This window comes from Micrasema longulum, unplaced genomic scaffold (genome assembly GCF_059751315.1).
Source record: "Micrasema longulum isolate JH-2025_06_02 unplaced genomic scaffold, ASM5975131v1 h1tg001292l, whole genome shotgun sequence".
NCBI lineage: Eukaryota > Metazoa > Arthropoda > Insecta > Trichoptera > Brachycentridae > Micrasema > Micrasema longulum.
The window spans coordinates 18,734-162,912 of NW_028278479.1; the positions used below are offsets into that span (position 1 = coordinate 18,734).

Here is a 144,179-nt window from a genome sequence, read left to right on the forward strand (position 1 = left end):
ACTTAATTTTACTTTGTAGATAAAATTGAAGATAAATGTCAACTTCCCATTGTAATAGGGGCCCAGATGTTTTTACTTGAAATAATAAAACGGTGTAATCAAATATTTGCCCATTTAAATATAAGAAAATTGGTTTTTGAAAAGAAAAAACCTAAAGCTAAACCCTTAGTACATGAAAACATGATTTTTATTTCAATATACTCTTATAAGCTTATTCACAAACTAATGTTTGTAATTTTTATTTTTATATTATCTAATAAGAAGCAAACTTAGGAATTTCCACCAAAATCAAAAAATTTGTTATTAATGCCAAAGTAAACTGCGTAATAAAATAAAAGCGTAATTCAGAACCGTCTCTAAATCTTGCAAAAACAGAATTTAATTCTATTATTGGTCACCGCAAACTTAGCATTCTCCATTGAGTTAGTGAAGCATAATTAGAAATCTCACAATTTAAAGATTTTGATTGCATAATCCATGCTGATTTATTAGATTTAAATATAAAATATGCAAAGCACATTAAAAAATAAATGTTATTCATAATTGAACATAGTTATGCAGAAAACAGCCAGTCCACAATTTTGAAAAAATGAGATTTTGGTGTTATCAGATGCAGTAAGGACAATTATATATTTTGCTTAAAATAGCCAGGCCACTTTCATTAAAAAACTGTAACAATCACCTTCTAAAAAGTGTCAATCACAAAAACGGCATTTCTCAATTGGCAGAAAACACCCACGGCACTAGAAAAATCTTACGGTACCTTAAAAATCATTGAAACTGGTCAAACAGGTAATTAGATTCTTGTTTGTAACATTGAAAAATCATGTATTCAATGTTTCTTATTTGTCGAAATTCGAAAACATTCCAACTGTTTGGATTATTCACCCCTTTCACAAAAGTGCTATTATCTCCGTTTCACTTTTCTATGGCTGGCTGCTTTCTGCATAACTACATTCAATTTGTGTCGGTTAATATAAAAAATGGTTATATCCTGACTAAACGATATTTCAGAAACAACGTTTTTGTGTGACAGATTATTGCAATTTGATTAATTTATTAAAAGGATAAGATCTAGATGTTAAGAACGATTTAAATGTATTTAATGTAAATAAAATGATAAGAGATTAAACGGTAGGTACCCATAAAAAAGTTTATTTTTCGATTTAACCACGTTTGATATAATGAAGTGGATTTAAATATAAGAAATTCATTAATAAATAAAATTAAATCAAACAAAAACGCAAACTTATGAATAAATATTTATATTCTACTCCCACAGTAAATAAAGCAAATCCACCTAAACAATGGAGGCGGATTATTTTTGTAAATGACATTTTTTCAAAACTATTTTCTAATTCCCTACCATTAAACATCAAACCTGATTTATACACAACTAATAATATAGGAACATTGTTAAAAAATCACAAAGACAAAGTCCATAAATATAATAAATCTGGGATATACCAATTAAATTGTAATGATTGCAATTCAATCTACATTAGAAAAACTAAAATAAACTTTAATATTAGAGTAAAAGAACACTTAAGATACTTAAATAATAATAATTTTTCTGAATTCGCAAATCATCTGATAGAAAATAATCATAACTTCAATAAAGAAACTGGATTAAAAGTACTTCATGTTGAAAATAAAATATTAAAATTAGACAACTTAGAAATCTTGGAAATTAAAAAAGCGATTCATAATAAGATAAAAATAATTAATAACCAAATAAAAAATATTTCTTTTAGTCCTCTCCTGTCTAGCTTCGAAAATATTGATATCAAATTACCACCCTTGTAAGGAAAAAAAGACTTGATTTATTGGGTCCACGTGTAGTATTTAGTAAACATGATAAAAATAAATTAGGAATGAATTCATTAGTTACGTAAACCTTGACGAAGAAGCTTGTTTGCTTTGAAAGCGGTCGGTGGAAAAAAAAAACATTAGTGGTTACAAACAAAATTGTTTTATTTATTTTATTATAATTAATTCGATTTATTCTGTCACTTATTGCCAATGTTAGGGTTTTCACCACTTGTTATTAATTAATCTTTAAAAATGAAATGAAATAAAATTTAACTTAAAAGAAAAATAAAAACAAAAGTTAATAGCCAATGACAGGTCTTAAGCCCTGTAAATGCCTAGAATTCCATATTCCCTTCTTAAAAATGTTTTCCCTCTGTTGCAACAAATGTCTGGTTCAATATAATATCACACACAGAATCGTATTCCTCCCCCGTTCAAACACGTAATTACACCAATACAAAGTATTATTAGACTATGTGTATTTTTATTTAAAGTACCTAATCAATAACAACAACCACCCACGCCATAGACTAGCTCAAGATCCTGTTTTCAAAATAAATAGCTGTTGTTGAAATTTGTGATCCTGTGAGGAATTTCGCCTTGAATTTCATGGCCATAACGCCATACAGCCTTCCCACTTCAGTTCTTCCCATTATCCTTACAGAATATAAATATAGACATAATATAAAAGTAATTTATAATCACGACATAGAGAGCGAGATAACTTACGTATATTTTGTATTTTGTTCGTTCATTGTGAAAATAAAATTATCTAGAAGACAAATAAATCTTACAACCCTACAAAATTGTAAGATCTATTTTGTATTGCATAGGAGCAGGTGGTAATATGGACCATGGACCCCAATTTGTTTTCCTAACGTGGTCTGTAAAGCGGATGTCAAAAAATGATATATCAAGTTGTTCCTAAACTAACATTTAATGACAATACAATAAAAATTACGTTCTTCTTAAACATGTGTATTTATTTAAAAAATACATTTTTGTTTTTCTTTTCAATGTACGCTGGTAATATGGACCTCGGAGTTCCATATCAATTGTATTGATAATCATTTTTTACAGAAGTCGTAAACCTACCCCTGTTCACATCTACCACAGTCATTGGGACTAGAGGTGGTAAAAAAAATTGTAGCTGCTGTTTTAAAACAGTTACCCTTCCGAAACACTTAAAACAGTTTCACAAAAATAAATTAAAACATTAAAAAAAAATCAAAAACTAAATCACCAAGCGCAGAAGTAAATATAAAAATACATTTCGTTTGGCGCGAACAATTCAAAGCTGGCGCGTTCAGAAAACTCACTATAACGCATTTAAAATCTACAAGACGTTGATTTTAAAAAACGTTGTATTAAATTTTAACCAAATGTGCTACTTTTTTATTTATTCGGTGCTGGATTAGAGGGTGTGTATATAAAAAAATACAATGGGTAAAGAAAATGTAATGTTAATTTACTAAGATACTTTGTTTCATTATATATCGGGTTGTGGTCCCGTGGCTAGTGTCTCGGACTCACGGACCAAAGGTCTGTGGTTCGAATTCCACTCTACCCCAACTTGATTCCATTTTCTAATAGTAAGTTATTTACAACTCATTGAAAATGGCCCTCAAAATGAAATATTTGGGTAAATCATAAGAACGCAAATATATCTTTAAAAAAAATATATATATATTTTTAATTTTTCTAATATTTTTTTATAAATGTTGCATTTTACTAATTATAGTCTTTCCAAGAACAAGGGGCAATTTAAATTTGAAAACATGTATTTTTTATGGTAAATTACTCTAGAACTAAAATGCGAAGCTGTGATGATTGTTTTAAGTATATAAATAACAAGATTTATTATTTATCAGTAGGTGTGTATACATATTTTTCCGATATAATTTGTACTGTGCATTTTAATTACTCTATTAATTATTATTATGATGAACACAAAATATTCAATAAAAAACATGCACGTTTAAAAATAAATACTCGTAAATATATGACATTTTCTTAAATAATTGTTTTTTTTCGCTCTAACCCAAAAAAGATTTTTAAAAACATTTAATATAATAATAATAATATCAAGATTTTTTTAAATCAGTATTTTGTACATTAAAAATGTTTTTGTGAAAGCGCCATCACGATTCGATTAACTGAAAATACCTACATATTATTATATTTTTACTATTAAGGATCGCAGCGAAATTCAGACGAACGCAGAAGCATCCTGTGTATATTGTATTACCATATCATTAGAAACTAATATAGCAATAGTTCTCTATGTCACGGTCATAAACGCGTCTGAGCGCGAGAGAGACAAGAGATTATTTTCATAATGCGTATGCCGTGCGATGTCATACATGGCTTACTCACGGATACTCACTATGCGTATGTGTAAGTATAGCGCACGCACCAGCTTATAAAAATTCACCAGTACGGCGCTTCGCCCTTTCTTCAAATCTTTATCCATAATACCTAAGTATTCGTATTGTTATTTCCCAAGGAAGAACCACATAAACATATACGCATGAAATCTCCCCGGCTCATCTTCACTCCGCCCCTCAACTGCGCAGTCCCATAGCCTTGTGCATCCTTTTTCTGTTCCTAAAATGTTCTACTTAAAAAAAAAACAGCACGAAGCGTTAGTCGTTACTGTTATACAAATAACACCAAAAACTTAAGGTGTTTCCACAACGGAGAAGCATATAAAACTCAAACAGTGTCCATAACCAGTTGTAACCTTTAAGACATTTTAAAAGAACGGGAAAACTTTACCGTTTTAAATAAACTGTGAGCTTCTTCACCATTTAAATACAACTGCGCTTCAAAGAAAATGTTTAAATATATGACTAGGGTAATATTTTTTCCAAACCAAATCAGCGCACCTTTGCATAGTTTAGTTTATTTTTAAGCCTAGACAAAGGAATAGCCATACTCCAAAACCGGTTGAAGTTTTACACAAGTAAATGTGTAATTAGATTTGCCTATATCCTCTTTTCTACAGCAATCATTTAATCTTTAAAAGTAAAGTGATCGACGTAAAGCATTTTGTAATATATGTATCTCATTTGATATTGCATTGAATTTTGTTCAGCTTATTTCTTCCATTCTAGGTTATCAGTTTTCTCATAATAACGCTAATAAATATTTAATAACAAATTGATAGACAGAGAAATACTATTGTAGATTTTATGTACAATTAAATACGCGTATTACTATGACAGGGCTTCATAAAATTATTTAACAAGACGGCTAAAACACTTAAACATCTTTGACTAATTTGTTAATAATGTAAATGACAATTCAAATAATTAAATCAGCATACTTACTGGTAAACACCAATTTATTTTTTCAAATAATATGTATTATTATTTGATAAAATATAGTCAATAGTAGTATGAATTGAGGACGCCAGGCGCTTGACTGTATAATTATGATAACATTTTATTACTGTAGAGGAATTACTTACGGCAGTAAAGTAACGATTATGTATTTACAGCAATGTTTACGTTATAAATACTATGAATACACACATAATTTATGTAAGAGAAGGTCTCGAATTATTGCTTTTAGGTTATAAGTCAAAAGAAAACCGCATTTTCGACAATTACGAAGGTAGGCTGAAAACGAATGAGATTCAGAAGCGCGCCGTGGAAGTAACATTCCCCCTCTATACGCATGCGCAGGTTTGAAGGGTTTGCGTTCATCCAGTGAATTTTGAGAAGCGGACGTATGGAGACGTGTTCTAGTGTAAAAACTAGCTGTAAACAGCGTGCTGTTATCGAATTTTTAACTGCAGAAAAAGCGACGCCTACTGAGTCATCATTCATCGTCGTTTAAAGGCTGTTTATAGTGACGATGCTGTTAGGTATTGAAAAATATTGTTTTTTTTTAAAAATAAAGTCGTGGCGGAGGCATTAAGCGAGACTAGGGTAGATCGTGTATATTTATTGATTACACGCTCTTTTCTGCCCTAGATTTTGACTAAAATCACTTGGCAAAAAAAAATGTACGTAGAAAATAAAATCGTTAAAATAGCGTGGCTGACAGAGAGTCTCCGGACTCTATATAAGCTGCGGGTGATGTAGGTTTTCTCCATCAATATGTTGTTAGGTCAACTACAAATCTTGTATTAAAATTTCGTTGTTACGAGCCTGGAAAAGCCATAATTGTTGATGAAACACGCAGTGGAGGTCCGATCACTGCCACAGACGATAAAAATCGCAAACTCGTCGACGATTTAATTAAAAATGACCGGCGATCACTCAACAGCGTACCGCAAACCATATTGGATTATCCAAGGAACGTGTCAGCTTCATTATTGAGCAATCAGGATACCGTAAAATGATAACATGACAACGCTCGTCCACACGCTTCCCGCGCAACTGGAGAGATTCTGCGTAACTTGAAGTTTGAACCGATTCCACACACTCCTTACTCCCCCGATCTTGCGATTTACATTTTTTTCCTCCAATCAAGAGAGAACTCGAGGGTAATCATTACACCTCGAACGATGCTATGAAAGCAGCGAACAGAAGGGGTGTACAAAATCCGCACTTTCGTCTACATGACATTTCATTTTGAAGGCTTGTTATAAAATAAAAAAAACATATGTGTAGGGTTTTGGTAGTTGAGGGTTGTTGGAGCTCTTACCCCAGTTAAAGATTGACAGAAGACACGATGTTGCTGTTTAATGCGTATTTATTATGTGCTGATTTCAAAATGCGGAAAAAAACGGACAAACCTTATGTAAAGACCCAGGTCTATTTTAAGAAGCTAAAAAGGTTTTTAAAAAATGTAATATGATTGTTTAATCTATAGATGGACAACTGTATGAAAGAGATATAATGTATGGGTATTGGAGCAAAAATGGATAATTTTTCAGTAAGCTGCTTGTTGTATGCAGATGACGCAGTTCTGTTGCAAGCAGCAAGGATGATTTACAACAAATGGTCTCTAGACATACATTCATGTATGCCTGGAGAGCGAACTGGCGATGAACGAAAGTGATGGTATGTGAAAGGGGAAGTGAGGTTACTGACTGCATATTAAATGTAAAAAACGAATGTCTTGAACAAGTAGAAGAATTTGTGTATCTGGGAAGCATGTTTTTAAGAGATGGAAGAATAGAAAAAAATGTTGAAAGAGGAGTGAATGCGGGCAGCAAAATGAACGGAGTACTAAGCACAGTAATTGCTAATAAAAATATGTCAATCGAAGCTAAACTGGCAGTGCACAACAGAGTTTTAATCCCAACACTTGGATGTATGGAAGTGAAACATGGAACTGGCAGAGGAAGGATGAAAGCCGAGTGAACGCGTGTCACTATCTAAATATTTAAATTGTTCCTTTATCCTTCTTCTTTCCTTCCCATCCCCTCTCCACTCTTCATAGTAGTGTTATTTTGTATTTTTTATGTATATATATATATATATATATTTATTTTTGTTAATCTTTGCTTTTAATTTTTGTATAAAATTGTAAGATTCAATATGTCCATGTATTTATAATTTTCTCAAACTGAACGGTTGGGTAGGTAGGAAGAAATTGCCTTAAGGCAATATGCCCGCCCTTATATGTACATTTATTGTATATGTATATAAAGTGTCAAATAAATAAATAAACGCGGTTGAAATGCGATCTCTTAGACGAATGTGTGGAAAATCAATGTATGACAGGGTTACGAATGATGAAATCAGGCGAGTGTGAATATGAGTCAAGTATAACTTATAATATTAAGAAAGGGTATCTGGGATGGTTTGGTCACGTAGAACGAATGGACGACAAAAGAATGATAAAACAAGTATATATGGCAAAAATTAACAGTAACGTGAGACGAGGACGACCAAGGAAGACGTAGCATGATCAGATAAACCAAAATCTTAAGTCTGGTCATGTCAAAAGCAGACAGAACCGAAGGGCATGTATGACAGGATAGATGTGTGTGGCGGTCCATTCTCTTTGCCTACCCCGACGGGGAAATGGCATGATGGTAGTACTAGTAGTAATATAGTAAAATTGGTTCTGCAATATTATTATTTTAAATACATTAATGATAATAATATTTACTATTATAAATTTTAATGTAAATATAATCCAGAACTCTAATCTGCACATGTGCTCTGCAGCCGCAAGACGTGTTATAATTAAGTTAATATCTGTTAATTATTAAATAAACATTAATTTATTTTGATTGTGAACAAAGAATTAGTTTCCCAAGCGCCTATGCGCTCTGTATCTGCAAGATGGGTTGAGATGTTCATTTTACAGCACGCTTGAGGTCATTTGATCAAAATGGCGCTTCATAAATCATCGTAACTAACAATAACAAGGAGTAAATAAGGGAACGGCGATATGACAGGCGACACGTAAATAATACATTCACTAATAGTTTTATTACATATATATTTTATTAAGGATGACAGTAAACAAATAAAACATTTGAATGGTAGTTAAAATAAATAGTATTTGCATAAATGAAAGGAAAAATTAATAATACAAGTTTTGTTTCGCAAAAAAAACGCAAATAAACGAGGCAAAATAAATTCAAACAAAGATTTCAATTGTCTTTATACATTTGTAACATAAAAATACATTATTTCTAGATTTAATTAGAGGTACATATTGTCCACTTTTAATAATTGAATTTTTTTATTAATACACGCATGTCCAAAGTCAGAATCGTAATGAGAAATATAAAATTAGTTGTTTCGTAATACTATAGAATATATTTTTAACATATTTGATAAGACTAGATGATTGCAGTTTTATTTGATTAAATTACAAGATGTAATGAGCGATAATATTATGTAGTTATTTAATGCGGAGTTTGATCATTAGGATAAAATGACACACATTATATTATAATATTTGATGTAAAATGTGTAATCCTTGTTGCTATTTTTTAAACTTTAGTAAGTTAATCTTTATAGGATCAAAAGTGTGTGTTTATGTCCTAAAAGATAAAAGAATGGCCCGCGCAAACATTTAGTTTTTGTAGGCATATTTCAAATTTTAACTTTATCAGGAACAGTTTTCAGTATTAAAACAAAAAAAAAAAATACATAATATTTGGAATTAAGAATCATTTAATATTCAGCTCAATATTTAAGAGAGGAATACTGTATCACTGGTGTTCCCATTTGATTAACATAATTAAAAAACACACAAATGTCATTTAAAAAGAACATAATTCAGGTTAGTACTCTGTACTTAAAGAGAAAAAAACATATTTGTAAAATAAGTTTTTTAGTACGTAATTAAAGTTAAAAAGAATAAAATGTCTCTCTGTATTCTATATCAAGGTTTTATGTAGTTTTAACAGCATTAATAAGTATAACTTAACCCTTTGCTCCCGGAATGTACAAATTTGTCAAGGAGTAAAATAAGTCATGTATAGTAAAACCTCGTTTTTACGTTCCTCAATTTTACATTTTCCCGCTTTTTACACCAAAATGTTCAGGACCCATTTTTCTTCATACATTTTCACAAAAATATTTCCCCCAATTAACGTTTTTTACATTTTTCATCACCCCGGTTTTACGTTTAAAAATTTTCGGAATTCATTTGATGTGTCAAAAAGCCAAAATAATGTCGTAATAATGATGCCGCGGCCAGCGCCACCCCGTGTGCCAAGCGAATGAAGAACAAAAACAGGTAAACAACCAATAAAGGATAAATTATTGTCGTAACCTAAATTCAAAGCAGGTGCAGTGTAATTGAGTGTCTTCCTTTAGGATGGTCTTAGTTTTCATTTGAAGAAAAACGTCATATTGACTTGTACAAATCATGATACGCAGTTGACAAACGTTTAGAAACAATAAAGTTTAGATATCATTAAATTGCGATGTTTAAAACATAGCTATAGAAATATTTAACGTTATAAATAATGTGGTTCAAAAAGCCGCGATCTATATGACAGTTGTTTTTAGTTATACCATAGAAAAAAAAGTGATACCGTATAAATAAAATTTCCCAACATTGAGGGGAAAAATTATTTTATGCAAATTAAAAATTTACACATAAAATAATTTTAACATGCTGTTTTTAAATCAAATAAAAAAAGGGATTAGATAATATTGTTGGAAATAATATGAAAATATTTTTTGTGAAATCGTGGAAAATAAATATTGACAATTTCCACTTTCCGTTTTTACTATTTTTCTGGAAGTATATTTCCACTTAAGTGTAGCAAATCAATTTTACGTTTATGTAATTCCTTTTTTTCCATACATTTTTCATTTCCTCAGTTTAGCACTTTTTTTCTTGCTCCCTTGAAAAACTTAAAAAGGGGGTTTTACGTATTTCATGATAATGCATTTGATGTAATTAATCACTATCAGTACATATTTTGACATTTTGAGTAGTTTTAGCCATTTTGAAGTAATTAGTTCAAAAAATGACTGCTGGGGATCAGTTTTGCATAGAGCTGTCACCCATTTGACTTTGTAAAATTATGACACATTTACAAACCGCAATAATATAATTAAAGCAGCAATTTTTTTTTTCAAATATTTTTGTGGTTTGATTAATTATTTATTTTGAATTTTGAAATAGGGCACATATAAACACATTCTTATGTGTGCTTTAATAATAACAATGAACATATTATATTTTATTTATAATGCGGGTTTCAATTAATTTTTGTAAATACATCGTATTAGAAAAATAACAACGTTTTTATTGCAATTCCCTACTATACAAATTTGCACCAATTTTTTATTTTTTTATAGTCTAGTATTAAAAAAACAAGCAAAAAAATATAATCATTTTCAAGCTATATAACGTAATTTAAAAAAAAGTCCAAAAACTCTACTAAATCGTTCAGGGAACAAAGGCTTGGCTGAATAATATAACTGCTTCTTTAATTTGTGTAAAACCACTAAATAAATGTAATCTGCTGACCGGTTTCAGAATATGACTGTTCTTTCGTCAAGGCTTTAAAATAAACTACCATAAAATATTTTTAATTTTACCAAATAACAAGTAGATAACTAAAAATACATAATTTGCTAACATGTGTTCAAAGTTTTATGTTTTTTGTCGTGGCCACAAAATCTTAGAAAAGGAATAAGGGATGTATGGCAGGCTGATACTGTTCTGTAAATAGTTGAAGATAAATTCTCTCGAGCGATTACGAATATACACTACCGACCTCTCACCTTCAAGTTTTGGGTAGGTACATTGATATGTAACAAAAGGGCAGCGTATGTCACGGTACACATATCTACGCATTCAAGTGACATGGCTTCATTATGACGTTATAGTTGAAGAAAAAATTTTCCGAGCGATTACAAAGATACACTACAAGATTGTTCCACCGAGCAATTTTTCCTTTAATTACGATTTATTTCAATTTTTAATCGTTCTGAGGTTGGCACTTTTTTTCTTAAAAGCATATTCAAAATAGGAGAGAACTAAGTCAATTTTGAAGTCGAATTGAATTCTGACATAACTGTCAGTTTTGAAAACATACGCCTAGATGCACAGATAATGTGGCTAGATTCTGCCCTATTAACATATAAGAGCATCTAGGAGTAAAATGTTTCCACAATAAAAAAATATTTTTTCCATCTGTTTTACTATCTTCCTGTGTCGAGACGTCATACAAAAATCATGTTCAAGTGAGCATTTTTTGCTTGAATTGGGATTTATTGGAGTTTATAATCGCTTTGAAGTGGGCAATTTTTATCACAGAAGCCTATTTAAAATATAAATGAGAACTAATTTAATTTTAAATGAAGTAAGGAATGCGGACTAAATTTTCAGGGTCATTCATTGGTTGGATTCGATCGTACAGTCGTACAAGTTAAGTGTACTGTCTCGATATGTACAGATGAAGATAGCGTTCATAATCACGGCGCAGCTTCTATTTCTGCTACCCATCCCCTTTATGAGAATTTGTAAAACAGTAAGAAAAACACAAAACATTTTTTTAGTCGCAAAATTAAAAGCGTTTAGTGTTAGTTTATTTTGAATTTAGTTATATATTTAACATGGAAAATCACAAAGTTAGTGCTTCAAATATTATGTTTTATAACTAACTGTTTAAAATAATACCGATACTTAAAGTAATTAGGAGTACCAACTTGTACAGCTGTGGTCAATTAATAATATTATTTTATCACAAGCTACAGAAAAGAATGGATTAAAAAATATGTGGCCATCATGTTAAATAAATGCTACAGATATATATTTTTGCAATAAGTGTGTGATTAAGGATATTAAAACAGAAAACGTCATTTTTAAAACTTCGTATCAAAATATAGATAGCGTAAATATATTTTTTAACGTGGTTTACAATCGGTTAAATTTTAACATTTAGGTTGTTTTACAAAGCATCATAGCGTAGAGATTATAATAAGAGAAAAAATAGACATATGTAATATGTAATTTCATCGTTTTTATAAATATTTTCAAACACTTATACCAAAATTACTCCGCAGTATATGAATTAGTATATAGGCATCAGAAGGCGTACTTTTATTCAATAAAAAATGTAATAAAAAATAAATAAAACAACTTTGTTTTTAACCACTAATTTTTATTTTTCACCAACCGGTTTCAAAGCAAACAAGCTTCTTCCTCAAGGTTTACGTAACTAATGAATTGATTCCTTTTTTTTTTTTAGTTACGTAAACCTTGACGAAGATGCTTGTTTGCTTTGAAACCGGTCGGTGAAAAATAAAAATTAGTGGTTAAAAACAAAGTTGTTTTATTTATTTTTTATAATGAATAACCACAAAGTTAGTGCTTCAAATATAAACTTTATATTAAAAAATGTAATGTTCATGAAGGAATTTCTGCAAAAAAACAATGTAAAGATTTGAGTTTTATTACTAGCGACATTTTTTAAAAATGCATGAAGAAAATATGAATAAATAATAAGTACAAAAACGAATGAATTGATAAGTTAAAGTAGTATCAAATAAAATGCTTTTAGGATATGATAAATCATATGGGATATTTACATTTGAATTAAAAACATTACTGAAATTCCTTACAATTTTTTCATTCAATATAATTTATTGATTTCTTTACATATTTGTAATGAAAATATTTTAAAATATAAAATAAATGCATTTAATACATCAGAGTACTTATTTTACATTAAGTTTTTTATTTTGGTAGACGTTGGCATCGTTACATTTAATCAGATTAAATACGTATATTATAATATATATTGCGCGTACTGACTGCCAACTCTCCGTCCACACGGATTCAGAAGAGAATTATCTATATAAAAATATACATTACATATTTACATTTTCATAATTAATTCATAATATATCTTTCATCAAAATAATATTCAAAATAATGGAATGTGAAAAGGGTTAGTATAATAGAATACTTCTTAGAGGTACCAAACTTATCTGTAGAATGAAGAAATTCAGTGATTTAAAAAAATATATATTTGTTAGTTGACTGTCAAACAAAGCCATTTTTTTTTTACGATTCGTATTATCTTGGATATGATTTTTGAAAGTTTTTTGAAATTACTCCGCCCGCGACGTCATTAGTTGTTGTCGGAGAGTTGTCCTGACATTTAAAAAGTGAACCCCGTACTAATGAGTGATGCTACGATGTCCCCCCACTTTCCAATCTGAGACATTGTTCAAATTCATGAAGGCACTGGACATTAGACATTTTTTTTAAAAGAGTCATCGACACATTTCTGGTCATGCGGCTACAAGAGTAGATCCCAGCAGAATGCTCGTACGAGGTTTTCCTGTAATTTGAATTATTTAATTTCAAAAGCACGTACGACGTTTGCTCAGAGGAATTTCTCTTTTGTGGCCCCTAGAGTGTTTAATGTCCCGGACGAACTTATTAAGTTCTTCAAAACGAAAGCCATTTTCAGGAGGAGTGTACAAGTCTGGATTTTGTCTAAGGGAAGAGACCATTGCAGGAGACTGCTGCTAGATATTGCATAGATTTATATACTATTAAGCGTGTTGTCCAGATGCCCATTAAAATATATGTATGTTTATGCAATAATATTTAATTTTTATTTTTACTATTATTTAATTATGTACGTGCTTCCATTTTCCATTATGTTGAATCCCAACTCAACACAAGGCCCTTGGCCTCATAGGTCATATTATGAAAATAACATAAACAGTTGCAGCTGTCCATAATCTGAGACCAGAATAATGTATTCAACAATTTTCGTCCGTTCTACAGATAAGTTTGTGGCAACTATATTTGCTTATTTGAAATTAATACTTAAACATTAAACAGGACAAGAATGTACGGAGCAAGATTTTTTAATAGTACATAAATATATCATGCGCAAGATTAAATTGAAAGTTTTCAATAATTGCTAAGGTAGATTATATAGAACATTAGTTGATTCTGTTTTATTTACAAGATAATATATTATTTTTTTAACCTAGTAATAATACAATTTGAGTGTTGCCACATGAGCCGATAAGCCTCAGATTCCAACTTTAATTTGTTTATCGTCAGTAGGCAAAAGCATACGATATTTTATATTAGCGTAAAAATGGTTTAATAATACAGGTAATATGTTGCTATAATCTTATTTGACCAACAGAAAAAAACAAATTAAACCCAGCTGTTTGAAATCAGTATCTTGATAATATCAGCGTTTTTTTTCATCAACATTTCAGATTTGGTCTTATAATATTGAATCTGATATCTATGGGAACAATTACGTGTGAATCAAAGGTACGAAAATCAGCCTTTTTTCATTGGCTTGTAAAATTTTAAAGTTAAACTTTTCATTAAAAAGAGTAGTGTAAATTTGTCCTGAGGAATAAACTTTAAATACATATTTTAAGAAGTATTTTTAAAGGACAGTCTTCTATAAGGGTAATGAAAATTATTTATGTCGAAAATACAAATATTAGTGAACCATAAAAATGGAATAATCTAAATTAAACTAACTGTAAGAGTTCTTTTTCTTTGATGTATCCATAAAATCCTCAGAACCTGGGATTTTTAAATACACGTTTAAGTATCTTCTTCATACAGTCTACATTTGTCAACATTTAAAATTGGATTTATTGTGTATGCAGATAATTGGTAGAACTCCATAGTAAAATTTGGTAAGGTATCCAAAATACAATACTTTTATTTTATAAATATACGCGTTTCGTCTTGTTAGGACATTATCAAAGTAAATGAAATATTTACAGAGTTTCCTTATACACTAACAATAATTTATGTTGAATTTATGCATTTATGCACTTATATCATTAAACAGCAACTATTGTTAGTAAGTAAGGAAACTTTGTAAATATTTAAGTTAGTTTGATAATGTCCTAACAAGAAGAAACACGTATATTTAAAAAATAAAAGTAGAATTAAATCCAATAAAAGTATTTTATTTAGGATACTTTACCAAAGTTTTAAATTGGATGTTTTTTAAAACACCTTTTACAGTTATTTTCTTTATTTTCACAGTTTTGTAACATAATAATTGCTGACTGTGTCCATTTATTTCAATATTTTGGTGATGCACCATTTTCAAAAATCTTGCAAACAATCAATGGTGTAACGACTCTTATGATTTAAACAATTTTAAAAAAGTAAGCTGTTCACAAAGATACTAACGTTATGAATGTCAAATATCTAAATAGATTAAGTTTTTCCTAAATGCAAAGTAAAATTGAATCAAGACAGAAAAAAATGTAATTCTTAATGGAGATACATTATCAAAAGCTGCAATTCTAGGAAATTATGATCGACTGATGTTGGCTGGTCAAGCTGTCGTGTATTTAATCAATTTGTAGGAGTCAGAGTCAAAAATAACATGATAAAAAATTATAATTAAATGAATCACACATAAAACATTTTTATCGGGTTTCATTATAATACATCTTTTGAAAATGTACCATAATGAAACCCGTACAAGAACAATAAAAAATGAACAACTAGCAAAGTTTCACAGCAAGAATTCAGTTACTCTTGTATTTCGGGACGGAAATTATATTAACTTTGTAAACTTTTTGAAGTTCGGGGGTTCCATATAATTACATTTATTTTAGGATACATTTTACAATAATAGGTAACAATAAGGAATATGCAAGATTAAATTAAAATCACATAAAATGATCTCCATACAAGTGTGTTACTTTTTGGAACACAGTGCAATGCACAGATCCAAAATAAGTTAATTCAAAGAATACTAATATAAAATCAATAATTTTAATATTCATTATTATCATTAGCAAGCTGACAGCTGAGTTTATATACTGTGAATACTCATAAACTATAAATGATTAAATGAATTTTGGGTTATTCTTGCAAAGTATTTAAAAGTAATTTTAAACTCACGTTGGGCGCCATTTACAGAAAAACCTTCATTGAATTATTTTTGTTTGGAATAATGTGTTGACTAAAGTAATCTCTAATTACTTGTAATTTGGTTAGGAAAATCCACCTTGTATTTATCAATCACAGAAAAAAACTAAATTGTCAAGTCTCAAACACAACTCGTCTTAACAATGAGTTGTACATTATTTGTGAAAAAAAATCTATTCATTAGATTTAATTTTAATTTGTGACAAACAATTCATGCTTCGTGGTCCTCTGGACAAGAGTTGATGCCTATAAGGGCTTCCGTTTGTTCGTCTAAGTCTTGGATCCTGAAAAAAACATGATGTTAAAGACATACCGAGGCAGAGCAAACCTTGAGTACATTTCCCCTTCTTTAGCTTGTTATAGAAACCTTGGAGTTTATGTAATCACCATTACAGTCAAAATATAGGTGCTTTTGGCCGGAAATCTGCCTTGGCAAACAAATGTTTGTTGCAGGAGGCAAATCTAGCAGTTCACAATGAAGTTCTGTTGCCGAAACATGGAATTGGAAAAATAATGATGAAAGTAGGTTAAATTCTGTCGGAATGCGATCTTTCTGGCGATGTGTGGTAAAACGATGTATGATAGGTGTACAAATTTCAAGATCCGTGCATTATGCGTTAGCTGAGACAAGTATTATCGTCAAAATCAAGAAAAGGGTGCTGCGTAGGTTTCAAACGTGTAGAGCGAATGCACAGCGAAAGAACCGCTAAAAGGATCTACGATGCCAATGTTGATGGATGCAGAAAACGAGGAAGACAGAGAAGAGTATGGCACAGGCGCCATGGCGCAGTTGGTTAGACGGCCAACTGTGAAACTGGCGTCGTGGGTTCGATTCCTGCCAGTTGCAAGAAAAAAATCCAAGAAAGATTTTTTTCTCAATTGGTCTGGGTGTTGTGGCGTATTTTTCATTACCTTCTTCTATATCCCCTCCATCCCACCTGCTGACAAGCCTCAAAATAGAGGCTTAGCGGGTTATTCCTTTTAAAAATAAAAAAAAAATCAAATCCAACAAATACTTGAAGATGGACACGTCAAGAGTAGGAATAATCAGCGTGCGTGCATGAGAAGATGTATGAATGTACAGGAAGCGAGGTCTGTACGCAAAGACAGAGTGATATGGAGTTCTATCCTCTCTGCTTACGGCGAAACGGCGTAGTGGATTGTTTGTTTGTGTTTGTTTGGTTATTTGATGAGAACAGTAGTAATCATTATTGTTTCACAAATTATACTGTTTCGTGAAACAGTATCAGTGCATTTATAATCGTGCACGTTAGTGCGAGCTACTAAAAGCATGTATCCCACCAGCACGTTGGTTTTATATTTTTGTGCAACTTCTGTGGTGAAGGTGTATAGTGGGATTTGGATGTTAGTGTAATTAGTGTTCTGACGAAGAGACGTGTATGTCTCAAATCGGTACACATAGAAAAGTCAGTAAGTGGTTAAATACAATTATTTAGTAACATTTAATACTGTATTCTATTATTTTGTATCATCTTTGATTTCAGTATTTATGTGGTATAAATATTAAATTAAAGTGTAATGAATTTTACCTTATACTTCTATTGTGCACGGCCCTCATGTGTGCAATCGTGGAATGCACCTTCCTAAGCAGCACCATGGCCGGGTCCCAGTTCTCGTAGTGAGCCAACAAGGTAACGGCGAATACGGACAGGAACATGGGAAGCATTCCGGCGTAGAACAGAACCGGGTAATTGATCTTCTTCACTATCATATCTGCCAGCATGGACATTGGGATCGTGAGGCTGATGGAGATCGTCGCTATGAGGGACGAGGTGAGGAAACTCCCCCTGGAATAGAGAAGGAAACAAATCAATAAAATACCTAATAATAATAATAATAGTTTCTGTAATTTTCTACAACTTATATGGAAATGTTCATCAGGGAAATTATTCATTTTCTTTTCTATTGATTTCACTTGTACGAGGTTGGTTTGAGGGAAAGCTAGTTTTCAATAGATAGCATTATGTAACATAGAACGCCATATTGGTTTTGACATTTTTTTTCAATTCAATTAATTTATTTAAAAATAACAAATACATAACTAACTAAAATTCAAGGCATACATATTATAACCAGAAAAAAAAACATGAAAGAGACTCTTGTCTGAGAAGTAGTAGGAGAATCCTGCTCCGGAAAACCCCTTCGGATACATGGAACATATCAAAATCCAGAGCGATGTTGTTCAGCATAGCTGTAGCCCTTCCAACAGACATAACCATCGGCAGATTGGTCCTGTATATTGGAATATGAAACAATCTATGCTGACGCTGTCTTAGGTAATTATCAGGAACATACAAACCAATGCTCCTCTTAATCTCAGAATTATCGACCATACCACGCAACAATCAATAAAAATGTGTAGTCAAATACACTTTCCTTCTAGTCTCTAAACTGTTGTAGCCAAGCATACCCTGGAGAAACTCGGTCGGGTAGAGCCAAGGATAATACCCGCACTCTCTCATGTAGAGATATCTCAGAAACTTCTTTTGGATTTTCTCTATCATAAGAGAGTACTTTAGTTCATGTGGCCCCCAAATCATCGAGCCACTCTCGAGTCTACTTCGCACCAAGGAGTTGTAAAGAGTTCTGAGTACTCGGGCATTTTTTAAAACCCTAGCAGTTTGCAGAACGAATCCTAACATCTTCAATGTTTTACCACTGATTGCCTTTATGTGATCATGAAATGTCAGGATGCTCACAAATCTAACGCCCAGATCCTTAACATTTGATGTTCGTTTCAGATTTTAGTCATTCATTTTGTAGCGAAAAAATAGAGTTTTTTGGGCCCTAGTGAAAGACTACCATCCAACACATGACGTCCGTCAAAATTCGATGCATAAAGAACAATCAGTTTGGTTTTTACGGCCGTCGCAAGCAAGAAATTGTGTGTTTTGTAAAAAATTTAAAAAGTCAAACATCGTTTAGTGATTAAGTTCCTTCGCAAGGAAAAAACCATGCAGAAATCAAAGCCGAACTGGATGCTGTTTATGGCGAGTTTGTACCATCGTTAGCAACAGCAAAATTTTGGAAAGCTGAATTTGATCACGGTTGTAGCGGTGTTTTTGATGATGACCACCCAGGGCCCTCAAATATCGTCACTACACCAGAAATCGACAACAAAATCTCTCCACCCTTCACTTTCCATGTTTACTTACCACAACCAAAGCACTTCTGATAGAACAGTTCCCACCAAGCCGTTGAGTAGCAGCCAAGCCCACTGCTGGCGACTGGGCCACTCGAAGGGCTCGCACGATGTCAAGTGAAACACAAAGAACATGGGCCATAACAGCAGCATGTTGAACAAACCTACGAATCCTGAAACAATCATCAAAACATACATAATTTTATTCAATTTTATAATATTAAAGGCCACATGTACTATAGCGATGGCTTCACTCGCAGTATATTCCTTGAGCTTGACCTTATTTTCAGTGTTGAATAATATTAAAACAAATAAAAGAAACTGACAATAGAAGATTTAGTAAATGCAATTCGGCAAAGTCACAAATGTGAATGATTCTTTGGTTTTGCTTTTTAATAATAATTTTAAAAAACAAAACTATTTCATAAATATACAACAACTTTGTTTTTAACCAATTTTTTTTTTTTTTTCTACCGATCGGTTTTATAACTACACAAGTTTCTTTATCGAGGTATAATAAACTAGTGAATCTTAGTTTATTTCTAACAGCGTTTACTAAATACTAAAATAAATAATAAATAAATACATACATTTGACTCCCACAATAAATAAAGCTGACCCACCTAAACAATGGAGGCGGATTCTTAGTATAAATGACATTTCTAATCAATTATCCAATTCCCTGTCATCAAACATTAAACCTGCATTCTACACAACTAATAATATAGAAACATTGTTAAAAAATCACAAAGATAAAGTGCCTAAATATAATAAATCTGGCATATACCAATTAAATTGTAAAAATTAAAAGAAACTTTAATATAATAGAAAAAGAGTACTTAAGGTGCCTAAATAGTAATCATTTTTCTGAATTCGCAAACCATCTGATATATGAAAATAATCATAATTTTAATAAAGACACTGAAATAAAAGTTCTTCATGCCGAAAATAAACTATTAAAATTAGACAACTTGGAAATCTTAGAAATTAAAAAGGTGATTCATAATGAGAAAAAAATAATAAATAAACAAAAAACAATATTTCCTTTAGTCTACTCCTGTCTAGTTTTAAAGATCGTATCCATCTCACTCTACACCTCCTATCTTTACAACAAGAACAATATGACAAAAAGACATGATTTATTAGCTCTATATGTTTCAATTTAATATTTAGTAAACACTGTTAAAATAAAATAGGATAAGATTAATGAGTTAATTATACCGTGATAAAGAAGCTGATGCAGATTTGAAACCGGTCGGTAGAAAAAAAGTGGTTAAAGACAAGGTTGTTTTATATTTATTTTATTAAAACTATTTCGATAGCTAAAATTATTAATATTCTTAGATGTTACGTGGCACCTAAATCAAGCCAAGTTTTTTCAATAAATAAATATAATAATCATTATTTCCCTGTCCGCATCCAGTAGTTGATATTATATGATATACGAGTATTTTGTAGCCGATAGTTGATGTAGTTGATATTTTATTTGACATTGAAATATGTCTTGGTAATCGCCACTTTTTTAAGTCCATCAGAGTTTTGTTTAATTTGAAAATTGCTGGAGGCAATTACCAACGAATTAAAATGACATCTACTACGCGCTTTTGAAATATCTATACGCTATTGATGTAAGAAATAGTAAAATGAGAAGTGAATATTCAAAAGCAACACCGCATCAGGCCTGCTTTCATCCCGGTGAATCCAGAAATATATCAGTGCCAAAATAGTTTCCTTACCAAAGAAAAGCGGTATGTCCATCTTGTCTTCATGGTCAACCTTCCTCCTCAGGAATACCAGGTAAGCTGCATAGAAGAAGGAGCTCACTAAAGCCAGGATTACTCCAGTCGGTACTTTCTTGGATTCCACTGTCATATCTGATAGTGTGACAAGCACCTGTGAAACAAATCCAGTTGAAGAAAGAGCATAATTACAGTCCAATTATAACATGACTCGAGTTCTAATAATACTAGCTCAATTAGCGAGTGAGTGTTGCAATTGAGAAAAGTAGGTTGGCGGATTTTAATTAAAGGATTTGAAGATACTGACCACTCCCCCGAGGGCGACACAGACACATATCACTTTGGAGAGCGTGATGCGGTCTCCGGGCTGCGATGGAAATATGGCGGCTAGCGCCAGCGTGAACAGGCTGGACGCAGATGACAACGCCGTCACGATTCCTGTCTCAGTCAGCGCCAGTGATACTTGGAATGTATAATTGGCCAGGAACCACTAGAAACAACGAAATTTACTCACACAATGATGATCGACTCCTATTTAATGTTTATATAAATTCATAGACATATTTTTGTGCAAAACATATTTTAATAACAGCAGATATGTGGTCTAGTCTATCTGAAGAGAAAGTCATGGTACTGTCTTATTAACCCCTCGAATGCCAAACACTGTACCTCAACTGTCAAGCATTTTTCCTGCGCGCACTGATTTTTGAGCCTATTTTTGGGATAGTAATTTTTACGTGAAAACAGAGCTTAATCGCCAATGAATTGCAATTCTTGGTTGGCCTCTAAATAAACTACGTTTACGTACTTTCTATAATAAGGTTTATATAAGACCATAACATGACTTTTTTAGAGTGATAACTTTTGTATTTTGTCTTAGAAAAAAACGAATTAAACAAATACTGCATCACAAAACATCACATTGACTAATGTGTTAAAAGTTAAATACGTTTTACAAAAAAGCCCACGTTGAATTTATTCCGCGAAGTGTCGCTTTATTTTAATAAAACTGTCAAAGTAATGACAGTGGTGGCGATTTTACTACTTAAATCTATCCCTAAATACAATCAATAATGAACAAATATTTACATTTATCTTTCTAAAAAAAACACATTTATTTCACAAAATTGAAAAACACTAAACGTAAATATTTGCAATCTGTTGAATGTGGCTTTCGGAACTGTTATGACACCAACGACGTTTTTTGATAAGTGGTATTAATTCGTTTATTCAAAAAGTAGTACCAAAAATCCATTTGAGGGCCTAAAGTCCATGGATGTCGTAATTCTCATCATCAATGCAGTGTGGTATGTGGGAAGATTGGCATGGTTTAGATTTAAGTTTTATGAATAATATGTTATTTTAGTAAACAGTATCTATAAACCCATATTTTTAAAAATGTACTCACAAGCAAGCAGAAACAAAGCGCAACTTTGGCCTGACGTCTCGCACTCAGTTTAGCTGCCCGCCTTCTGGCAGCTTCACTAGCTCTCATAGACGCGGCGTGTGACAGGCGAGCGAGCAGCGCTTCGACTGCGCAACTCTCCGACATATGACGCACCTGCGAGGAAAAATAACCTAAAATTTGTGTCCAAGTTTAAAATGATAGGTTTTTCAACATTCTCAGTACCCCAAAATCTCGCTTGTTGCAAATTTGTTTAATTTTAGATAACCCATTTTTTAAATGTAAAAAACCAGAAAATGGAGGCCAATATGTCATCCTCATTTCTCAGGTCCCCACAATGTCTGTTCTTTGAATAAAAAAAATACAAGATTTATAATATAAGGTAAAGCCAGAAAGAAAGTCCCATTTGGCAGGTTGAAGAAAACATGTACGCTGTCATATTTAGAAAAAATATTGTGAAAAAATCTTTAGACCTTAAACTATTTTTCTACATAAATCCCACCATTTTGTAGGCACTTGCTATAGTGCAGCACTAGCTTGTGTATTACCTCTTAAAAAAAGGGTGCCACCCTCTTTATAAAAGGGGATGCTCATTTCGTTTGTTGCCGTGGACACGACCTTAACGAACTGTCTCACCCACCTCCTTACCATTGCAAATCACTTGTCATTTGTTTAATGTTCTTCGCATTAAGGAAACAAATTACAGACCTAATCACACAAGCGAAGGAATTTTCGATTATATTCGGCATTTTAAACAAGCACCACGAAGCATACACAACAGCCAGCCAACTCATAATGGCGTCAACTCTTCAATAGATCAGAGTGAGTACTACGCATGTGCAAAACGGAATTTATTTTTTAGAAATACCTGATAACAATTCTAGACTGTACAATGAAATTGTTTACTTACCTCAGCAACTTTGCTGAATCGAACAGATCTTTGTCCCGCTTCATCAGTTTCTGATGCAGACAGATCAGCTGTTTCCCGTTCTGGGGTCCTAATAGGCACAAATGTTGAATCACTCTGAAAGAAACAATTCACATCTTTAGCAATTCTATTGAGAGATTTTCAGGGATAAAAAAACATTGATGTAATGTTATATCGCGTGTAATGTTGATATTTTAAATGCTATTTATGTATTCATAAAAACCGAGATGGTTTAAGAATAAAAATCTTTTCCAATTCATTATAACAATTTACTCTTATACCCGTATGCAGAGACAAACCTTAAGGTGAGGAAGGTACATTCTATTGTCTTCACCTTCGGGTTATTCTCTGCACTTGAATTTAGAATGTACTTTCCTCATCTTAAGTTTTGTCTCTGCATACGGGTATTAGTTTGCTTATATTACCACAATATTACAGAAACACTTACATATTAGCATCATCATCAAAATATGCTATGTTTATTATAGAACGATAAAAGGTACATAATATATTGAATACTCGTTGTAAAATTACATTATTGATAAAAGATGCTATTGTCCTCATATCAGAGAATATTTCGATGCATATTAATTTAGCATAGTTGCAAAACTACAACAAACCTATTTGAAATGTTACATTCTCATTCATAATACATGAAAGTTACATTATATAAATATTAAATTAATTTAATTCACAATTCAATAAAACACTTATGTAGAGTTTTAACATTTTTCAAAATAAACCTTTGTAAATGAAACCAATATTAAAATCTAATTATTATATTAATTTTAAAGCTGTATCCCTGCAAACATTTTAAATAATGCAAGGCTTTCCCAATATACAAATAATGTACCTAATAATATGTACTCAGTATATTTGTTTAATCCAATATATAATACAAATACATAGATTACAAAAAATGTTCATACAAAAGGTACATTCTATATAATTTCCTTTTTATTTATGGATGTAGCCACTCCACTGGCCCGCAGGCACGTTCCGGAGTGTCAGTGTATTATTTATTTTATACATAATAGTACATACTTTCATTTCAATTGTTGTGTTGTTGTGTACAAATTCAATGGAAATATGAAAAAAGATTTTAAAACATACCTACATTAATAAAATGAGAAAAGACTTTCAAGAAATTAAAATTATATTCTGATATATGAAACATATTCCTCAGCTTCCTGTCTAGTCCTTTTAGTAATCCATTTATGGACTAATTGATTCTTAATTACATTACTTTTCTTGGTCTATGTAAAAATCATCAATACTTGTTAAATACCCCCCCCCCCCCATAAACTATTAACACTAGGCACCTATATATTGAACAGCAATTATTGTTAGTATATAAGGAAACTTTGTAAATATTTAAGTTAGTTTGATAATGTCCTAACAAGACAAAACGCGGCACAGATATAAAAAATAAATAAAAGTAGAATTAAATCCAAAAAAAGTGTTTTATGTTGGATACCTAACCAAATTTTAATATGGAATTCTACTAATTATCTGCATACACAATAAATACATCACTATTAAGTTCTGTACCTCAGAGGCAGACGGATGCAAATCCAGAATTTGATGAAATGACATTTCGATTTTCGTATCCAATTTATGATCATGCATGACCATTGATTTTAAAGAAATGTATATCTTATAATGAAAGAACCAACATATTAAGATACTGAAAATACAAATTAATGCTATAAATTATTAGTTATCACTTAGAGAAAGTAGATTCTTTAGGCTTTTGTTGAACATTTCACGTTTGGATTTGCATTCGCCTGCCTCCGAGGTACAGAGTTTATTCGAAGATGATGATAAGTCACCAAAATGTTTTCTTTTTATGTATGGTTCCAAATGAGTTTGTTTTTATAACTCCTGGGAGTATAATATCTTGTTTATGTATTTTATGTTTTATTAATAACATGGCAACCACGAATAACAGAAAAAATTCTCACCAAGCTCATGTTGATATCTGTGTAAAAGTTATCATCCTCTGCATTTGGATCTACAAGCTGAAAAGGAAAAAAAAAGATTTTACAATGCACATTGTAATTAATTTTAGTTTTTTTCTCCATCTTTGTCGCCATTTATATAATGAATATAGGATGCAGGAACCCCTACAGTTGCCATACTAAGCTCTGTACGAAGTAATACGCAGCAACAAGTAGGTGTTTATACTATAGATTAAGGACTCGGAGGTAGCAATTATTATTGATAAACTAAAACTCGACTGCATAACAAAGGTAAGAGGTACTGGCTGATAGAGTCACTCATATGGACAAAAACCATTCTATGATTATCAACCACGGAGTTAGCTACAGTTTAGAGCAATACAATGGGCCTCAGGTCGAGAGTTGGAAGCACAAACTAAAACCGTCCGTTACAGGTTTGTTGTTAAACTAAAAATTAAACCAACAATTTGAAACGCATTTGTTTTGTGCAACAGAGCTAAAGGGCTTCTCTAGCGAATTATTACTCCGAGGGTAAGAGATACTCGGCCCTAATTTTATAAATGGTATAATCGTACCCAACGGTTCTACTTAGAGATGTGCTGACTCCCAAATTAAATCCAGAAAATGTGTTGATTTTACTTCTGTAAACCGATTTTACATGGGAAAATAGACAGTTTGTATAAGTAACAATTGTTTGAACAAATATTGAAATCACCGATTAGGTGTTACAAAAAAATGTTCACATCACTATTAACCATGGAGGAGGGAATTAATTTGTTCTAAAATGGAATAAAAATAAAAAAAATGACCGCCTTAGCCTCGGGGGACCATTCTTAGAGAAATCATACTGTGCTATTTATTTATTTAATTTTATTAAATACTTTTGTTTTCTTAATCAATTTTTTGATTTTATAACTTTCTGCCTCACTAAGTACACAGGCGAGTCTATGTTGAGGTATGAATATTTTTAATTCAGTCAAAGTCAATTTAAAGAAAACAATTAGTATCACCATGAGAGTATTCATGGTAACACTTAAGTGATCGTGTCTTCCGCTAATTGGCTGGCAATCATAAAATTCACTTTTATACTCTGAAAATTCAACCAAAAATTGGGGTGCGTCTTATGGTCCTTTGCGTCCGCAAAATACGGGAAACAGTTTAGGTTCAATGAGCATATGTATATGGCTGCGTTGACCTGAATTTAAGAGTTTTACAAAACCATCTATTTAATGACCTCGTTTTGTTACTAAATAGGTTTATATAACATTTTATTTTAGCATCTCATGAAAACTTTTTCTTTAGCATCTCATGAGTCTATTGCAAAATGTCAATTTCTTTCACCCACCCAATAAATTATCATGTGTTATTTATTATTTAGTTTCAATACGTATGAGAATTTTTTTTAGATGGTACTAAAATAAAACTAGAAATATTTGTATGTAAATAAATTGATATTGATACTAGTCTTTGATAGGAGAAACGGAATAAAAGGATAAAAGAGATGACTGCTAGGAAATGTTTCTTTGAATGAGATTAAACAAAATTGCTGTTTCTTTGATAGTGGATGGGAGATGATTCTTACGGTCAGAACATTGGGCCTGCAAAAACATTATTTGCGGGTGTTCTGATGGGCTTTTGTACAAGAACGAGTTGCTGCTCCCAATGCTATATTCAATTTTGGATTGGCACAATGCAAAATATAACATTTTGTCAATTCTTCGGGAAACATTATACTTATTACAAATAAATAATTACCATATAGGCTGGTGGTCTGTTGCAATTGTCCCTCCAGGGCGGCCAGAAGCAGAGTCCAAACAGGTACAGAGTAAACATCGAGGTCTTCACATATGTACTGAAGAATGGCTTCTCGTACTTCTCATTGTGGTAAATATACTGAAAACCACACATTTCTGTTATGCAATACAAGACGTTATTTCCTAGTCATCGAGGATCGCAAGTAATACCAATTACCGGACTATTCGCGAGTGACACGCTGAAGGGTTTCTTCCTGAGGTAAGACTGACTGCAACTCAAAACAACCTGTTTTAAAAAGGCTTTAAATGAGTAGCTAGAATGTCTCAGGGAAGCTAGAAATGTTTAAATCATTTATGTGAAGATTTAACTCATTCACCGCGGTGCTTATATATGTCTGTAAGTGCCCTGACAGCACTACTACGCGGTGGTCACAGCATATGTGAGTAGTGTATTATCAAAAGTGTTTGTTGCTTAAATATTCAAGTATAGAGGTAATAAATTCATGATCACTAACAAAATAAGTGTTTAAACCTTAGAGTACTAATACACCACCCGCTTGTAGAGCCCATTCTATGATTATTCATCACGAAGTTAGCTACAGTTTGCAGGAATACAATGGGCCGTAGGTACTCAGGTCGAAAATTGCAAGCGCCAACCGAAACCGTCCGTTACATGTTTGTTGTTAAACCAAAAATTTGGAACTCTTTTGTTCCACGCAATAGACCAAAAGGGCATCTCTATAAACGGGTGGCGAATTATTACTCTAAGGTTTAAACTAATACATAAAATAAGTTAATTTTGAACACAAGGAATGGGCGAATATGGGTAATACTTGACTGTAAAATACATATTTTTATACAACTAAATAAAGATTCAATGCATATGTGGTAGAGATGTTATTATTAATTATGCGTGTACAAACCATTTGTAATTTTATACTTTATTTTGTCAACAATTTTTTGCAATAATTAAAAAAAAATGCAGTACAACTTGATATGCTCTTCTAAATTTTGTTGAGGTACAGCAATGAATCTTTTGTTCAACACATCCATCAAAACTTGACAATAAATTATGAATACAGGTTGTCAATAGGGAGATTTTGTTTATTAGGAATTAAATTGTACAAAAGCTAAAATATTTACGCTGAAATTATAGAATACGCATAAAATTTTACTTTAATTATCACTACAATATGTTTTAAAAAGCCGTATTTAAAAAAGTTACTAACCTTAGTAAGTTCTGAAGACGATACCCAAATAATGTCGACAAGGAGAAGAATGAAAATACCTAAAATTAAACGTTGAGTTTTGTTGAGCATATTATCGTTTCGCTTCAAATTATCGCTCATTACGAAGTAAACAAATCTGCCAGTTCAGCGCCCATCATTTTGTGAGCACTGAACAAATACCTTGTGATTTGCAGAACTAATAGTGCAAATTTAGCGTTGAAAAAGAAAGCCAATCATGTAAACATTTGTCATTACAAGTGGTTTTAAGTTTTAATACAGAGATCACGATTTCGGACGAGGAAAAGAGAATTTTTAAAAAAGGGACGCAATTCGACCGGAATCAAACTTTTCACGCACTGAATAATTCACATATATGCCGACGTCAAACAAATAATTAAACTGTATCAAATGTATTAACATAACTGTATTTATTGTAATACCGAGTCACGACTGTAAGAAAACGTCACGGTGCTGAACACAAATGTCAAAAACTAATGTCGGCCATATTAGATGTTAATTATTAATGTTGCCACTACACTCGTTGACGTCATTCAAATAATGGTTCCAAAAATATAGTTTTTTTATGTCTTCAACGCTTTGGAACTAGTTTCCATGGAAATTTTTCACATGTAAATAAACAAAAGAAAAACTGTCAGTCACAACTTCTGAAAGTCGGAAAATTCTGAATGAAATTGCTGAAATTACTTTGAAATAGAATAATACAACTCTTTATGATGGATTCAACTCAAATAGTTCGTCATTCTAATGGAATACATTTATCTGAATCTAGAAGGTCGTCGACAAACAGGGGTAAATAACATTTAATAATTTATTTAGGATGTAATTTTTGCGTTTATTACTTACATTTGCGAGAACAAGTTAGCTAAAATAGCTAAAATATTTCAGTGGTTTTTTAATAATACATAATATTATTCTTGTAATAATTTTACGCTATTCCCCATTACTAGTGTAATTATTTTACGTTATTTAATGTTATAAGTGTAGTCATTCCATATTATTCAATCAGTGTAATAATTTCATTGACATATTTATACATAGACGCGCTCTATAGAGTAAAATATTTTAAATAGTGCCACGAAAACGTACCCATCATTACTAAGTTTGTTTATTTATCCAGGGCTGCATTCAATGAACATGCATATGCTACTAAAAATAAGAAGATACTCGTTTTTGATATTTGAATTTTGACGTAAGGAATCAACATTTGTATTTTATGGATCCCAATCAGATTCTTTCCTTAAATTCCTTATAACTTCGACCCATTTATTTATTTTCATTGGATTTTGGGATATGCAAAATTATGTTTTTGAAACGTATTCCTATCGGAAACTAAGAGCTTTGCAATTGTGCCGCCAGTCGTAGTTTGACGTTTACAAAAAATAATATTTACTTTTAAATATTAATTGTTTTAAGCTTTGTTAATCACTTGTGATATTTACCAATGAAAAGATACGCAAATGTTGGTAAATATTTCTATTTAACCACTTACCGACTTTTTACGATCTCTTCCTCAGGACACTCACCACACCAACACGCAAATACTAAAATACATTCTCGGCTTTACCATCACCGAAGTACTTATACAAAGTATTTACGAAAAAATACATAAATTACTTGCGGAGTTAAAGGAGATGCAAACACCACCATGTCTGAACATGGACTAAAACTAAGTTAATAATATTCAGCGATATGTTTATAGGAGTGAAGGTAAGGAAAGGGTGGGGCTAAGAGGTTCAACATTACACGATTGGTTATTTTTAAATAAAAAAGCGGGCTGTATTGAAAAGATATTTGATTATTTATTAGGGGAATATTATTTTTTAATGCTTTTTGACATTAAAAGTAGACATCGAAAGTCAGTAAGTGGTTAAATACAAATGTTTACCAACATTAATCAAAATGTTTGACCACAAAGTTAATGCTTTGAACACAAAGAAAAGATACGGAATCCTTTTTACAGTGTTTATCCGAAAGGTTTTTACACGCTTTCATGACACAAGCAGGCATTTTGGTTTCGATTCTAAAGCTAGGGTTTCCGCTGTCCTAGCGGTGCCCGTATCTTAACGGCCGTAGTGAACGGTGATTCGGTGGACTGCCGTTTTGACGGTGACTAGAGAGTGGTTTCCTAGGAAAACAGTGTTAAACGGTGTTGATAACACCGTTTTCCTGGGAAACCACTCTCTTGTCACCGTTACGACGGCTGTCCACCGCATCACCGTTCACTACAGCCGTTAAGATACAGGCACCGCTGTCTTAGGAAACCCTAGCTTAAGCGCCCGGATGGTCGAAGAACGACTAAATACGCGTGGGGCACGACAGCGTTCGGGCATGAGTTAAGCAATTGGTTATGTTTTTAGAATCAACATTATTGCCTCCCATGGAAAGTCACAATTGGCTGATGCACCTTCACTACGCGAGGAAGGAAACAGAAAAAGCGAGGAGTTTGATACACCGGGAATTGGAAAAAAGCGGAGGTCATAACGAATTTGCACATTATTTGTTGGCAAGTAATTTAATAATTACACTAACTTACTTACTAGATAACTTTAAGAATTTCAAAGCTGTTTCCTAAAAGATAACATTCTAGTGAATTATTAGTGTTACGTTTGCGAGGTATGTATTTTAGACATATTATACGAATGAATAATTGTAGCCAAGTTACGTAAAAGACCTTGCAAATTTAGCTTATTATCATTTTATGTACAATATATTTATTTATGTCCACATTGTAGTCGAGTCGGCATTGCTTTAAAATTTATTTTACCCATTACGTAAACGTAAATACAGACTGTGAATCGGAAAAAATAACGTTTCATATTTACCTTATGACTGATATATGTACAAACATATACAGAGCACAAAGCAAAAACGGGCTTATAAAAAAAAGAATTTTCCAGGAGAAAAAAACAATCAAAATGCAATCCGTATTATTGTAATAAAAATACGCATTTAGTTTTATTTCACTTTTATCTATAATTTTTACCAGTGACTGGGTTTCGCTTCCGTGACCGACATCGTCAGACTGGTGTATTAACTTAGAAATATGTTTAGTCTCCCATCAGTCTTACGATTTTGATCACGACGAAAGCCGGTCACTGGTAAAAATTATAAATAAAAGTGGAATAAAACTATACACGTATTTTCATTATTGTGTCAGTAGCAAAACTCTATTTATTCAACTCTGTATTCATGGGATCCTGGGTACATAAATGAAAAAATCATAAAATATGTTTATATTAATCACAGAAAAAAATATCTAAAATGTCGAGTTTCACTATAAAAAAGGTGGAGTCTCAAAATTCTATTTTATATAAAGGTGTAAAGAAATATTATGATATGGGAAAAAATATTTACAAAGAAAAAAAAAGAAATATGTGTATAACAACTTATAGATGAAATATTTGTACATTGTTATTATTAGAGTACACACATAAGAATATGTTTATGTGTGCCCTATTTCAAACAAAAACAAACAAACAAACCATCACGCCGTTTCTCCGTAGGGGTAGGCAGAGAGGATAGAACGCCATAGCACTCTATCTTGGCATACAGACCTCGCTTCCTCTACATTTATACATCTTCTCGTGCACGCACACCGATTATTCCTACTTTTGACATGTCCATCTTCAAGTATTTGATGGACTTGATCGTGCCATGTCTTTCTCGGTCTTCCTCGTTTTCTGCATCCATCAACATTCGCATCGTAGATCCTTTTAGCCGTTCTTTCTTCTTTCTTTCTTTTCTTTCTTTAGCCCTATTTCAAGGTTGAAAATAAATAAAAATAGTTTAAAAAATTCACTTGAACAGAAAAAAACGAGTCCACTGTAACAATCGTCAGACTTTTCACTGTTTTTTGTATATTTTGCCAGTCAGTGTGTACAGACAAATATGTCTTCTTTTGTGCAGAATCCGTAATCAGTAAGCGAATTGCTGTATTAATGGGTGAATTCTGACTTGGATTCGTACGGATTCTGGGGGGCGATTACAGTAAGAAGTTAACAGAGCTACCTTTAATTGTGTGTTAAATAAAAATGAATTTTATGTTTATATTCAGAATTTATAAAAAAATATACTCTTTTTCAATATGATAGGTTAATAGGAAGTTAATTTAAATTTTTATACAAATGTCAACATTGTTGCACAAAAAATTAGATTATGCTTTATAGAAAATTGAATATAACTCAGTTAACTTCTCATTTTAATCGGGGCTTTGGGCTTATGCATTGTTATAAATAGGAAGTTAACAGAGTTATCTTAAATTGCCTGTAAAATTACATCGAATTTTTCGTATGGAAATTTTTATACTTGCGTAAAAATTTTTAACATTTTCGCCAGTAACTTGCAATTGATTATGTGAATAAAATAATTTTTTTATGAATATTATTTTTTTGTAGAGAAAATTTGATTTTTCTATACAGACAGCTATTGAAGATACCTTTGTTAGCTTTACTTTGTAATACGGGCCCTGGCATATTTATTGAGAACATATAAATTGATATCTTCAGTATATTTAAATTATAATATCGGTGGAAAGATGGCTAAGTATGATATGTCACTTTTTATAAATTTTGAAGGCGAGCAATTTTAAAGTTTACAAGCCTAATTCTTGTGTCAGTAGATGCATTGCACATTTGTTTCTTTAGGATTTTTTTTACATAGCGTGTTTACAAAAAATCCTAAAAAAATGTATTTCCAAACTTTCCTGACATATCATATTTTGCTATCTAGAACAAAGACGGCAAAACAAGATATGTTTGACATATCATATTTAACCATCTTTTAACAGACATGACATACCATCTTTAGAAATAGTGTAATGGTTGACAAAACAAAATATTTTTAGCATATAATATTTTGCCATCTAAAACAAAGACGGCAAAACAAGATGCTTTTGATATATTATAAATTATCCATCAGTACTCCATTTTTAAATGTGGTATGTCATTGCTATTTCATGTTTGTTATTAAAAGAAATCTCAAATTGCCATCTTTGGAAATAGAAAAATAGACATAATATAAAGTGATACGGCTAATAATACATAATTTTTATAAATATTTTCTGATCCCATTAAACGAAAACAAACAATATTTTGCCAGATTGTAGATCTAATCGAGACGAATCAGTTGATGCATATAACTCAATATGCCTAAAAAGTCACATATCATACTTAGCCATTTTCCCACTAATATATGCTTCCAGAAACCAACTCACAAAAAATGTTTTCTACGAAAAATATGACGACGAGATTCAAGTGTTGTAACCCAGTATCCTTGCTAGAAATAATGATGGATAGGTATAATAATGAACCATACAGTGGTTGATCTTATTTTTAGAAACGCTGACATATTTACACATGTTAAATTTATTTTTTTATATTAATTGAAAAACGTTTTTACATTACATAGCATACGAATATTAAAATAAAACAGAGTAAAAAAGAAAATAAATCCCACATAGGCATAGCCTGTGCGTGATGTTATCAGTTTTACGTTACAGCACGTACTCAATAAAAAATACACAGTTTAAATATTTTAATATAAGAAGCAAAAAATAAATCTAAAAGGACAAATGAAAAATCAAAAGTTCCCAAAAAACAGTATCTCTAAGAAATTCTTGTAATCTTTATATGTATAATTCTTCTGTGCGTGTGTTGTCACTGAACTCCTAAACGGCTTAACCGATTTGCGTGCGGTTTTCAGCGAAACGTAGATCTTTGCAATGTTGATCTTTTCAATCTAATCTGAAAAAAAAAGTTAGGAGCATAAATATTTTTTTCATTGACCACCTACCCGGGTTGCATTCGACGAGAATGTATATACAGGGATAGATATAGATAAAACAGAAGGATGTTGTTTTTTGTGTTTAAAATGTTTGTTTTTGAATGTTAACAAACAACATTTGCTTTTTATGGATCCCAATCAGATTCTTTCCTTAAGTTCCTTATAATTTCTAGATTTTTAGTAATACTAAAATAATATTAACCGACATTTTATACATTTTTGATAATTGCATTCACCGCACCGCTGTTGGTGAGAAGAGCAGAGTTTGACATTTGCAAAAAGAATTCCATGTTTGAAAATGAATTATTTTGTGTTTTGGAATTCAACCATAAACAAGTACCTAAATACCTACTTAAATTCAATATTTTAATAAAAATAATTTTTAGTTTTGGATTTTATTCATAAAAATGTACCTACGAATCAATGAAAAGTCTTTTTCAATCAGGTATTTAAAAAAAAAAATATTTTGGTTTAGAATTAAATGTCAAGCTCGCGTCAATACCCGGCTGGTGGTTAAGGAATAACTAAATTTGCGTTGGACATGAGTTGAGTGTCATAATCTTCTAAGATCTCTAGGGCTCAGGGTTAAACATGGTCTGACCTTTCTTCATTAACACGTGTTACCGTATTTTCTCCCTTGGTTATGGCACTAGAGCAGTGATTTTTGCACGGTTTTGATTTGAGCACGACGATGACTCTTAGCCAATCACATGAGGAGATAAAATGAAAAACTTACCCTTATTAGCAGGCAAGCCAACGTTCGGGCATGACACCGTCTGTCGGGTCAGCTAGTTCATTTATAAAGACTAGTATCTAGAGACGGTGGACGATATCTAGTGTGGGTTATATAATATATTTTTTCACTTTAGTAAAACTTATATGAACGGCATTTGAGTAGTAAAATGTTATTGTAGTAATATTAATATTCTTGGTAATTTCTGAGTTAATCGATATTGTGATATCGTCATGTGAGCTATATTTAGAAGGTTCTGTATGCATTATATACCTCGGTAGATAGAAGATAATGATTTATTTTTGTTATTTTATTATAAGTACTATTGTCTTTTTGTATTTTTACCGAATTCGGTAAAATACAAAAAACATTTTAAAAAAAAACGGTTATTTGTAACCCAACTTAGTCGAGGCGAAGAAGTATTAGCAAATGGTTCCTTTTTATTATTGTAGTGGAATATCATCAACACCTCATCTTTTCTCACAGGTATATTTCCATTTCTTGTCCATATGAACTAATTACCCTATGGTTTTGTGGCTTTGGCGAGCCAGAGCAGTTGTTTATTTGCTGGAGATAGTTTATCATTTATGTTTATTTTTTTCTTAGATTTACTGTATTTTAAGTTCTTAGCAGTTATATATCCTTTGTTTTTTTTTTGTTGAAGAATTTTTCCATTAGTAGAGTCAAAGAAGTAAATTTGGTGGTATTATTTTTTTAGATGGGTTTACACAGTATTCGACGTCATTATTTTTTATTATATCTCCACAATTTGATTTTATTAATAATCAGAAACAGAACTTATCAGAACTTTGGTATTTCCTTATTTTTTCAGTTGGATTCCTTGCATTTCAACAGAGGTATTAGGAGCGTGTTGTTCAATCTGATTAAAACGAAATTTTATATATTTGTTTTCTTTTTGTATTTCCTTTAACTCGACAATTTAAAAAAAAATAATCCAATGATTTGTTGAAAGGTTTCTATGTGTTTTTTTGTCCCGTCTCGTCTGACGTTATCAATTTTATTTTTTATTTCTTCATGTCCGTGCGTAATCCTTTTTATTTTCATTTGTAGCATTGTTATCAAATTTGAAATGTCCACGATAGTTTGATATGTAGTTAATGGCAGTGGTGTGAGTTCTGTTTTTTATTTCTTTTTTAGAAGCTATTTAATTAACAGTTTAATCAATGCAATTAAAAAGTAATAAGTTAATATAAAGTATTTGTGCTTGAGTTCAAAAAATTAACATCTACAGACTGCTTTTAAAAACTTTCTTAAATTTCGATTTTTCACATACTACCTACATCGAAACTGTATATGTTGTATTTGCGAATTGATAATTTAGACAGTTAAAACAAGATTATAAACTCCGAAAAGACATTATGAAATATCTCACTGTGATTGTTCTTCATTTGCACACGACGCACAACATTTAGAGTTTTTGTTTTAATCACTAAAATAATACATAAGTTAACTTTTTATATATGTTATGTGTGAATGTTTCGGGGCTAAAAAAATTGCTAGACCGTTTTGAAATTTTGTCGCGGCAGCGCTGCGGTCGGTATCCCGCGCATGCGCACTGCGTACCTATATCTGTTGACAAGCCACAGACGCCATTGCGGCATCAGTCGATTGTGTTTACATTTGTTTTTGCGTATTTAAAATGCCTGATAGATAATCCCGCCAACTGTGAAATACGCGCAGTTGAACGTTTTTTTAGTGCTAAGGCGTGAAAGCAGTTGAAATTCATCATCAAATTTGTGAACTGTATGGACGAAAACACTATGAGAGATGGAATAATACCCAAATGGGTTAAAGCTTTTATTTTATTTATTATATTGACATTTTGTACAAAATGTTATTTGTACATTGGTGAGCTTATTGCCAAATAGCAATTTCTTCTAACCAACCATTAAAATAATAGTTTTATTTTTATAATTCAAGTTACAAAACAAATTCAATAGAAAATGAAAATTAAAAAGCCAAAGATATATAAAAATAGAAATAAATGTATTTGTTTATAAATTACCTCAAATAAATACTATTACTCAATGGTAAAAAGGAAAAAAAAGAAAAAGGAAAGGAGGAGAGATTAAGGAAGAGAAAGGAGATGTTTCTTCAGACGTGATTTAAACAGAGATAATGTAGTAACATCTTTGATGGTGGTGGGAGATGATTCCACAGTCGAGCCGCATGGGCACTATATGAGTTAGAGAAGAAAGAAGAATTGTGGATTTTGAGAATTAGAACAAAGAGGTAAACCATGAACTTATCAGCGTTGAAATTTTTCACGCAGGTATATAGGAGCGTCAGGACTATGAAGTAAATTGAACAGAAGTGAGAAGGAGTGATAGTTTCACCGCTATCTAATTTTGAGCCATTTCAGTTGCCTTAGGGGCGCTGTACTCCAACACGTCTTGCAGCTACGTAGCGCATAGACGGTTGAGGTTCTAGTTCCCGTTCTTAATTACGATAAAATTTAACGACAGATAAGAGAACGAATGATCATGACGAGGAACGAAGTGGGCGAACCTAAGTGATCACTGACGATTTGGTGCATCTGGCGGAAAACTTCCATCACGACGGAATACAAAAGCTTATAGTTCGATATTACAAGTGACTATTTGGTGATTGGTGGTAATTATGTGGAAAAGAATATAAAACTATGGTCTTTCCTGTAAAAATTAAATTGTTGCTAAAAGTTTACTTGTTTTTTTTAAATATCAAAACAATACTTACTTAAAAACCACGCCTCGTATATTATGAGGTTCCTGAAGTATGAAGAGTGAATGAAGAAATGTGTCAATTATGATAATATTTTGTATGGTAAATAAATAAAACACTCGTATAGGACTCTCGTTATATTTCACTGCACAAAAAATCCACCTGGATAAAAAATTGAATCTATGATTAAAATTTCACGAAAAATACTTAATTTTTTTATGTTGGAAAACAGAGCTCGAAAAAAGAAACGCTCAAAGGAATGAACTTAATATTAATTAGAAAATGTCAAGAATCTTTTTTATAATCTATAATTTGTGATTATTGGAGATAGCTTCATTGACAACGTACCGTTTTAACGAAGTATTTTTCTTTCACCAGGGAACCATTTTTTTTGAAGAGGGAAATTTGAACGAAGCTATTGAAGAGTTCCGATCATGCAATCGTCTGTGCCCAACGAATATTGATTACATCAAAGAAGTCGCCAAGTGTTTGTAAGTCTTTTTAGAATTATTGATAATATAATATCCTTGATTCCATTTGGCCAATAAATAGATTTTTTATTTTTTTATTACTAATAAATTTCATAAAAAGTACATGTTTTTGTAAAATTCTAAACATATCTACTTTTAATAATCTAGTAAATGTTATCACTGTAACTCTCCAAAAAAAGAGACTAACTCCTGTGCTTGGAGAGTGACTTACACTGTTTTAGTTGTTTATTTATAGGAGTTTATATAATTTTAAATACGTGGGAAAGAAAAACGTGTTTTTACGTGTGTTCAAAAAATTTCTTTAGATTAACTTTAAATTTATTTATTGATATATAAATAAATAATTTAAATAGTTTTTAGTTCATTGGGAATATTATTATGATTTTTTACACCTTTGAAGACAAAGCTATTTTGGCCATGACTTGTATGGAATTTAGAAATTTTAATATTATGTTGGTATCTGAGTGACTTATTCATCTCAAATTCTTTTATTTTTTCTTCTTTATAAATTTGTATAATAGAATTTGACTGCATTACAGTAAAAATACGTATTTAGTATTAAAACATTCAAAACCTGAACTTTGTGGTCAAACATTTTACTAAATGGTATTTAATATTTGTATGTAACTACTTAACGACTTTTCTACGTCTACCGGTTTCGAGACGTACCCGTTTCTTCGTCTGGACACCGATTAAAGCAACCTGCAAAACCTCCTATACACCTTCACCGATATATTACATTCACCAACTATGGTGAATATAATTATAATTATAATTCTTACCTACATCTACTACCTGCATCGAATAATTTATTGTTAGTTGTGATTTTTTTACAATTAAATTGAAATGTTCATGGAAGCAGAGAGAGAGGGAGGAAAGTAGAGTAGCTTTACAATGTCTTCTCCTTTTTATGAACTTTTTAAGTAATATTTTTATTTTGACTTTTTTAGAGTTAAATTATTTTTCCCCTCTCCTCCTGCATTCATTAGTGTGAAATCTGTAATTGGTCTTACTTTTTTAAATTGTTCTTTTGTACCTTGTTTTATATAAAGACTGTATGATTTCATTAATAAATAAATAAATGAATAAATAAATAAAAATAAAACGAGAAAATGACAATAGAGACAAATAAACCATGGACTGAAATTATACAATAAACTACCTGACAAAACTAAACCAAGACTCAGACAACCTTTACAAAAGATGTTAAAAATATTATTATTAACAGTAGAATATGAATTTTAAAAGTAAAAATATTTTGTTAAATATTTATCAATGAAATTTAAATTTAAAAAAAAAAAAAATAACATAACTAGGTTTAATTTATCTTGGTGATAAATTTTACTTTTATCAGTGACAATTTGACCTTTCCGAGTCAAAGTACATAAAGTGCCTTTGAGTTAGGTTTTGTATTAACCGTTAAATAATCAATTACCCCAAGTGAAAGGGAGACACATTTCCTCTAGATGACACTATTATCTGTTGAAAGTGGAAATTCGTTATGTGTCACTTTGCGTGAATGGATTATTTAAAAAACAGTACAGGGAATTTCGTAAATCAAACATAGAAAAAGAGGTTCTCAGAAAATTAGTTTTTTTTTATCAATGAATGATGAGCTCATTGCAGGTTACGTGAGCCAACTGACTAAATCGTCAAATTTATACACTCGGTGAGCTTTTTTTTGCTTATTTATTTTTACTAAACTATTTTGAGATTTTTTATTTACATGTGTGTTTTGTAGAAAGTTATTGATTTATTATTCCATGTCCTCCCTAGTCGGAGCATATGGTGTCCACAAACATCCTTCAGGCATTTCTGTCGGCTGCCAGCTCCTGTAAATCCTCCCAAGTCGGGTTTGCGTCCCGTAGTTCAGACACGAACTGCCGACGAACAGTCAGAAGTGGACGTCCAGAACGTCGAGAACCTGATGCCTTGTAAAGTAGGCAAGCGAGGTTAAGGCTGTCAGGAGGCATCTGCAGCACACGGCCAAGCCAACCGAATCGGGTTGTGGTCCTGTGGCAAGTGTCTCGGACCCACGGACCAAAGGTCCGTGGTTCGAATCTCTATCTACCACAATTCGATTCCATTTTATAATAATGAGTTATTTACAACTCGTTGAAAATGGCCCTCAAAATAAAATATTTGGGTAAATCATAAGAACGCAAATATTTATTTTTCAAAAAAAAAAAAACCGTATCGCCTCCGCTCGATGACAGTTTTCACCGGAGTTTTCTACGTCCGTTCTCTTATTATTTCATTCCACACAAAGGTCAAACCACCACCCATACAAGATTATTCTGAGACACCTATTCTCAAAACTCAGAATTTTGCTGTTTTGGGCCCTAGTGAGGCGCTACGATTCTCATCCGTAGAGGAGAACAGGTGTTATGCAGGCGTTGTATAGGCGGCATTTGGTTTTCACCGAGTAAATAACCGATCTTCAGACAGCTTTCATACTGTTGAATGTGGCGCCTGCTATTCCTAGCCGCACTCCCAGTTCTTTTTGAAAGCTGCCATTTTCCGTAACATAAACTCCCAGGTATTTGAAACTCTCGACCCTTTCGATGATTTGGTTTGACAGAGTCAGGGCATTTTGGGCATCAAAGCACGCAGTACATGGACTTTTGCAATATCGATCTTTAAACCCATGCATGCGGAGTACCTATCAATGCTATTTTGTAGAAAGAGAACCAGTAAAAAGTAGGTTTTTGAATTAAACTGATTACAGAAATATAATATAAGCAATGAGTTTACTTCGCCTTTAAAATGTCAGTTAGTTCATTTCACCTGCAATAGGCTCGATCGTTAGTGGCCACTTTTCAGCTGTATAGTATAACATACACCATTCTACCTATTTTTTAACTTCTACAGATTATATTTTTTTCACCACAACAGGCCAGGAGGCCCAATTACAGTGGTGATTTACAGGGCAGAAAACTTAGGCTTGAGAAATTATTTTTTAGCGTTCTCATCGGGAATCGAACCCGGAACCTTCCTTGTATGAGTCAAGATGGAAGAGATGGAAGAATGGTGAATTTTATACAGTGTGTAAATGAGACCAATTACACCAGTCAATGTCAGATCATAAGTACTATAAATGTCTAGACTTCTATCTCTGCTGTGATGTACCTATATCAATTTTGTTAAACTCCTTAGGGGATGGAATATAAAGTGATTGTCTACAAACGTTTGAACATACTTAAATTTTCGTTAATTCACACTTCTTGCTACAGCGCAATGTACTGCGCTAAAAAATATTTGTCCATTTTTGTGTATGATATTTATAGCGTAAAAAATCTTCTTCGTCAAAGAAAAACTTGTAAAATGTATTCGGCAGGCATGGTATTTCTCAATGAGGAATACAATATTATTATACAAACAATGGCATTTGCAAGTTAAATTGTCACGACTGCCATTCATTTTATATTGGAAAACATGAAGACGATTTCAAACAAGACTTAAAGAACATATGAGATGTTTTAAAAACAGTAATTTTTCGGAGTTTGCAGAACACATTCTAACAAATAATCACTCATTTAACTTTGAAGATAGTATTAAAATATTACACATAAAGAAAAAAGGAAGTACACGTAATAACTTAGAGATATTAGAAATTATAAAAGCTGTGAATAACAGTTTAAATATTATGAATAATCAAATACATTAAAGCAATAGTAATATTTTGAATATGCTCCCTCTCCCTAAATGCACACATAAACCGCCAGTTTCTACCGCTTCTTTAAAATTTATGAAATAAATTAAAAAAAATATGTATATTATGTTAGATTGTAACCATCCCCGAAGAAAGCATAATGTTTTTGCCGAAACTAGTAAAAAATAAAGTGGTACATAAAAAATAAACAATGTTATTTAATTTTGATATATTAAAAGCCTATAGTTAAAACTTCAGATATTATCACATTTTTATCATTGCGACCTCACTGGTAATGAAACCACTTTGCGAGAAATCACTGTTCTCGCCATTGCTCTGTAGTAGTAATAATTGTTTTTTTATTGTTTTACATATGTTTGAATAATAAATCAAACGGTTTATTTGTTTAAGGTTCAAACAAAAACGCTATAAGCTGGCTTTGGAAGCTCTCATGGAAGCTGAGCATCTCTCAAAGAAATTAGACTGGGAAATACATTACTGGATAGGTAAGGAGATAAAGTTGTAAAATGTACTAGACTGTCACTGACGTGTAATAAATTGTATTGTGAAATACATTACTGAATAGGTAAGGAGATAAAATTTTAAAGTGCACTAGACTGTCACTGACTTGTGATAAATTGGCTGTGGCTGGGGTATCAATGCGGTCTATTTTTTTGTCAAATAGTTGCGAACAAGCCGCAAGGCGTGAGTGGGCGTCCACCATTTTCGCTCTAATAATGTTCGCATAACACTAAGAATAGTCCAGAAGGAGCGTAGAATCATATTTGAATACATCAGACAGTGTCCGAAAAACACCCCACTTTGCCCTAATTTCGCCGCGCGCATGCGTAAAGTCACCGCGTAATGTTGCCAGATCGCGAAAAATATAATCATAACATAAATGTAAGATAATCATATTGAAAAAATAAGCAATTAGTTAATTTCTTTAAAATTTTATTGTACATGCGGGAACATTGATTGACTCAACAGCGTAGATAAGTAAAGGGTCATATAATTAGAGTAATTTAATTAATGAACTTTGAATCGGGTTGTGGCCCCGTGGCTAGTGTTGCGGACTCACGGATCAAAGGTCCGAGGTTCGAACACCACTCTACCCCAACTTGATTTCCATTTTCTAATAGTGAGTTATTTACAACTCGTTGAAAATGGCCACCAAAAATGAAATATTTGGTTAGATTATAAGAACGCTAATATTTCTTTTTTATTTATAAAAAAAAAAATATTTTACATAAAACGGATATTTTCTTATGTCATGTTAAATAACATTTGATGTTTTAATGGTAATGTCGGTCGAATGCTCACCACGGCGTTGTTTAATCCGAGAGGCCAAATTTTCGTTAGTTCACTCATTGATGAGCAACACTAACAGAATGTTCATTTTGTTTTCTTTGACAATCTGACAGACGGATAAATAATTCAATTTCGAAGTAATGCATTTGCTACTTACACATGAAATGTGATCCCATCCTGTTTCTTTTTGATCCCAGCAGCATTTCTACACTAAAATGACACAACACGGCACAGTTAAATTCAAATCGGGAGTTGCGTACTGAGCGACGCGACGTCTACAAATAAACTAATGGGTCGAAACGTAAAACTACTCGTTTAAGAGCAGTTTAGTCGCATTCTGTTTGATGCGCGTATGCGTTTTCTGGACTATTCCTAATTTTATTAACGTTCGTAATTAATTCGATATTTCTTTCGTAATTATGATATCAATGCTTTCTTTGGTAATAATTTTAGGTTCTGCATATCTATTTAAAATGCTAATCCAAGTGTTTATGGCAAACTTGGTGTAAAAGACCCGCTCTTAAATAGCTTAAGTACAAAATTTCCAATACATAAAAGTTTTTACATTTACTTGTAGCGATCGACATTAAAAACAAACTTGAATTTTATTACAGAAGTGAATTATATCAATGGATGAGGTATTTTATTCTTACGAAATGCCTTTACTTTGATATGTCTATCCCGAAAAAATCTTTAAGAAAATAAATAGCTCTAGGCGCGTCCTATCCCCCAATCAATCGTTCACAAGACGAATCCTCTTTTCCATAAATCCAAGGACAAAAAAGAAAGCAATATTAACGGGTATAATTTGTTTTAATGTATCTAATCTACATTTTAAATTTACTCTAATACCCATTCAGTTTTTTTTCTTTTAAAATAGTGATGGTTTGAATCCGTTCCTGTTTTTTGGGCCACGATTACAAACGCTGTCTACATCGGTACATATCGAGCTGGTATAAAGTAGAGTAGATATTTATGCACGAAAATGTATGAAAAATTAGAGTATCTTAACATATTAAAATATCACAATAAATATCACAATGAAATACCACATTGTAAAACGAGGCTAGCACAGAGACATGCATATTAATTTTAAAAACCCAATTTTTTTAAATTCTTTTTTTTACTGATAATATTTCATTGATCCCAAACTTAAAAAAATTTCCTTCTTTTAAAAAACACGCACTATCCAGGATTTAAACTAAATATATAAACTCTTTTTTTCTATGATATATTTTGTTCCCATTTAAGGAATATTTCAACGTTTTATTTTATTTTTTATTTCCTTTTTTAATGACTATAAAATAAGTACCTTCTAATCTTCTACAAAATATTTTCTTTTCTGTTTCTTATATTACAAAAATATTATACCTGTCTATTTATTATAGGAGCAAAAATTCATAAAAATTTCTTGTATACCCACGAGCAGGCCATGCCTTTGTGGGATTTTTTGTTTCCTATTTTTACTGTTCATATACATTTCATTGCCATGTTATTATCCTTTATTTTTTTAATACTCTGTTTTACCTCTTATGTATATGGTAAAAAAAAAACAAAAAAATATGATAATAAATTAAAAAATAATAAATATTACAACAAAGATGAAGAACTCTTTAGAGAAGGGAATATAGAAGTCTAGGCATCCACAGGGCTTATGACCTGCCATTGGCTGGTTTATGTAGTCACTTTACACACTGTGTAACATTCACAATTCTGCCCATATTTGAACATCTATATTCCTTCGATTCTTGACATTTCTGTTGACATTTTTAAAGTTAAAGAGCCCTAACCTTTATTGTTGCGGGTATTTCATCTACGTACTAGGCCACGCCTGAAAATATTTTTCAATTTTTGTATTTCTTATTGGACCAGGGCTGGTATTCCGAGCCCGATTATAGCGCGGTATAGCGCGTTTTTACGTAACAAATACGCGTTATAGCGTGCTGTAAACGCGTTCGGAACACCAGCCCGTAGCTCAATCACAAATAACTATCGATGTGCCAATTAGCGACGTGATAACAATTTCTCACCGTGTTTGTTTATCGTATTCGCGATCACAACGGAATATCCGTGAACACCTAATATTGATTGTAAAAATATTTACGTTTCGCGATGCATAATCCTGCTGCGCAATCACATATTTAAATTTCACCGGTTTAAATAGGGAAAATATTTCGAAATAGCTATTTTTCTTTATTTATTTATTATTTATCATGCTATTTATTGCATTTAGCTAGCGGTTAGCAAGTCAAATGTCAAAATAAAAACAGCCGCCATAGCAAATGTAATTTTTTTTGTATTAGATTACTATTTTGCAAATGCAATATATTGTATTATTTTTTTTTGTAAACGCCGATTTTTCACCAGTGAACTGTATTTGTTTACGAGGAAAACAAAAAACAAACCAACACGAGCGTTGACTTAGAGATTACACACGCGTTGACTTATGGCTGCGATAACTTAAACATGTAAGTTATTGTTCATTGTGATCGCTCAAATGCTTAGCATGCTTTTAAGCACGTCGATAGTTCGATAGACGTGTGATTGAGCTACAGGTGGATTTATCAACAAACAAAAATTGAAAAGTATTTTCAGGTGTTGCCTATATGCAGGTGAAATAATTCAATCATATGAATCTCACCCGCAACAAGCATAAGGCGGTTCGATTTCATAACAAATATTGAAGTCCGAGGACGGACGCAGCAGCCTCCGATAACGAGCGTTTTAAGGATGCGGCGGTGGTCTTGGCTCAAACAGGTGCTGCGCGTGCCTCAGGAGAACCTACAGCCAAGTTGCCAAGTTGTTTCTTCAGACCTACGGGTTCCCCCGCCCTGGACCCGGAAGGCCGTCGATGACGATCTTCGGAGGCGTCTGGAGATGTCCACATGCTCCACCCAGGAGCGGGTGTGGAAAAAGAAAAGAAGCAAGACGATAGTCTACTAACAAATAAAAAGAAAAAAAAAACTACCTCATCGATCCATTGCGTTTTGTTTTTGTAAAATTATTTTTCATAAGTCTATTACATAAACAACAAAATACTCTAAGGTGTACTGATACAATCATTTGATACAAACACACACATACTTTAAGTGATTGGCCATAGTGGCGAGCGTTTTGCGGCGCAGCGCGGGCGCGGCGAACACAGACATGTGGTAACAAGTGTAGGGTGCAAAGTGTTATTAACAGTTATATTTAATGTTGTTTTGTAATATATCAAATCCATAACTTGTGAAAATCTGATTTTGCATTTTGCATTGTATTGTTTTACTTATTTAACTGTTAAACAATACGTTTTTACTAGTATAACCTTAGTAACCAATATAACTATTAATCTTCATATCAAATTTATCAATAAGTCTTCTGGTAAATATTAATTTTACCAAGATAATCTTCATTTTTCACTTTTCTATTTTCATTCGATTATTGTGAAAATTCAGTATTATTTATCTGAATGCAATATAAAATCAATAATTTGTATTAATTCAAAACGAACGCTTTCTTGGAGTAACTTAAAAATAGTTTCGAAGCTGAGAAATTTGATTACATTATCAGTTACATAATTTGGAAAATATATTCTGATCTTATTATATATTTTTGTATGGCGCTCAGTTCAATATTAGGGAAATATGCCCCGCACACAAAACGCAATATCCCCCCCAATAACAAGATGAAAGATATCGCTCTGCGGCTTATTTTGAAAGGTTCATTCAGTGCCACTGATCCCATCACTTTTTTGCTGTCATGTTACTTTGAGTTATCTTAAGACAGTCAAAGAAGCGGACAGCTTAGGCTTAACAGATCTTTTCTAGAAAAAACTTCACAGATGTCCCCCCAAATGATAGTAAATAAAGCGTTGATCCTTTATATTAGATCGAAAAGTTCGCTGCCACAGTTTTTTTTTTCTTGAATCACCGTGCAACGTTATTATAAAAAGTAACAAATTATTTTTGTTATCGAAACTAAAATAGACGAATGTTTTTATAACTACATGTCGTCATACGCATCTATCTTTATCTTTATTCTTCTGTACGTGTGATGTCACCGAACTCCCCCTAAACGGCTGAATCGATTTACGTGCGGTTTTCAGCGAAATGTAGATCTTTGCGCTGCGCGTGTTCGTAGACATTATTTTTTTTAATCGAATCTGTAAAAAAAAGTTAGTAGCATAAATCTTTTTTTCATCGATCTACCAGGGTTGCATTCGACGAGAATGCATATACAAAAACATATGAAAGGATGCTGTTTTTTTTGTGTTTAAATAAAGTTTGTTTTTGAATGTTTACAAACAACATTTGATTTTTACAAATCCCAATCAGATTCTTTACTTACATTCCTTATATTTCTTCCCATTTATTTCTTATTACTGGATTTTGGTTATTACTAACATTAGATACATTTTTAAAAATCGCATTCATAATAGAGTGCACCCCTGTTTATTATATATTTTTTTCTTGCGCGTGTCATTTTTGAGATTTTTTTCTCAGTTTTGAGTGTTGGTGGTCGCCAGGAATATCAGGCACTAGGTGTATGATACGCCTTCATTCCTTCCGATCCTGGACTGTTATTCTGAACGGAATTGCGCGCGAAGAGATTATATCTGTTAGCGCGTATTCAGTACGTAAATACGCGTTAAAAATGCATTTTCTACGCGCGCTTTTGCGTTCAGAATACCACCCATGGGGTGCTATTCTGAACCACTCTCGCGGCACGAGAAAACAGTTTTTGTATTTTGTATGTAAATATACAAGATAATGCGGCCATGGGAGCGTTTGGAATACCAACCCTGGGCCCCGATTACACAGAGGTATTTTCGACTGTCTATAAAGAAAAATCGACTTTTGTGTACGAAAAATTGTATATTTGCATGAACATTTAAAGTATCTTCATCGGAAACCTATTATTGAATATGTTTAAAAGGAAAAAATATATGCATAATCTGCTTTTCATACAGAAAACTTTACTTTGTAGGTAAAATTAAAGATCATCGTTAACTTCCTATTATTATCGGGGCTCTGGGCGAGGTCGAGCACACGGTTCAATTTACCTTTCTTGCAACCTCCCCGGAAAATGATAAAATCGTTTTTCTGCATGTCGTGGAGAACCTTCTGTGTATGGCCGTTTTCTTCATTTTTTCTTAGTGTGTAAATTATCAGAACTCAAATATTTATTTTTCAAAAACGCAATGATCTTAACGTGCTTAGAGTTTCGTTGAAAATCCTGTAAAATGTGATGGGTTCCATAGCCGAGTGTCTGACCGCCCTGGGAAACCGCGAGGGGGCGATCCCGTGGGCGCGCAGGGCGGCCTGCGGGGGCGGGGGCGGAGCCGCCCAGCTGGGGGCTCTGCTAGCCGCCCAAGGGGACCTACAGGGCGCAGTGGACGCCTACACCGTGGCCCTCAGGTGAGACAGACTATCAGTAGTGTCCGATGGGTGCAAAATGTGGCTTGTTTATTTATAGTGAATACTTTTTACGTACCAATGATCTATGGTATTTTTACACAAAAAAATCATTTTTGTTTAACACGATTGTGTATTTACGAAATGATATTTCTTTATTATATGGTACAAGTGCCTTTAACTATATAACATGTATTATTTATTTATTTTATTTTATTTTATTTTATTTGGGATTTTTACAGGTATTACATAAATAAAATAAGTAGAAAAATCTTAAAAATGCTAAAGCCAATTAAAAAAATCCACTGTAAATATAATGACACATAATATATAAGAAAAGAAGTTTAGTAATTGTATTTGTGTGACGTTTGTATTCATGTGTATGTGAATGTGTGTATGCGTGAATGAATGAGGGAGAGGATACATGTGCGTGTGGGAATGAATGAGGGAGAGGATGCGTGTGTGTGAGTGCGTAAGTATAAAAAAATAATTGTTTAAAACTTGTAATTGTATTAAAAATGGTACAATAAAGAGCTATATGGTACAAGTGCCTTTAACTATATTACATTTAACAGTAAAACGGCATATAACATTTAACAATAAAAAATATTACAAAATAATATGTTTTTGTCATTTGTGTGTGAAAGCAGAGGCAGTCCGGAGAACGTGGAGTTGCTCACGTCGTTGGGGATCTTGCACGTGCGCGCTGGGCAGCAGCAGATGGCGGTGGAGAGGCTGGGCTCCGCCCTCGCTCTGGGCCCCCCTCAGGCCGGGGCCCTGCTGCCCATGGCGGCCATCATGCAGGTCGGCATCGGAAATGATAAACCATTCATTTAAATGTCATTCGGTTATTAAATTCCAACCCTTGAGCTTGCTGAAAATTGCGATGGGGAGGGGCAAACATAAATAAAACCATCGCTTGTTTGCGAAAACAACGTATTATCTAAAAAAAAATATAACATTTTACAGGAAGCTTCTTTAAAACATTGAAATATAATAAAAGTTTTTTTTTTTAAAAATAATAATAATAATACAACTTTGTTTAATACTTTTTTTTCTCTACCGACCGACCGGTTGAAATAATGAAATCATTTTCTTCCAGAATTATGAGTGAATGCCTTTGACATACAATATTTCTTAATATTAACTATAAATATGTAAAACTGTCATAGTTGGATGGTCTGAATTTTCAAAATCACATTTTGTTTTTGTTTTAATATAATGTATTTACTATTTTATTTGTCACTAAACCGTTGTGCTTAAATTTTTTACTTCGTTCAATAGTCTATTAAAAAAAAAAAAAAAGAAAATGATCTTGTTCATTTCTTTAATTATTTGTTGTTTTTTTTGTATTTATTAGTTTTAATAAATATAATAAAAAAAAGCGTTTTGAAAAAAGGGTCCTTCATTCATTCATGAATAGAGAAATATCACATACTACGAATAGCGATAAAAATATATAAAATGGATTTAGAATAATTAATTGTATTTTCAAAATCAATATGGATATTGTGGAGAAATGATTTCATAAATAACTTTAATTTTTTTTTTTTTTTAATACGTCACTAGAAAAACATGACATGCTTGGCCTTGATAGTCGTGACGTCAAGATTCGTGACAATGTTCCAAACAAATTTAAATGGTCTGGAACAAATAAACATGAATTGTGACGTATTGGGGGCGTGGTCAATACAATGGCTGTTTTTGCGGGAATTCAAAATTACAAATTTAAAAATATTTTTTATGCCACTTATAATTAGCATTTTTTTTTTTACTGGACCTTATTTCATGGAACTTTATTAATTTAAATCTTAACTAGAAAAAACTTCTCAAATAACCTCCCAAATGATAGTAAATAAAACGTTGATCCTTTAAATTAGATCGAAAAGTTCACTGCCATAGTTTTTTTTTTATTGAATCATCGTGCAACGTTATAAAAAGTAACAAATTAGTTTTGTTATCGAAACTAAAATAGACCAATGTTTTTATAACTTCATGTCGTCATACACATCTATCTTGATCTTTATATTTGTAATTCTTCTGTACGTGTGATGTCACTGAACTCCTCCTAAACGGCTTAACTGATTTACGTGCGATTTTCAGCGAAATGTAGATCTTAGCGCTGCGCGTGTTTGTATATATTAAACTTTTCTATCGAATCTGTAAAAAAAATGTTAGAAGCATAAATCATTTTTTCATTGACCTACCGGGGTTACATTCGACGTAATATTTCATAGACTTTTATTAATTTAAAAATGTAAAAAAGTGATATTTCCCTATTATGAGTAAATACTTTTGACTAAATGCAGTATTTCTTAACGTTAACTATAAATATGTTGAACTGTCACAGTTGGATTGTCTGAATTTTTAAGATCAAATTATATTTATGTTTCAATATGATGTACCTATTTCATAAAAAAAGTGTTTTAAAAAATGAGTCCTCCATTCTGTTGAAATATTTACAAAAAATGTATTTACTTATGTGTATTTTGTTGAACACGTTAGAGCCACCGTGATTTTGATGTCGCCCTCTCGAGGTACAAGATCGCCGCTCAGCAGACTCCCGACAGTCCTGCCTTGTGGAACAATATCGGAATGTGCTTCTTTGGGAAACAGAAGTATGTCGCCGTAAGTAGATACATTTTTTATTTCAATTATATATAATAAACTCAGACTAATAATGCGTGCACTTATAGAGAAGCTCTATCACTATGTTTCATAGAACGCAAGCGATGCTGGTTTGTTGGTTAGCTACCAATTGGTGGCCATTTTGTTTTATTTGACAACATAAACATGACGATTCGATCGGATGCTTTTGTAGCTGTGCTTGGCTTTGTTTGTAAATAACTGGGATATTCACGTTATATAAAATAAAAATCGACTATGGTGAATTGCAGTGTGTTTGGTTGCAGCAGTAGGAGCGTCAAAGGTGTTAAAGGAGTCAGTTTTCACACGTAATTGATTTCGAATATTTTCCCACGATTTACATTAATTTTTGGTATTTATTGTCCCGACTTTCCTTATATCACCATATTTAATTCAGATACTATTTTTTCTCAATTTAGGAGAAAAAAATGTGAATTAAAGTATGTTTACTGTTGATAATGACAGTTGATTACGGGCAGTGTGTCGGGGCCGAACTAGGAATCCATATAAAGTTTGAGTTTTTATCAAATAGAGGTCGATTCAAATTTTACTCGAAAATAGCAATGTTAACCTTGAAATCGCATCTAAAATGACGTGTCCAAATTTCAGAACGTATGACTCGCCGTTTCGGAGATGTGACGGACAAACAAACAAACTCAACACAGGACTTCTGTTCCATGGAGTTGGGATTTATGTCTCAATAAATGTAACATTAGCATATTGTGAATAAAATGAATTAATAAATAAAAAAATAAACACACACATGTGTTTTCAGTTTTATAAAACAAATATAGGCAAATTATTAAAAAATAAATTTGAATAACCCTGCAATAATAACTACGCAGGTACATATTAAAAAATATTTACAATGCAAATTAATATCCATTTAGCAATTCTTGACCTGAGTACGGCGTATTGTTTTGCTGAGAACTGTAGCTAACTTAATACCCAATAGTCATATAATGGTTTTTCTACGTTTGGGCTCCTCTATAGCTTGGCGCATTATTACTCTGAGATAATAAACGTTTCAATTTTGAAAACCTGCCATTGCCTAGTTTAAGTAAGTGGGTACTTTATTTATAGTTGGATAATTTATATGGCGTAGTTTTTGTGAACATCACCTCAAGGGCGCTAATAAATAAGTATCCCTGCACGTCTTGCAGCTACAGAGTGCATGAACGATTGAGATTCTAGTTCCTCCTTTCTAATTATTATATATTTCAATATAAACATATAGGAACTAGGTTACAGCATGTCTTGCAGCTACAAAGCGCATGGACCGCATTAGCATAATCCGTTTTAAAGACTTAATGTCTTTCTTCGGATTCACTCATACAAGCACGATTTTTTTTTTCATTACGAATTGATTATATTTCATCCTTTACTAACCAAATTCAGTAAGGAAAAGCGCGAACAAATATTTACATTTACAACTTTCAATGTCCCTTTAACTGTCGCTCTAAAACCCCCCCCCCTCATCGTCTACAAGGTATGGACAAGGGGAAGAATAAATAAAATAAGTATAAATCCTTCACCCATTTCAAACCCCTTTATGTTGACAGTGATAGGAAACGTTAGTTACTACTCTCTGGAGCACCAGAACGCCTCCAGGTGGCACCCAAGGCCTGTCACCGGCAGCGCACCCAAAAGCAGTAGACTTACCCAAAGACTACTGGTTGAAAACCAACTTTTGCCACCACTCATACCTACTCAAACTGTAATTATTGAAGGATTTTTCCTTATTAAGCGAAAGCAATAAAGACGACGTATATTCCGTGCCCAGGGAAGTCCTCAGCAAAAGATGTCCACTGACAGGGGCACCCGCAATCAAAAACCTCAAGCCCCAGACACGTCCGGTGATTCCTGTTTAGTAAAGGATTAATTACCCCCACCTTCCCATAGATCGGGACAAAGACGGCACAGACACGAGTTCCGCACCTCGACCAGCAAGGATCTATGCGTTATCTACAGGCGCAGTAGGCCCGGGGGTTATCTCGGTCGAGATCGAGGGGCCCCCAAGAGGTCCCGCCTTTGAATCCACCCCTCCACAAATGCAGAAAATGCCCTCAAGTTGCTCCTATTTGCCATTAGATTGGTACACCAAACAGGTCTCGGCACATTGCTCAGACTACAAACCATCATGTCCCCTCTCCGCGTCCAGAAGTGGGCAGTCACACATAATATGGGACGCTGTTTGACGGAGCACACGCTGCACAATGCACTAGACCCAATCAAAACTTTTGCGCTAAACTCTCCGTGTCCTGATAGCATATGAACTATGTTGTGGTTCAATCAACTTGTACCTAACTTCAGTCTCATCGAGATGTCCGAGAAAAATTAGTATTTACATTTACATTTTTACATTTTTTTTTTGCACCACAACAGGCCAGGAGGCCTAATTACAGTGGTGAATTACATCACAGAGCACCCAGGCTTGAGAAAAATCACATTTTAATTTTTGTGTTCTCACCGGGAATCGAACCCGGAACCTTCCGTGCGTGAATCAAGCGTCTTGACCACTACACCACGGAGGCCGCCGTAGCCGAGTATGTCCACCTTCCCGCGATCGCTGCGTCCCATCTACTCTGCCAGACCTCCATCGTCCTCCTCTTGATTCGTTAAATCAACAGATTGGAAAATTGATGAAAAATGGACGTTCAAACATGGACAAAATGGTCAATGTTAAACAGTGTGTAAAGTGGCCATTTAAACTAGCCAATAACAGGTCACAAGCCCTGTTAATACCTAGATTTCCATATTCCCTTCTCAAAAACGTTTTCCCTCTCTGTTGCAACAAATTCAGTTGTAAAAATATCTTATTCAACATTTCATCTTTTGATGTGTGTACTTTATGTCTTTCTGCCATATTTATTTTAATGCGTTTTGTTTATGTATGTACATGTATTTTATCACTTGTGTGTAAAAGCTCTATGGACGCGGTTATGAATAAATGAATAAAAAAAAAATAGAGGATCAAACCGTAGGCGTAGGTAGGTCGCCTACTGCATACAACCAAAGACAAATATTTTAAGGCCGTTGTGATAAGCAACTCTTACATTTTGATAGAAACAACACAATATATATTTTTGGAAATATTTTAGCTATAAACGTAAATAGGTTTTCATGGAAACAGAGGGAGACGAGAGAAGTGTAGGGAGTTTCACTATTTTCCTAAATTATAATCGGCACTGTACCACGTCATCTTCCTTTCATATATTATTTATTTTTAACATATTTTTTTAGGATTATTTCATTGCATTTTTTTCCTCTATTGCCTTTGTATCCATCCTTGTCAGACTACACCGGCTCGGAAACGAGTATGGAGAAATCGATATGTTTCGTTTTCCATTGTCAGTTTTTAAATTTAAAATTCTTACGGCGATAAAATCAAAACAACTTATTTATTCGAATGCTGTAAAAAATGCGAAAGAGAAAATAGATTTTGGTACTAGAATGCGGACTTTCATGATGCTATTATGATCAATGCTTTCAACGTTTATATTTTCAAAACGCCATTAAATTTGTTCTATTGGGAAGGATTATCACAGATCACAACAGATTAAGTGGAAATTATTGAGTTGATTTCCTCGAAATTCCTCGATTTTCCTCGAAACCGAACATGTAATTACTTTGGTACCAGGGTACGTATTCTGATGGGAATTAAAAATTTATCTTCAATTTTATCCACAAAGTAAAATTAAGTTTTCCGTATGAAAAATAGAATATGTTTACAATTTTTTTTCTAAACATGTTCAATTACCGGATTCCGACAAAGATACTTTGAATTTTCCTACAAATATACACATTTTTATACATAAATATCGATATTAGTTTATACCGTCTTAGTATATACCGATGAAGATAGCCGTTCATAATCGCGGCCCAGGAGTTCTTAGAAGAACCCTCCTAAGCGCTTATTATCCTAATAGTGCTCTTAGAGAAATACAATTTAGAAATACGATTTTCACAGAAAACTATAAATGTTTTCTGACAAAATATTTCGCGAGGAAATTTCGGCTTTTAAAGGGCGTTTAAAAAATATTTATGTTACTTTTTTATATTTATGATATTATCTTTATTTTTTACTCATATCCAAACAAATTTATAGTTTGGATATGAATATTTCGTTTCAGGTTCTCTCTGTCCAGTAATAAAAATATGTACGTTGTATTCAAAAGAAATAAATCTAATGTATCATATTTATTTATTTACATTTTTTTAAATATACAGGATGCTCACTAAAACTTGTCACATCTGAAATCACGATGATCAGTATGAGCAAAAAGACAGATTGGCACATCAAAGTATTTTTTTTAGAAGGAAAAAAATTTAAAAAAGATAATTTCAAAAAAGCAAATGGTTGCTTACTTCTGCAGGGAAGAAACGAAGAGGAGGAAGGGGAAGTCTGATACTGCACTGCGCTCCCCTCAGTTCTTCCCTGCAGAAGTAAGCAACCATTTGTTTTTTTAAATATTTTATTAAAAAAAAATCTTTGTTATAAATATTTTTTTAAATATGCTAATATGTCTTCTTGCCCATACTCATCGTCGGGGTTTCGGGTGTGACAAGGTTTGAAGAACACCATGTATATATTTGCGGTTATACCTACATATTTATTTAAAAATAAACAGTTTGCAGTTGAAAACAATGTATTTTGAATGATGTTTTAATGAAAAGTATGTTTCTTACGCGTGAGTCACATTCCGTACACGTCCTGGGCATGTGTTAGTCACGTCCCACTCACGTCTCGATCACGCCGGTCACGTTCTCAGGCGGTGAGCTGCCTGAAGCGCGCCGCGTGCCTGAGCCCGCTGAGCGCGCGCGTGCTGCACAACTTGGGGCTGGTGCACGCGGCGTGCGCGCAGTACGCCTCCGCCTTCCACTTCTTGTGCGCGGCCCTCAACCTGCGCGGGGGCACGGCGTGCACGTACATGGTGATGGCTAGTAAGTTTTCAAATTTACCCAATTTTTTTTTACAATTTATACCCTAATTATATTCAAATTGCATTAGACTAGATTTTTGAAGTACTTTTATTTACAAAACTGCAGCTTTATTTAAAGAGAAAAGTCTTATAATATGTTTCTGGATCTAAAATTTATCTTGCCATGCTGCAGGTATCACTTGTGGAATACATAATATATTCAGTTTCTCTACTGATATTAAATTTCTTGATGGAACTGCAACACACAAATAGCACATTTAAAATAGCTATTTTAATGTTCTATTCTAAAACGTTCTATTAATATGTTACCAGTCGTGAGCTATCTCCTGTCTCTGTCCTGCTCAGTTAGTCGGGCGTATAGTGAAACGATAAACAAAAGTGATGCGTATGCGAAAGGGAGCGACATACTGAATGGAATTTACAGTAGACCGATGTAAACAGTCAGTGCTTTTTACTGTACTACGTGTTTTACTTGCCAAATTCGACGTGATATGACATGCGACACTTGCTCCCTTCGCTGGTAATTTCCTTTCCTTTGGGGACGACTTTTTAGCTCGGATATGTATGGAGTGTCATCTGCATATACATATATTATATCTCAATGTTCGTTCTGGTACATTTATTTCTCTTTTTGGTAAATTAAATATGAAGAAGAACTTAAGACATTCAAGAACTTACCATGTTGATATTTGCTCCATCTTTGAACTTAGACCTGTCTCAAAATTATGAAAAATGTTTTAATTGCCATTTTAATGTGCCAAGAGTATTGAAATGTCTTTTCACAAAAAAATACTTTTCGTGTGCGGGTACGGTGTTTTTTTAGCTCCTAAAATGAATAAAAAGTTAACATTTGTAATGTTTTAGTGATTAAAATAACAACTCTAAATGTGTGTGTCATATGCAAATGAAGAACGACCTGAGTGAGATCTATTATTATGTTTCTTGAGAGTTTATAATCCTCTTTTTACTGTCTAATTTGTCAATTTGCAAATGCAATATATTTGACAGTTTTGATGTACGTAGTACATAAAAAGTCGATATTCAAGAATGTTTTAAGAAGCAGTCGGCGGATGTCAATGTTTCAAACTCAAGCGAACATAGTTTATGTTAAATTAATTACTTTTTCATAACATAAATTAAACCAGTAAAAAAATTGCTCCTAAAAACGAGATGAAAAAAACTGAACTCAAACATCTCAAAGTACCGTGGACATTTCAAATTTGATAACAATGCTACAAATCGAAATTTAAAGAGTTGGGAATGGGTACGAAGAAATAATAAATAAAAATAAAATTGATAATGAAAGATGGGACGGGATGAAAAAAATCGTATGGAAACCTTCGAAACTTTCAGCGAATCATTAGATTTTAAAAAAAATGTTGAATTTGAAAAAAATGATGAAATCAAATTAAAGAAAATAAAAATATGAAATTTCGTCGTAATCAGATTGAACCAATCGCTCTTAATACCACTGTTGAAATTGAAGGAGCCCAACTGGAAAGAGATGAAAATCCCAAAGTCTAGATAAAACGATTATCAATAAAATTCGATTATGGACACATGATGAAAAAAAATATATCGTCGATTATTCTTTCAATCCATACTAAAAAAACATGCAACAATTCAATTTAACTCAAAAGAGACGAAGAAAAAAAATATTAACAAAAAAAAAATAAAGAATATATAACTGCCAAGGATTCACAGTGAATCTAAGGAATAAATATACATTAATGATAAACTAACTCTAGCTAATAAACAACTGCTCTGGTTTTCTAAAGCCACAAAAGCATATGGTTACACGTTCATATGGACAAGAAATGTAAATATACTTGTGAGAAAAGATTCCCCGGTTTTCAAAATCCGAGATGCTGATAATATTCCAATACGATTATCAAAATGAATCATTTACTAATTACTAATTACCAGATACTTCTTCGTCTCGACTTTAAGTTGGATTACAAATAACCGTTTTTTATTTTATTTTTATGAATTTTGGATTTTACCGAATTCAGTAAAAATACAACAAGACAATAATACTTGTTGAAAGTTAACAAAAATAAGTCATTCCCTTCTATTTGCCGAGGTATATTATGCATACATAAGCTTCAACATATATCTCGCAAGACGGTATCACAATCTTGAATCACTCAGAAATTGCAAGAATATTCATATTACTACAATAACATTTTACTACTAAAATGCCGTCTTACTAAAATGAAAAATATATATACAATCCTCACTAAACATCGTCTACCATCTCTAGATAGTAAATTCTTCACAAACAAATTGCAAGAATTTAATAGACATACTATTTTTTGGAAATCATTGAGTTTTCATTTTAACTTTTAGGTTTATATTTTGTTTCATATATGAAAATAATGAAACTGTGTTTTTTTTTTGTGTATGTGCTGTGACGTAAAATTGATAAAATCACGTAAACCCACAAACAGGCTATGTGGGATTTTTCTTATTATTTCATTCTGTTTGTATGCTTTAAAATGTAAAAAATAAAAAAAAAATAAGTAAAACAACTTTGTTTTTAACCACTAATTTTTATTTTTCACCGACCGGTTTCGAAGCAAACAAGCTTCTTTGTCAAGGTTTACGTAACTAATGAATTGATTCCTTTTTATTTTATTTCTATCATGTTCACTAAATACTACACGTGGACCCAATAAATCAAGTGGTTTTTTCTTACACGGGTGGTAATTTGATATCATTATTTTCGAAATAAGCCAGGAGAGGACTAAAAGAAATATTGTTTATTTGGTTATTAATTATTGTTTTCTTATTTTGAATCGCTTTTTTAATTTCTAAGATTTCTAAGTTGTCTAATTTTAATATTTTATTTTCAACATGAAGTACTTTTAATCCAGTGTCTTTATTGAAGTTGTGATTATTTTCTATCAGATGATTTGCGAATTCAGAAAAATTATTATTATTTAAGCATCTTAAGTGTTCTTTTACTCTAATATTAAGGTTTATTTTAGTTTTTCCAATGTAGATTGAATCGCAATCATTACAATTTAATTAGTATATTCCAGATTTATTATATTTATGGACTTTGTGTTTGTGATTAACCACAAAGTTAGTGCTTCAAATATAAACTTTATATAAAAAAAATAAAAATAAAATTGTTTTGTTGAAAATAAGTCACATAAAATAATTTTTAGTTAATTATTTAAGAAGAAATTTTTTTTTAAAGAACAAAATAAAATAAAAATCCCCACAGTTTATTCATTTGACAATTGTAGTTTGCATTACATTACGAGCTGTTTAACCTATCACGTAATGCAGACTGTACATATAATGTACAGTAACGGAAGGAGGTCCCAACAGAATGCCCGTACGAGGTTTTCGCGTAACCTAAACTACTTAATACCGAGAACGCGTACGATGTTTGCTCGGAGACACTTTTCATATATAGCTCCAAGAGTGTTCAACGTCTTGGATGAACATATTAAGTTCTCCAAAACAACGTCTATATTTAAGATGAAGATCCATAACCAGATTGTATCGAGGGGTAGAGACCACTGTATGAGATTGCTTCGGGAATAAATGCATAACATCGCTGCTGTTTTCATTATTATCCATATACGTATATCGTATATGTGTATGTCATCACTGTCATACGTATTATTATATAACTTTTGATTCCATTTTCGACATGTATTATAAATTTTTATTATTTTTATTTTTCTATTATTATTTTGTATATTTTGTATATTGTTTTGATTATTTTGCATATTTTTTTTGATTACCTGTATATTGTTTTAATATGTCAATCAATATTTTTGATTTATATATCGAAGAGTCCCGACTTAACACGGAATTTTCTAACAAGTCGGGACATAAAAAACATATAATTGTGTCTATGTAAAATTGTGTATTTTGTGCATTAAATAAAAATTAAAAATATAAAAAAAAGTGAAAGTTAAAAAGCGGATAGCTGCTAAACTGCCTATATGTTCAGAAAAAAAGGTCCAAATTATCCGCAGAAGCCGTCTTCAGTGAGCGAATTGCCCTATTAATTGGCAAATTCTGATTTGCGTTCGTACGGCTTCTGGGTGCGTAAAACAGTGCATAATATCTAGCTCTAGTATAATTATTGGTCACATACAAACTGATCTCTTTCAGTATATTTGGATTATATACTCGTATACTTCCAGAAATCAATCAAAAATTTGACCACGAGATTCGAGCTGTTGTAATCCAGCATCACTGCTAAAAATAGTAATGGATACAATTACAAATAATTATTTGTTTTGTCAAAATATCTCAAGAATATACTGATTTGTTTATCTAATATTTGTAAATAGATATTATTAAAAATAAATTTTAAAAAAAAATCTATGCTGATAGTAATTTACAAACATGTAACTTGTTTTAGGTCGATATAACCATGTCTTGGAACAAGGCCTTAATATGTTTTTTTAAACTTATGTTTTTTTATTTAAATTATAAATGAATACCTTGGCGGAATAACAACAAATGTCACAAACATGAAATTTAACAGGAGAGCAATAAAACTTCTCAATTTCTAATGACACATGATTTTCTTTGCTGTTGATATTGTAAAATGTAGGCAATATGAAATGAAAACATAAAAATCGTTTCATTTTTGAACCGTTTCAAGGAATCTTTCATATTATACAAATCCGATGATTCAGGCTTGACTAATATGCCATGAGTCAATCCTTTTACTTTGCAAATCTTATTTTTTAATTTTTTATACTCATTAACAACCCTCTTTTTAGGTTTTTGAGATACTTGCACACTCAAAACATCCATTTTAAATAAAACAATTCAGCTTTAGTACAAAATAGCCTTAAATTGAACGTTCACTTTTTAAACTGCACACTAAAAATGACATTTAGAAAGAAATATACTGTTTTTAAACAAATCGTGAAGAATTTTTTATTTTTATAGTGTATATAATTATTAGGGGTTTTTTTTACTGGACAGTATTTCATAGACCCTTGTTACTTTAAAAATGTAAAAAAAGGGTGATATATCCCTATTGCAAACAGGGGTTGTCAATTATGAATTTAAATAATTATGGGAATAAACGGATTTAAATTACAAAGAAATAAAAATTATAATAATTTAAAAACTGTGTGAATTTATATTTAAAAAAAACAAAATGTATAACTTTATGAAGTTTTATAGTAAAAATGTATTTGAATTAAATGTATTTATGTAGTGCATGATCAAGTACAACAAATTCTTGAAAGTGGTCATGTGAAAAGTCGGAATAATCGACGTGCGTGCATGAGAAGATGTATGAATGTGAAGGAAGCAAAGGAAGTGTGCCAGGACAGAGTGGTGTGGCGTTCTATCCTCTCTGCCTACCCCTCCGGGGAAATGGCGTGATGGTTAGTTAGTTAGTTAGTTAACAGAGACCGCAGTGCTAGATTGTATTTCCTTCGAAAACCATGTCCTCGAGTCGGAAGGTAGTTATATGATTCTCTAAAGGGAAATTTCCGGCATTTAATTCTAATGGAATAGTGTCATTGCTTGTATTTTATTGCACCAGTCTGACGATGTCGGTCACGACGGAACCCGGTCAGTGGTGAAAATTGTGAATTAAAGTGAAATGAAACTAATTAAGTATTTTTATTATTATTATTAAAATATAGTTCACAGAAATGCTCAATCTATCAAATGATGTACATAACGCGATGATCCTTGACGTGTCTGTTAATTATACTCTTGACAGCCACAAGGATTATTACATCCATGAAAATTCCATCAAATACCCATTTGGGTTATATAATCCAAATTTGCTTGTATGAGATTACGGTCTGTCCAACTACGAGTACCTACGATATTGTGAACATCACATAACAATATTGTCTCAGTTAACCCTTTCAGACCTGAATTAACTCCTGTGGATTTAAAAAAGCATTTTTTTATTCTCTGTCTACTAAAATAATTATTTGAAAAATTTTGATATTTCCAATATTTTTTTATCTTTTATACTTAAGAAGTTATTTCACGTTCGTTTGATTAAACAATTGGTCTAGTTTTTTTTTTAAATACAACAAAGGTCCGCTCTGGTGTAAGCGCCAAGGACACTTAACTAAGAAAATATTTTTTTACTTATTAGAGTAGGGGAAACGTGTTCAAAATGATCAAAATGTCATTTTTTTTAATAATTCGACTAGTTTAAAAAAGTGTAATCATTTTTCTATCTACCACAATTCATCAAATTGTGTTATTATTTAACATGTTATTTTTATACTAATTTTAGCAAAACCCTACCAAATGATTATTTTGTCCCACCACTTGTACAAAAAGATCCCTTGAGGATCATTTCACAGGATCATTCAGGAGTTATTGTTACTAATAAAACAACTAAAATATTAATGAACTGACATACAAATAATAAAGGAGATAGGTATTATTTTATAATATTGTTTGTGCGGTTTAAATAATATGCTGTATTACAACTTTATATGATGTTTAAAAATGACTTGCCTTAGATCAGACAGATAATATTTTTTTACGCACACACGTTCTCGAGGGATCATTTTGTACACGTTTCTCTGCATACCGAAAACTTTACATTCAGAGTGATAAATGATTTAATTAGTTAATTTACACCACAGTTGTGTTGATATTAAAAATATTAAAAAAATAATAACGATTTAAGAGGTTTTTTTTTTTAACAAAAACAAGATAACTAAAATTGGAATATTTTCTCATATCTGGAAAAAAAATCTCCATTAAAAATTAATGAGACATTTAGATTATTTTAAACACAGTATTGCTAAATATAAAAAAAAACATGTTTTAGAATATTGTGTTTAAAACAATCCAACTTTTTAATTAGTTTTTAATACATCATGTTTTTTGTTTGTAATAAGAAAACGTTTCAATTTCAGTTATATCGTTTTTGTAAAAAACCTTAATTGTTTTAAAACTCGTATTTAATTAATAAAACAAATGAAAAAAATAAAACTTATTAATTCACAATTTTTTTTTTTTTTTTTTTTTTCTTGGTTGTGTTGCATTGTTTTTCCCTTGCTTATTATTTATCAAGGTGATATATTTGTGCTGTTTTTAGTGTTAGTGCTTTGTGTATGATTTTACGTGTAAGTGTTTGTGTACTGTCAATTAGTTTACAATCACATCAAAAGCACTAACACAAATACATGTGTCGGCGCCCCCGAATGCGACTATACTTGTTTGTGTTATGTATTTTGTTATTTGTGTTCGTTTTTATGTGAGTCATTTTGCGTGTTTGTGTTTTGTGTACCTATAACCTCTGTTTTCATGGGCTAGTTTCGCTTTCCGACATTCGTCCAAGTGTTAAGGGAACCATGAGAAACCTTAACAGGAAAGGGAGGTATCTGTGGAGAAATTTTGATTAGTTTAGTTATTAATTCACAATTAGGCTGGCTGACTGACAATCCATTTTGCATCTACCTATCTCAAATATTCATATTTTATAGACTTTTAAAACATCGCGAGATATTCTCAAAGTTACTCAAAAACGAGTAATTAAAACTATACTTAAAATAAAAATAAATATGTTTACGGAATATGTACTCAAAACGACGGTCATCATAACTATTTCCTAAGTTTACGAAAGCGTATTACTATGCTACTGGTATACTATATATTAATAAAAAAAAACAAAACGTATAATACGGGGTTAATCTAATCTAATAAGGTTAAAACATTTATGTAGGATCGAAAAATCCTTGTATTTAATTAAAATTCACAGGATAATTCGCAAATATAATTAACTATTTTCATCGTAATCGCCATCGATATCGAGACATTTTTGTAGACGGAGCACCAGTTTTCGTATGCCAATGTCAGAAATCCGTCGCCAGTTGTTTAATTTGCTTCTTCACTGCTTCTTCTACCTTCTAATCGTTGGAAAAGCGTTTTCCACCTAAAATCTCTTTCAATTTAGTAAAAAGGTAATCGGAAAAAAATACTGCGAATAAAAAAAATGGCCGACAAACACGCGCGACCAAATAAATTGACCGTTAGAATCCCCCCTACACTGCTTTGGAACAAAAAATTCCCGCGGCCTCAGAGGTCTTTGTAATATTATTTTGTTGATGACCCTCGTAACTCGAGCGACAACTGACGATTTACAATTGGCACCAAAAATAAAAACAGCGTATGGCAAAAAATCCTTGATTTATTTTTACCAAAACCAAACATCTACAACATTTACGTTTGAACACTGAATTGGATTGTGGTCCTGTGGCTAGTGTCTCGGACTCACGGACCAACGGTCCGTGGTTCGAATCCCACTCTACTCCAACTTTATTTCCATTTTCTAATCGTGAGTTATTTACAACTCGTTGAAAATGGCACTAAAAATGAAATATTTGGGTAAATCATAAGAATGCAAATATTTCTTTTTCTTAAAAAAAAAAAAAAAATTTAAAATTCTTGATGGAAGTTCATTTTAATTTATTACAGAAATAAAAGACGAGTAAAACTTTAATCCGCATAATAAACGTATCCAAAAACGAGACTGGTCTTGAAGATGTCGCCGAAGCGATGAAACCGGGAAACTGGCATATTCTGAATTTGTGAATTAATATATTACTCGTCTTTTATTTCAATAATAAAAAACGAAACATCAACGCTTCCGAAAAAAAAAAGATACGTGACTTATCATAATATTCCAATTCCAAAAGAAATTATGATCATGTGTGCCAAATATTTTTTGTGCATGTTTGTATACTTATAACGTAAACAAACTGTACAAAAAAACTTGCAAAATATATTCCACGTCACGGGATTTTCCAAGTGAGGAATACATTACATTCAAAACATCTTACAAATCAAAATAATCATGAAATACCCCATAAATAAATAAATTTCTTGTTACTTATTGCGTTGATAGATGGTGGACATATGACTCAGATTCTTAATAATTTTATTTTAACGTTTGTTTTTAGTAACTCTCGACCACTTGGAAGACCATGAAAATGCAATGAAGGCATACGAGCAAGCTGTGCTCCTCGACCCTGACGATATCATGGTCCGCATCAACTATTCCTTGTTCCTCATCTCCGCCAAGCAGCTGGAGCAGGCCAAGTATCACCTTTCTGTAGCCGAGGAGCTGGCCGCCAAGATGGCAATCGTTGAAAAGGATGTAAGAAAAGTACCATTTCAATCATGGATGTTAATGCCTTTTGTAGATATTTATTGATAAAACTCCATAATGGATTATTTTGGTAAAAAAATATTACTAAAGTTTCTTTGTTCAGTTTTCCTTTTTTTATTTGACCAACGAGCGCTTTCGCCAACAATTGTTTTCAAACAAAGTAAAATTAACTTAAGCAATTTTTTTGATATTTTTTTAATCAAAATCAGTAACAATTTTGATAATTCTAACGATGGGAACATAGAATTAAGAATAGTCCAGAAGAAGCGTAGAATCATATTTGAATAATTTTATTTATTTATTAGTTTATACATACATTGTTACAAAAATGGCACAAAAAACACTCTGGCAAATTCTGCTTGTACTAGGAGTAGGCTCGGTATATGAAGGGTCGGCAAGCCAGAAATATTAGTATTCCTAATGTTGCAATCGGTTCCTATATGGGCAAATGCCTGTTCTAAGAAACCGATTTGTTGCGGTAAATATGTATAAATACATCGGACTGTGTCCAATAATTCCCCCACTATGCCCTTCTTTTGCCGCGCGCATTCGCGAGGTCGCAGCGTAATGTTGCTTGATGGGAAAAAAAAATCATAACACAAATGTAAGGTAAAAAAAGCAATCTGTTAATATCTCTAAAATTGTATTATGCACGCGGAAATAATGATTGACACAACAGAGTAGATAAGTAAAGGGTCATTTAATAAGAGTAATTGAATTAATGAACTTTAAACTTAAAATATTAAACAAATTTTATTTTACATAAAAAGGATATTTTTATATCATATTAAATAATATTTGATGTTTTGAAGATAATGTCGGTCAAATGTCTACCACAGAGTTGTTTTATCCGAGGTCCAATTTTCATTAGTTCTCTCATTATACAAGCAAAGTAGGGTAAAAATATTTACTACCCTGGCAACACTAACGAAATGTCCATTTTGTTTCTTTGACAATCTGACAGATGGAAAAATAATCAATTTTTTATGTAATGAATTTGCTACTTACACATTCATTTGCTAATTACACATGAAATGTGATTGCATCCTGTTTCTTTAAGATCCTATCAGTATTTTGTACACTTTAATTGGACACAACACGTCATAGTTGAAATCAAATCAGGCGTTGTTTACTGAGCGACGTCTACAAAGAAACTAATGGGTCAAAACGTAAACCTACTCAGTTATGAGTAGTTGAGTCGCCTTCTGTTTGATGTGCGTATGCGGTTTCTGGACTATTCTTAATTCTATGGGTGGGAATTATTACGAATCTGAGTTGTGACTAGTTCATGTTTGTCATAGTTTGTTTTTAATGGCAGGAGACTGTGCCCACGTACTTCATTCTTCTAATTTGTACATTTCTAAGCCCACAATTTGGGAAAAATGAGATATTGGTATTATCGGATTTATTTATTCATTTATATATCCACCCAATGGGCATTTTCAAGGTCATATTTTTAAGGTCATATTTTTACAATTAATTTTAAGAAAATTATTTAATAGGAAAGTAGAAAGACACAATGGTATATAGTAGACTTGGCGGGAGTGAAAGCGGGAGTGAGGTGTTTAAAATTTAATTTGATTCAGTGATCGTTTAAAATAAGACAACTTGTTATTAAAGAAATCAAGACTGGTATGTTTGTTGGCAGACCTAACAAATCTGGGCTTAGGGGAATGAAAACCATAGTTAGTTCTATGGTTATCGGTATGAAAGTGTAAGTTTTGTCTGAGATTTCTAGTTAAGATATTTAATTTTATTGAGCTCAGTAGTTCAGGCGCATCAAAGAGTGAGTTGAGAATTTTAAATAGGACTAGAAGGTCGGATTTATTTCGACGGTCTTGAAGAGAAGATATATTTAAGCTAGTTTCTAACTCATTATACGTATCGGATGCGGTAAGGTCAACTCCATGCTCTGCTGAAAACAGCCAGGCTGCTTTCAAACAGTAAACTGTAATCTTATGAAAATAGTGTTGATCACAAAAACGACATTTCTCTGCAAATTTGCAGAAAAACCAAAAAATCTTACGGTATACCTAGATGCTGATGGTATCGCAAGTTAAAACTGAAATTAACACGGCCGTGATTTACTTCGAACGTAAATTCAAATAGGTATTCTGGACCGGTATTACAAACGCTCTCGTGGCCGTATTATCTCGTGTATTTACATACAAAATACACGAGAAAAAACTGTTTTCTCGTGCCGCGAGAGTGGTTCATGTTCATAATAGCCCCCCCTGTTAACACAAGCTCGTGTTAAATTATCGAAAACTTAGAATCAGGCCGCAGAAATCTAGTTCTCTTAAATAAAGTATTTTAATTGTATTAACTCATTAATTAAAAAATGCTTGTAATTAAAAAATACGTTTTAATTCAGAACGTCGCCTTATACATTCAAAGCTTGAATAAGGTATCATTCAAAATATGAGGGTACTAAAAGCAAACTTAGAAATCTCCATTGAAGGAGTTTCTGAGATATTTGTGAATAACTTTGAAAAAAGAATTGCGAGATTTTTAAATATGCTTCGTTAATAATGCTTATAACTAAAGAATATATAACGCAGTGTCAAGTAGTAAAATTAAAATCTGTTTTTGCAAGATTTAGAGACAATTTTGAATTATGCTATTATTTAGGTAGGTAGGTTTTTATTTATAGTTTATTTTGGCATCAATAACTTACTCGTATTTTCCGTTTTTGGTGGAGATTTCTAAGTTTCCTTTTAATACCCTTATACAATTTTATATATTTTTAGGTATAATCAATATGGTTGACTGCAAACTCAAACATTTGGTTTACATTTAATTTAAAAAAGAGAGAAAAAAATCTCTGTTAAATCTTTTTATTTATGGGATTTCTTAGTATTTTAGTATCCCTACTAACATTTCCTGGAGGAATTGCATTTCAATTACAACGAGGAAGTTCAATGCAAAATATTCTCACATCTCACAACATCTTCGAGATTTGCACTGGTTAAAAAGCCCAGAGAGAATAAAATACAAGCTTTGCTGGACAGTATTCAAATCCCTTCATGAAATGGCTCCAAAATACCTATCGGACCTTTGTGTAAGGGAAAATACATGTAAAAGAAAATCTACTCTTAGGTCAGCATTTGATTCAGGAAGAGGAAAACTTGTTGAAATCCGGCGCTCCCCAAACACTAGATTTGGAGATCGTGCTTTTGCCGCCGCCGGCCCCTCTGCCTGGAACCAATTCCCTTCAAACTTACGAATCATCGACAGTCCCAGTCAGTTCAGATCCCAACTAAAATCCCATTTCTTTAAACTATCATACCCTCAATTATAAATCAAGAAATATAATGTATCACTTAAGTTAAAGTTAACTTAAGTTAAAATGTAAGTTTAGATATACAATTGTAAAGCGCCTTTGAGGGGATTTTTTACAAAAATGGCTCTATATAAATCAGCCAAATATTATTATTATTATTATTACTGGAAATTGGATATGTAAAATGTTTTCTTACGCACAGTAAAAATTACGGTGAAGTTTTTTTAAAATGTATTAAAAACAGAATAACATTAGTTTTAATGAAAACGTACTTACATACTTTGAACGACGTCACTAGTTCTTCCAAAACAACCAATGATATAGTGTTGTGATAGATTTATAGAACTCACCAAAGAAAACTTGTGACGTCACGTGCGGAGTAATTTTAAAACTGTAAATAATCATAGAGCTGATAATACGATACATCAAAATTAAAAATGTATTTTTCGGGTTTGCTCCTAAGTATATTGATTAATAAAAAAAAACTAAATTAAATTAAATTTTCTTATTAGTAAAACATATTTTGTAGTTCTGTTTACTTTTTAATTTAAAATTGTTATTAACATATAACAACAGAGATGATGAACATGTTAGAAAAGGTAATATAGAAGTCTAGGCATCTACAGGGCTTATGACTTGAATGTAGGTGAAATAATTCAATTAGATGAATCTTGCACGCAGAAATAAAAGTTTTTAGTTCTTTAATTTCACAAACATCAACTGAAACAAACAGAACAGAATTGAAGGAATATAGATGTTCAAATATGGGCATAATGGTGAATGTTACACGGCGTGTAAAGTGCCCACTTAAACCAGCCAATGACAGGTCATAAGCCCTGTAGATGCATATACTTCTATATTACCTTCTCTGAAATGTTCTTCGTCTCTGTTGTAATATGTTAATATTAACAGCTCTCCAGGGAGTTGAATCCAGTCCTTGTCTACAAACATTTGGACAAACTCAAAATATTGTTGATAAATTCACCTAATCCATGAAGAAGTAAGGAAATTGAAATTTTTTTTAGGCTTTGCCTAGTATGTTGGTGAAATAATTCAATTAGATGAATCTCACCCGCATAAACAAAAGTATCAGCTCTTTAACATCAACCGATAAAAGAATTGAAGGAATATAGATTTTCAAATATGGTCAGAATGGTGAATGCTACACTGTGTGTAAAGTGGCCACTTAAACGAGCCAATGACAGTTCATAAGCCCTGTAGATGCCTAGACTTCTATATTACCTTCTCTAAAATGGTCTTAACTTCTGTTGAAATATGTTTATATTAACAGCTCCCCAGGGAGTTGAATCCAGTCCTAGTCTATAAAGTTTTGGAAATACTCAAAATATTGTTTAAAATTGTTCACCAGCGACCTGGTTTTGTCATCAGACTTAACAAATTGTTGTTATATATTATCAGAAATAAACTTGACTTAAGTTCATTAAGAATAATTAACTATACTAGTATTCAAATATTGAGATTGAATTGATGAAAACTTTTCTACTTCTATCGATTAAAATGCTTTATTGTAGAAGTACAAATTTAATAGGAATTTGCGAAGGTGAACTTCAGGCAGAATTTATTAGATGTAATAATATTTAAGTAATGAAATTTATCTTTCAAATTGAATGTAAAATTTCTGAGCAAAGCGTCAAATAATTGAATTGATATTTTTATGTTTTTTTCTGCTAAATTGAATCACGAGAAAATATTGTGCAGAAGTAGATATATTTAATTTAAGTATTCGATGAGCGAAGTTAAGTTTAAAATCTTTTATTCATTACTCCAAAGGGTTTTGACAAAAGTATTCTAGAAATTGACAATTAGATTTCTAGAAAACTTTGCGTCTTTAAATAAATTTATTCAAATGTTAAACACATTGTTTACTTTTAGATTGTATTGGTAACAATATTTCAAGCTTACGGCCAATGTAAAAAAAGTATATTGTTTAATGTCCTCGGCACGTGTAGCCCCAGTGAGGTCACTTTATTTTTTTTATTAATCATTGTTTATAATGTGAAAAAAAAGAATAAATAAATAAAAGTTCTGTTTTAGATGTGCGCCCGTGCGGACGACGCGCTATAACCTATTTATTACGTACAAACGCGCTATAATTGCGTTCGGAATACCGGCCCGGGGGTGATATTTCAATCGCTCTCGCTGCCGTAGAAAACACTTTTATCTCAGGTATTTTGTATGTAAATACGCGAGATAAAAGCTCTTTCTACGGCCACGAGAGCGTTTTGAATATCACCCCAGGTATTGTTCAATCGTGATACAACTTTAGTTGAAATAAAATAAGCAAATACTTGTCGGAATTATTTTATTTTTATTGCGTTCGTAAGTACTAAAAATACGCATTTATTCATTGAACGTGATACCTAGCCAATATTTTCCCCGAGCAATAGAGAAATATCACATACTACTAATGCCGATAAAAATATATGAAATTAATTTAGAATAAGTAATTTTATTTTCAAAATCAATATGGATATTGTGAAGAAAGGTTTTCATATATAAATGTAAAAAAGAAATTCAATTAAAATACGTTCGTATTAAAACGCGACGTGTTTGGCCTTGGTTGTTGTGACGTCAAGATTCGTGATATTGTTCTACACAAATTGCAGAAACAAATAAACATGAATTGTGACGTGTTAGGGGCGTGGACAATAAAATCACAGTTTTTGCGGGAATTCAAAATTACAATTTTTGTAATATTTTTATATATATACTAGCGGACCCAACATGCGTTGTCCTTCCCGAACGTTGGCTTGCCTGCTTAAGTAGGTACTTGTTTGTGATTAAATTCCAAAACTAAAAATTGTTACATTATATTGAATTTAAGTAGGTACCTAGGTACTTGTTTATGGTTGAATTCCAAAACATAAAATAAATGTTTTTTCAAATATGGCATTATTTTTGCAAACGTCAAACTCCGGTCTTCTCACCAACAGAGGGGTGTACTTATTTTAGTATTACCGAAAATCCAGTGAAAATAAATAAATGGGTAGAAATTATAAGGAATTTAAAGAAAGAATCTGATTAAGATCCACAAAAAATAAATGCTATTTTTAAACATTCAAAAAAAAATTTTTTTATAGACAAAAAACAACATCTTTCCATTTTTTTGCAAATGCATTCTCCTCGATAAATCACCGAATAAAACATTTTATGCTCCTTACTTCTTATTTACATATGTATTAGATTGAAGATTTTAATATCTACGAACACGCACAGCGCAAAGATCTATATTTCTCTGAAAACCGCACGTAAATCGGTTAAGCCGTTTAGGAGGAGTTCAGTGACACCACACATACAGAGGAATTATATATATAAAGATATAAAAATTTGGAGATTTTTTTTTGTACTTGACTTTATTTCATACACCTTTATTTCTTTAAAAAAATTTAAAAAAGTGATACTTCCCTATTAGGTAGCGCATTCTGTCGGTCCAATTTTTTCAACAAATCCGGCGTTATTTAAAAAATGGTGCGTGTTGAATCGGCCGTAGCACCATAATAAATTATCCAACGGTATCAAATCACAGCATCCTGGAGGCCAATTAAAAGGACCATTAAATTTCTGTAAATAATGTTGTCGCCAAACTAATGACGCAGTAAATTCATAATTTCACGAAGAGTTCCATACGTTTAGCGAACTAAACACTGATTTTTTAAGTAATTTTCAACACTAGGGAAATATCACATAATACGATTACCGATAGAAACATATGAAATGGATTTAGAATAATTAATTGTATTTTCAAAATCAATATGGATATTGTGGAGAAATGTTTTCATATATAAATGTAAAAAAGAAATTTAATAAAAATATGTTAGTAGAAAAACGCGATGTATTTGGCCCTTGGTTGTTGTGACGTCAAGATTCTTGAAATTATTCTACACAAAGTTCAATTGCAGGAACCACTGCAGGAACAAATAAACATGAACCGTGACGTATTGGGCGCGTGGCCGATGGAATGACTGTTTTTTCGGGAATTCAAAATTACAAATTTAAAATGATTTTTTATGCTACTAATACTTTTCAACTTTTTTTTTATACTGGACAGTTGACAGACACAAATGTGATATTTCCCTATTCGCTAAATTAGGGAAATACCACATTAGAACAATGGTTCTAGTGAAATTTAAGTATTGTTGCATTAGCACGAATGTAAAAAAATGACGTCTGTTTTTGACAAGATATTATTACCAATAGAAAGTTCGGTAAATTCCATTGAGTCCATGGAGTCCATGGAGACCATTTTGTGCAAACTTTTTCTCAAAATTTAAGTGAATAAACCATAGTTTCGCTACTAAAACAAAACCTTACCGCTATTTCGTGTCTTGAATATATTTTGGAATAAGCGAGGCGGTATAAAAGTTTTACGTTCCGTAGCCTTTATTGAATAATTTATTTATTTATTGAGATAGTTCTAGACTTACTTGTAAAACAAATATTTTTGTACGGATGGCACGTTTCGTGAATACAGAGATAAGTTGGCCATCTTCGAGACTGGCTTTGTAACTCGTCAAATATCTTAAAAGCTTTTTAATTACTTTGGAAGTAGGTATAACAAGTTTTTAAATTGCTTCGCTTTTCGCGCGAGATACATTTTTCAACATCTATTCATAAAGTAAAAAAGATTCGATAAGGTCGCATCTTGTTAGCGAATATAATTAAAAACCAGAGTTTTTTTCTTGATTTTTCCAAAAGTTGTTTTAGAACTTTGTTTCAATTTTGTAGCGAATTTTACATGAGATGAAAAAAACACACAAAGTTTGCTGGCAAGTTGGGCTTATTCTGTCGGTCGAAGGTTTATTCTGCTTATGGAGGGGTTACTCTACCTATCGAGTGGTTATTCTGCTTATGGAGGGGTTACTCACTCTACCTATCGAGTGGTTATTCTGCTTATTATGAGAATATTTTGACTATCGGGAGTCATCTATGGAGGAATTATTACATTTGTATATTGGGGAGTAATTCTGCCTATATAGGGCTTTTCTGCCTATCATGTGATTGTTTTATCTATTAAAGTGCTATTCTGCCTATCGAGGGAATATTTTATCCATTAAGGGGTTATTATTTTTATCGAAAGTTTATTTTGTCTATTGAAGATTTATTCTGCCTGTCGAGGGGCATCATACGACCTTTACTTTCTGCACGCCTTTCCGATATGCTGTTTTTGACAGGTGCCTGGTTTTTTACTATCCTGCTGAGAACCTCTTCATTTGTAAAATGGTATCTCCCGGAAATTCTTATGATTCGTTTATAGGCCAACATTTTGAAGGCCTCCACCAATTTTTTTGGATCTTTCGCTTATTTCTTTCACCGTGACCATACACAAAATACTTGTTACAAAAAAGTTCTTAAGAACACGATTCTCTGTGTGTAAAAAAAATAATTGAGCATAATAATATGTTTCTCAGCACAGGCAATATGCTTTGAAAAAAGTATGCCAACTTGGTTAATTAAGTAGAGCAAATTGCGATTTTATTTCCATTTAAATGTGCCATGTTGTTCTTTTTTTAATTCATTAAATTTGATGCCGAAATAAATAACACGAAAAACCCATAAAAATAAAGCGAAAAGAGGAAACGTTTTTTGTGCGCATTTTGTAATAAAAAAGGGGCAGTTTTATTTGCGTAGGTATCTCCATTTACAAATCCCAATAATGAATTTGTTATGGGGTAAGTAGTTCTACTACGGTAAGGTACTGTAAAAGTCCTGTGAGTGGGATTTGACCTACAATCATTAAATCAGGTGTGATGGCTTTATTGATAATAAATTATTTAATGTACTCCACTTATTTGTTGACGGTTTATAATCATAATAAGCTAAGTGTGATGGAAAGTAACAACCCTTTACGTTAGTATCACAAGTTATTGGTAGAGTCTAAAAATGCTTAGTGTTGTCAGGATATTCACTTGTGAGAATTTTCTTATTTCATAAAATTATAAAAATAATTACAATGCAAAATAATATCGATTTGGCAATTATCGACCTGGTACCTCCGGCCCATTGTTTTGCTGCAAACTGTAGCTTACTTCGTGATTGAAAAAAAAAATAAGGGTATGAACAAAAATATTTTAAAATAAAATTTATATTTGAAGCACTAATTTTGTGGTTATTCATTATAATAAAATAAATATGAGACAACTTTGTTTTTAACCACTTATTTTTATTTTTCCCACCGACCAGTTTAAAAACTACACAAGCTTCTTTATCAAGGTATACTTATATTTTAAAAATGGTTAAAAACAAATAACTTTATATATATATTATTAAATATTTTTAATGTTTTATTTATTTTTAACGCAAAATTTACCTCAGAATTAAAGAAAAAAATTAATAAAATTTGTGTTGTTTTAAAAGCCTGTTTTGTTTTCCATACAAAACCTTAATTTTTTTTTTCATTAATTTTTTGTTCAATATCAATTTGGTTATTACTATGAATTATTAAATAAATTTTACTCCAAAATTTCGTTTTTATGTGAGTACCAATATGCCTACGTTTAGTCGTTTAATGAGGAACTTCAGCCCTACGGGAAATTGGATTTAAAACATGTTTTCTTACGCGCGGTAAAAATTAGATCATTAAATTATACTGCAAAGTTTCTTGAAAATATACGAAAAAACTATTTAAAAATATTTTAATAAAAACTAACTACTTTGAACGACGTCAATAGTTCATATTAATCAACCAATGATAAGAGAGTTGTGGAATATTTCCAGTTTACTTACCGTCAACGAACCAATTAGCAGAACTGACCGACAAAAGCGGAATAGAACTTGAGACGTGTCGCGCGGAGTAATTTCAGAAATACAAAACTTTGAAAAATCATAGCGCTGATGATACGATCCATGAAAATTAAAAAAAAAGCCTAAGTTAAATAGTCAATCAACAAATAAAATAACCACTGAATATCCTTATTATCTTAAACTTTTAAATATATTTTTTATAACAAATATCTTAAGTTCAACCGAGGGTTTTAAGATGATTAAGTTTTACGGAATGCTTTCTTGATATATTCATGATGCTTTTTAATATGAATTTAAACAAAACATGAGTTAACATTTTTACAGTGTTCCGAAGCTTTGGTGAAACTAAGGATTCTCACAGACCCTGGGACGTCATCTTACCAGGACACTAAGGAGAGTCGTCCTGGGCCGATGATAATGGAATCAGAAACTGCAGCAGAAGATCAAGAAGATTTCGTAGATCCTGATGAAGTTTAGGTAAAGATCCTTGAAAAGTAATAAAAAAAAGCTTACGAGAACTTAGAGTCACGCGCCATAAGATGCACCGAGTACAGCCGAACGTAAGCCGATACATATCGACCGCAGGTTTGGGCTGAGCCTAAGTTTCGGTAAATTTTTGGCCGAAACCGAGACTTCAGTTGGTCACTAGAAAGTTACAGCTTTAACTAAATGAATGTAAAATATTATTACTTCTGTATGAAGATGATGCCGTGCTTCTTGCTAGCAGCAAAGAAGACCTCCAATTCTTGGTAAAAAAAGGCTACGATGTATGCAAGAAAAGCGATTTGCTTATGAATGTTAATAAATTGAAAATGATGGTTTTTGAAAGGGATGAAAATATAAATAAATGTGAAATCAGTGTGTCCGGAGATATTTGAATCAGGTAGAAGAATTGGTGTATATGGGATGTATTTTTACTAGGGTTGGAAAGGAGGGTGAGTGCCGGGAACAGGGTGAACGGTGCACTGAAATCTACTTAGGCAAACAAATGTTTATCGGAGGAGGCTTATCTAGCAGTTCACAATGCAGTTCTAGTGCCAACTCTAATGTATGGGAGCGAAGTATGGAATTTGAAAAATGATGATAAAAGTAGGTTAAATGCTATCGAAATGCGATCCCTTAGGCGAATGTATTTATTTTATTTTATTTATTTACTTAAGTTAGTTAATATTACATTGTATATTAACTAATATATTTACAATTATAACAAATACTTATTAAATATTTCTTACATAACTACATTATTACAATAAACATAACAAGTTTTCTTTCATTCTTCATACTTTCAGGCATCTCACCATACAGTTTTAACCCTTTATACATTAAGCTATTTTGTGATTTTGTTTTTTTCTTAAGTGGTAGTCTTATCCTATTTCTATTTCTTGTCCTATATTTATGTACATTTCTATTTAATATAATTTCACTTATAAAATACTTTGGCATGAGATTATTAAACACTTTATATATAAATACAAATACATTATACAATAGTCTTTTCTTTATTCCTATGTATGGTAAAGCGATGTATGATAGGTGCACAAAAGTCGAGATCAGTGAACTGTGTAAGGCTGAGGCATGCATTATCGACAGAATCAAGAAAGGCGTGCTGCGTTGGTTTGGTGAATGTAGAGCGAATGGACAGCGTAAGAACGGCTAAGAGGATCTACGATGCGAATGTTGATGGACGCAAAAAAAGAGGAAGACCGAGAAAGACATGGCACGATCAAGTCCATCAAATAATTGAAGATGGACATGTCAAGAGTAGGAATAATCGGCGTGCGTGCATGAGAAGATGTATGAATGAAGAGGAAGCGAGGTCTGTATGCAAAGATAGAGTGATATGGCATTCTATCCTATCTGCCTACCCCTATGAAGAAACAGCGCGATGGTTTGTTTGTTTATTTATTTTAATAGAAAAACACTAAACGTGTATCATTTTATGTAACCATATTAATCAAATAAAATGTATATGTATAAATACTATATTTTATTTTTTATCTGTTTATTTTATCATACACATATTATTTACAAAGAAATATAATTACAAAAATACACTTTGGAAAAATACATCTTAAAATTAAGTTATAACATCTATTGGAAAAAATGCCCTCAAAGATTTTAGCGTCTGAGCGTGGGCCATTCCTTTTTTAATTATTAAAAAGTTTATAGCATATATGTTTAGTATGACATGAACATGAAAAAAAGAAAATAAAAAGAAAAGAAATTACTAAATTAACATATGCTGATATTACGATAACATGATTTGTTTGCAGAATGCATTTATTTTTAATTTTAATTATTTTTTTAAATAATGTGTCTATCTGTTCCTTCCATGCTGATCCAAAACCTCAAACCTACTTTTAAATGTACCAGTGATTTGATGTTTTGTAGTTCCTTGGTTAGAAAATTGAAAGATCTTGGACCAACATGCGAGGAGTGCCTCTGTGCGAACTTAGTTCCGCATCCTGGAACTGACAGTACATTAATTGGTAGGTAAACACACGAACCAGTAAACCGTGAGGCCGACCAATCTTCAGTAGATGCTCTTTAGCAAAGTTGTCACCCGCGACAAAAAACTGAAAATAATAAATAAGTATCGAACCACCCTAATTTTACCGGGCCGGGTGGATTGGCACGATACACGTGAAATGCGACTTTCTCAAAATATTTTTGACTATCTCGCATTAATGCTCGCTGTTAGAATTTATTTTAAATGGAAGCAATTGCTTACAAAGCTAATTCGGAAATTTTCCGAACATTTAAATTATTATAAATAGCTTTTTTGCCACGGTAAAACAATTTTGCTTTTGCTGTAAAGAAAATTACTGTGGGGGATATTGAATACGGAATGATTAAATGTGTGGCTTTGAAAACAAATGGCTTTTATAAATCATATAAAATAAGCGATAAGGGTAAAATATACAATCCGCCGGCACTAGACAGCTTTTCGGCACTCTTTCATTTTAATGAAAACATTAAAAAATTTTGACATCTGATAGTTATGTGGAGTTTTGACTCATAGATACACTTTTTGTGATAAATAAAATGCGCCTAACTTAAAATGCAACCACCAGAGAGGAGCATAGTCGTACTATGGAGAGTTTTATTGCCAACTGCAGTGCTAATTTAAACTCCGACGGTGTTGGTTGCGTATTTCGTAAGAAACGAGGCAAAGTTATCTTCAGAATATACGCATAAGGTTTGTTTTTGGTCTTAGGAAATATAACCACATTTCTGATTATCGTAGGCAACTGAAATGGCTCAAAATTAGACAGCGGAGAGATTATCACTTCCTCTCACTTCTGTTCAATGTACTTTATAGTCCTAACGCTCCTATATTCCTGCGTGAAAAATTTCAACGCTTCTCAATTCATGGTTTACCTCTTCGTTCTAATTCTCAAGGCACTCTCTTAATACCCATCCACAATTCTTCTTTATTCTCTAACTCATATAGTGTCCAGGTGGCTCGATTGTGGAATAAGCCCTGTAGATGCCTGGACTTCTATATTACCTTCTCTTAAATGTTCTTCATCTCTGTTGTAATATGTTAATATAAACAGCTCCCCAGGGAGTTGAATCCAGTCCTTGTCTACAAAAATTTGGACAAACTCAAAATATTGTTGATAAATTACCTGGTCCATGAAGAAGTATAGAAATTGAAAAAATAATATTTTCAGGCGTTGCCTAGTATGTAGGTGAAATAATTCAATTAGGTGAATCTTACCTGCATAAATAAAGGTTTCAGCTCTTTAACTTCACAATATCAACAGATGAAAGAATTGAAGGAATATAGATGTTCAAATATAGGCAGAATGGTGAATGTTACACAGTGTGTAAAGTGGCCACTTAAACCAGCCATTGACAGGTCATAAGCCCTGTAGATTCCTGGACTTCTATATTACCTTCTCTTAAATCTTTTTTTTTTTCTTTTTCGAACAAGTTTTAGTGCTCGATGGATCTTCTACTGAAAAAAAAACAAAGTTTGCTTATATCTCAAAGTTTTTTACAAAATTAATAACTCTATCTTGATCAAGTCAGTCTATGAACATCTGCTACAGAAAATATTAACAAAATTAAAATACTCACATAAAGCAAAAAAAAAAATGAACTATGAGTTTGTGTCTGTGTAAAAACTTAAATTTTGATTTGCCAACAAACAAGAATAGGAAAATATCACGTACTACGAACACCAACAAAAATATAAGTGATTTCGAATAAATTATTGTAATTTCACAATCAACAATGAATATTGTTGAGAAATGTTTTTATATAAATGGTGGGAAAACGAATTGAACGAGAAATTGTGGAGGGCGAAGCCCTACTGCTTCTACGATATTATTAAGCGGAGTGGACTATATTTGAATTTTGATGAAATAAGTGAATATCCTCTATATGCGGTATTCAGTGTCAATTGGTCATAACCCCAATTCGTAGGAATGGATGCCACTTACCTGGTTTGTTCTTGATGGAATTTCGGTGGTCCGACTGGTCGATTGCGAGCGGTATCAACACAAGGACAGGCTCCCGATCTGGAGCTGAACACTGGTGGTTGGTGGTAACAAAGTATTATGATGCGGCTCACGTTTAACAAAATAAACGCGTGATTCACTACACGAGGTCTTATTGTGGCGGATGATCAAAGGATACTAAGGTGGGAACAGTTGTTGCAAGCACAAAAGATGTCGACGTTATGACAGTAATTTGAACAATTAATACCCACATAATTCGCAACCAATATAACTTTAAAAAAGAAAATATAAAAAACATGTCACTAGAAAAACGTGACATATTTGGCATTGATAGTTGTGACGTCAGGATTCGAAACGACGTTCTATAAAAAAATAAGTGTCTTAGAGTAAAGTTAATAATGAAAATGAATCGTGACGTATTAGGGGCGTGGTCAATGCAATGACCGTTTTTGCGGAAATTCAAAATTCAAAATTTAAAAATATTTTTTATGCTGCTAGACCTTCATACCCCCTTATTACTTTAAAAATGTAAAAAAAGTGATACTCGTATTTCCCTATTTTGACTTCGCCAGTTTTTGCCATAAATATGTTCACGATATATATCCCACTTCTGAGAGCATGTTTCAATCATTAAGGTGATTCTAAACAAAAATATGATATTAATTATTAATAGATGGCGCTTTTATAATTTTTTATTACAAAGTACAATTTTTACGTTTATTTTTATTGGAAATTTTACAAAACTTGGTTTGCGGAACCTTTACATTATGTCGGTTGTAACAAATACGATAACAATACAATTTAGGACCTTTTCACAAAATGGTGTACAAAACAATTTTTATTTTATTTTATTTAGTATATTTTTTGTTTTGTACACCATTCAGTAAAAAGGTCCTAAATTGTATTGTTATGATATTTGTGACAATAAATGTAGTGCAAAGTTTCCGCAAACCAAGTTTTGTAAAATTTCCATTGAAAATAAATGTAAAAATTGCATTTTTCAATAAAAACTGATAAAAGCGCCATCTATAAATATTCATATTTCCGTTTAGAATCAGATTAAATGAATGTGGCCATAAAAATACTACACCACCACAAAGCGTTAAATATTTTCGTAATCAAATCCCCCTTTAATGAATAAAAAACCAACCATTCTCAGGGCTGGTATTCCGAACGCGTTTACAGCGCGCTATAATGCGTATTTAGTACGTAAAAACGCGCTATACCGCGCTATAATTTCGTTTGGAATACCAGCCCTGGGTTTCTTCAATTCCTGGCAAGATCGACATGAAATATTCCGTGTGTGATTAGTGTTATGATGAAGAGACGAGTACGCCTCGAAACCAGTAGACATAGAAAAGTTGGTAAGTGGTCATAGTAATATTGAAAATACTTTTCATTAAAAAAACAATTTTATTTATTTTCAGTAAAGGTACAAGATATTTACATTTTTAAATTATCATACTCGCTAGGAACACCGAGTTTAAGTTAAGAACAATTAAGCTTTTAATAATAATATACGATTTATATTTAAAGTATTTTAAAACTTAATATTGTTTAAAGCTCATATCCTTTATTTCGAAATCACACAGTACCGGTGCACCATCTCAGTCTAAAATAGATACGTGTCCTAAAATGACAAATTGTCATAAAAATACAACGTGACAAAACATAAAGTGCAAAAAAATATCGCAATTTAAAAAAAAACATCAAACGTCGTGGACTCACGGAGCAGGGGTTTGACGTTCGAATCCCGCTCTACCACAAGTTGATTCCCATTTTCTGGCACAGTTATTATCGACTAGTTAAAAATGGTAGAAAAAAACCATTTATTTAAATTGCTATAAAATATTGACAAATTCTGAACAATGTTATATTAACAAAACACATCACATAATATAAATTAATTACAAATTGTCACTAACAATTCTTATTATCTGATTTAACATTGAATAAATGTGTTCATAACACTCATTACTATTTTAAAAGCTCATATGGTTGTTTTTATTTTAAATATTTTTACCATGTACGCTGTTTTAAAAAGTTATTGTTTTTGTGTATTACACAAACTAAAGAATGTATTTTTTGTAAAACGTTTCCTAATTTAAAATGTGCTTCTTATTTTTTCCCGCACGTAAAGTTTTATAGTAAAACGCGTTAGAAATTTGCACACGGGGCCCTCAAAAGTACACAAATATTGGTCGCGACAAAAACTTTCATGACACCGGAACGAACCGTAAGATGTTCATTCGCACTGAGATCAAAAATAAAAAAATCTAAACACGAGGCGCGTCATTTGACAATGACGCTTAAAACCTCCAAATTACTCATTGGAAGGAAACCTCCTTAGTCCCCAAATTATTGCCCAAATTCAGATTTTTCAAAATTAATTCGCTATTGCAGCCATGGGTAATTTAAGATAGTTTTGTTGCTGGTCAGTTCGCAGCTCACTTGAAGTTTTGATCTGGCTCGCAGACCAGTTCACATTATTTCGCCAGACTGCCCCGAGTCGCGAGCTCAGTCGCAAAACGGAAATAGCAGTGAGCCGAACGATACAGGTCGCTTCGTTATAAATGTATGGTTCACCAAAACACCGCTAATGCGCTGAGTCGGCTGACCGGGCCGTGGTTATGAATGGCTATCTTCATCGGTATATCTTGACCATAGAACAACAAGGTATCATTAGGCTTTTTCATGAAACTGAGATATTAGAGTTTAAAGTTTTGATTATTCAGCGATTTCTTAGATATTTGACATTTAAAGTATTGAAATTACCTTTTCATTTTATTATTTATGTTCTTAAATATTTTTCTACAAAATATGCAGCGAATTTACTGAAAATGATGTTAAAATAATTTGCATGGGCCATTGCCCACAAAAAACAATATAAAACATTGTTTTTCTTCAAAACAAATATTTATGGATTATATAGAACTTTGTTGTCTAGCTATTTCCTAAAGAACAAGGAATTATGACACGTTTTTAATACAGTTTTAACTCTTGTGTGGCTGTGATGTTACACTAGTCGACATAGGACACAAGACTTGATATATCTCTCTTATTTAAAAAAAAGTTGAATTCATATTTTTTGTAATCCTCAAATGGACATTTTCACACTCGATTGAGTAAGTAACATTTGTATAACTATACTAAATGTTAATACAAAAAATATTTATCCTTGCTACGCGAAGAATTAATGTCCGCTGATTCAGCAACACATCTATACAGATACCTTATACGAGAGAGAGCACGAAGATATAAGTCATATCAAGGAAGACAGAGACGCTGTTCTGCGGCGGGTGTCGTCTAAAACAGATTTAGTCTTCAGTCGGTTGATGACAATGATGGGGGACGCACGCGCGTAACATGAGCGGCGTATTTGTGATTTTTAATTTATTTTGCTATAACAGGGCTAAATTATATGTTTATTCGCATTAATTATGGAAAAGGAATTATTAAGCAGTATGTCTCCATGTTTTTTTTTTTTTTCAAATGTCTGAACTTTAGAATATTCCGTCTTTTACTAGTGGTAACACGACGTTACATCACCGCGCGTAAAGGGATTATTTACCACAGTCTTTTAAGAGTTAAAGATAATTTTGGTAGAGAAAAAAATGCAAAAAGGTCATTTTTTAAACAACATGTCAGATGATACCTTGTTATTCTATAGTCACGATATACTGAGACGTTATACACTAATATCGATATTTATGGACGAAAGTGTGTATAATTGTATGCAAATTCAAAGTATCTTCGTCGGTAGCTGGTAATTGAACATGTTTAGAAAAAAAATGTAAACAATTTCTATTTTTCATACAGAAACCTTAATTTTACTTTACAGATAAAATGGAAGATAAATTTTAACTTCCCATCAGAATACGTACCCTGGGCCCGATTACAATGGGAAGTTAATATTTATCTTCTATTTTATCTACAAAGTAAAATTAAGTTTTCTGTAAGAAAAGTAGAATATGTATACAATTTTTTCTTCTAATTTTACTTTGTAGATAAAATTGAAAATAAATGTTAATTTTTCATTGTGATAGGGGTTCTGGGATTATAAAATAATATATAGTCCTTAAAATATATCTCGATTAAAATGACAGCTGTCAAACCAATGTCACTAGTGATGGGAAATTACTGATTACTAATCATGTACCGATTAAATCGATTTTATCAGTTTTTTCATGCAAACATAAAACTCTGTTTCCGAAAATTGATATAAAATTACAAAAACAAGCCTATTATAGTGTGTTTAGGACAATTATTTACCAAAAAAAATAAGACATTAAATATTTTTTTTCATAAACAACAACAAATAAATTATTTTATTATTTGATCGATTTACATTGATCAATTTGTCCTATCTCTAACATTTCTGAAAAATGACGTAACCTTGTAAGAACGTCGTTAATAATTAAGTTTATTTTAGTTTTTTAGTTTTAAAGCTGATTTTAAATAATTATGTTGATTTATATGTCAAACATTGTATTAAAAAAAAAAATTAACTTGCCAGATACGAATAATTTTTCTTGTCAATATAAATTACTCCTTAGACGTTACTACAAAGTTATGTCGTCATCCACGCTGACAACTGTCATTCTAATCAAGCTATATTTTACGGACTATATGTAAACAATCTTTATAAATAAATATTTCATGTCAACTATGTCAGGAATTGAACCCGAGATCTCTTGCATGGTAGGCAAACACGCTGGCCATTTGACCACGACGCGGACAGCCTCTTATAAAATTGATTTTATAATTTTTCCATGTTGAGACGTATTTTAGTAATAAATACTACGCGCTTTGTTAAATACATTTGAAATGGTTGCAATTTTAGACTAGATGTACATATTTATGTGTTTTATAAAACTTATTACTAGATAATATAATTATTTAAAACATCACAGACGAATAACAAGAACTTTTTTTATAAAAAACACTATCTATTTAAATTATATAATTTCTACATACATAATATTATAGATGTAAATATAAATATAGGGACTAGGTTGAATGTGTCTAAAATGATTCCCCGCAAGACATATTATCTCATAACGAGATATGATGTATTTCAAGTTCTGTACAGTTCACATTTTGTATTTTGCTAAAGCACTTTGAAATTGTGTATTTCATAGCTTTGAAGCTGTACTCCCGAAGGGGCCATTTTGTACACGTTTCCCCTGTATTACATTTTAACCCTTTGCTCCCTGACGGTACAAATTAGGTCATTTTCAAACTAAGTCAAACTAATCACTGTCGGTACATATCTGGTCTTTTTTTAGTAGTTTCGGTCATTTTTAGGTAATTAGTTCCAAAAAATGACTCTTGGAGATCAGTTTTGCGTGGAGCTGTCACTCGTTTGGCTGTGTAAAATTACTACTCCTTTACAAACCTCAATGTCATAATAATGACAGCAGGTAAGTTTTTTTTTCTAAATATTTTTGTTTTTTATTATAATGCGAGGTTTCAATTTATTTTTGTAAATGTATCGTCATTCCCTTTCCGCAAATTATGGTGCATTGTAACCAATCGCAACGTATCTTGATCATTTTTGTTGCACGAAGGTAAGATGATCAGTCTTACGCTTCAGGTACCAGTCCAGGGACTATGAAATATTTTAGTGTGAAAAGACTCTTTTAAATAAATATTTCATATCAACCATGTCGGGAATCGAGCCCGAGACCTCTAGCATGATAGGCAAACGCGCTAACCATTACACCACGAGGCCGTAAATTGAAGGGCCAAGGAAGTGAATATATCGTATGGGAAAAATAACAAATGTTTGTATCGCAAATCTCTGCAGAATATATTTGTACCACTATTTTTTTTAATGTAGAGTTTATAAAATATATAATCATTTTCAAGCTACAAACATCATAATTGTATTTTAGTGTTTGCATGTTGAAATAGTGATACTCGAATGCAGAGACAAACCTTAAGGTGAGGAAAGTACATTCCATTGTCGTCACCTTCGGGTTACTCTCTGCATATAAAATTAGAATGTACTGTCCTCACAATGATATGAGTATCCTGACGAAGAGACGGGTACGACAACAAAGTTAATGTTTTAAATAAAAATAAAATAAATTTAAAAATGAAAAGTTTATAAACGCTACTAAATCTCTGAACATCAGAGTTTTATGATCCTAAGCGCCATTTTTGACTTTTTTTTGCTTAATATATAGATTAAAATTAGGTAAATTCTTTATCTGGTGATAACAATTAGTGCTAGATATTATAGAAGTGCAAAAATTGTTTAATATCTGATTTTTTAAATTACAGTTATCGGAGGCATACAAAGTCTTTATATTGCATATTTAGCTCATTTTTACACAGCGTAATCTATACATATTATTTTAAGGTGCATAAATCAATTTCAAAAATATGTTTGTACTGTAAACAAAAGAACTTAAAAATCAATTTCTGTAATGGAGATCGTTTTTTGCTTTTTTCAAAAAAACCAACAAATGGTGCATAGGATTCCTTACCTCTGACGTAATGATACATGTCCAGGGTTTAAAGGGTTAAGCAGTAAGGAGCCAGGTTAACTCACAAAATTTCTTAATGTTTGTGCTTAAATTTTAATTTAATTTAATTTACAATAGTTTTTCTTAAATAAACGAATTTTGCTTTAGTTTTTGTGCATTATAATACACTGGAACCTCGTTTTACACGTTTTTTTCACGTTTCCAAAAAACACGGTACAAAAATTCACTGAAAAATTTCTTCCAAACAATGCATAACATAATTATACTATTCGTAATTGGAATGCCCTAGATCGTTCTTTTACTTACTTAATAATAAATCACGATAGTACACAGGTAAATGTCGATTTACGCCGATTTACAATTACGCCGGTTGGTGCCGGCGTGGGATTCCCCGGTTCGGCCGACTTCAGACGCCAGTAGGCGCCGCGATTCTAATAGCTGACACACTTTTACACGTTGTTTTATTCTATTACCGTATACGCGAGCAGCCTATTGTGTGTATGAAATTGTTTCTGAGTTAGTTTTCGTTTTGTTTTTTAAAAGATAAAAAGGGATTTGTAGTTTATGCTATGATTCTGTAAGAAAGGAAGCAACAATTAAAGCAAATGAAATTGTATGTTTTTTTCAAAAAAGTGTGAGAATTTAATTGAGTACCGACGAACCGGTGAGTCAGTATTTTTATTTTAAAAACATCATTATTTATATCAAGAAAATTTTATTTATTTTGTAAACAAATTTAAACTGTATTTATTAAACAAATTTCGAATTTATTTTGAATATGTATATAGGATACGTATTAAATAAACATGTTAGATTGTTCTTAGAATTTTGACACGGAACCTAATCTTATATCTTCCATTAAATTCGTGTTTATTTTACACCGGTGTCTCTCGGAACGGAACCACAGTGTAAAACGACGTTTACCTGTACAAATAGTAAAAAAATTATTTATTTTGAAATCCCGAATCAACTTTCATATAGGAAAACCTGGTCAAGGTGCTAACAGTAACACAGATCGGTGCAGTGGATCAAGTTTCCTGCAGGTAAAAGTATAAGCACTACAATTCAATCTTGCTCACAGGAAGAAGGTCTCATTGGGCAAACACATAACAACTAGCCGGCCGGTAGCTGTGACAGTGCCTAAGGTTTGTCCATTTTTTGTCTATCAATACTAAATGTTTAAGGTAAGTTTTCTTTGTTTCAAGTCTGATTTGCGAATAACATTTTTATATGGCATTGATTTTACTTTAAACTTCGTGTATTCTGGTTACATATAACAGTATTACTATGATGAACAAATTTTGTAATTTGTGATTGTTTGACTAAAAAATCGAAATGGCCGTATAAGGTACAGTGGATTAAATACCGCAGTAAACAGTGAATCGTGATCCACTCTATATATATTAGAAATATTTTGATGCTATTCGCTAAAGTCTCTTAATACATATTTATTTACCGTGCACTAGAATGAGTCACTGTTTATTTATTTGTGATCCACATTACCAGACTTTAGTACACAGTGGATCATTTCCCATTTTTCAATAAAACCGTTGTAACTTTTTATATTGTTAGTAAATCTAAAAATATACAATGCAGTCTGAAAAAACGATAATTTAGCCATAGTGATACCTAATTTGAACTTTTGTTTCCAAACCATTATAAAATTACAACCCTCCGCAAAAACGGGTGATACACTGTCGTCACTCTAGCCCTGCTGTTATTTTTTACACAGTACTATGCGGAAAGTATCCCTCGTGTAAAAAGAGGTTCCAGTGTATTTTTAATCTTCAAAGCATCCGAAAACTTACAAATAAATTTCAATATAATTAATATATTTGAGTTATGTTGATGATTTGTATAAAGTTAATAGTTTTTTTTTATTTGTGGATTGACCTAAAAATGATGACATGGATTTCCAATTGTGATACAGTACCAATATTTTGCCAGGCGGACGTTACAAAACTAATGCAAATTAGAATTTTTCGATACCCAATTAAAAATCAGCGAGTGTAATCATTTCGAGGTCATCCCTTCTGCATCATATCCGTGTGCTCTGGACGTCCTGAGACACATGCGCAGGTCGCCTCGCCAGAACTTTGGGCATGAAAAGTAGCTTAAACATCATTCGGAACTGGCGGCTCATGGCGCAGTATAGAATGAAGTTAATGGCTCCGTTGAGTAAAGCTAAGATATCCATCAACTCACCGAAGAGATAGTAACACTGCTTAAAGAAGCATCGTCCCAAAACCCCGCTCATGAGACCTAAGACCCCCTGAGGAATTTCCGTGAGCAGAAACAGAACCAAAACTGCGACCAGCATTCTGGTTGTCCTGTACGTGCGCTTATCAAATTTGAACGTCTGTTTTTCCTGTTTGGTGGGTGGGTCGCAGGTATGGGATCTCAAAGCCGCCTTTCTGATGTTGGCAGTGTGGAGGGCCTTGATCAACCAGATGCTGATGATCGTTAGGATGACGCACGGCAGGAGCTTGATCAAGATGCCGTGCATCCAGAAGTTGACCTTGTACAGCGGGCCGTAGTTGGAGTCCACGTGGTACAGAATGACCGGTTTGTTGTCCTCTATGATGACGGTGTTGCTGACGTGGAACAGGACGAAGGTGGGCGCGTTGAGGAACACGGGAAGAATGAAGCTGATGAAGACGGCCACACTGCAGCGCCGCTCGGAACACAACACGTGGTTCATTTGGGGAAACCTAAAACAAAACGTTATTTACATTCCTTGCTCAAGATAGATTCTCAAGATATTGTATCTCAAATCAACATCAATGTTCCAATACAGAACCAACACTATTTTCTTTTTACTAATACCAAGAATGCTTTGGTTTGATAATGAAGTATCCAAAGACGGCTCGATTGTTGCGTTCTTGCAGCAAAGATTGTTAAAATTAACAAAAGGGAAATAATACGCTCACTTTTTGATTTATATGAACTTGCAGACAAGGCATTGCCTTGTCTCTTTGAGAAAATAATTATTCCTTTGTATGATTTGTTGTTTGTATTAAGTTAAATATTATTTTGAACTTTCTTTGTACATTTTTAATTAATAACATTTATATTATTATTATTGATAATAATAATAATCATGGTTTATAAACAGAAAAAACAATTTCTCTTTCTACTACATACACACTAAGGTAATAGATTTCTCTGGATTACGTCTAGTCTGGCTAATTAGGTATAACCTGTTTTAAAGCAGACATTTTTATGCAAAATAAACAATAACATTACTACCTAACAGTTAATTTATTTTACAGCTATATAATATTATTTATACCATTTATTATTTAAGAATGTTTTTGAGTAAATTTTCCGATTTTTCCCTACCTAAACCCAGAAACCATTTTTTTACAAATTTATTTAATTGAATCCGGGTCATGGTTTTGCAATGTTCGGGTAACATATTATTAAATATTATGGGGCCCAGAAACCTGAAATTTCGTTGCCCGAATTCAGAGTTTGGGGTAGACCCCATGACCCATCCTCTAATTTGACTTCTGGTAGTGTGGGAGTGTTCCTTTTGGGATTTGGTAGAATATAACGATTTTAATTTAATATTGATTTAATTAAAAACATTATCTTAAATAACTTGACGCTGGGGTACCAGAAGGGCTTTTTAAAAATTATTTTAATTATTGATTTTTGAGCAGATTCGAGAGGTTTAATGTTGATTTATTTGTGCCCCCCCATCCTATTATGCCATAAGTTAAAATTGAGTTACATAAAATAAAATATTGGGTGTTAACATCATAACTTGTTATCGTTTTTTTTCCAAATGAAGAAAACAAGAGGATACAACAAAAAAATCACAATAAGTTTTTATGAATGTATGTATGTGTATGCGCATGCGTGTATGTACGTGTGTGTGTATGTACATATGTATATATGTGTATATTTATATATACATGTGTGTATATATGTGTATGTCTGTATGTATATGAATCAAAATGTGTATCCGAATAAGTATATATTGTGTTTGTCTGTGCTCTATATTAATTTGTTAAGTATTATAATATATTAAAATGTAATTGCCTAGCTTGGAACGGGGTATGTACCCTTGTTAGCTGGGCAAAGTGAATATGGAATTGTATTTTGATAATAAGTGTGAATAAATAAATAAATAAAATAAATAAAAAAAAAATATATTCTCTTTCATTATTGTTAAACAAAATAGTATACAGGTGTTCTTTAAATCCTGTTACATCCGAAACCACGATGATCAGTATGAGCAAGAAGACATATTAGCAAATTAAAATACATTAAAATCTTAAGAAATAAAAGATAAATAAAAAACAAATGGTTGCATACTCCAGCAGTGGTGAAACGGGAAGGGGGGAGGGGGGAGCCTGATACACTGTCAAGCACACGGCCGCGCCCCTCTCGCTTCTCCCTTGCAGAAGTAAGCAACCAATTGTTTTTTAAAAATATTTTATTTAAAAAAAATTTCTTCGTTCTAAATATATTTTTTAATATGCTTATGTCTTCTTGCCCATACTGATCATCGTGGTTTCGGATGTGACAGGGTTTAAAGAACACCCTGTATAATTCATAGCATCTTCATCGTACATTGCGTAAATATCGCGAGCAAAAGCGAACAGAAGGAGTTTCGAAAATGAAGGTGTATGAATGAAAAGAAAAATAGATTCTCTCTGCCAAAACAAAGTAAGGTGGTGTTCTATCCTCTCTGCGTACCCCTACGGAGAAAAGATGTGACGGTTTGTAATTATATTTGCGTTTATATGATATTTGTAAAATAATTACAATGAGGAAGTTCAGTGCTATGGGATATTGAATATAAAAAATGTTTTCTTACATACGATAAAAATTAGAGCATTTAATTGCATAGCGTAGTTTCTCGAAAATGAATAAAAAAAAATTTAAAAAAACAACTTTGAATAACGTCACAAGTTCTTCCGAATCAACCAATGATAGAGTGTTGTGATAGATACCTACTTTTCGGGAAACCAAAGGGAGTTTTAATAATATATGTTAGCAATAACAGTTACAGTTGGTTGAGTAAATATTAGAAAACGTGATTATTTACTTTGATGATGGTTACCCATCATCACGCCGTTTTCCGGTGGGTGTAGACAGAGAGGATAGAACGCCAAATCACTCTGTTTTTGCATGCAGACCAGCTTCCTCTATATTCAAAAATTTTCTCACGCACGCATGCCGATTATTCTAACTTTTGACATGTCCATCTTCGAGTATTTGTTGAATTTTGTCATGCTAGTCTTTCCGCGGTCTTCCTCGTTTTCTGCATCCATCAATATTCGCATCGTCATTCCTTTAAGTCGTTCTTTCGTCGTCTATTCGCTCTACACGTCCAAACCAACGCAGCACACCTTTCTTGATTTTGTCGATAACGCTCGTCTCAGCCTTACATAATGCTTCACGATCTTCAAAATCGACAGCTGCCCATGTGATCATGAAACATCTCAAGGTGTCCCTCACCTGTTAATGCATTGCCTCCTTTTTAGCTTTCAGAGACAACAGCTCGTGGCGCGATGCAGGAGTCTGGAGGAAGAACTATGCGACATCGGATCGGTGATACTTCATCAGGAACTTAGACGAGAGGTGGTATTTTACATGGTCACGTTAGTAGAGGACATTGGTGAAATAAATTAAAGTAGGATTAAAAATGCCGAACACTCTTCTAGTGAAACGGAAGGCCTGTCAATGACTGTCGACATGCCTGGTTCTCCTGTGGAGTTTTAAGTGGTTTCCTCATCACTAGAGCAAATACTGGAGATGATCATGATTGATCCACTATAAAATATCTCTCTATATCCCTAAAGATAAAATAGAAGCTTATTAAAAGCAGAAAAAATCATTTAAATGAATTAAAAACCTTGTACATGTGATGTGTAATGTCACCATGGTTGTTTAATGTATACATGGACAACTGAATGAAAGAGATAGAATGTATGGGTATTGGAACAAAAATGGATAATTTTTCAGTAAGCTGCTTGTTATATGCTGATGATGCAGTTCTGTTAGCAAGCAGCAACGAGGATTTGCAAAAAAATAGTATCTAGAACGCATGATGCATTCCTGGAGAGGGAATTGGCGATGAACGAAAGTAAGTCAAAAGTGATGGTATTTGAAAGGGGAAGTGAGGTTACTGACTGCATAATAAATGTAAACAACGAATGCCTCGAATAAGAAGAAGAATTTGTGTATCTGGGAAGCATATTTTCAAGAGATAAAAGAGTAGAAAAAGATGTTGAAAGGAGAGTGAATGCGAGTAACAAAATAAAAGGAGTACTAAACATAGTAATTGTTAATAAAAATATGTCAATCGAAGCTAAACTGGCAGTGCACAACGAAGTTTTAGTAACAACACTTGTGTATGAAAGTGAAACATGGAACTGGCAGAGGAAGGATGAAAGCCGAGTGAACGGGGTTAAAATTCGATCTCTTAGACGAATATGTGGGAAATCAATGTATGACAGGGTTACAAATAATGAAATCAGGCGAGATTGTAAATCTGAGTCAAGTATAATTGATAATATTAAGAAAAGGTCTCTGAGGTAGTTTGGTCATGTAGAGGGAATGGACGAGGAAAGTATCGTAAAACAAGTCAATTTGGCGAAAATGAACGGTAACAGTAACAAGAAAGACGTGGCATGATCAGATAAACCAAAATCTTAAGTCTGGTCATGTCAAAAGCAGACAGAACCGAAGGGCATGTATGACAAGATGTATGAATGTGGAAGAAGCTAGGAATAGATGCCAAGATAGACGTGTGTGGCGGTCCATTCTATTTGCCACCCCTACGGGGAAATGCCGTGATAGTAGTAGTAGTAAAATCAATATGTAGAATTAAGTATAAATTAGCTATGAACTCCGGTATCTATTAGTTGAGTGCTGGACCTTCAATAAAGATAAAGGTTCGCCTTCGGGTCTGGCCTCAACGATACCGGGAAAATAATACCCTAGAAAATATGTTGTATAATAGGTAAGGTAAATAATTTACACAATGAACGAATCTCGACATTTGTACATCTAACACCACCCATTCCTCCGAGAGGTCGCATTTCGACAAATAAATTCACGTTCTTTTCCGTACATATTTTGGGGAAAATACGTAGACATTGCTCATAATATTGTATCATAAATATATTTTATTAACTACAAATAAAAAAGGTTATCTCTCGCTCGTGCGTCCATTTGCTAAATATATTAGTAAAATAAATCAAAACTTCTGAAGCAGAGAAACAATTGACCTGGGAAATATTTATCATTGATGTTAGTTGGCCCTTTCGTGATAAATATGGAGTTTTCTAAATAAATCTCAAACATCCAAGGATTTCAGTATGCCTTTAATTTTAAATAGTATGAGAATTATATTTATACGAGATATTAAAAGAGAAATTCATGGCTGGAAAAAAACCCTTTGGTAGATTGGTTTTTGGCTATTTTTTTTACTATTTTTGTATAGAGGGTATTTCAAAAGAATCCACAGATCAAATTGATATAAAAAAGATCGAATTTATTGGCAAATTTATTCGCCTGTCATAATGTTTGATTATGTTTTATGTGTATTTGAGATTATGATTGAATTATTTTAAATAAGGCATGTTTCAAAATTACATGAAATGTCTACCTCGGCACGGGATACCCCAGTAAGAGAACATTATATTTAATGTAAAAAAAAATACATAATTTGTAAAAGAACAAATAAATAATTAAATGTCTCCAGAAGTAAAAATCTGCTAATAATCAAATCATCTAAAAGCAACTTTTGTTTTTATGGCCCAATGTTTATAATATGTAGATAAGTCCATTGGTCACACATCTTCGAATTCTTTGGGAAAGGTCTTCAGGCTTTTCATAGATGTCTTAGCCAATTAACACAGTGTGAAATGAAGATGGATTGGCATGGATTGGCTCGAAGTCTTATGTACAATTTTTACACTAAGACAACTTAAACAAATATAAACTAATATCACTTTCGGACCTTTGTCCTTTATCCCTTTGGATTTTGAGTATTATTCTATTAAAATCTATAACTTACTTTCACTATCTATTAAAACAATTAGTAACGAGAAAATGTTTAAAAAGGCTATAAAAAAAGGGATAGTGAGCTAGGTAGAAGTAAAATGCTTATGTTTTTGTTCTTTCATTGTGCATTTTATAATTTAAATAATATAGATGCACACAAACAAATAATAATCATAAATACGTAGTGTTTAAAACTGTCTGAACATTTTGTAAATTATCCCTTTTTATTAAGTTACCCTTCTTTGTTTATTGTCAAATGTAAAAATATTTTAAAAAAAGTATATCTTTAAGTGTTCTCGGCACGGGTAACCCCAGTGAGGTCACATCATTTTTATTATTAATTATAGTTTATAATGGAAAAAATATGAATAAATAAAATAAATATATACACAGGATATTCTTTAAGCCCTGTCACATCCGAAACCACGATGATCAGTATGGGCAAGAAGACATATTAGCATATTTAAAAAAATATTTAGAACGCAGAAATTTTTAAAAATAAAATATTTAAAAAAACAAATGGTTGCTTATTTCTGCAGGGGAGAAGCGAGGGGGGCGTGGCCATGTGGTTGACGGTGTATCAGACTCCCCCCTCCCCTCTCCACGCTTCACCCTTGCAGAAGTAAGCAACCATTTGTTTTTTTTTATATTTTACGTTCTAAAAAAATATTTTGATGAATATGTCTTCTTGCTCATACTGATCATCGTGGTTTCGGTTAAGACCGGGCTTAAAGAACACCCTGTATATTATATATACCACTACAGGCCAGGAGACCCAATCACAGTGGTGAATTACGGCACAGAACACCCAGGATTGAGAAAAATCGCAGTTTATTTTTTGTGTGCTTATCGGGAATGGAACCCGGAATCTTCTGTGCTTGAGTCACGAGTCTTAACCACTACACCACGGAGGCCGCCGGTCTTAAAACAATTTCAGTATTGCCCTCGTTTGTCTTCGCTACACAGTTTTTTAAAATTTTTGTTCAGTTTCTTGTTTGTGTTTGTTTTCTATTTCTTCATATAACTATTGTGATTGCCTTAGGCCATATGTTTAATGAATTAATTAATAATTATTAGAATACTGTAGTAAATAAATGTTTCAATATAAAATATCGTGTCGGTTTTGTTTAAAGGCGAATAAGCAGTTTGAAGAAAAATGAGATATATGAGATATAAGAAAAATGAGCCTATACTTAGATAAAAGAAGAGGAATGTAATGTAAAATATTTTTATTGAATTTTTTGTTTTAATTAAAAAATAAATATTAGCGTTCTTATCATTTACCCAAATATTTCAATTTTCGTGGCCATTTTCAACGAGTTGTAAGTAACTGACTATTAGAAAATGGAAATCAAGTTGGGCCAGAGTGGGGTTCGAACCTCGGACCTCTGATCCGTGAGTCCGCAACACTAGCCACGGGACCACAACCCGATTTAATTTTTTTTGTTTTTTTTTGTTTACACTTGTTATATTTTTTTGAAGAACATTTTAATGAAGGTAATATATAAGTCTAGGCATCTACAGGGCTTATAGTCTGTCATTGGCTGGTTAAAGTGGTCACTTTACACACTGTAACATTCACCAACCTACCCATATTTGAACATCTATATACCTTCGATTCTTTCACCTGTTGATGTTTGTGAAGTAAAAGAGCTGAAACCCTTATTTATGCGGGTGAGATTAATCTATTTGAATTATTTCACCGACATACTAGGCAACGCCTGAAATTTTTATTTTATTAAATTTCCATACTTCTTCATGAACCAGATGGATTTATCAAAAATCTCTGTTGTAATATGTAAATATTAACAGCTCCCCGGGAGTTGAATCCAGTCCTTGTCTTTTCAATAAAAAAATTTGGACGAATTCAAAATATTGTTGATATAACTTTATTTTTTAAAACAAAAAATTCTACAAAGACATGGCCTGTGCCTAAAGTTACATTCCGGTTCTTTTTGTTTTTGAACACGAGTAAATGGAAAATATGAAATAGAAAAAAATTGACGTAGAGTAATAATTTAAACCAGATAATTTAATTAAGCATAAATGTGAAAGCAAAAAAGGTTATCTAGAACAGAAAACATTGACATTTATATTTTATTAATAGTAAAGACTACAGATTGTAGAAGTAACAGTTCACCAATTAAACTGTTCTCTGAAACAGTGAAAAAGCTGTGTGGTCAAAAAATCCTGATCAATTTTTAATTTTTGTAAGGGGGTGATGGCCATGTGTTTTTTTAAAGAAACAGTTTCATATATTCGGACTTACTTTTCGGTTTTCATGGGAGGGGATAGCCACGATTTTTCCCACGCACTTTTAGACTGTTATTTTTAACAGTTTAATATTTAAATTTAAATATAAACAACTCCCTAGGGAGAAAATCTAGCCAGTCTGCAAGCATTTGGACATACTAAAAACATTGTTGACAGAGGTACACATTTAAAAGTAATTATAATGCAAATTAATATTGATTTGGCAATTCTCGACCCGAGTACGGTCCATTGTTTTGCTGCGAACTGTAGCTAAATTAATACTTAATAGTCAAGGTTTTCCTACGCATTATTATCTGAGCAACTGGCCAATTTGTTCTAGAAATGAATAATGCCAAAAACGGCTGCGTCGAGCGCCACATGTACTACGATATGACGCATGAAAGTATTTATGGCCAAAGAAAAATAGCCCTAAAGAAATAATGTTTTCCAAATTGAGAATCTTTAAATAATTTTTGTAATCTGCAAGTTTACTCTAGGAGAAAAAACCGCCACTGGTTTTAAGATGTTTAAAATATAGTTAACTTATTTGTATCAAGAATAAGCTGGAATGATCGGTTAGTTTCTTGGCTCACTGCTGGCGCTAGGCGCGCTTTATTTTACCGATGGATTTCAATTTCAATTTCAATTTATTTATTTTAAAAACGTTTATGTACATAACAAAAAAATTCAAAGCATACATAAAACGAAAAAATGAACACTAAAATTTAAGTCCTATGCAACATGTGGGATTAGGAGCAACGTTTTAATTATGAGTGATCTTCGTTCCAACCTACCTGATAGCGAGGTACCTCCACACGGCGAGAGTCAGGGTCAAGCAGATGGAAGTTGTGTGACATATTTGAGTGAAGTGCATGTGCATGAGCAGATACACCGCTGAAGAGTGCGGGAATTCCATTTTTTGTGGAAAAACCTGGAATTATATACATTATAATATTAACAATTGAAAAACAATACACTATGGAATAATCAGATGGGGTGGTGCCTTTAAAACAAATATTTTACCGGTCCAAAATATACAAAAAAATTTACATTTAAATTTATTTCAACAGAGAGGGAAAAGATTTTTGAGAAGGGAATATGGAAGTCTAGGCATTTACAGGGCTTATGACCGGTCATCGGTTTCTTCAGACGTGATTTAAACAGAGATAATGTAGTAACATCTTTGATGGTGGATGGGAGATGATTCCACAGTCGAGCCGCATGGACAACTATATGAGTTAGAGAAGAAATAGGAATTGTGGATGGGTATTAAGAGAGTGCCTTGAGAATTAGAACGAAGAGGTAAACCATGAACTGTTAAGCGTTGAAATTTTTCACGCAGGTATATAGTGGTATAGAGTGTTAGGACTATGAAGTACATTGAACAGAAGTGAGAAGGAGTGATAGTCTCTCGGCTGTCTAATTTTGAGCCATTTCAGTTGCCTACGATCATCAGAAATGTGGTTATATTTCCTAAGACCAAAAATGTACCTTATGCGTGTATTCTGAAGTCGTTCAAGTTAATCTAGTTGCTCACAGCTTAAATCAGTCATGGAAACATCAGCGTAATCTAGAATCATCATTGGCTGGTTTAAATGGCCACTTTAAACGCTTTGTAATATTCACCATTCTGCCCATGTTTGAACATCCACATTTCCTCAACTCTTCCATCTGTTGACTTTTGTGAAGTAAAGGAGCTGAAACCTTAATCACGTGGGTAAGATTCATCCGGCTGAACCAAATCACCTACTAAGGCAACACCTGAAAACGATTTTCCAATTTTTATTCTTCTTCTTTTACCGGGTAGTTAATTCAACAATGTTTGAGTATGTCCAAATGCTTGCAGACTGGCTGGATTTTCTCTCCAGGAAATTTAAATTTAAATTTAAATATGAATAACTCCCTTGGGAGGAAATCCAGCCAGTCTGCAAGCATTTGGAGATACTAAAACATTGTTGAAAATAGGTATTGATATTATCGGGTACAGCAAGGTCAATTCTGCTAAAGTCAGCAAGGCCGCTTTCATACAAAAAACTGAAATTATAACCTTCTGAAAATAGTGCTGATCACACAATGGCAATTTTTTATTTGAAGAAAACACCTAGACCACCAGAAAAATCTTATGGTATTGAAGCTGATGAGAAGATTAATGCTTCCAGAAATTTAAGTGTCCTAAGTATAGTGGTGAATTACACAGTTTGTAAAGTGGCCACTCAAAGCAGCAAATGACAGGTGATAAGCCCAGTAAATGCCTAGACTTCCATAATCCCTTCTCAAACATGTTTTCTATCTCTGTTGCAATAAATTTAGATGTAAAGAAATCTGTATTAAAAAAACGTATTTCGTTGTTCTGAATAAATAAACTGAAAATTATAATACGCAATGAAAACACAAAAAAGAGGAGTTTATGGGTTCGATTTTAAAGCTAGTTTGGGACTAATGTCTACTACTACCATCACGCTATTTTCCCGTAGGGGTAGGCAGAGAGAATGTCTATCCTGGCATACATTCCTAGCTTCTTCCACATTCATACATCTTGTCTTACATGCCCTTCCGTTCTGTCTGCTTTTGACATGATCAGATTTAAGATTTTGGTTTATCTGATCATGCCAGGTCTTCCATTTTTGCCAAATATACTTGTTTTACCATTCTTTCGTCGTCCATTCGTTCTACACGACCTAACCATCTCAGGGACCCTTTCTTTATCTTACCGATTATACTTGACTCAGATTTACAATCTCGCATGATTTCATTATTCGTAACCCTGTCATACATCGATTTCCCACACATTCGTCGAAGAGATCGCATATCAACCGCGTTAACTCGGCTTCACCCGCACAAGGAATACATGATTGGTGATACTTATTTAACTACGATTTTCAATTGTGCAATGCGTTGACTGAAGAAAAAAATAAAAGAAAATGTTAAAACAATTCATATTAATTAAAAAATATGTTATTGATATTTTATTGTTCAACATACATGATATCTATTGAAAAGGTATAAACGCGAAGGATAGTAGTTGTAAATGAAAGATAACACTACAAAATATCATTTTAACTAGTGATGAAACTGGTAGAGGTTTGGCCGGATACCAAATATTCGGCGAGCCTCTAAGCCGGATAGCCGGATAGCCGGGTACCCGGCTCATTGTATTATAAAACAATAGAAACACCCCGGTATTTGAATTTCTATAACAGTTTTTTTCACTGAATAGATAAACTGTGGTTTTTTTAAAAATCCATCCACAATAAAAAGCGATTAAAATATTTTCTTGATATTAATGAACACTTATTGATCAATGAGTCGCATATCAATATGGTTTATAAGTATATATGAAATAATAACTATGGTCTTGGGTAGTTTAATTTACCATTAATTAAAAAAATATTTTTAAATAAAAAAACATTTTCGGGTTAAATTCTGTTTTTACTGAACACTGACGATCATTTTTCTGAAAAAAAGTTAGTTTTTCAAATAATGAGGGATTTTGTATTTTACTCAAACACGGTCGATATCAATAAATCAATTTGGTTGCGTAGATTTCATGAAATTTTCGCAGTTAAATAAATATTAGGTATCTGCTGGATATTGAGCTACTATCCGTTTCATCTCTAATTTGAACATTTTTATAATCTCGCTATGAAAAACTATTTTGAACACGTTTCGGTTAATTTTTCAATTGATAAAATTGGATGCTTATGAACAGAGATTTCTTAGAGCAGAAAATTTCATTTTTTATTGTTAAAATTTGTTGTAACAAATAATATTAAATAGATCTGTTAATACAAAACCAGCTTAACACCGAACATGCCAATCTCACTGATAAAAATCAGAAATATAAAGTTACAGAAAGGTTCATTATATTCATTCCATAAAATAAAAGAGTGTTTTGAAATCACGGTGGTGAATCTCGAATTTATGACACGCATTTCCGTTAGCATTTTCCTTTTTACGTTTCTTCAATTTACATATTGGTAGCATGTTTGTTATGTAAACATGAATATACCCCTCTGCAAATAATAATAACACTTATTACACTAAAGAACGAAGAATACAGAGTCTATTGAGTTTAATGCTGACGGCGAAATAATAATCCTCGGAACTCATTATCCTGAGTAAATATTTTGGCAGATTTTGTGAAATTTCAGATTTATTTCTGAACTAGAAATAAAACGAAGCGGTACGGATAGCTTTTCAAGATTGAAAAACATAACAGAACAACAATGTGTACTGTTAAATAAATAATCAATAACCACATCCCGAGAACAATACTCAACTCAAAAAACTATTATTAAAACTGTAAACTAGCATTTATTTGCAAATACAAAAACACTCACTTGTACAATTTTGTTTTACATGCTTTAAAAAATAACAATGGTATAAAGGTCATTGTGCCGCAAGTATTTCTTTAATTTGAGTTAAAAAATTAAAGCTTATTTTAAATGTTTTTGCTTTTAAAGTTACATAAAGGAAAGGAAAGGATTACGGCGAAAGGATTTTTAAGTCCGAGTAAACAAAAAACTTTTTTTTTTATTTTTATTATTTCATTATTACTATAATACTTTATTTATTTTTTACGTGTGGAATGATGCGGAGTGGCTATTTCAATGTACGCTTTTTTTCTTCTTTTTTGACATTGTATTTAGTAATGTATAAAAAACTATAATTGGCCTATAATTTTGGTTTATTTGAAAATATTTTTATTTTTTTGTAATGGCTGTTCTTTTCTTTTAATAAATAAATAAAATAAAATAAAGGAGCACTAACTTGATATAACAAATAATATTTTACAAAACGATGATATTTGTGTATAATATTATTGATTTAAAAAAATACAGAGTTTTAGAAAAATATTGATCAAAGCCAACATGAAAATGATCACAATACCAGAAAAAAGGAAAAAATCCCATTTAAAAGAAAGGGGAAGTCACAAAATTTAATTTTATGTAAGACAGTAAAATATATGAAATGAAAAAAAAAACAAACAGAGGGTTTAGAAATATATGATAACAACTTCGAAACTGAGAGAGTGAAGTGATGTTTCGGAAGAAACTTAAAACCCACTTGTTCTCTAAATCATTTGAATAAATTCTTAGCATGTGGTAACAAAGTACATTTTTTTTCTTAAATTTAAAAGTTAAAAATTAATTTATATCTTTATATAATCACCTTGTAAAGCGCCCTTGAGGTATTATATTACGAAAATGATGCTTTATAAGTTATCCATAAATATTATTATTAACTTTTAAATTAAATACATGTACATTGTTATTATTAGAACACACATAAGAATATGTTTATGTGTGGCTTATTTCAAGATTCAAAATAAAAATAATTAAATATTTTGAATAATTAACAACAACAAATCATCAAGCCGTGCCATTTAGAACGCCATATCACCCTGTCTTTGCATACAGATCTCACTTACTCTACATTCATACATCTTCTCATGCTCGCACACCGATCATTCCTACTTTTGGCATGTCTACCTTTAAGTACTGGTTGGATTTTTTCGTGCCTTTTCTTTCTCGATCGTCTTTGTTTTCTGCATCCATCATCATTCGCAACGTAGATCCTTTTAGCCGTTCTTTCGCTATCCATTCGCTCTACATGTCCAAACCAACGCAGCACCCCGTTTTTGATTTTGTTGATAGTTCATTTATTTATATAAATGTATAATGTAAATGTTACGTAGTATAAGAAGTGCCCAATTAAACCACGCAATGATAGGTCATAAGCCCTGAAAATGCATAGTCTTCCGTAATCCCTTCTCTAAAAAGTTCTCTATCCCAAAATGGTGAATGTTACACAGTGTGTAAAGTTGCTAATTAAACCACGCAATGACAGGTCATAAGCCATGTAAATACCTAGATATCCATATTTCGTTCTCTAAAAGATTCCCCATACCTGTTGTAATTTTTTTATTTTGATGACTCCCTAAGAGGGGAAATTTAGTCTTTTATCTACGAACATTTGGACAAACTTAAAATATTGTAAATCTAGGAATGTTCTGACTTCCGCTGTTGAAGTAAGGAAAAGGCATTTAAAAAAATCTAAAGCGATATGAATAAATAAAAATTTTAACGATTTTTTTAAGCTACCTAAAAGAGATTCATGTGACGGGTGCGGTAGCCAGGTACATTAAGGGCCAACTCAGAAACCAAAACAGGACTATCAAGACGTCCATTAAGAATCTAGAATCTAGTGACATCCAGTCTGTTTACAAACTTTTGGACATACTAAAAACATTGTTTATCAATATTTCACGTCCACTCTGGTAGGAATCGAACCCAGGACCACAAGAATGATAGGCGAACGCGTCAACCACCACGCGAGACGGACTTATCGCCTCTCGATTTATTTTTTCAAGACTTTTACCTAAGAACAACCATTGAGTCGAAAACAGTCGTCCAGGGGTCTGGCTCACACACAGAACTGTATTTTTCTGCTAAATGGTGCAAAAAAATACAAATTAGAATATGTATTTTTTTTGTTTGTAAAAAAAGGTTGTGATTCAATTAATTTATTTAAAAATAACATATACTAGTACATTACAAACTAAAATTCAAGACATGTATGCCTACGCAAATTCTCATTAGTCATAAAATGCCTTAATCTTATTAAAGCTTTATAGCTTTGTTGCTAACGCCTTCATAACACATTAAGGTTTTTTTTATTTTTGGTTAAGCTCATATTCGCAAAGCTTTGAAACGTGTTGGGTGGAAAAATCGTGTAAGTTTATGGTTATAGCTTAATAGCCTACTTTTGTTTACTAAGTATAACTTTCATAGTGGCCCATTGTTCGTAATCAAGGATAAAATTCTTAATTCAATATTTGGGAAGACCCTTTTTGAAAAATATTGGAATACGGAATGATTAGCTTATAGAGCTTATTCTTCCACAATATATATTTTTTTCAATTCAATTAATTTATTTTTAAATAATACATTCATTACAAACTAAAATTTAAGACGTACATATTATAAAAAAAAACATTAAATACGTAAAGGGACGTAAAGAGACTTGTTAAAATAGTAGGAGAATCCAGTTCCGAAAAATCCCTTCGTATACATGGAACAGATCAACATCCAGAGCGATGTTTTTCAGCATAGCGGTAGCCCTTCTGACAGGCATAACCATCGGCAGGTTGGTCCTGTATCGGAATATAAAACAATCTATGCTGACGCTGTCTTAGGTAATTAAAAGGAACATACAAACCAATTCTCATCATAATCTCAGAATTATCAATCATACCGCGCAACAATCGATAAAAATTTGTAGCCAAATACACAATCATTCAGTCTCTAAACTGTTGTATAGCCAAGAATGCCCTGGAGAAACTCGGTCGGGTAGAGCCAAGGATAATGCTCTCTTAATACCCATCCACAATTCATCTTTCTTCTCTAACTCATATAGTGTCCATGCGGCTCGACTGTGGAATCATCTCCCATCCACCATAAAATATGTTACTACATTATCTCTGTTTAAATCACGTCTGAAGAAACATTTCCTTTCTCTTCCTTAATCTCTACTCCTTTCCTTTTTCCTATTTTTTCCTTTTTCCCATTGAGTAATAGTTTTGATTTAAGGTAATACATAAACAAATACGTTTATTTCTATTTTTATATATATTTAGCTTTTTAATCCTAATTTTCTATGGAATATTTAAATTGTAAATTGAATTATAAAAATAAAACTTTTATTTTATTGGTTGGTTGGAAAAAATTGCCATTTGGCAATAAGCCCGCCAATGTACAAATAGCATTATGTACAAAAAGTAAAATGAATAAATAAATAATACCTACACTCTCTCTTGTAGAAACATTTATTTTATTTACTTTTTATATAATATAGACAAAATAACGAGTTAGTTAGATATACAAAAATTCAAAAACAAAATTAAAACATGGGTATTAAAAAAAAAAAAATAACAAGAAATATATATATATACATGTATGTACGTCAGCATACAAAAGATATAAAAAATATAAAATGAATAAACACCAGATCATTAGCATAAATAGCTTTGGCAAATAATTCGAAAATATTTATAAAGAGATGATTTGAATTCACAGAGACTCGAGTTAAAAATGTCGATATGAGAGGTACATTCGTTTCCTAGTCTGTGTATACGCGGTATTGATGGGTGACAAAGATAGTTGGTTTGAGAAGGGTGACAATAATATAGACTATTTTGTCTAGTTCTACGTATTGGTATATTAATGCTTATTAAATCTCAGAATTGAATATCTCAGAAACTTATTCTGGATTTTCTCTATCATAAGAGAGTACCCAGTTCATGCGGCCCCCAATTCATCCAACCACTCTCGAGTTCACTTCGCACCAAGGAGTTGTAAAGAGTTCTCAGTACGCGGGTATTTTCGAAAACCCTGGCAGTACGCAGAACTACTCCTAACATCTCTAATGGAACGAATCATAACTGCTTGGGTATATTTAAATAGACAAGGCTGGATTCCACCCCCTAGCCACTCAAAATATTTATTCATTTATTAATGATTCAAAGAACCTTTTTAAAAAGTCGACAAAGTTGAAAGCAGCAGTAAAAAAGAAACATAAAAATAAAAAAATACGGTTATGATAAGAAAATCCTAGGTTTAAATTTACGAGTACATCCATCCATGCCAATATCAAAAAAGGGAAAGATTGTTCGTTTGTTTGCGTTTCCTTCACATCTAAATGAAGAGACCGATCGACATGTTTTTTTGCACGAGGATAGCCGGAGAAGTTAGGAGTAAAATAGGATACCTATTTTATATTCCGCATTAATAAAAAAATACATATTACATCAACAATGAGCAACATTATTTAAAATTGAGTAGGCGGTAAAGTAGGATGTCAAAAATAATACATTTGAAATTAATTCAACAACATTTGGACACACTTAAATCATTGTTGAATCAACTAACTAGTAAGACAAGAAGTATAAAAATGGGAAAATTGTTTTCAGGAAACAATGTTTTGAGTTTTGTTTTTGGCGGCCTCCGTGGTGTAGTGGTCAAGACGCTTGACTCACGCACGGAAGGTTCCGGGAATCGAACCCGGAATATAAAAATAATTACTCATCTCTAGTCAGGAGTGATAATACCGCTTGCTTCTTGAATGCTTGTCTTTGCTGTAGGATCACATCGACAGTAATGTTTAGTGAGATTTTGTTATCTGTTCCGGGAATCCTGGGCAGAGGGAAAAATAATTCGACGTTGTTTCTGAAATTTCCCACAGCAAAGACAGCATTGGTACGCAAGTTACTGCGAGGTGCATTAAGGTTAATCTGATTAGCAAAATGCGAACCTACCAGGTATCTGTATATAGCGAAGGGTAGGTATTCCAACATGACCAGCATGTCGGTTACAGCAAGCCATTTCAGTATCCTGTTGATGGGAGCGCAGGCCAAATCCTTGCGAGTTAGTACGAGGACATTCATTATGTTGGCTATGGTGCCGAATAAACACACCTGCAAAATGAAGACAGAACATAAATATTAAACATTTGCGATACGAAAATGAACGGCGCACTGAATCCAGTAATATACACATTTTATGCCCATGTGGTTCGAACCGTCATGTCAGTAGGGTCACAGTGAGTCACATCTTGCTGGAGTGTGTGATTCTACTAAATGCTGCAAATGCCCAGTTGCATTCCACCGGCAACACTACTGACTAGTCCTACTCGTTAGCGTCCACGTCGCGAACCCTGGGCAATGGAATCACACTCATAACGGTGTAATTGCAGCAGATAACGAAAGGATAAAAGGCGAGTTCCTGGCGCCTCCAAACCAGAACCAACTAGCTAAGAGAAGGTAACCCCGACAGAAAAATTCACCAGAGAAGGCAACAGTAAACCACTCTGGTCATCTTTTCCCAGGAACTACTATGGCGAGTACATCCAACAAGCAGTTGTCCTAGCCTCGGAGTAGCGCAGCACCAAGATGATTTCGCTGTAGTGTTTGCCGAAGTCAGGGGGACCTGATAAGGCACCACAAGAGAGAAAGAATGGTGCTTTATATCACAACAAAAGCTGCACCTTGACGTATAATAGCCGTGGATAATCCCTACTGCAGAGTGGCCACATAATAAAAAAAATTGAAACGCAGTGGAGTTTTAGTTACAACACTTATTTATGGCTGTGAAACTTTAAAAAAGGCAAGTAATGATGACCCTATTATCGGCATACTAGCAGAGGTTTTGGGAGGAGGAGATGGATATTTCTCGATATAGTGGAATTGACTTCCTTAGGACGAAATACATACATGACAATTACAAAAAGGAGCGGTGCAAGGACTCAACCTTGACGAACTCCGGTGATTACCTCAAACCAATCTGTTACAACATCGGTAATTCTAATTTTACATAATATGCTTTTTGAGTAAAGAGCTTCGATAAACTAGTTTAAGGGCACTTATATGCTGCAAGTATTTTCCAGATTGTGGGTCTATGCGGACTATCGAACTATAAATATCAATTCTCCCTGTGTTTTTCCATCATGCGGTGTGGATTTTAGCCATGGTGTAAAATGGCCGAGTCGCGTGGTATCATGCAGTGGGCTCGTGGTTCGTACGCGTTCAGCAGTCAAGTCTCCGTAAATGGACTTTACTGCCTGGCATTCCACCAGACCAAGACGCTCAGCATTAAACAAGACGACGACGAAGAGGAAGAGAGTGAACAAATCTCACCAGCAGACTGACGTATCCGTGGACATTGTTGTATCTCGTGACGGCCTCCTTGATGCCCCCCTCGCAGTAGAAGCAGGCGGGCGCGGGCCCCGCCTGGCGCGTCCACTGCTCGAACATGCGCGTTATGGTGTCCAAGTCCACGTCCATGCTGAAGTTTCTGGTCAGCATGGCGTTGACGAAAGCCTGCCGCAGGCTGCTGGCGGACCTGCCGCTGCCCGACATGGTGCCCACTGAAAAGGAGACATTATTTATTTTAACTCCTAGTACAAAATAGATACAAATTTGTGCACTGGCGAGCTTATTGCCAAACGGGAATTTCTTCCAACCATCTATTCCGGAAAAATAAATATTTACCTAGATACAAAACACTATTTAAAAATGTAAAAAAATAAATTTATCACCCAAAAATAAATATTAAAAAAAACAAAAATGTCGAAAAAAAGATGAAATAAAATTTTTAAAATAAGTCTTTTGAAAAATAATGTGTCTGGATGGATGAAGAATACAGTTCTGTAGGTGAAATGAAAATATACCCTGGATGAGTGTTTTCGAATCGATAACTTCTCTTAGGTAAAAATCCTGAAGAAGTAAATCAATGGAGATAAATCCGCCACGTGGCGTAGTTCTTGGCGCATTTGTCTACTATACTTGAGGTCCCGGATTCAATTCCTGGGAAAATCGATAAGAAATGTTAATTTAAAAGATGTTTTAAACCTCAAGTGTTAACACTTAAAGCGTAACGAATTTTTTTTAAACACATTTAATTGTTGAAAAGGCTTAAGAACAACCAAACACTTTTTTCAAATCAAAATTTGTTATTGATTCCGAGGAAAAGCTACCAAGGACATGTGACAACTTTACTTTGCATTATTATTCCAATTTACCTGTTGTAATTTGTTAATCTTAATGACTCCTTCGGGGAAATCCAGTCTTTGTCTACAAACATTTGTAATAAAACCAACTGGTCAAAGAAGAAGTTTAAAAATTAGACAATTGTTTTCAGGCGTTGCCCAGTATGTGAAATAATTCGATCAGACGAATCTCTTCATAGCAATAAAGGTTTCAGCTCTTTAACTTCACTAAAATCAACGAATATTTGAAGAGGAATTGAAGAAATATGGATGTTCAAACAAAGGCGAAACGGTGAATGTTACACAGTGTGTAAAGGTTTTGTCGGCCTCGTGGTGTAATGGCCAGCGCGTTTGCCTACCATGCAAGAGGTCTCGGAATCGATTCCTGACATGGTTCATATGAAATATTTATTTAAAAGGGTGTTTTACTCTAGAATATTTCACTGTCCCTGGACTGGTACCTAAAGCGTAAGACTGGTCATCTTACCTTCACGTAACAAAAACGATCAAGATACGCTGCGATTAGTGTACCAATGTAATGCCCCATGCACCGTTCGGTACGGAAAGGGAATGATGATGATGACAAAAATGGCCACTTAAACCAGCCAATGACAGGTCATAAGCCCTGGTAAATGCATAGGACATCCGTATTCCCTTCCCAAAAATGTTCTCCATCCCTGTTGTAATTTTTTAATCTTAATGAAATCCGGTCTGTGTCTACAAACATTTGGACAAACTCAAAATATTGTTATAAATAATACAAAACAATATAGTTATACAGTTTTAAAAATAATATTAGTATTGGATAGTATTATTATTATTATGGATAACTTATATAGCGCCGTTTTAGTAATACAATACCTCAAGGGCGCTTTACAAAGTGATTATATAAAGATATAAATTGAATTTTAACTTTTTAACTTTAACTTTTTAACCTTATTGTAATACTATACGCGATGCATTATTTTATTTATTTATTTTATTTTTTAAAAAGGAGTTCTTATTATTTACTCAAATATTACAATTTTCCGACCATTTCCTTAAAGTCGCAAATAACTAGTGCTGGAAAAATGGAAATCGAGTTGTGATAGAGTGGGATTCTAACCTCGGATCTTTGGCCCCTAAGTCCACAATACTACCCCGCGACCTCAGCCCGGTTCGAAAATGTATTATACTTAATTATAATGAATCCATTATACTTAGGTTAATAAAAATAAAGATAACGCAGTAAATTAGAAATGGCAGGAGTTATATAATGTTGATTTATTTATTTATTAAAAGAAAACAACAGCCATTATAAGAAAAAAAAACAAAATTATAGGCCAATTAAAGTTTTATATACATTACTACATACAATGTCAAAAAAATAAGAAAAAACGCGTACCATAGAATTAAGAATAGTCCAGAAAGAGCGTAGAATCATATTTGAATACATTGGACTGTGTCCAATAATTCCCCCACTTTCGCCGCGCGCATACTTGAAGTCACCAAGTAATATTGCCAGATCGCGAAGAATATAACTATAACACAAATGTAAGGTAAAAAAAAAACAATTTGTTAATTTTTCTAAAATTTAATTGTGCACTAGGAAACATTGATTGACTCAACAAAGTAGATAAGTAAAGGATCATTTAATAAGAGTAATTGAATTAATGAACTTTGAACTTAAAATATAAATCAAAATTTAATTTACATAAAACGGATATTTTTATATCATGTTAAATAATATATTATGTTTTAAAGATAATTTCGACCAAATGTCCACCACGGCGTTGTTTAATCCAAGGTTCAATTTTCATTATTTCTCTTATTATATGAGCAAAGTAAGGTAAACGTTTTTACTACCCTGGCAACGCTTACGAAATTTCCATTTTGTTTCTTCGACAATCTGACAGATAGAAAAATAATTCAATTTTTTAGTAATGCATTTGTGACAAACACATTCATTTGATAATTAGGCATGAAATGTGATTGCATCCTGTTTCTTTAAGATCCTAGCAGCGTTTTTACACTTTAAAAGGACACAACACGGCATGGTTAAATTCGAATCAGGAGTTGCGTACTGAGCAACGTCTACAAAGAAACTAATGGGTCAAAACGTAAACCTACTATATTTATGAGTAGTTGAGTCGCCTTATGTTTGATGTGCGTATGCGGTTTCTGGACTATTCTTAATTCTATGACGCGTACCTTTAAAAAGCCACTCCGCATCCTTCCACACGTAAAAAAAAAAAATGTTACAACAATAATAAAAAAATATATGAACAAGTTTATTGTTTACTCGGACTTAAAAATCCTTTCGCCTGCGGATCCATACGGAGTAACCCCAGATCAGCCTTTCCTTCTTTCTTCTTTCTTCTTTCAAATGAGAGAAAATAATTAAAATATTAAAGTGTACAAAAAAATAAATATAAGGCGGGCACAGTTAGTGCGATTATATTTTAGTGATTATTTTCAATTAGAGATCTGGCATTTTCTTTAAATTAGTTTAAAGTGAGGAAATATATATCGATTTCCATAAAAAACGGGTTATAATTATTCAGAATTCTGGGAAAAGATGCATTCTTATTATTATTCGTGCTTGAAATACCAACATGAAACAATTGTTGTAGCCAAGTTGTACGTTAAGGGATACAAATTTTAATTTTCTCAAGCAGTTGAGGGCAATCTAAGTTGTTATTGCCTATTTTGTACAGGAAGACGGTATCATTGATGATTCTTCTAAATTGTAAGGCTTCGATTTTGTGATGTACTGCAGCTTCTTCATAGTTATTGAAATGTAAATACTGACGATAGTTTGTTGGTCAAGTTGCGATATCTTGATATTGAATTTTTAAAATAATTTTTATGTTTTTCTTATTATGTATTTTTGTATAATTTAATTTAGTACGTACTATTATTTGAAATATGATTTATTGCTCCTATTCCTTATATTTCTTACTATAATTGAGTGAATTTCTAGAAAACATAACTCAATTATCATTTCAATTATGCTTTTATATATATATTCTTTTTCTGTTGATTTAAATCATGCTCTTATTTTGTGTTATTTTTTTTTAAAACTACTATATTTTACTTTTATTTTGTTGATTTTAATGATACCTCTATTTTGTATATTTGATTATGTGTGATTCTTAATTTTTATAATTTATATTTTAAAAATTATTTCTGATTTTCTTTTTTGCATTGTATTCTTTGGAATTTGATTATTGATTACATTTACCTTTTTTTCTAGATTGTTATTCTATGTCATTATAATTGGATCTAATTAATTTGCCCATGTATTTTTATTGTTATTTATTGTGGCTTGACACGGGCATAGCCTAAAAAGCCTTAATAAGTTCATAAATATTTAATTTTGTAATTTTGAATGAATAAATAAATAAATAAATAAATTGAATGCCCTAGGTAAATTAGAAACTGTCTTGTGCTAAGGTCTCAGTAGCTCTATCACAAATAACTATCGACGTGCTAATAAGCGACGTGATAATAATTTCTCACCGTAGTTGTTCATCGTTTCAGCGATCACAATGGAACATCCGTGAACACGTAATATTAAATGTCCAAATATTTACGTTTCGTGACGTATAATCCTGCTGCTCAATCACGTATTTGAATTTCACCGGTGTAAATATGGAAAATATTCCTAACTGCTATTTTAATTATTTTTTTTACTATTTATCATGTTATTCATCGCATTAAGCCAGCGGTTGGCAAGCCAAATGTCAAGAAAAGTAGTCGCCTAGTAATTGTAATTTAATTTTAATTTTTTGTATTAGATTTTCTTTACTGTTTTGCAAATGCGATAAATTGTATTATTTTTTATAGTAAACGCCGATTTTTTCGTGAGTTAACTTAATTTATTTAAGAGGAAAACAAAAAACAAACCGACACGAGCGTTGATTTAGAGATTGTACACGCGTTGACTTAATGATTGCGATAACTTAAGCATGTTCATTAGTGTTCATTGTGATCGCTCAAATGCTTAGCATGTTTTTAGGCACGTCGATGGTTATTTGCGATTGAGCTACAGGGGTTCACAACAATAAAATAAAATAAAAAAAGAAGAAAAAATGAATTTAAAAAATAAAGTTGCAAAAATCCAGTCATACGTCAAAAAAAAATAATATTTTTTTACCTATATACATTGTAAAAATCACTACTTTTCCAGTTGAATACGAGAAATATACTATACACGAGTGCCGAACAATCAGTTGACACGGGGACTGTTGATTTGAAGAAAGGACGATATCCTTTTGTTAAAAATGAATGAATCACTACGAGAACGTGACCGTGTTGCCAATTGAATGGGACTAAACTGACATTCGTGAAATCTTCACGTAATTTATTTATTTTTACTTATTTATTCCTACAAATACCATTGAGGTGTATAACTAGAGTATGCATGAGCGTTCGAAATATGGTCCCTCAACCTGCGGCCAATCGGCATATATTTGATAGAACGGACTTCAGTCCCCGGCTCCTTTTGAACTTTTATCTCCTCGCAATTACTAAAATGCTTATACGTACGCTAAGATACTGCACAAATCGATCTGGAAAAGCGGTGGTATAACCTTTAACCGGTAGGTAATGTTCTTATCTTAATCGATACTAGTTTAAAATAGATATTTTATTGTCAAAAAACGTCTTATTAATATGTTACCAATTCGTAAGTTATCTCTTGTCTCTGAAACGACGTACAAACGTGATGCGTATGCAAAAGGGAGCGACATATTGAATAGAACTTACAGTAGACCGATGTAAACAGTCCGCGCTTTTTACTATACTACTTGTTTTGCTTGTAAAAGTCGACGTGATATTACGTGACGACACTTGCTACCTCCGCCAGTCATTCCCTTGCCTTTATGGACGACTTTTTAGCTCGGATTTGTATGGATTGTCATCTCTTTATATTATATGTCAATGAAAAATAGATAAATTACAAAAAAAAAAAAAAAAAACGTATTTCTAACTCTATGAGGCCAAGAGTCCTGCGGTGAGTTGGGAAACAACATCATGGAAAGTGGAAACATGTATATTATTAAAGAATACTAACAATTATTGTTTTTGCTCCTATATTAAATAGACAGGTATAATAAGTTTGTATAATATAAGAAAGAGAAAAGAAAATATTCTGTAAAAGATTAAGAGGTACATTTTTATTTTATTGTAAATAAAAAATACGAAAAACCTAAAAATATTCATTGTTATTAAGAAATTTATTTACTTTGAAACACTAATATTTTAAATAATTTCCCTCTTTTACAACGGTTTTAACCTGAAAACTGAATACGGTGAAGTAGAAAAGATAATTATTTTTTTGGATTAATTAAATATTTAGCAAAAATATCCCAAAAATATCAAAATACCTGGTTTCCTGTACTTGAAATCGTAATAACGAAAAAATACAGGTATTAGAAAAATGATCATATAGTCTACGCTCTGGCGCATATTATCGAGACGGTATAAAGTAAAATTGACATTTGTGTACGAAAATGTGTATATTTGGATGAAAAATTAAAATATTTTCATTTATAACCCGTAATTGAACAGGTTTTAAAAAAAATGTTTTTCATACCGAAAACTTAATTGAATTTCGTAGATAAAACTGAAGACACATTTTATTTCCCATTGTATTACGGGCTTTAGTCTGGTATTCTAAATGGAATTACGCTGGAAGAGATCGCTCTATTAGCGTGTATTTAGTACGTAAGTACGCGTTAAAAATGCGTTTTCTCTGGGCGCTTTTACGTTCAGAATATCACCCCAGGGGTGCTATTCTGCAGCTTCTCACGCGGGTAAAGAGTAGTTCATTTGTGGATTTTAATTGTTCACATGTGACTACACTTTGTTTCACATGTGGCAACACTGATTCAAATTCACCGGTAATGCGGATGCATGTACTCGCGAACCAATATTTTTACTTTTTATGTTTATTCATTTACATATGTTTTTTTTTTCTTTTTAAAACTAGTATTTTAACCGTATCTTATTTTAAAAAAAAATTATAAATGGTATATTCTGTAATTTATTTTTATTCTTCAATTTTTATTATTATCGGTATGTTTTCCAATTTATATTTTTGTTTGATTTCTTAATTACTCATTTTATATATTATAATGTGTATTTGTGGTTCAATTTTTATTATTATCGGTATGTTTTATAATTTATAATAATTGTGTCTCATTTATTTACTATTAATGGCATATTTTCTAATTTATTTTTATGATTCAATTTTTATTATTATTACTTGCATGTTTTCTAATTTAAATTTATATTGATTTTTTATATTGTTATTATTATTCTTTGAATTTATTAAGCATCATTTGATGAAATTAAAAATAAAAAAAACACATGAATAAAATAAGGTCCTTCCTAAACACAGGAATTTCCTAGCTAGTCGGGACCTGAAACAAATAAACTCTGTACATTTTAAAACTGTGAAATACTAAATAAATAAATAAATAAATATGCTAACAACATCGATGTCTTTAACGTGAGTCTTGTAAATTTTAAATATCAATGTATATATTCCATATCAAATAGAACTTAATATTCTGTTCATATTGTATTTTATAACATTATGTATCTGGCTGCTTAAAACTTTTAACTGCATTTAGACTTAAGCTTATTTAAAAATAAAAACATAAAATTATATATATATATATATTTTAAAACAAACTTAACTTCTAAACACAGTTCTATATTTTATTACTTTATATTGTATCTTTTTTAATTTATGTTGTTAATACACTCATATTTTTTTATTTTTTTATACCAACTGTACTTCTTAAAACTGTTCCTATCTTTTATTTCTTTATATTGTATTTTTTTTTGAAATTTATGTTGTTTATATACTCATCTCCTTTTTTTTATACCAACTTTACTTCTAAACATTGTTCTATCTTTTGTTGCTTTATATTGTATTTTTTTAATTTAATGTTGTGTATATACTCATATTTTATATAACTTTCATGTATGTAAAAGCCTTATGGGCGTGAAAAATTACGTAAGAAGGAAATCGAGTGGAGATAAGTCTGCCTAAAGGGTTAGCCTACCATGCTTAATGCCCCATGTTCTATTCCTAGCAAGGACGACAGATTATTTTGAGAAGTGGTTTTACACTGAAACATTTCGTCGTCCTTGCAAAATGTGATTTGATAAACCAATGCAGTGCCCTATGCACAATCTGGTATGGATTGAATTACGATGATGATTATATAAAAATAACAAGAACAAATATGTATATTTAAAAATAATCTTATTTAACAAACTTGATTTCGTTTTCTTTTACGAGTATTTGTTCTAGTTTTATGCGCTCTTTTTCGCAATATTTTTGTCCCCAAAAGAGGAAATTGACTTCATTTATAGACTCAAAGAACGGGCGGTATTATGTATTTAAACTGTCAAACATTGTTTGAATAAACCGAGGGATGGATTACCCGGCCAGACGACTAAAAAGGTTTAAACAAGTATAAGAAAACAATTTATAAAGAAAGACTTGATAAATATTTAGAGACTTTGCTTCCAACCTTGGAAAAAATAAACCCGTTCCAATCTATCTTTTTGTCTTCTATTTACTATGCTAATATTTGTTATTTTGACGCGAATAACAAAACTCTTTGATCGTCTAGTGTCTGCAGAGCTAATAAAATAGAATTTTCAATTAAAAATAATATGACCATGTACTCGTATTACCCTTCGCACCGAACTCAACTTTTAACCCTTCCGGACCTAAGGGGAGGTGTTGCCGATACGCGCGCGCGCCCGCGCCAGAAGGGTGACAGGCGGGCACTTGGCCAGCGAAAAACCACCGATCCGACTACTGCTCCAGTTGCTGCGGCGCGATGCAGCGACAGCGGGGCCCTGTGATCCGTGGTGAGACGAATACAGGGACCGCACGCCTGGCTATGACGTTTCCTTTCGTTGTTTTTGTAGTCAGGTGCTGTACACGTCCCTTTTGAAGGACGATCGCCCGCACCCTGCTTCGGTTCGGAGGACAGCGACGTAGAACCTCTTCGCTTAGCCGGTAAAATAACCGCGTCTAGAGCCTGGCTTAAACGGCGGTCTGCAAGCAGGGGGAACCTTCGGCCAGGTTCTTTCGGGGCTGCAGGGGCGGAGCGCTCGACGATCCTCGGAGCTTTGAGGAGAGCGGAGGTTCGTGGAATTGGCTCAATAAAATGCAGTGTAGAAGAACTGAATATTGATTTCACAAAAAGTTTTCAGGTTTTATTAATGAAGTCGCACCGTGCCACAGTCGGTCACTGTCCAATTGTAAATTCTAAAAGTTTTTTCTTTTTTGATGCAAGACTTTCTAGGTGTTAACGAAAAGGCGGACTGTAAATGAAAAATGAATTTCATTCAGTTTTGTGATGGGGAAATATTTGAAGAAAGGATAGGAACATGGAATGGATACCTACCTTCAATATGAGGTAAATGTTCTTCAATTTCGGGCACTGGACGACAAAATGCACTATGAAATGTAACAATGTTTCCAACTACACGCGACGAATCCAACCAGTTTTTATCCAATTTTATGTGAAGTAAAAAATATTGTTTTGTTTTTGTTCTAAATCCAAATCTTCTAATTTTGAATATCTTCTATCTTGATGTTAGGTAGGTACCATAAGGATGGGTCAAAGGAAGGACGGGAAAGAAAGGTAATCGGCCAGGAAAAGTATCGATAAATGCTGTTATTTACTTAACACTAGGTATGTAAAAAAATTACAATATCAATAAATTTTATGATATTTGCCAGTCCCCAGTCAACTACCGGAATGGAAAATATTTTTCTTTATCGAACAATCTGGCTTGCGGCACTGGATAAACATAAAATTTTAATGGAAACGTTAAAAAAAATCAACAATTTTCCCAAGTAAAACTCGCTCATCTCGATCGTATAGTGCAAATCACAAGCTTCTGCTTCGTAAAGCGCCTTTGATACAATCGATCGAGTAGAGCCACTTGGGGTCAAAGAAATTTCATAGCGTTTAATTTAAAATGTAGGGAAATTAAAAAAGGTAAATGTGAACATTTTTTATGCCAATGTCTAGAGACCATGGCGACATGATTATCAGTGAATACTACAGCCAAATCGGTTCTCTGGTGCATCCGGCATCGCCTTTTCCACCTCGCGTGCAATAGATTTTAAATTTCATCCATAAGTCCGGCCTGAAATTTTTTGAAAGTGCGAGTCCCCGAAGATCCGATCCCGCCGCGAAGACCACCAATTTTTATGGATTTGATTTCTCTACTTGATTTCAACAAAAACATTAATGATTTCATTTTAATTAGGTTCAAAATACATAAATAGTCCGGGTCCGAATTGCGGGGATGATTGAAAAAAATACTCATTGGTCCAAGATGAAAATTGCTAGGAAAATTCTGAAACACATTACTGGTATAAAAGATTCGAAATTAAAGATTATAGGAGTGGGGCGATTCGGACTTATTTCTAAAAATTCCTATATTAAATATTGAAAATCGTAAAATTGTGAAAGTTGTAGAAATTATAATAGTATAATAGAATATTTATAATATAATAGAATATTTTGTCTTTATATGAGTATCAATGTACCTTAGTTTGGTCTAAATTTCTTGTGGCGTAATCTGCCGGTCAAAAAGTAATTACGTTCTAGTTGTATGAAACTTTTAAGGATATTTTTTATCAGAAATACCCTAAAAAATACTGTTTTTATTGTTTTTTTTTAATTCCTCAACTTGAAAAAAAAACTGCGCTTGAAAACGGAAAAATCGTATGACTTCCTTACTTTTTATCAGACCAAAGTGATATTCCATACGCTTTCGCGGCCGTAGAATTTACATATAAAATATGCGAGATAAAAGTGTTTTCTGCGACTGCGAGAGCTGTTCAGAATAGCACCGCTGGTTTACTTACTTTTTATTACACAGTTTCCTGACGTGTAGACCTGTAGACGTATATTCTCTTACTGGATTAACTGTAATAGATATTTTTTGATGACATCTATTAAGATAAACACATACATATGTGACTTACATGTACTAGTTATCACAGAGAAGAACCAAAACATCATTATTCGTATTCGGTGTTCTGACAGAAGAACTAGCGAATTATGATCACGTACCAGCCCCATAGTCATGGGTATTTGGATGAATCAGCCAGGATTACATTATGAACGAATGTTTCAACAGTACTCTTTAAAAAATTTGAGAATCGTAATATAATTATGTAAATGTATTCATACATTTAAAGTAGCTGACTCGGATAAATTAAGGAAACTTTTTTGAATTTACATAAATATGGATTTGGGTCCAGATATATACCATAATTTGTTCAATTCGTACTTTAATTGAATCACGGTAGGTAAGCAAAATGCCCATGGTCATCTTTTATACTAAAAAAATACTTAAAGTAAAAATCAATTATCCATTTCAGAATCAAACAATAAAACGAGATGTAATATTATATAATTTCAGTGAGAAAACATAGATATGTATTTAGATAAGTATTTCTAACAAGTCACTCAGTTCCAGCATGTAGTTCAAGCGCAGTCTCTTCAACCCATCATCACCGCAACACTCGTACAACACAATTCACCATGTAATAAATACGCATTAAACAGCAACCTCATGTTTTCTGTTAATCTCTAATTGGGGTAGGAGCTCCAACCCTCAACATCTTAATCCTACAGTTGTAGTAAAATAGTCTAGAATACAGCTACGTATATCGCGAAGTTGATAATAATTGTTGTTTGAGTTGATTTGGTACTGCTGTTATCAACAGCTGAAGCAGAAAGATGATGTCCACAGAAAAAGTAGCCATGTATACAATATACTCGTATATATTTTTATACGGGTTCAAACTGTCAGTAGGATCACAGTGAGTCACATCTTGCTGGAAGGTGTGATTCTATAAAATGCTGCAAACGCCCAGTTGCATTTCACCAGCAACACCACTGACTAGTCCTACTCGTTAGCGTCCACGTCGCGAACCCCGGGAAATGGGATCACACTCATAACGGTGTAATCACAACAGATAACGAGAGGGTGAAAGGCGAGTTTCTGGCGCCTCCAAACCAGAACCAACCAGCTAAGGGAAGGTAGCCCCGACAGAATAATCCACCAGAGAAGGCAACAAGAAACCACTCTGGTCATCTTTTCCCAGGAATCACTATGGCGAATACGTCCAATAAGCAGTTGTCCTGGCTGCGGAATATAAGAGTAGCGCAGGACCAAGATGCTTTCGCTGTAGTTATCGCCAACGTTGAGGGAACCGGACAAGGAACCTCAAGAAGAAGATTATTTTTATATACCTATATGTAGGAACAAATTTATGATCATTTTTGTAGCGCATTATCATGAAATTTTGTAAAGGGTATTTGTTTGGTCATGTCAGTAATTTATTCATGGGGAACTTTGTACGTTTAACTGACAGAATGCCTTAATTTATTAAAACGAGTTCCGAGATAATCGCATTTAAAGCTTTTTTATTCTTTCAACACATTATTTCTCTCACAATTTTCTTTTTTTTTTTAAGTTTAGAAACAGTAATCTTTATTCAAGACATTGCATAAAATTTGAAATCAACATCTTGCACCTATATTAAAAAATATTTGAAACATAATATAAATACAGTTGACTTAATACATTCTGTCAGTATAGCCTCGATATAATTAAATTCAAAAACTAAATAAAAATACCTTGTGTATAATAGCGCATATATATTATATGAATTTCAAAATTAAGGATTATTTGAATAACACAATTCCTTGGTGTTAGTTCAACCCGGTGTTTACTAGTATTATATATATATATATTTCCTGAAATATATATATATTTCCTCACTTTAAACAAATTTAAAGAAAATGCTAGAACCCTAATTAAAAATAATAATTATAATTTAATCTAACTGCACCTACCTAATATATTATTTTTTCGTACACTTTAATATGGTAATTATTTTCTCTTGTTTGAAAGAAGAAAGAAGGGAGGACTGATACGTATTACGCCGTATGGATCCGCCGGAGAAAGGATTTTTAAGTCCGAGTAAACAAAAAACTTTTTCTTTTATTTATTATTATTTCATTATTATTGTAATATTTTATATATTTTTTACGTGTGGAATGATGCGGAGTGGCTATTTCAATGTACGCTTTTTCTTCTTTTTTTGACATTGTATTTAGTAATGTATAAAAAATTATAATTGGCCTATAATTTTGGTTTATTTGTAAATATTTTTTTGCTGTTGTAATGGCTGTTGTTTTCTTTTAAAAAAATAATTTGGTATTTGGATTTTACGATGTATTGCATATTAATTTTGTTATTTTTTATTCTTCAATTGTTTTTTTCAATTTAAACTGAATGATTTCGGTCATGCCAGATATGTTTTACATTTGTTTTTAATTATTTATTATTCACTGAAAACGTTTTGCCTGAACGCACAAATATTTAAAATAAAAACAAATGAATATAAATAAAATAAAAAAGCTCTGGAAAAAAGTTTCCATTATTTATGTTTTAGCTAACACGATAATTCGTATCGAGATAACGTACTGGCCGACAGGGTAATTTATAGGAGAGTAATAAAAACTTCAGTGGGTGGTAAATTAACGGGTATTTAACAATTTTGTCGATGTGTGGTAATAAATAATATTGATACGTGTACATATTTGTATTATGTGTTAACGTGAGTTGCGTCCTTTTTTTCAAATTTAAAAATGAGCACCGAAAGTAAAACAAAATGGTAAAAATTATACGATATTCGCACGAAAATTTTCTCCAATGTTTTAGAATGTCCAAATGCTTGCAGACTTGCTGGATTTCCTCCCTAGGTAGTTATTCACATTTAAATTTATTTAAACAGAGAGGAAAAATATTTTTGAGAAGGGAATATGGAAGTCTAGGCATTTACAGGGCTTATGATCTTAGTAGGTGATTTGGTTCAGCCGGATGAATCTCACCCACGTGATGAAGGTTTCAGCTCTTATACTTCACAAAATTAAACAGATGGAAGAGTTGAGGAAATGTGGATGTTCAAACATGGGCAGAATGGTGAATGTTACACAGTGTGTAAAGTGGCCACTTAAACCAGCCAATGACAGGTCATAAGCCCTGTAAATGCCTAGACTCCCATGTTACCTTCTCAAAAATATTTTCCGTCTCTGTTGCAAAAAAATAAAGTAATTAGTATTTTAGCACAGTAGGTTATTTTTTTTGGTGTGGTATTTTGCTTCTTTTGTATTTTTCGCCTTGTATTTATTTGTGTATTTATATATATATACGCTCAATAGGCATTTTTAAGTACATATTTATACATATAAAATTATTTTAAAGGAAAGTAGAAAGACGACGATATATAGTAGACTTGGTGGGAGTGGAAGCGGGAGAGAGGTGTTTATAATTAAATTTGATTTAGTGCTCGTATGAAAGAAGACAACTTGTTTATCAAAGAAATTAAGACTAGCATGTTTGTAAAAAAACAAGAGGACACATTACAACAAATTAGTCAATAATGTTATACCACTCCGCAAGGCAGACGTAGCAGAGGCAGACTAAAATTAAGATGGCTGAATAATGTGGAAAGTGACATTAAAGCGATTAGCCTGACGAACTGGAGAAGAGCTGCAGGGTGCAGGGACGAATGGAGACAGATTCTGGAGGAGGCCAGGGCTAACAACGATCGGTAGCGCCACTGGTGATGATGAATCAATAATGTATTCTCTTTCATTATTTTGCAAAAACCAATCGAAAGCGTCAATTTATTCACGTTGAAATCCAGAAAGGTGTTTGTTACAATTGCTCGTAAAGAGTATTTGTAGTGGACAATCTAAGTTTCAGTTCAGCTTTCGTGTACCTACATTGAACACAGAATTAAAAATTTTTGAGATTACTTGAGAAAAAAGCATCTGGCGCCTAAGTACAGGCAAAAGGTTTAACATTTGTCATCATCATGCCATTGGGCACTGCATTGGTACACCAATCGCAGCGTATCATGATCATTTTTGTTACATTAAGGTAAGATGATCAGTCTTACGCTTCAGGTACCAGTTTTTTTATATTTATTTGTTTTACTTTAGTACATAGTGTTATCTGTACATTGGCAGGCTTATTCCAAATGGCAATTTCTTCCAATCAACCGATAAAATAATAGTTTTATCTTTATATTTCAAGTTACAAAACATATTCAATAGAAAATAAATATTAAAAAGCTAAAGATATATTAAAAAAAGAAATAAACGTATTTGTTTATAAATTACCTTAAATTACTCAATGGGAAAATAAAAAAATGAAAAAGAGGAAAGAAGAAAGAAGGAGAGATTAAGGAAGAGAAAGGGAACGTTTCTTCAGACATGATTTAAACAGAGATAATGTAAAAATATTTTGAGTTTTGTCCAAATTTTTGTAGACAAGGACTGGATTCAACTCCCTGGGGAGCTGTTTATATTAACATATTACAACAGAGATGAAGAACATTTAAGATAAGGTAATATCGAAGTCTAGGCATCTACAGGGCTTATGTCCTCGATATTACCTTCTCTTAAATGTTCTTCATCTCTGTTGTAATATGTAAGAGATAATGTAGTAACATCTTTGATGGTGGATGGGAGATTATTCCACAGTCGAGCCGCATGGACACTATATAAGTTAGAGAAGAAAAAGGGGTATTAACCCTTACCGGTCCAATGTCGAATCTCATTCGACATTGATTTTTTCCATATATCATACTTTGGAAATTTATAGAAAAAAAATAATTAATTTAAAAAAAAAAAGTTGATTTGAGATTTATTTATTACGAGGTTTATTTTTGAAATGTACATAGTAATGGCTTTATTATCTATATTTTATAATTTTCCAAAGTATGATATATAGAAAAAATCGATGTAGAATGAGATTCGACATTGGACCGGTAAGGGTTAAGAATGTTCAGGAACTACGAAATATTCTAGTGTAAAAACACCCCTTTAAATAAATATTTCATGTCAACCATATCGGGAATCAAACGAATAATGACCTCTTGCATTGTAGGCAAACGCGCTGACCACTATGCCACAAGGCCGACAGTTTTGAATTCAATTGAATTTATTACTGATTTAACATTAAAGCTATGAATGACGAGGGAAGTTTTCGATGTAAACCCAATCATGTCATTATAAATTATAAGCTCAGCAATATTTGCGTTCTTTTGATTAACCTAAAATTTCAATTATGCGCCATTTTCTGTTAGTCGTAAATAACCGTGTTAGAAAATGTAAACTACGTTGTGATAGAGGGGGGTTCGTATCTCGGACCTCCTGATCTGGAGTCCGCGACACTACTCACCTGGCGACAACCCGTGGCACTATTAATCTTAACTTAGCACATCTCTAATTCCTGTTCTTCATAGGTTCGTAGAACAAACGGATGACTCGCACTAGAGTAATCCCTATATGTGTCAGTCACACATCATGACATGTGGCACGAGTAGTCATCATGTTGTAACTTGTTGTAACAGACATCGTTGCGGACATGACACTCTTACCTGGTATTATAATAAATCAAATTGTTTCTACTCATATGTTATGCGTCTGAAATTGAGAGTTCCCAAAAAAAGCTCATGTATTAGGTTCAGTCAGTTTGGCCCATTCATCATCGCCGTTACTCTCACTTCATAACCAAGTTCTGTGTTTTATTCAACATGTAATAAAAACACTTCGGACATAGTTTCTCTGTCAACACTGTAACTGGTGTAGGAGCTCCTGTATCAACAAGCAAAAATCCTATATATTAAAAAAAACACAATCTACATATAAAACTACCAACCTTCCTTCTCTTCACCCCACACTGTGTTAGTGATGGAGAGATTTATGAAAAGAATAAAAATCTCAAAAAACTCAAAATTGTGTGACGAATTGACTAATCTAAACTTTCTGGACATTAGGGCATGAAAACAATAGTTATTCTTAGAAGATTTAATAAATAGCAAATGTTGACTTCTTGTGACATGGAAAGAAATTGATTGCAATAGAAATAGGACGCATTAAGTCCATATATGGTCCAAGTGACGTCAGGAGCTTGAATAGCACTGACTCCCACCTTTAAGAATAAGAATAATGAAAACAAGAGTTGCTCTTCGAAGATTTTAAAAAACAACAAATTTTGAATTCTGGTCGGTGGGAACATAAAAAGAGATTGATTGCAACAGAGATAGGACATCACTTATAACATTAAGTATTTTTAAAATGCATACCGTCGTTGTGCTGTCAATATCTGTGCAAAAAAGGAAAAATACATAGTTTTATTCTGAAGAAACATTTAAGTATTTTATTGTTGTATTGTGAGAAGCTAAAAAAACTTTTAAAAAAGAAAATCACTTGACAGATATTGCTAGCGCAACGGCGATATAAGATCCATCTACGTTCGTCGTTTCTCTAATGAAGACAGATTATTGTACATATATTCTGATTGATACCTTAAATAAATCAAATAAAGTGTTATGACTGGTGACGAAAACCGCAACTCGTGTATTACGCTCATATCTTTTATCTCAATAATATGCTTCCACTATTGATTCGACCCAACTCAACACAGCTTGTAGTCTCATGGAGTTAGTGCATATGTCACATGTTATTTATTGTATGGGTTAAATCATGTATTATTTTATCGGATCATGATCAGTAAAGTAAATCATTGGAAAACCAAATGCAGAATATCTTAATAATTATAGTTACTTGAAGGTTAAGTGATCAGTCTAAAGCTGAGGGTGCCATTCCAGAGACAATGAAATATTGCAGTGAAAAACCACATTTAAAGTAAATATTTCACATCAACTAGGGGAGACTAGGAAAGCATGATAGGCGAATAAAAAAATAAATTATTTTAATTCTTCTGATTTAGGAGCCATTTTGAAAAAGTCAAAATAGTGCTAGAAAAGAATAATTAGGTTATGGTACAGTGGAATCTGAACCTCAGATGTTTTATCAGTACCATTAATATGAGTGTTATTTTTAAGAATTAAAAAAAAAAGTTAGGTTGATGTTTTAGTGTTTCATACTGATTAACAATTCATAGGTAAAATATATACCCTGGGTAAAATAGGAAACAAAATAAAAAATCTGAAGTAATGAAAATATATTTTATTAATTTACATCGAAACTGCTTTATTTACAAAACCATAATATCTATCTATATAAAAATTATGACAAATTAGCGGCGAAGAAAAGTTCGATTCTTTTTAAGCAAAAAACAAAAAGGTATGAATTAGAATATATAAATAAATATATGTTATATTGTAAACTCAAATAAGAAACTATACATAAAAACAAACACAGGGGAGGGCCCTTTTTTAAAAATAATATAAATCTTTCTTTAACCTAAATATTTTTTAAACGCATAAATATGTAACATGTTTGTTTGGTCATAAAGTATAATATTATTTATTTGAAACCCTGAACTGCACATTTTAAATCTGTTGAAAAAAAGTTCTTGCGGAATGAGGAAGCCCGAGACATGGCAGGGCAAAATTTTAAAAAAATACTTGAAGATTTACAAGTCAAAAGTTGTGTCAGTGTGGAAGAAGCGAGGTCTGGATGCAAAGGCTGAGTGGTGTGATGTTCTTTCCTCGGGGATGACGAAAGGGCGTTACAAAGTAATAAATTGATTGTAGACATAAAAGGCGAGTGATACTTAAATCTACAAATTTGGAATAACCAGACATCCAATATCACCATCAAAAAGTAGCAGAAAACCATTTTCGAGGGCAATGAAAGTGTTATATTGTATTATCAATAATTGTATCGGCGTTCAAAACTTTAGCCCTGGATATCTCTGATTTTTGTTTTTGTCACATAACACCGTTATCCATTCACGTCTTGAATAATTGTTAAATTATTTATTATTAAAAAAACACACAAGATATGTAACAGTAGAATTTTTTTATAATAAGGTTAATCAATACTTGTGATTTGACACTGTGTTTCTGCTGTGTGTTGCACAATTTCTAGCTTGTGATTTAAAGTTATAGAAGGGTTTTATAAACACATTTCTGACTTCATTATATTGTTGCTTACATTACAACATACATTGCGTATTTCAATTTAGACATGTTTTTAAAAAACAGAAAAACTTTGACAATTTGGTAGTAAAAATATGCATTCCTAAATTGAATTTTTGTAATAAATGAGTTAAAAAGTTAATCCTAAGCGATGTCACATCTGTAGTTTTAATATAAACTAAAAAAAGTGTGATACGTGGTGTTAGTAAGCAATATGGAACAAAAAAATTGGTAAAAAAAACAATGTACTAAATAAACTCCCAGTGAAAATCACCATATCTGTAGCTCAATCATAAATAACTATCGACGTGCTAATAAGCGACGTGAAAACAATTTCTCAACATGGTTGTTTATCGTATTCGCGATCACAATGGAACATCCGGCGGCCTCCGTGGTGTAGTGGTCAAGACGCTTGACTCACGCACGGAAGGTTCCGGGTTCGATTCCCGGTGAGAACACAAAAATTAAAAATGTGATTTTTCTCAAGCCTGGGTGCTCTGTGATGTAATTCACCACTGTAATTAGGCCTCCTGGCCTGTTGTGGTGCAAAAAAAAATAATGTAAAAAATGTAAAAATCCGTGAACACCTAACATTAAATGTCAAAATATTTACATTTTGCGACGTATAATCCTACTGCGCAATCGCATATTTGAATTTCACCAGTGTAAATATGGAAAATATTCCAAAACTACTATTTTTATTTATTTATTATTTTCATGCTATTTAATGCATTTAGCCGGCGGTTGGAAGGCCAAATGTCAAGAAAAGCAGTCGCCATAGTAATTGTAATTAAATTTTCACCTCCTTACTATTTTGCAAATGCAATATATTTTATGGATTTGGTCATGCCATGTCTTTCTCGGTCTTCCTCTATTTCTGCATCCATCAACGTTCGCATTGTAAATATTCTTAGCCGTTCTCTCGCTGTCCATTCGTTCTACATGTCCAAACCAGCGCAGAGCTCCTTTCTTGATTTTGTCGATAATGCTTGTCTCAGCCTTACATAATGTACGGATCTCAACATTTGTGCACTTGAAGATGGACATGTCAAAAGTACTTAAAGATGGACATGTCAAAAGTCGGAATAATCGGCGCGCGTGCATGAGAAGATGTATGAATGTAGAGGAAGCGAGATCTGTATGCAAAGATAGAGTGTTGTGGCGTTCTATCCTCTCTGCCTACCCTTACGGGGAAACGGCGTGATGGTTTGTTTGTTTGTTTTGTTTAATATATTTTATTATTATTTATACTAAACGCCGATTTTTGCCTGTGAACTGTATTTATTTACGAGGAAAACAAAAAATAAACTGGCACGAGCGTTGACTTAGAGATTGACTTATGACTTCGATAACTTAAGCATGTTCATTATTGTTTATTGTGATTGCTCAAATGGTTAGCATGTCGATAGCTACTTGTGATTGAGCTACTGGAATATTAATGAAAGACGTGGAACTATGCAAAAACATCAGCGCTCATATTAAGACTTTTGACAATATTCAGTTTTTATATTCAGTCATAAACTCAATGTATGGGTTGACTGCCGCTCTGCCAAAGCGGAGAGCGGGGAATGTCGATAAATAATTTCAGTTAACGCTTTTATTAAAATATTTAACTATAGTAGGAGATATAACATAGTTCCAGCGTAGTATAAATGAATAAACAACTCGCTACAATAGTTGCCAGTGAAATATTGACGAATAGAAATAACATTCTGTTATGATGCACACAAACTCGTGATCGAAAGTCAACCTTTTAATGAAACAAAACTCACCTTAACTTGTCAGGTAGAGGTAAATGTAATACAACAAATATTATGATTAAAACTAGAAGCCAAACCTAAAACATATTCACGTAGTTACATAATAAAATATATTAAGAAATAACACATAAACAGCTATTTGCACACTACACATAAAACTTTCCATGAGCCCAGGGAGGTTTTGTTTTCAAAGTAAATATTGTGTACCATATTATACATAAACAAATTATGTAGTGATATGGAAAACTGAAGAAAAAAAAACAGGCGATTAATTGAACTTAAAAAGATGGATTTTTAAATTCTAGCATTCAAATATTGTATCAGTGCTTTGATAGTAATTTATACACAGTAATAAACATGATAACATAAATTATACAAATTTAATAATATGAACAATATAATCCAGGTGGTTCATTAACGTTCGATAAAATAACAAAAAAATATATATCAATTGACAGACAAATAAAACTATTGATTAAAAAAATTCAACATAATTTTTAGTACTCAAAGTGGCCTATTTTTTGTTAAAACCTAAGAACATCATGTATGATCTAATTTTGCCATACTTGGGCCCCGATTACAATAAAAAAATTAACCGAGTTATTTTTAATTATCGCAGTGTTTTTTGTATGAAAAATTGAATATACATACAATTTTTTTTTAAATACATTCAGTAACAAGTTACCGACGAAGATATTTCGAATTTTCATACATAACTCTGTATGTAGATAATTCTGTTAATTTCCCATTGTAATTGGGGCTCTGATGAAGCATGGGGAACGTATCAACAGTAAACGCAGCCTATTTCGATCATCTGTTGCATGAAGGTGGAGGGTATCAGTCTTGCGCTTCAAGTGCTAGTCCAGGGACGGTTAAATATTGCAGTGTAAAACCACACTTTAAACGAATATTGAATGTAACTCGAATCATTAAGGCATAATTATTTATTTATTCAATTGGTTGATAACTTGGAAATCTTCATGAAATTTATCAAATAAATACACAACAATATTTTGAGTTTGTCCAAATTTTTGTAGACAAGGACTGGATTCAACTTGTAATATGTTAATGTAAACAGCTCCCCAGGGAGTCGAATCCAGTCCTTGTCTACAAAAATTTGGACAAACTCAAAATATTGTTGATAAATTACCTGGTCCATGAAGGAGTATAGAAATTGAAAAAATAACATTTTCAGACGTTGCCTAGTATGTAGGTGAAATAATTCAATTAGATGAATCTCACCCGCATAAATAAAGGTTTCAGCTCTTTAACTTCACAAACATCAACAGATGAAAGAATTGAAGGAATATAGATGTTTAAATATGGGCAGAATGGTGAATGTTACACAGTGTGTAAAGTGGCCACTTAAACCAGCCATTGACAGGTCATAAGCCCTGTAGATGCCTAGACTTCTATATTACCTTCTCTTAAATGTTCTTCATCTCTGTTGTAATATGTTAAAATAAATACACATTTTTCATTCTACTTATAAATTGAGACCTTGTTTTAAGAATCTTAAATTTCAAAAGCCGGGAGAGTTTTTAATTAGGTTATCTTTTTATAGAAATCTCTTTAACTTTTGAAAATCTTTAATTAGGTTATTATAACTGAAATCTGCGTGTGCCTTGGACAGCCAGAAGAAAAAATGCATCGATACTGGAAGAGCTCCATATTACAACTCGTCTGTCAGTGGTGTCTGAGGAGGATACCGTCTTTCTTTGGACATATTGCTAGACGTGAGCCAGAGAATCTAGAAAAAGCAATAATGTCTGGTTTAGTTGAAGGTAGGAGAAGCCGGGGTAGAATCCCATATAGATGGACTAACCAAATAAAGGAGGCTACGGGGCTAAAATTTGATGTGTCGGTTCGTCGGGCTGAGGACAGACTGGAGTGGAACAGACTAATGAGAAGTGTTTATGGTGGTTACGATCTTCAGCATCGAGGGACCGACTTGGAAGAAGAATTGATATCATAGATATACCTTTTAAGTACTTTACATTAAATAAAACATTTATAATACAGTGGATTTTTTATATTTGTCGTTGATCTGTTCTTGGAGGGTCAAACGAATATAGAATATGACAAATTCAAAAAGTGGAACAAGATGAAAAAATGTTGTTTAAACTTCAACTATATTGTACTAAATAGATACACATAGTGATAGAAGTGGAAGAGGAGGGAGGTTAACATTAAGAACAAGAGCTGCTATCAATCAAAACAAAACAGCCAATAATAAATACAATTCTGATCGTGAGGTCGCAGCGCCAGCGCTGGTGGTGGGAGTAACAACGAACACGGAAAATGCTTTCTATTATGGGGGAAACACTCGGAGTAATAATTCTCTAGAAAAGCCTTTTTTAAAGAGTTCCAAATTTTCGGTTTGGTTTTAGATTGGTTTTTAGTTTAACAACAAACGTGTAATACGGGAAATGAAATGGCCGATGAAGTTGCGAAGGGGGCCTTGCTCAATGGAAGTCCCCTCTTGAATTTCAACAAACAAAATTGCGACCAACTCAGTCAGATCAAAAAAGACAGTTTTGTTGGTTGGTATCAGTTTTGGCAAACTTTAAATGCAAACGAAGGAATTCGATATACGAAATTTCATCCGACCCTCTCCCTGGTACAAATTGTCTGAAAGAATCATCTCCAATATTATCAGACTGAGGATTGGCCACTGTATTGTGAATAAACATTTGTTTAAAGTCAAGATTGTGGACAGTCCTCGGTATGAGTGCGGGTTCGACGAGGAATGGATAGACCACGTGTTGTTTGGATGTTTGTACACCTATCTAAACCTTCCCTTTCCCATAAACTCATCCCATGTCTTGTCAGTCTTATTTCCCAGAAGTAGTTTTGAACTTGTCCAAATTTAATGTTTCGAATGATATAAATTTTTGAACTGAAATATATTTGCATTCATTTTTTTTTTTTTTAACGTTTACAACAAACCATATGGCACAAATCGTCTTTATTAAGATGGGTGGCTTTAACTAATTAAAAAATAAAAAAAACGTGTAATAGACAGTTTCGGTTAGCGCTCGCAATTCTCAACTCGAGTACCTTTGTATTGCTGTAATCTGTAGCCAAGTTTGTGGTCAATAATCATGTAATATTTTTTTTCCGTGTGGGCGATTCTATTAGGTTATTACTCTGAGGGGGAAAATATTGTCGCCAAAATGTGACAACGTGTGATGTGATAATTATGGAGGTTCCTTTGTAAATAACTATAAATGTGACGTTTGCTATTGAGAAAATGTTTGAGCCTTTGTTGTTTTTAGTAGAAACTATGAAGAATTTACTCTGAATAAGTTCAAATAAATAAAAAGTGAATGTTAAACCAGTAAGTAATTAGAGGGACACATATTTTTTTCAGAATTATTAGAAAATAATTATAGTATGGGCTCGACAGAAAATCATTAAACCAAAATGAAAAAGCTCGGATGTTTGCTGTTTTTAAAACAAGACTTTCAGTTTTGCGACATTATAAATATAACCGAGACAACTGCCATTTGTCATGCATTAACTGTATGCAGACATTCTTTATAACATGTATTTTAATAAATATATTTTTACAGTATCCTTGGCTTGTAATATGACAAATTTCCAATATTAATAAGAAGTTAAGTAACATTGAATAAGGAAAAATAAAAGATCCCTAAAGCTATGGTTTCCTCAGAGAGCGGTGCTGTCATATGGCAGTCGTCATATAGCGGTGGATGACATCATTGAAACGTTGTCTGTACAAACTAGATAGCGCTAGTTACCTAAAGAGCGTTGATTTTGAACAGTGTCAAATAGCTGTGTCGTCATTTGCAGGACGAGTAGGGGTACGAACGGTTTGTGAATGTTTTTTCTTTAAAAAATTATGAAATTTTGATTCATTTTGATTAAATCATGAAAATTTTGAAGTTTGCACTAAACCTTGAAAGGCACACAGCGTAGCATAATTTTTACACATCTCACTTTCCCTAAAACGATAATTTTCGACTTCCGATGACTCCGATCTTACAAATAAGTTTAATGTAAATTACTCGTAATGCTAAGTTTGTCTGTATTGTCCATTTTTCAGTACGTCTCGGTTTAATAAAATTAATTGATCAAGTAATAAAATTAGGTGATAACGACCGCTAGATAACGGCACTGCTCTCTTCGAGCTGACATCTTTTGTGGCCGTTGAGACGGAAGACTTATTATGCCCACCTCTCTTAGGAAACTGCAAGTTTAGTATGAAAATTCCACAAAGAAGATACGTAATATTTTTTTAACGAGTTACTATTTAGTGTGATATTATGTCATACCAAACTGGACAGAGATGATTTATTATATAAAATAATAACAGGTAGCTTAAATACAGAGTGAGTAAAAATATCTCCTTACTAGAACTATTGCGTGGAAAAAGTTCTCATAAATTTACTATATATTTTTACAAAGATTTTTTCATTAAAAATTATTTAAGTATATAAAATTTTCATACAAATTCTATTTGCTTAATTACTAAGTAGCGTTCTTATACGATATTTATATATTTGCTAATTGAAACTAGTTTTATTGCTGTTCTGTTAAATAATAAAGAATGACAGATCTTAAGCCCTGTAAATGCCTTGACATTCATAAACTCTTCTGAATAAATTTCTGCAACTTTGTAGACATATATTTAAAAAAATAAATATTTGTGTTCTCATTATTCACCGCTCAATGTTAGGGCCATTTTCAGTTAGTCGTGAATAATAGTGTTAGAAGCGGGGAGCGAACCTCAGACCTCCGATTCCGGAATTCGCGACACTGCCACAGACCCATGTCTTTTTAAAAAATATTTTGACCAAATAGTATCTATCTTAATGCCTTGAGAGTTAAATATATGACTCGTTTAAAAGATTTAGATGTAAGTACTCCGAATATTGTTAGTGAATTTGGCATGCGTAAACTTTTTTCACTAATTCAATCGATCTCTTTAACATCGAGATTATAATTAAGTTAAATTATAAACATGGAAAATCACAAAGTTAGTGCTTTAAATATTAATTTTATGTTTCATTAAATCTAATTACAAACGACAGTACGGATTTATGTACGAATTTGATAATATTCACAATCTTAAAATAAGCAACCTCTGTTTTCGTTAGATCGGGACTTTGACAATTAAACCTAAATTGAATTATCTATAAATATAACACTTTAGCTTTGTTTTTTAAAACATTTCAATAATATTGCAGTGTGGATCTTATAGATTATTCTAGAAAAATAATATTATTTTATGTACATTTGTAGGTCAGATGAACACAGTCCTTTTAGATAAAAATTACTGAATATTATAAATAATTAACCTTTGTTTAATTACAGTTGTTATCAACAGATCTAATAACATTATGTACATTCAAATTTACAAATATAATAATTGTTGACCTCGAATTCCATCTTAGTATTGCGTGGACTCAATTTCTAATATATAAGGACTTCATGATTAACTAAACACAGATTTGAGTGGTACATTTTTTCCATTTTTAACAGTGAGCACGAGATGTTTACAGTTAGAAATAGCATTAAAAATTGAAAAAAAAAAACACATTAAAATTGAATGAAAAAAATAGATTTTACTATTTCGCAATAATTATGTCTCTACTGAGAAAAAGATTGGTTAGAAATTGAATTTAATTACCGCAAATATAAAATAAATATTTAACATAAACAAAATTAAATGACTGCATATTGTATTGTTTTGTTAAATATTTCACACAATCATTTGTAAAATCTGAAATTGCAGATTAACGAGAATTTTATTACTTATGTATACTTTACTCTATTTCAATATTACATTATGTATTTCCACGCATTGACCTGTACTTGAATTAAAACATAAAACCTTATAGCTAAAAAGTTTGTAAACTGACCGACTTTGACAGTCAATATTTGTAAAGGTGTTGCATTGCGCACTGTTTAAAAAAAATTGATACTGAAATCTGTAATGCAACTAATTTTTAAAAATTTACTTTTTATCACACATCGAATTAAACATAGCTATGTACACTAGGAAGTTTCGGGAGTTTGTTTTTATTAACTATCAAAAAATTTCAAGAACTGTTAGTCCGAAAAGGAGTCAGACCAGTACGTTGTAGTGACGGGAGCTATACTCTTGAACAAGTCCTTGGTAGATGTCGGCTTCTTCTCTTCCACCGTTCTCGAGATGACTGCGTGCTGCTTGTGGTTGTCTACGTGCCGTTCCATGGAGTGCTGTTGTTTGAAGCGCTTGTCGCATATCTTGCACCGGAAGGGCTTGTTGAGCCCGGGATGCTCCTGCTTCTTGTGCATGTTCAAGTTAGTCATGTTCGTAAAGCCCTGGGAACAGACATCACACTTGTACTTCTTTTCTCGAACGTGCACCGCCTCGTGCACCTTTAGATTCTTCAACTGGCTGAATACCTTGTCGCACGAGCGACAGGCGTAAGGTTTACTGTCCACCGTACCGTACTCCGTGGGGTGAGCGTTCTTGTAGTGAGTATACAAGTCCTTGGAATACATGAACGTCTGAGTACAAACTGAACATTTGTGCGTCTTTTCTTTAGTGTGGGTCACAAGGTGCAATTTAAGTATGCTAGGGTAAGGGAAAGTTTTATCGCAATACGTACAGGGGTATTTGCCTAAAATACTCCCTCTCTTCGGTGGCCGTTTTGACACGATAATAACATCATCGTCGGAGTCATTTTTCGCTTTAGCCACCTTGTTTTTTTTCTTTTTGCCTTTCTTTTTGAGCTTAGGGGACAACTTCTTGCCTTTCCTTTTTTTCCTCTTTTTTGATCCATACGAAGGATCTTCCGAATCTGCATCGGAAAAGTCCGAATCTTTTTTATTATCATCCGACACTACAGGTTCGTTATCGCAATCTATAAGTACGAATTCCGTTTTAACGATAGTTTTCTTTTTTAAGCCTAATTTTTCTCTGAATTTCAAATCCGACCGTTCGCACCTAGCTTTAAATTTATAGGCGATATCTAAGTCACTAACACACGAACTGCAAATAAATTCCGGGAGTCCATCATTCACACTCACTTCGACCGCTGCGCAAGACATCACCTTTTCGCACATCTTCACAGTGTCTTCGTTGTTAAATATCGAAATCAATACGCCGGTATTCATACAAACTCGACATACGTCCTTCTTATCCGTCTCACTCGGTGCGATACTCGTCGTCTCTTTCTCGCTCGGTACGACCTCACTCGGCTTTGTCACTTCATTATCTGGGAAGGCGGGCTTGGAATCTGTGGATTCTTGAGCGGCTTCGACTTTAGTAGAATCGGCGGGAATTTCAGCAGAATAATCTCCTTCGGACGTCGTCCCGATGCATGACTTGGATTGCTCACTTTGACTATCGACTACGTTGGGTGTTTCAACGTCCATACTTATCTCTTGTTTAGGTTGCATCTCCCTCGATATGAGCTGCGCGTTATTTTGAGTTAACACATTTGACATTTCACTATCATAACACAGCGACAGATCGGCTGACATATCCGGAGAACTTTGAGCGGGCAGTGTTTGTTCTGTTTTCATTTGCATATTCCCGTAATTCGATTCTATAGTATTTGTTTGTAAGTCAGGTTGGAGTGGCATCGCTTTCATGTCGTTCGATTGATAATGCAGAACACTGTTGTTGGAATCCATTTCCACGTTGTTCGAATGCATTTTGGTGTATTGGGAATACAAATCCGTATAGTCGGAATCCATATTCGTATTATAATTCTGCATGGCTCATGGGGAATAACAAAACACTAAAATTCATCACACGCGGCACACTCCCGACCCGACGCGAGTTTGGTAACACTGACGTCATAACAGAAAACATTTCCAAAATTTACCGCTAGAGTGCGCCGCGATCCACCCGCGTGAATACAAAAAGTACTCAGCTGATAAAAATCTCATTTTTATTTTAATATTGCTTTCTGGGTATTTTATTTGATTCAGGTTTAAAATTTAAAACACACATAAAATATCCAACAAAGCCCTTCAACTGTTATTGACCGAGAACGGGAAAAGACATTGACAATATAAACACGATAAAATATCTATTCACGTTCGGATAGTCACAAATATGATTACCGAGTCAAAGAACTTACTCAAAGATGTTATTACTTTAAAATAAACTTTAAATATATATGTATACGTAGTGTTTAAAACTGTCTGAACATTTTGTTAATTATGTCTGTACTTATATTTACTATTTTTTGTATATTCTCACATGTAATGTGAAGATATAAAAAAAGTATATTTTTAAGGGTCCTCGGCACGGTTAAAACCAATTAGGTCGCATTATTTTTTTTTATCATTGTTTACAACGGGGAAAAAATATATAAGTAGTAACAATAGTAATACTTATTTTGGCAGCAGTGCAATGTAATGTGCCAAATATTATTTTTGCATTACTGAAAAAAAAGTTATTATAATTAATATAACTCATCGTTCAACGTGTTGGCTGGTTGAAAACTAATAGCCATAAACGCAGACATTTTTCATCTCTCCTATACGAAATATAGAAGATTTCTCATTACTACTCCAGCTTGGTTATTTATTTATTTATTATACGGGGTGTTATTTAAACCCTGTCACACCCGAAACCACGATGATCAGTATGGGCAAGAAGATATAATAGCATATTTCAAAAAATATTTAGAACAAAGATTAAAAAAAAAAAAAAAATGTAAAAAAACAAGAGGTTCTTCTGCAGGGGAGAAGTAAGGGGAGCGTGGTTTCGGATGTGACAGGGTTTAAAGAACACCCCGTATTTGTACATTACAAAATGGAATATCATAATTCATACATATAAAAACAATAAGGTAAAATTAGGTATATATAAAAATAACACATAAGTACCTATACATAATATCCAGAGAATAAATGTTAAAAAAAGTAAGAGAATCTTGTAACGAAAAACTCCCTCAGAGACGTGAAAAATGGCAATGTCTAAAATAATATTGTTCAACATAGAGATAGCCCTTCCAACGGGTATAACCATTGGCAGGTTAGTCCGGTATATTGAAATGTGAAACAGTCTATGTTTATGCTGACGCTGTCTAAGGTACCTAATTATCCGGAATATAAAAGATAATGCTCCGCATAATTTCAGGGTTGTCAATAATACCGCGCAACAAGCGAAAGAAGTGCGTAGTTAAATACACATTCCTTCTGGGCTTTAAACTGCTGTAACCGAGCATACCCTAGAGGAACTCAGTGGGATAGTGCCATGGATAATATCCGCACTCCCTCATGTAGAGAAACCGAAGAAATTTCGTCTGAACCCCTCCACCATAAGAGAGTACTTCAACTCACACGGTCCCCAAATCATCGAGTTTCTCTCGAGTCTACTTCGCACCAACGAGTTATAAAGAATTTTCAGTAATCGTGAATAAAAAAGCTTTAAGTGAGATTATCCCGCAACTTGTTTTAATGACCCAATGCCTCGATTTCATGGACCCTTATTAATTACTTTAAAAATGTAAAATAAAGTGGTATTTCCCTATTGTCAAATAAATACAATTGTCGGCCTCGTGGTGTAGTGATCAGCGCGTTTGCCTACCATGCGAGAGGTCTCGGGTTCGATTCCCAATATGGTTGATGTGAGATATTTATTTAAAAGGTTGTTTTTACACTAGAATATTTCATAGTCCCTGGACTGGTACCTGAAGCGTAAGACTGATCTCCTTACCTTTAGTAAAAAAAAGATCAAGATGCACTGTGATTGGTGAACCAATCTAGTGCCCTATGCACCATTAGGTGTGAAAAGGGCATAACGATTTTTAAAAAAGCATGTTTGAAAGGGTTTTTACACACCAAAATATTTTATAATCCCTGGACTTGTATCTGAGGCGTAAGACTGATCATCTTACCTTTATGCAACAAAAATGATCAAGATACGCTATATTCGGTCGGTGTACCAATGCAGTGCCCTATGCACCATTCGGTGATGATGATGATGAGATTAGATAGATTATCATAGATTCATGACGATGTTTTACAAAAGTTTGAATGGTTAGGAATACAGTTGAAAATTGACATGAATTGTGACGTATTAGGGGCGTTTTAGGACTGTTTTTGCGGGAATCCAAAATTACAATTTTTTTTTCATTCCACTAATAAGCAGCAAATATTTTTTTTGTTTCTTCACAGTATTTCATAAATCCTTTTTACTTCAAAAATGTTTTTAAAAAGTTGCATTTCCGTATTGTCAAATAAATTAATAGTAAAAAATCATTTTTATGACTAAGTTTTTTTTACGTCAAAAGTGCCCGATTTATTGGAAGATGGCAAACATCATTCGCCATCTTCTAATGTATTGTGTAGATAATAAAATATGTTAATGATTATGGACTGTGAACGCCCAGTTGCCAGACGTAGTTTATTTTAATCATTTGAGTAATAAATAAAAAACGTAGTTATCGTTTTATCATCCGCAGTTGCGTTTGTTTATACAAACATGGAACGAAAAGCAGATACACAATATTTTATTTAGCTGAGATTATTATTTCTGTCTAACAAGAAAGTTGAGTTCTGCCTGAAATTTCATTAACTCTCGTGTAAATGTGATGTCACCGTAGTCTACATACGATACAAGACTTGAAAGAAAAACAGTAAAATTCGGCGAGTTTAGTCGAATTTCTGGATAACGTTTGGTTTTTTTTTACTGAAAATTTTTATGTAAGCAGTTTTTTAACATTCATTTCATTCCCGCCAAACTGAAAAGCAGTATTTTTGCAGGGATTTATCACTTTAAATATTTTAGTAAAACAATTATTTTTTTATTAAAATAAACGGCACTTGGTGCCTTTTACATATTAGTTACAAATATAATTAAATATACGTACATGTAAGCATAATTATAAGTTATTACTTAGGCGGCATTACGGGGCATTTAAAACAATATTATTAATTAACAAATTAAGAAAGTCTAAAAAAGATAAACTATAAAAAATAATAAAATATTTTCAGCTATAGAATTATCGATAAAAAAAAGATAATTTGGTATTAAAAATACTTTGAACCAGTTAAAAAAAAACTAAGAAAACAATTTTTAATAACATTTAAAAAAAAAAAAAAAAATAAATGTATTTTTATTTCAAATTTATGTATAAAAATATATACATAAGTAAAAAAAATGATAAAGAGAAATATTTTGTACTTATAAATTAATTCAAGAAAAGAAACGAAAAAAGAAAAAAAAAACACTAATAAAGAAGTTGAAAACAATTCTTAACATATAATATAATGTATACATAAAAAAATCTTAAATATGTTAACAAAATAAAAGTTTAAAAAATAAATATTAGCCAATTTTTTGATACCGAAATATATAAAAATAATCATCTTCATCATTTCATGTCCGCTCCCTAGTTGAAGCATATGGTGTCCACTGAAGATCCTCCAGGCATTTCTGTCGACTGCCAGCTCCTGTGCGTTCTCTCAAGTCAGGTTCGCGTCCCGTAGTTCTGACATGAACTGCCGACGAACAGTCGGCAGAAGCAGCAGACGAAATGAAAAAACACCAGCCCATGCAGTAACTCAGAGCAGGTGTAATGGCTTTTCGTGGATAATACGTGGATTTTCAGTGCCCCACAAGTAATAATTCTGCTTTTTCACATATTCACAGAGATGAAAATGGGCCTTGTCGCTCATGATGAGATTCGATAAAAAGTTGTTTTCCTCGTGGTCGAGATTCATCATCAATGTTTGATTATGTCCAAATGCTTGCAGACTGGCTGGATTTCCTCCCTTTTGAGTTGTTCATATTTAAATTTATTTCAACAGAGAGGGAAAACATTTTTGAGAAGAGAATATGGAAGTCTAGGCATTTACAGGGCTTATGACCTGTCATTGGCTGGTTTAAGTGGCCACTTTACACACTGTGTAACATTCACCATTCTGCCCACGTTTCAGCTATTTTACTTCACAAAAGTCAACGGATGGAAGAGTTGAGGAAATGTGGATGTTCAAACATGATCACTCCCGATAGGGTGATGACTTTTGCGCCCCTTGTATAAATTAGACAGCGAAGAGACTATCACTCCCTCTCACTTCTGTTCAATGTACTTCATAGTCCTAACGCTCCTATATACCCGCGTGAAAAATTTCAACGCTTATCAGTTCATGGTTTACCTCTTCGTTCTAATTCTCAATGCACTCTCTTAATACCCATCCACAATTCCTCTTTCTTCTCTTACTCATATAGTGTCCATGCGGCTCAACTGTGGAATCATCTCCCATCCACCATCAAAGATGTTACTACCTTATCTCTGTTTAAATCACGTCTGAAGAAACATCTCCTTTCTCTTCCTTAATCTCTCCTCCTTTCCTCTTTCCTCTTTTTTCCTTTTTCCCATTGAGTAATAGTTTTGATTTAAGGTAATTTATTACGTTTATTTCTATTTTTATAAATCTTTAGCTTTTAAATATTTTTTTTCTATTGAATTTGTTCTGTAACTTGAATTATATAATGAAAACATTTGTTATATTGGTTGGTTGGAAAAAATTGCCATTTGGCAATAAGCCCGCCAATGTACAAATAACATTATGTACAAAAAGTTAAATAAATAAAAGACCACAATAAATTATTACAACAATTTTTTCCTGAAATCAATATTCTATATTTCCTCACTCTAAACAACTATAAAAAACAATATTTTGAGTTTGTCCAAATTTTTGTAGACAAGGACTGGATTCAACTCCCTGGGGAGCTGTTTATATTAACATATTACAACAGAGAATATGTTAATATAAACAGCTCCCCAGGGAGTTGAATCCAGTCCTTGTCTACAAAAATTTGGACAAATTTAAAATATTGTTGATAAATTACCTGGTCCATGAAGAAGTATAGAAATTGAAAAAATAATATTTTCAGGCGTTGCCTAGTATGTAGGTGAAATAATTCAATTAGATGAATCTCACCCGCATAAATAAAGGTTTCAGCTCTTTAACTTCACAAACATCAACAGATGAAAGAATTGAAGGAATATAGATGTTTAAATATAGGCAGAATGGTGAATGTTACACAGTGTGTAAAGTGGCCACTTAAACCAGCCATTGACAGGTCATAAGCCCTGTAGATGCCTGGACTTCCATATTACCTTCTCTTAAATTTTCTTCATCTCTGTTAACTATAAAAAAATGCTAGAACCTTAATTGCAAATAATAACAATGGTTGAATCTAACTGTACTTATTAAAAAAGGTTTTACAAACTTTATTTTTTTGTATATTTTCATATTGTATTTTGTTATATTTATTTTCCCCTGTTTGGAAGAAGAAATAAGGGAAGGCTGATCAGGGCCCCGATTACAATGGGAAGTTAACAGAGTTATCTTCGACTGTCTATAAAGGAAAACCGACATTGGTGTAGGAAAATGAGTATGTTTGCATTAACATTCAAAGTATTTTTGTCGGTAACCTATAAAATTGAGCATTGTTTTTTTTCCGTTTTTTAAGAGTTTTAAACATCATTTGACGTTCTATCATCAGTGTGGCAAAAAACAAAAATTCACAAATTAAATTTTCTCTGAGGAGTAGAGAAGATTCAGAATTCCACCAATGGGCAGCGATTACAATAGGAAGTAAAGGACGTCATATCTTCATCATGACGGTATAGTTGAAGATAAATTCACCCAAACGATTAAGAAGACACACTACCGACCCCACAAGTTTTGGGTAGGTACATCGAATGTATCAAAGGGACGCGTACGCCACGGTACACATATCTAATCACTAAAGTTACATATCTTCATTATTACGCTCTTAAGATAGATTCTCCCGAGCGAGTTCTTCAAGTTTTGAGGTAAGTACATTGGTGTGTACCGGCACCGACGGGTCTAGTATCTCGCGGTACACATATCTACTCATTAAAAGTGACAAAAAAAAATATTTCACCTAGCAGTTTTGGATTTATTTATTTTTTTAAATATCGTTCTGAGGTAGCCAGTTATTTTTCTTAAAAGCCCATTCAAAGTGCGAGGGAGAAACAATCTAATTTTGAAGTCCAATTAAATTCTGACATGAGTGTCAGTTTTGAATCTGAACGGGTAGATGCAGTGGCTAGATTCTGCTCTATAAACAAATACGGGCATTTAGCCGTAAAAACGTTACCACCATTAAAAATAAATTTAGTTGGTATATTTTTCCACTTTATTAACTATCTTCCTGAGTGCAGGAATCGAGATGCCAAAAAAGCCGGCGTTGTAATACCTCGATAGATAAATTCAGAAGAAAGTTAAACATACTGTCTTGGTAATTATCAAAAGTCACATGAAAATCATGTTCAAGCGAGCATCTTTTGCTTTAACTGGGATTTGTTAGAGTTAAAATCGCATTGAAGTAGCCACTTTTATCACATAAGCCTGTTTTAAATATTAAGAAGGACTATTTTAATTAACTAAGTTGGATTTGATCATATGATGTCGATATGACAAGTCGGTAAACATACATACTGAGATAAATAGAGATAGTACAGAAGTTAAGTTTAGTTAGTTATAGCCTTTGTAATTGGCCCCCAGAATCGCGATTATGAACGGCCATCTATATCGGTTATTGTATACTGAGACGATATAAACTAATGTCTATATTATGAACGAAAGTGTGTTTATTTGTATGAAAATTCAAAGTATCTTCGTCGGTAACCGAAAATTGAACATGTTTAGAAAAACAAATTGTAAACATATTCTAATTTTCATACAGAAAACTAAATTTTACTTTGCAGATAAAATTTAAGATAAATTTTATCTTCCCATCGTAATCGAGGCCCAGGTTGTAAAGAACCTTCATGAAGAATTCACGTTAAATAAATCAAATAAAATGCCACATTCAAAGGGCCGGGATATTTATTTTATCCGTATAGTAATCCATCTTTGAGGGAGAGAAAATACTCTTATTTAAACTATGAGGAAATATACAATTAGGGGAATGAAATCAGTGTTTGGAAATTTAAATCCGTAAAACGGACACAATAGGCAATTGTATGAAGAAAAGGTCACCGGAAAAACGAGGCAGGCTCACCATGAAAAATATCTTTGATATGTGTAATGTAATGTATTTATTTTTCTAGTTGAACAAATAAAATTTGAACCCCTAGTTATACCTTAACTTATGATTAATATATATACAAAAATAATTTCAAAATTAAAACATTGTCATAAAATCCAGTCGCTTTCCGATGACACTATCTACCTATATGGTGTTTGATGTTTGTTTTGAACAAAAATCATCGCCTTCCCACGAAACAATGCGACAGACCCAGCATCCCTAATATCTTTTGGCAACTCATTAAACATCCCAAGTCCTTTATGATACAAATTGTTTTGAGTTGCATGGATTCTTGTTTTGGGGAGTCTGAAACCCTCTCTTTATGTGCAATTGTGCATATTTATATAAATGTTTTATTGATTACTGTTTACTTTGCAGGGTCTATCACGTTGTTTCGTGTAATGGGATGAACAAAAAAGAAATATGAAATAATATTTAAAAATTGGGCGGAACTAAAAAAATTCAAGGCTGTCAAAGTGTACAAAAATGAAAAAAAAATATTTGGAAAAAACTACAAAAAGGTATTAACTGATATAAAAACAGTACGATTTAGCGAAACGCAATAATATATAAGATTAGACATGGTATTTTATCCCTATAAAATAAGACACATTGACAAAAAAAGTTTGAATCACACCCAAACTCTTAATTGCTGTTCCGACTGGCTCATTACCATTTTTAAAAGCCACTATTTTGTATGAATTTTAAAATTGTTTTTAGCTAAGCATAATATTTCTTGTGGGAGCTATTGTACACACGAGGGCCTATAAAATGTGGTCGATATGTGTATAAAGGAAGATACAAATTAGCACCGGGTAGATAATCTTAGAAAAGCTGTTTATTATTAAGAGATATCTGGCGGCCGGATACTCGGCTATCCGGCTTAGGGGCTCGCTGAATATTTGGTATCCGGCTAAATCACTATCCATTTCATCACTGATATACAATATCGTATTGTGAGAAGCCGTGTTGTCTGAGACCGTGTGATAAAAGTGTTACCTGTACTGGAATTCCAAACATCTATTTTATTTTTGACTAGTGGACCCGACATACGTTGTTCTGCCCAAACGTTGGCTTGCCTGCTATTAGCTGGTTGAGCAAACATTTTTTTCGTAATTAGTTACACGCGTTATTTATTTTGGCCTGTTTTGATATATTTATATATTCATAATAAGTGTTTGTTTTTAGTTGTATCTCCACAAGTGATTGTCTAAGAGGCTTCATTGTGCTCAACCGACGCGAATTTAGTGAGCCAGATTTTGACGTGACCTTGACATTTAATTCGAAACAAAAAATAAATAAATAGAAAAATGACTGATTGTGTCGCAAAAGCGTGCTAAAATTGTCCGTTTAAAAGGAAAAAGACTTTTCAAT

The 144,179-nt window shown here is 32.6% G+C and overlaps 4 protein-coding genes across 6 annotated transcripts; 1 reads left to right on the forward strand and 3 right to left on the reverse strand.

Moving 5' to 3' along the window:
• Window positions 1–15,287: 15,287 nt before the first annotated feature.
• On the reverse strand, window positions 15,288–28,844 carry LOC148276049 (solute carrier family 35 member F5). 2 transcript variants are annotated; one of them, XM_088234823.1, is made up of 10 exons: window positions 28,323–28,844; window positions 27,095–27,232; window positions 25,343–25,399; window positions 23,361–23,474; window positions 22,454–22,606; window positions 21,353–21,535; window positions 21,043–21,199; window positions 19,320–19,479; window positions 17,694–17,951; window positions 15,288–16,427 (listed from the first exon to the last, which is right to left on the reverse strand). In XM_088234823.1, exons 1-10 carry the CDS (start codon window positions 28,440–28,442, stop codon window positions 16,355–16,357), a joined length of 1,413 nt encoding a protein of 470 aa, XP_088090949.1. In that variant the 5' UTR covers window positions 28,443–28,844; the 3' UTR covers window positions 15,288–16,354. The 2 variants fall into 2 exon arrangements, with proteins under 2 accessions (XP_088090949.1, XP_088090950.1); XM_088234824.1 differs by lacking the exon at window positions 28,323–28,844 and adding an exon at window positions 28,017–28,084.
• Window positions 28,845–28,970: 126 nt separating this feature from the next.
• Window positions 28,971–75,874, forward strand: BBS4 (Bardet-Biedl syndrome 4). 2 transcript variants are annotated; one of them, XM_088234825.1, is made up of 10 exons: window positions 28,971–29,132; window positions 30,701–30,846; window positions 37,957–38,069; window positions 42,133–42,227; window positions 48,275–48,431; window positions 49,076–49,232; window positions 50,934–51,056; window positions 55,847–56,018; window positions 64,951–65,147; window positions 75,529–75,874. In XM_088234825.1, exons 1-10 carry the CDS (start codon window positions 29,054–29,056, stop codon window positions 75,679–75,681), a joined length of 1,392 nt encoding a protein of 463 aa, XP_088090951.1. In that variant the 5' UTR covers window positions 28,971–29,053; the 3' UTR covers window positions 75,682–75,874. The 2 variants fall into 2 exon arrangements, with proteins under 2 accessions (XP_088090951.1, XP_088090952.1); XM_088234826.1 differs by having other exon boundaries at window positions 49,079–49,232.
• A 12,286-nt stretch (window positions 75,875–88,160) lies between these two features.
• LOC148276051 (G protein-coupled receptor dmsr-1) lies at window positions 88,161–105,824 on the reverse strand. The gene is made up of 3 exons (XM_088234819.1): window positions 105,762–105,824; window positions 97,240–97,376; window positions 88,161–88,878 (listed from the first exon to the last, which is right to left on the reverse strand). The coding sequence occupies exons 1-3, from the start codon at window positions 105,807–105,809 to the stop codon at window positions 88,206–88,208; spliced, it is 858 nt and encodes a 285-aa protein (XP_088090945.1). The 5' UTR covers window positions 105,810–105,824; the 3' UTR covers window positions 88,161–88,205.
• A 23,954-nt stretch (window positions 105,825–129,778) lies between these two features.
• LOC148276052 (uncharacterized) lies at window positions 129,779–135,584 on the reverse strand. Its single transcript, XM_088234827.1, has one exon. It carries the CDS (start codon window positions 135,494–135,496, stop codon window positions 133,838–133,840), a length of 1,659 nt encoding a protein of 552 aa, XP_088090953.1. The 5' UTR covers window positions 135,497–135,584; the 3' UTR covers window positions 129,779–133,837.
• Between the last annotated feature and the right edge of the window lie 8,595 nt (window positions 135,585–144,179).

What these genes read in the sequence shown, in the direction of transcription:
- LOC148276049 (XM_088234823.1), bottom strand. Translation starts at nt 28,442, where the DNA reads ATGAGCGATAATTTGAAGCGAAACGATAATATGCTCAACAAAACTCAA. An exon ending in ACAGACCACCAGCCTATATG is followed by an intron (nt 25,400 to 27,094) that starts GTAATTATTTAT and finishes TTTCCTTTTCAG; the next exon opens with CTTGTAGATCCAAATGCAGA. An exon ending in GGACATACCGCTTTTCTTTG is followed by an intron (nt 19,480 to 21,042) that starts GTAAGGAAACTA and finishes TGATTGTTTCAG; the next exon opens with GATTCGTAGGTTTGTTCAAC.
- LOC148276051 (XM_088234819.1), bottom strand. Translation starts at nt 105,809, where the DNA reads ATGCTGGTCATGTTGGAATACCTACCCTTCGCTATATACAGATACCTG. An exon ending in TCGCTATATACAGATACCTG is followed by an intron (nt 97,377 to 105,761) that starts GTAGGTTCGCAT and finishes ATATAATTCCAG; the next exon opens with GTTTTTCCACAAAAAATGGA. An exon ending in TGGAGGTACCTCGCTATCAG is followed by an intron (nt 88,879 to 97,239) that starts GTAGGTTGGAAC and finishes GTTTTGTTTTAG; the next exon opens with GTTTCCCCAAATGAACCACG.
- BBS4 (XM_088234825.1), top strand. Translation starts at nt 29,054, where the DNA reads ATGATGGATTCAACTCAAATAGTTCGTCATTCTAATGGAATACATTTA. An exon ending in AAGGTCGTCGACAAACAGGG is followed by an intron (nt 29,133 to 30,700) that starts GTAAATAACATT and finishes TTATGTTTTTAG; the next exon opens with AATCAACATTATTGCCTCCC. An exon ending in GCCTACACCGTGGCCCTCAG is followed by an intron (nt 48,432 to 49,075) that starts GTGAGACAGACT and finishes TGTGTGTGAAAG; the next exon opens with CAGAGGCAGTCCGGAGAACG.
- LOC148276052 (XM_088234827.1), bottom strand. Translation starts at nt 135,496, where the DNA reads ATGCAGAATTATAATACGAATATGGATTCCGACTATACGGATTTGTAT.